Source organism: Salvelinus namaycush, chromosome 20, assembly GCF_016432855.1.
Source record: "Salvelinus namaycush isolate Seneca chromosome 20, SaNama_1.0, whole genome shotgun sequence".
Classification (NCBI taxonomy): domain Eukaryota; kingdom Metazoa; phylum Chordata; class Actinopteri; order Salmoniformes; family Salmonidae; genus Salvelinus; species Salvelinus namaycush.
In genome coordinates this window covers 25,663,796-25,807,974 of record NC_052326.1, presented here as the reverse complement: position 1 = coordinate 25,807,974, position 144,179 = coordinate 25,663,796, and the positions used below count along the sequence as shown (strand labels likewise).

The 144,179-nt window shown below is 43.8% G+C and overlaps 2 protein-coding genes across 2 annotated transcripts; both read left to right on the top strand.

Annotated features, from left to right (window-relative positions):
* Nucleotides 1-35,755: 35,755 nt before the first annotated feature.
* LOC120064721 (kelch domain-containing protein 8A-like) lies at nucleotides 35,756-43,641 on the top strand. Its single transcript, XM_039015342.1, has 7 exons — nucleotides 35,756-35,920; nucleotides 36,180-36,390; nucleotides 36,637-36,801; nucleotides 36,913-37,131; nucleotides 40,297-40,398; nucleotides 43,353-43,501; nucleotides 43,591-43,641. Exons 1-7 carry the CDS (start codon nucleotides 35,756-35,758, stop codon nucleotides 43,639-43,641), a joined length of 1,062 nt encoding a protein of 353 aa, XP_038871270.1.
* A 39,427-nt stretch (nucleotides 43,642-83,068) lies between these two features.
* Nucleotides 83,069-143,772, top strand: LOC120065155 (solute carrier family 41 member 1-like). The gene is made up of 11 exons (XM_039015926.1): nucleotides 83,069-83,305; nucleotides 84,578-85,769; nucleotides 109,970-110,077; nucleotides 133,486-133,557; nucleotides 134,276-134,420; nucleotides 134,623-134,769; nucleotides 135,369-135,516; nucleotides 136,325-136,404; nucleotides 139,188-139,322; nucleotides 139,403-139,551; nucleotides 139,624-143,772. The coding sequence occupies exons 2-11, from the start codon at nucleotides 85,287-85,289 to the stop codon at nucleotides 139,807-139,809; spliced, it is 1,653 nt and encodes a 550-aa protein (XP_038871854.1). The 5' UTR covers nucleotides 83,069-83,305; nucleotides 84,578-85,286; the 3' UTR covers nucleotides 139,810-143,772.
* The last annotated feature ends 407 nt before the right edge of the window (nucleotides 143,773-144,179 follow it).

The following is a 144,179-nucleotide window of genomic DNA, read 5'->3' as shown; positions in this document are numbered from 1 at the left end:
ATTTACAGGTTATACAGAAGATAGCCCTATTTGGTAAAAGACCAAGTCCATATTATGGCAAGAACAGCTCAAATAAGCAAAGAGAAACGACAGTCCATCATTAATTTAAGACATGAAGGTCAGTCAATCCGGAAAATTTCAAGAACTTTGAAAGTTTCTTCAAGTGCAGCCGCAAAAACCATCAAGTGCTATGATGAAACTCACAGTACCCCATAATGTCAAAGTGTAATTATGTTTTTCTAAATGTTTACAAATTAATTTAAAATGATAAGCTGAAATGTCTTGACTAAATAAGTATTCAACCTCTTTGTTATGGCAAGCCTAAATAAGTTCAGGAGTAAAATGTGCTTAAAAAGTCACATAATAAGTTGGTATGGGTATGCTTGTAATCGTTACTGACTGGAGAGTTTTTCAGGATAAAAAGTACATGGAATGGAACTAAGCACAGGCAAAATCCTAAAGGAAAACCTTGTTCAGTCTGCTTTCCAACAGACACTGAGAGATGAATACACCTTTCAGCAGGATAATAACCTTAAACTCAAGGCCAAATCTTAACTGGAGTTGCTTACCAAGACAGTGATTGTTTCTTTTGACTAAATCTACTTGAACATCTATGGCAAGACCTGAAAATGGTTGTCTAGCAGTGATCAACAACCAATTTCACAGAGCTTGAAGAATTTTGAAAAGAATAATAGACAAATATTACACAATCCAGGTGTGGAATGCTCTTAGAGACTTACCCAGAAAGACGCACAGTTGTAAATGCTGCCAAAGGTGCTTCTACAAAGTATTAACTCAGCGGTGTGAATATTGATGTAAATTAGCTATTTCTGTATTTCATTTTCAATACATTTGTAAAACTTTAAAAAACATGTTTCACTTTGTCATGATGGGGGATTGTGTGTAGATGGGTGAGTAAAAAAATCTATTTAATCCATTTTGAATTCAGGCTGTAACAAAACAAATGTGGAAAAAGTCAAAGGGTAGGAATACTTTCTGAATGCACTGTATCCACACAAAAGGAACATGGAAATTGCTAGCGCCAATGAATGTGTGTCTGTATATTTATACCGTATGTAATGTATATGTGTGTGTGCGTGTGTGTGCGAGCAGGCTCAGGGAGGTGTAACCCAGCCCTGTGTGAACCTCTGTGTTCTCTCTGACTGAGATAGGGCTCAGTCTCGCTCCAGTTCTCTCTCTCTGCATCGCATTACCTCTCCACCCCCACCCAGAAAACAGCACAGAGAGGGTGAGAGAGAAGAAGACAGAGGGAGGAAACAAAGAACAAACGAGAGGGCTGATGAAACTGGGTTGGGCTGCAATGCCCTGTGTATAGGCTTACAGCATCTGATGTGAACACAGAAAGGGAAGAGGGAGACGGGAGAGAGAGAAGGATGAAGAGAGATGGGAGGGAGAGATTGATGAAGAGAGAGAGGAGGGAGAGAGAAGGATGAAGAGAGGAGGGAGAGAAGGATGAAGAGAGAGAGGAGGGAGAGAGAAAGATGAAGAGAGAGAGAGGAGGGAGAGAAGGCTAGAGAGAGGGGAGGGAGAGAGACGAGAGGGGAAAGGGGGAGAGAAGAAGCAAGATAGAGGGGATAAGAGAGGAGAGAGAGGGAGAGAGAAGAGAGAGTGGAGATAAACAGAGGAAGAGAGGAGAGTGTAAAAAGGAAAATGAGAGTGAATTTGTGGAAACAAAAAAAGGAGAAATGAGATAGAGAAAGATATGATAGATATATAAGAAAGCGAGAGAAAGGGAATCAATGTCCATGACTATGATTACTTCGTCAGGTTGTGTTAGTGAGTAAAGCTCTCCAGCGTCACTGCATCTGTGTGTGTGTGTGTCACCCAGATGCTTCTTTCCTGCAGATTTTTAATGAGGAAGAAATTGCCTCGCTCGTTGCCTGCACCTCTGTAATTTCTGACGCGCTGAAAGAGAAAGAAAACACTTGTGTAGCATGCAGAGTAATATTGCCTCTCTGGCGTGATGCGAATGTGAAATGTTTACTGTTTATTTCTAAATATAGACACTATTCTCCTGTAGGAATAGCCAAGTGCTGATCATTGATTTGCATTGCATTTAGCAAACTCTATTTCTAATTTATAATGCTGATTTATCTTATTGTTTTCTCTCCACTTTTACATCAGGATAGACGTAGACTACAAACAGACCAGAGAGGAATCGAGAGAGGGGACTTCTATAACTCTCTTGGATAACAGAGTGGAAAGTCTCTGTAAACACTTGAAACAGAGTTTGAGCTGTCCTGATCAGGCTATTGATATACATCTCTCTGTATATTTGGCAGTCTGTCAAAGCTGAGATTTAGCTCTGATCTGAATCAGGGTCTGAATAGAGAAGAAGAATGAGAAAAAGCAGTGCTGCGGATAGCAAAGCCCAGATTGGTGAACGGGCCTCCATGACTCCATACCAGACCTGTTACTAATGGAACAGTGACCTCCCCTGGTTGAGCTATGTACTGCATCTCTATCTGTCTACTGTGAAAACATAATTGTTTAATTTTTAATTTTATTTAACCTTTATTTAACTAGGCAAGTCAGTTAAGAACAACTTCTTATTTACAATGACAGCCTACCAAAAGGCAAAAGGCCTCCTGCGGGGACGGGGGATGGGATTAAAAATACAAAATCAAATTAAAATATAGGACAAAACACACATCACAACAAGATAGACACCACAACACTACATAAAGAGAGATTTAATTCAATCAAAGCAAACACTTCTATCAAACAGACACAGGTGAAGTTGTATTGATGAAATATATAGCCAGACAATGCTGTACAGGTACAGTTGAAGTCGGAAGATTACATACACTTAGGTTAGAGTCATTTAAACTTGTTTTTCAACCACTCCACAAATTTCTTGTTAGCAAACTATAGTTCTGGCAAGTCGGTTAGGACATATACTTTGTGCATGACACAAGTAATTTTTCCAACAATTGTTTACAGATTATTTCACTTATAATTCACTGTATCACAATTCCAGTGGGTCAGAAGTTTACATACACTCAGTTGACTGTGCCTTTAAACAGCTTGGAAAATTCCAGAAAATTATGTTATGGCTTTAGAAGCTTCTGGTAGGTTAATTGACATAATTTAAGTCAAATGGAGGTGTACCTGTGGATGTATTTCAAGGCCTACCTTCAAACTCAGTGCCTCTTTGCTTAACATAATGGGAAAATCAAAAGAAATCAGCCAAGACCTCAGGAAAAAAATTGTAGACCTCCACAGGTCTGGTACATCCTTGGGAGCAATTTCCAAATGCCTGAAGGTACCATGATCATCTGTACAAACAATAGTACATAAGTATAAACACCATGGGACCACGCAGCCGTCATACCGCTCAGGAAGGAGACGCGTTCTGTCTCCTAGAGATGAACGTACTTTGGTGCAAAAAGTGCAAATCAATCCCAGAACAACAGCAAAGGACCTTGTGAAGATGCTGGAGGAAACAGGTACAAAAGTATCTATATCCACAGTAAAACGAGTCCTATATCGACATAACCTGAAAGGCCGCTCAACAAGAAGCCACTGCTCTAAAACCGCCATAAAAAAGCCAGACTACGGTTTGCAAATGCAAATGGGACAAAGATTGTACTTTTTGGAGAAATGTCCTCTGGTCTGATGAAACAAAAATAGAACTGTTTGGCCATAATGACCATCATTATGTTTGGAGGAAAAAGGGGGATGCTTGCAAGCCGAAGAACACCATCCCAACCATGAAGCACGGGGGTGGCAGCATCATGTTGTGGGGGTGTTTTGCTGCAGGAGGGACTGGTGCGCTTCACAAAATAGATGACATCATGAGGATGGAAAATTACGTGGATATGTTGAAGCAACATCTCAAGACATCAGTCAGGAAGTTAAAGTTTGGTTGCAAATGGGTCTTCCAAATGGACAATGACCCCAAGCATATTTCCAAAGTTGTGGCAAAATGGCTTAAGAAAAACAATGTCAAGGTATTGGTGTGGCCATCACAAAGCCCTGACCTCAATCCTTTAGAACATTTGTGGGCAGAACTGAAAAAGCGTGTACGAGCAAGGAGGCCTACAAACCTGACTCAGTTACATCAACTCTGTCAGGAGGAATGGGCCAGAATTCACCCAACTTATTGTGGGAAGCTTGTGGAAGGCTACCCGAAAGGTTTGACCCAAGTTAAACATTTTAAAGGCAATGCTACCAAATACTAATTGAGTGTATGTAAACTTCTGACCCACTGTGAATGTGATGAAAGAAATAAAAGCTGAAATGAATCATTCTCTCTACTATTATTCTGACATTTCACATTCTTAAACTAAATTGGTGATCCTAACTGACCTAAGACAGGGAAAGTTTACTAGGATTAAATGTCAGGAATTGTGAAAAACTGAGTTTAAATGTATTTGGCTAAGGTGTATGTGTAACAGTATAACTTAAAACCGTCCCCTCGCCCCGACACGGGCGCGAACCAGGGACCCTCTGCACACATCAACAACTGACACCCACGAAGCATCGTTACCCATCACTCCACAAAAGCCGCGGCCCTTGCAGAGCAAGGGGCAACACTACTTCTAGGTTTCAGAGCAAGTGACGTAACTGATTGAAACCTGCTAACTAGCTAGCCATTTCACATCCGTTACACACACCCCCCTTTCAACCTCCTCCTTTTCCGCAGCAACCAGTGATCCGGGTCAACAGCATCAATGTAACAGTATAACTTTAAACCGTCCCCTCGCCCCGACACGGGCGCGAACCAGGGACCTTCTGCACACATCAACAACGGTCGCCCACGAAGCATCGTTACCCATCGCTCCACAAAGGCCACGGCCCTTGCAGAGCAAGGGGCAACACTACTTCTAGGTTTCAGAGCAAGTGACGTAACTGATTGAAACGCTACTAGCGCGTACCCGCTAACTAGCTAGCCATTTCACATCCGTTACACTCACCCCCCTTTCCCGCAGCAACCAGTGATCCGGGTCAACAGCACCAATGTCACAGTATAACTTTAAACCGTCCCCTCGCCCCAACACGGGCGCGAACCAGGGACCCTCTGCACACGTCAACAACAGTCACCCTCGAAGCGTCGTTACCCATCGCTCCACAAAAGCCGCGGCCCTTGCAGAGCAAGGGGCAACACTACTAATAGGTTTCAGAGCAAGTGACGTAACTGATTGAAACGCTACTAGAGCGTACCCGCTAACTAGCTAGCCATTTCACATCCGTTACACTCACCCCCCTTTCAACCTCCTCCTTTTCCGCAGCAACCAGTGATCCGGGTCACGGCACCAATGTAACAGTATAACTTAAAACCGTCCCCTCGCCCCGACACGGGCGCGAACCAGGGACCCTCTGCACACATCAACAACTGACACCCACGAAGCATCGTTACCCATCGCTCCACAAAAGCCGCGGCCCTTGCAGAGCAAGGGGCAACACTACTTCTAGGTTTCAGACAAGTGACGTAACTGATTGAAACGCTACTAGCGCGTACCCGCTAACTAGCTAGCCATTTCACATCCGTTACATATGTAAACTTCCGACTTCAACTGTATAGTGATAAGAATACTTGTCCACTGATTCTGTCTAGCCGGGCTATGAGTAACCAATCACTGTGCAGCTCTCAGAAGTCTTTCTAGCTGCAGCCTATTGAGTTGTGAGCCTCTTTGAGTGGCTCGTATCAAAGCCTCTCAGTTTCCCATCCCTACTTAGTTTTACATGGCTATCTCTTCGCAAAGATCCATTCTCTCTCAAACGACTGGGGAATGACACCAGAGTGAATGGCGGATGTTTTAAGGTTTTTCTATGCATCGACAGGACAGAACAGCAGAGTCCGGTGTGTGTCTCTTTAATAACAACAGCTGGTGCGGAATCTGTAATATTAAGGAAGCTTCGAGGTTCTGCTCACCTGAGTTAGAATATGATGAACATGATAATTTGTAGACCATACTATTTACGAAGAGAGTTTTCATCTGTATTTTTCGTGGCTGTCTATTTACCACCACAAACCGATGCTGGCACTAAGACTGCACTCAACGAGCTGTATAGAGCCATAAGCAAACAAGAAAATGCTCATCCAGAGGCCGCGCTCCTAGTGGCTGGTTCTTTTAATGCAGGAAATCTGAAATCGTTTTACCTCATTTCTACCCGCATGTCACCTGTGCTATTAGAACAGGGGTGTCAAACTCCTTCCACGGATGGCCGAGTGTCTGCAGGTTTTGATTTTTCCTTTCAATTAAGACCTAGACCAGGATTTACCAAACTCGTTCCTGGGGGCCAACCCTAGGTGCACATTTTGGTTTTTGCACTTGCACTCAAAACTGATTTAAATAACCAAGTTTGGGAAACCCTGACCTAGACAACCAGGTGAGGGGTTCCTTTCTAATTAGTGACCTAAATTCATCAATCAAGTACAAGGGTAGAGTGAAAACCTGCAGACACTCAGCCCTCCACAGAATGAGGTGGAGACGTGAACTAGAGGATAACATTTCTAGATCACCTTTCCTCCACATACAGAGATGCATACAAAGCTCTCCCCTGCCCTCCATTTGGCAAATCAGACCATAACTCTATCCTCCTGATTCCTGCTTACGAGCTAAAATTTAAACAGGAAGTACCAGGGATGCGCTCAATACGGAAGGGGGTCCGATTAAGTGGATGCTAACCTACAGGACTGTTTCTCTAGCACAGACTGGAATATGTTCCGATTCATCCAATGGCATTGAGGTGTTTGCCACATCAGTCACCAGCTTCATTAATAAGTGTGTTGACGACATTGTCCCAACAGTGACCATACGTACAGTGCCTTGCAAAAGTATTCGCCCACTAGGAGTTTTTCCTATTTTGTTGCATTACAACCTGTAATTAAAATGTATTTTTAATTGGATTTCATGCAATGGACATACACAAAATAGTCCAAATTGGTGAAGTGAAATTTAAAAAATAACTTGTTTAAAAAAAATTATAATAAAAAATTAAACGGAAAAGTGGTGCATGCATATGTATTCACCCCCTTTGCTATGAAGCCCCTAAATAAGATCTGGTGCAACCAATTACCTTCAGAAGTTACATAATTTGTTAAATAAAGTCCACCTGTGTGCAGTCATGTGACAGTCACATGATCTGTCACATGATCTCAGTATATATACAGTCGCGGCCAAAAGATTTGAGAATGACACAAATATACATTTTCATCAAGTTTGCTGCTTCAGTGTCTTTAGATATTTTTGTCAGATGTTACTATGGAATACTGTATAATTACAAGCATTTCATAAGTGTCAAAGGCTTTTATTGATAATTACATGAAGTTGATGCAAAGAGTCAATATTTGCAGTGTTGACGCTTCTTTTTCAAGACCTCTGCAATCCGCCCTGGCATGCTGTCAATTAACTTCTGGGCCACATCCTGACTGATGGCAGCCCATTCTTGCATAATCAATGCTTGGAGTTTGTCGATGTTTTGTTCCCTGAGATACTTAGTTATCACTTTTGCCTTATGGCAAGATGCTCCATCATGCTGGAAAAGGCAGTGTTCGTCACCAAACTGCTCCTGGATGGTTGGGAGAAGTTGCTCTCGGAGGATGTGTTGGTACTATTCTTTATTCATGGCTGTGTTCTTAGGCAAAATTGTGAGTGAGCCCACTCCCTTGGCTGAGAAGCAACCCCACACATGAATGGTCTCAGGATGCTTTACTGTTGGCATGACACAGGACTGATGGTAGAGCTCACCTTGTCTTCTCCGGACAAGCTTATTTCCGGATTGCCCAAACAATCGGAAAGGGGATTCATCAGAGAAAATGACTTTTCCCCAGTCCTCAGCAGTCCAATCCCTGTACATTTTGCAGAATATCAGTCTGTCCCTGATGTTTTCCCTGGAGAGAAGTGGCTTCTTTGCTGCTCTTCTTGACACCACGCCATCCTCCAAAAGTCTTCGCCTCACTATGCGTGCAGATGCACTCACACCTGCCTGCTGCCATTCTTGAGCAAGCTCTGTACTGGTGGTGCCCCAATCCCGCAGCTGAATCAACTTTAGGAGACGGTCCTGGCGCTTGCTGGACTTTCTTGGGCGCCCTGAAGCCTTCTTCACAACAACTGAACTGCTCTCCATGAAGTTCTTGATGATCCGATAAATGGTTGATTTAGGTGCAATCTTACTGGCAGCAATATCCTTGCCTGTGAAGCCCTTTTTGTGCAAAGCAATGATGACGGCACATGTTTCCTTGCAGGTAACCATGGTTGACAGAGGAAGAACAATGACTCTAAGCACCACCTTCCTTTTGAAGCTTCCAGTCTGTTATTTGAACTCAATCAGCATGACAGAGTGATCTCCAGCCTTGTCCTCATCAACACTCACACCTATGTTAACAAGAGAATCACTGACATCATGTCAGCGGGTCCTTTTGTGGCAGGGCTGAAATGCAGTGGAAATGTTTTTTGGGGATTCAGTTAATTTGCATGGCAAAGAGGGACTTTGCAATTAATTGTAATTCATCTGATCACTCTTCATAACATTCTGGAGTATATGCAAATTGCCATCATACAAACGGAGGCAGCAGACTTTGTGAAAATTAATATTTGTGTCATTCTCAAAACTTTTGGCCACGACTGTACACCTGTTCTGAAAGGCCCCAGAGTCTGCAACACCACTGAGCAAGCGGCACCACCAAGCAAGCTGCACGATTAAGACCACGGAGCTCTCCAAACAGGTCAGGGACAAAGTTGTGAAATACAGGTCAGCGTTGGGTTCTAAAAAAATATCAGAAACTTTGAACATCCCACGGAGCACCATTAAATCCATTATTAAAAAATGGAAAGAATTTGACACCACAACAAACCTTCCAAGAGAGGGCCGCACAACAAAACTCACGGACCAGGCAAGGAGGGCATTAATCAGAGAGGCAACAAAGAGACCAAAGATAACCCTGAAGGAGCTGTAAAGCTCCACAGCGGAGATTGGAGTATCTGTCCATAGGACCACTTTAAGCCCTACACTCCACAGAGCTGGGCTTTACGGATAAGTGGCCAGAAAAAAGCCATTGCTTAAAGAAAAAAATAAGCCAACATGTTTGGTGTTTGCCAAAAGGCATGTGGGAGACTCCCCAAACATATGGAAGAAGCTACTCTGGTCAGATGAGACTAAAACTGAGCTTTTTGGCCATCAAGGAAAGAGTTATGTCTGGCGCAAACCCACTACCTGTCATCACCCCGAGAACACCATCCCCACAGTGAAGCATGGTGGTGGCAGCATCATGCTGTGGGGATGTTTTTCATCGGTAGAGGCTGGGAAACTGGTCAGAATTGAAGGAATGATGGATGTCGCTAAATACAGGGAAATTCTTGAGGGAAACCTGTTTCAGTCTCCCAGAGATTTGAGACTGGGACGGAGGTTCACCTTCCAGCAGGACAATGACCCTAAGCATACTGCTAAAGCAACACTCGAGTGGTTTAAGGGGAAACATTTAAATGTCTTGGAATGGCCTAATCAAAGCCCAGACCTCAATCCAATTGAGAATCTGTGGTATGACTTAAAGATTGCTGTACACCAGCGGAACCCATCCAACTTGAAGGAGCTGGTGCAGTTTTGCCTTGAAGAATGGGCAAAAATCCCAGTGGCTAGATGTGCCAAGCTTATGGAGACATACCCCAGGAGACTTGCAGCTGTAATTGCTGCAAAATGTGGCTCGACAAAGTATTCACTTTGGAGGGGTGGGGGGGGGGGGGGGATGAATAGATATGCACGCTCAAGTTTTTTGCATCTTCAAAGTGGTAGACATGTGGTGTCAATCAAATGATACAAACCCTCCAAAAATCTATTTTAATTCCAGGTTGTAAGGCAACAAAATAGGAAAAATGCCAAGGGGGGTGAATACTTTCGCAAGCCACTGTACATATCCCAACCAGCAGTTGTGTAAATTACTAGAGTAAAAATACCTCAAAGTACTACTTAAGTAGTTTTTTGGGGTATCTGTACTTTACTTTACTATTTAATTTTTGACAACTTTTACTTCACTAAAGAAAATAATGTACTTTTTACTCCATACATTTTCCCTGACACCTAAAAGTACTTGTTACATTTTGAATGCTTAGCAGGACAGAAAAATTGTCAAATTCACACACTTCAAGAGAACATGTGGTCATCCCTACTGCCTCTGTTCTGGCGGACTCACTAAACACAAATGCATCATTTGTAAATGATGTCTGAGTGTTGGAGTGTGCCCCTGGCTATCTGTAGATTTGGTGCCATCTGCTTTGCTTAACATAAGGAATTTTTTATTATTTATACGTTTACATTTAATTTTGATACTTAAGTATATATAGATTACCAGGAAAAGTACTCAGAGCATGTGCTGACCAGCTAGTAAATGTCTTCACTGACATTTTCAACCTCTCTCTGACCCAGTCTGTGACCAGCAAATCACCATAGTCCTTGTGCCTAAGAACGCCAAGGTAACCTGTCTAAATGACTACTGCCCCGTAGTACTCATATCTGTAGCCATGTAATGCTTTGAAAGGCTGGTCATGGCTCACATCATACCCATCATCCCAGAAACCCTGAACCCACTCATATTCACATACCGCCCCAACAGATCCACAAATGACGGCATCTCTTTTGCACTCCACACTGCCTTTTCCCACCTGGACAAAAGGAACACCTATGTGAGAATGCTGTTAGTTCACTACAGCTCAGCGATCAACATCATAGTGCCCTCCAAGCTTATCACTAAGCTAAGGACCCTGGGACTGAACACCTCCCTCTGCAACTGGATCCTGGACGTCCTGATGGGCCGCCTCCAGGTGGTGAGGGTTGGCTCTAACACATCCGCCACGCTGACCCTCAACACAGGGGCCCCTCAGGGGTGTGTGCTTAATCCCCTACTCCACTCCCTGTTCATGCACAACTGCGTGGCCGCGCACGACTCTAACACCATCATTAAGTTTGCCGATGACATGACGGTGGTAGGCCTGATCACAGACGACGATGAGACAGCCTATAGGCAGGAGGTCAGAGACCTGACAGTGTGGTGCCAGGACAACAAGCTCTCACTCAACATGGGCAAGACAAAGGGGCTGTACATCACTAAGGAGGTATCATGGTCCAAACACACCAACACAGTCCTGAAGAGGGCACGACACCACCTCTTCCCCCTCAGGAGGCTGACAAGATTTGGCATGGGCCCTCAGATCCTCAAAAAGTTCTACAGCTGCACCATTGAGAGCATCTTAACTGGCTGCATCACCCCTCGGTACGGCAACTACTTGGCATCCGACCGCACGGTGCTACAGAGGGTAGTGCGTGCGGCCCAGTACATCACTGGGGCCGAACTCCCTGCCATCCAGGACCTCTATACTAGGCGGTGTCAGAGGAAGGCTCTAAAAATTGTCAAAGACTCCAGCCACCCAAGTGACAGCAAGTGGTACCGGAGCACTAAGTCTGTGACCAAAAGGCTCCTGAACAGCTTCTACCCCCAACATAAGTATGCTGAACAGTTAATCAAATGGCCACCCAGACAATTTACATTGACGTACTTAATTATTTATTATCTTAATGGTTTTGCACTGACTCCCCTGTTCTGGCTCTATGCACACTCACTAGACTCTACCCACACATACTACACTGACACTCCAACACACACACACACACACACACACACACACACACACACACACACACACACACACACACACACACACACACACACACACACACACACACACACACACACACACACACACACACACACACACACACACACACACGCATATTGACGCCACATTCACACACTCACACATAGACACACGTTCACACTTCACATACGCTGCTGCTACACTGTTTATTATATATACTGATTGACTAGTCACTTTAACCCCTACCCACATGTATACAGAATTTTTTTTTTTTATAATTTCAAAGATTTTTTCAAAAATATATATAATTTCAAAGATTTTACTCAGTTACAGTTCTCATAAGGAAATAAATGCATTATCTATGGATTTTACATGACTGGGCAGGGGTGCATCCAATCAGAATGAGTATTTCTGATTTCTGATTTTCTGAATTTTCCCCACAAAAGAGCCTTATTACAGACAGAAATATTCCTCCGTTTTCTCAGCTCTCCGGCTGGCTGGTCTCAGACGATCCCGCAGTTGAAGCAGCCTGATGAGGAGGTCCTGGACTTGTGGTCTGCGGTTGTGAGGCCGGTTGGACGTACTGTCAAATTCTCTAAAACATTGTTGGAGGAAGCTTGTGGTAGAGAAATGAACATTCAGTTATCTGGCAACAGCTCCGGTGGACATTCCTGCAGTCAGTCAGCATGCCAATTGCATGCTCCCTCAAAACTTGAGACATCTGTGGCATTGTATTGTGTGACAAACCTGCACATTTTAGAGAGGCCTTTTATTGTCCCCTCATGCTGTTTCATCAGCTTCTTGATATGCCACACCTGTCAGGTGGATGGATTATCTTGGCAAATGAGAAATGCTCACTAAAAGGGATGTAAACACATTTGTGCATAACATTTGAGAGAAATAAGCTTTGTGCGTATGGAACATTTCTGGAATCTTTTATTTCACCTCATGAAACATGGGACCAACACTTTACATGTTGGGTTTATATTTTTGTTCAGTATACATACTGTATTACCGGAATTACCTCAACTACCTCGTACCCCTGCACAAAGCCTCTTTGTTTTTGCTTGGTAGGCCTACAATGTGTTAAAACGCTCTGAATAATTCCCTTCTGTTATGTTACTGTTATATGTTCTGTTTCTCATTGGGAATGTTTGGTTTTTCCTTCTGGCTTTCATCCCTTTTCTGTGGAACACTGCGTGTTCCCTATTCTTCAGCTCGCTGTTCTGTTTGTTCAGATAACGAATGCAGCCACTCACATCCTCCCTACAGAGACACACTGAAGGATTTTATTCTGAGACTACTACGTGTGTCCCAGTTTTAGCAAAATGGCCTATTTGTGTACAGCAATCTCTCACTACAACACCTCGCCCCAAGGCTTGGGTTATTTTAAACAATGTGTGTGTAGGTCCCCCAGTGTGTTATTATCAGTATGCACGTGTCGTGTGTATGTGATGTGTTGCTTTGGGAGGCCAACTCTCGCTCCACTCATCTGTCAGCTCTGTGTGGTTGCTATGGGAACTATAGAAGGGCACGCAGAAGTAATGAGCATCCCATAATTGTTTAAGGTGACCTTGAAGATTCCATTAAGGTTGCATATCTGTGTATGTGTACATGTGCGTGTATGTGCACATGTGCTACGTATGTGTGTGCAGATGTGTGTATAAAGTTAATTTAATTCAGTTGAAGTAAATTAATACTTAGTGGATACCCTGTGAATAGTTTCATGATGCACCACTGCCCCAGTCTTTCCCCTACCTGTCACTTCTCCATTCTTTCTCTCCATCTCTCTCCTAGCTAGCTGTCTCCTGTCACCAGGCCAGGGAGCTTCCACCTGCCACTGTCTGTCTGCCATCATCATCTGAATGCCCTCTCCCCTGGGACTGAGAAACCGCTGCCTGTGGAGGACTGGAGTGGCAGCCAACAGATACAGGGTAGCATATAATCTCCCTCACACTTGCCAGCTCTGTCATTGCCATAATGGACAGATTTTCATCATCACCATAACAACCAGTTGTGTAGTGTGTGGCATTCTAAACTGGGTGGTTCGAGCCCTGAATGCTGATTGGCTGAAAGCTGTGGTATATCAGACCGTATACCACGGGTATGACAAAACATTTGCTTTAACTGTTCTAATTACGTTAATAACCAGTTTACTCCACGTTGCGTCGTGCTTAAGAACAGCCCTTAGCCGTGGTATATTGGCCATGTACTGTACCACACCACTTCACGCCGTATTGCTTAATTATAGTGTAGTATTATAGTGTGTAAGTGTATAAATGTAAAAAAGCTCTTGCCAAGTGGTCTAGACCTCTATTCCCTCTCAATGGTTAGTTACATTATCCTTGATTGCTGTTGGTGTAGAAAACTCTTCATTATACTATTTCACCCATTCTGTAGAATATACTGAGCTGGGCTGCATAACTCTCCCTCTACAGTGTCTGCTCATTTTCATTCTGGCATTTTAATCAAGGACTGTTTTAATACCTGTCTCACCAGGTGTGAACAAATTGACTGATCAGTTAACACGTTCCAGGAAGAAATTAAAACCTGCAGGACTCTCCAGGACCATTATTGATTGCTCCGAGTTCTCCTCACCTTGCTCTCACTTGTCTGAATAATTGGCTCTGATCCACCATAGTAGTAGCTGCATCGAAATGTAAATTCATAACCTGCACATGGGAGAAACAACATGAAAAACTGTAAAGCAGAACAGAGATTTCACTGCTACATTATAGTTACAGTACCTTGACATTTATCTCCAATGTTCATTAGTGTAATAATCACTGGCCGATGTATTCCATATTATTCATAACTCTAAAGTTTGTGTTGAAAAGGCTGGCACAGGCTAACATTCCAGCCTTCCCCTTCAGGCTTTTGCTACTTATGTATGTCTTCATTTCTAGATATTTCCCCTGTGGCGGAGTAGCGGTATCTTAGACTGAGTCGCTGTCCACTTTCATGTGGTGCTGAACTTCAGAATTCTGGTTCTGTCACTGTTCGCTTCAATGGTGCTGAATTTCTGCTTCCTATTACAAATTACACCATTGGACCTTCAGGTCTTTCTTCCCGACACCAATGGAGTAAAAAAACTAATAATTATCAGCTCCCATTCAGTCAGCCCATAATATCCACACTTCCTCATGACACATTAATATCTTATCGCCTGTTGAAACCTGGGATTCCTACTTTACTGTCCTTAACTTTCATTGAAATATCCTCAAACTGTGTTGCGCTCCTCAGAATTAAAGGCCAAGCTATTCTTCTCTCTACCCCCATTCATATCTCCATGAACCTTCAAAAGATTCCTTTGAAAAACAACTCCCCCTTAAAGAACAAATTACCATACAAAAGCCTGGTACTACCCCAGACTTCACTACACTGCATCTCATCACAAGCTTGGGATTGTCGTCGATTGAAGCCAAGCCTTTCTAATTCCACTCTGTTCAGCTCGATGATCAAAGTGGATCAGGGCAGACAGTTAGTGAGAAGCCCCCAGATGTAGAGCCCTGCCTGGGGCACACTCGGTTCTGTGCATGGGTTATGTGTTCTCTGGTTCTCTACTCTACAGTGTGTGTGTGTGTGTGTGTGTGTGTGTGTGTGTGTGTGTGTGTGTGTGTGTGTGTGTGTGTGTGTGTGTGTGTGTGTGTGTGTGTGTGTGTGTGTGTGTGTGTGTGTGGCTGAGAGGTCTCTGTTTAGGAACACACAAATGGAGTTGCTATAAAAATAACCATATCATGTCAATTGATTCTTGGCGAAATTACAGTAGTTAACCCTACTGAGTCATGCAAGGCTAGCATTAGCATTGATGCCCAAACTACAATGGGAGTGAATGGGATCCAGTTAGCATGCTAAAGTCAAGTGTAATTACATCAAGTGTAATTGTGTAAACTATCTCTCTTACTGAGAGATGTGTGTGTGTGTGTGATACTGTAGTTGTTCACTCCGCAGGAGTTCTGCTCTCCAGACCAAAGTTCTGGCCAATGGGTTAAAGACAGTGACATTTTGACAAACCAATGATAGTACCTCCCACCTGTGATCCACATTACTAAGTGTCAGAGGTCTGCCCAGACACAACCACCTCCTAGGTTGATCTGTTGATCTGAAACAATTTGATGGCTACAGTATATGGTAGTTGCTCCATCTTGCCCAACAGCAAGGGTCTTGAAGTGATCGATGTGTGTGTGTGTGTGTGTGTGTGTGAGAGAGAGAGAAAGAGAAAGGGAGTGAGAGAGAGACAGAGAGAGAGAAGCACCTAGATCTTCTGCACAAATTCTGTCAGACTTGGGCCCTGATAGTAAATCTCAGGAAGACAAAAATAATGGTGTTCCAAAAAAGGTCAATTTGCAAGGACCACAAATGCAAATTCCATCTAGACATCATTACCATAGAGCACACAAAAAACGATACATACCTCGGCCTAAACGTCAGCGCCACAGGTAACTTCCACAAAACTGTAAACGATCTGAGAAACAAGGCAAGAAGAGCCTTCTATGTCATCAAAAGGAACATAAAATGATCCACCAATCAATCAAATGTATTTATTAAGCCTTTTTTACATCAGCAGATGTCACAAAGTTCTATACAGAAACCAAACCTAAAACCCCAAACAACAAGCAATGTAGAAGCATGGTGGCTAGGAAAAACTCCCTAGAAAGGCAGGCATGCAGGAAGAAACCTAGAGAGGAAAGCCCTGCCTCCACCTGTTTGTTTAGAAATTCTAGGGACAATAAGGAGGCCTGCGTCTTGTGACCGTATCGCACGTGTAGGTACGTACAGCAGGACCAAATCGGAGAGATAGGTAGGAGCAAGCCCATGTAATGCTTTGTAGGTTAGCTGTAAACCCTTGAAATCAGCCCTAGCCTTAACAGGAAGCCAGTGTAGAGAGGCTAGCAATGGAGTAATGTGATAAAAAAATGAGGTTCTAGTCAAATTTCTAGCAGCCGTGTTTTGCACTAACTGAAGTTTACCTCGTGCTTTATCCGGGTAGCCGGAGAGTAGAGCATTGCAGTAGTCTAATCTAGAAATGACAAAAGCATGGATTAGATTTTCTGCATCATTTTTGGACAAAAAGTTTCAGATTTTTGCAATGTTACGAAGATGGAAAAAAAACTGTCCTTGAAATGTTCTTGATATGTTCTTCAAAAGAGAGATCAGGGTCCACGAGATCAGTAACGCCGAGGTCCTTAACAGCTTTATTTGAGACAACTGTACAACCATCAAGATTAATTGTCAGATCCAACAGCAGATCTCTGTTTCTTGGGACCTAGCATCTCTGTTTTGTCTGAGTTTAAAAGTAAAACATTTGCAGCAATCCACTTCCTTATGTCGAAATGTACAGCTGTGTGTCGTCCACATAGCAGTGAAAGTTGACATTGTGTTTCCAAATGACATCACCAAGAGGTAGAATATATAGTGAAAACAATAGTGGTCCTAAAACCGAACGTTGAGGAACACCGAAACATACAATTGATTTGTCAGAGGACAAATCATCCACAGAGACGAACTGATATCTTTCCGACAGATAAGATCTAAACCAGGCAAGAACTTGTCCGTGTAGACCAATTTGAGTTTTCTAATCTCTCCAAAAGAATGTGGTGGTCGATGGTGTCAAAAGCAGCACTCAGGTCTAGGAGCACAAGGACAGATGCAGAGCCTTGGTCTGAAGCCAATAAAAGGTAATTTACCACTTTCACGAGTACAGTCTCAGTGCTATGATGGGGTATAAAACCAGACTGAAGAATTTCGTATACATTATTTGTCTTCAGGAAGGCAGTGTTTTGCTACGCAACAGATTTTTCTAAACATTTTTAGATAAATGGGAGATTTGATATAGGCTGATAGTTTTTACATTTTCCAGGTCAAGGTTTGGGTTTTTCAAGAGAGGCTTTATTACTGCCACTTTTAGTGAGTTTAGTACACATCCGGTGGATAGGGAGCCATTTATTGTGTTCAACATAGGAGGTCCAAGCACAGGAAGTAGCTTTTTCAGTAGTTTAGTTTGAATAGGGTCCAGTAAGCAGCTTGAGGTTTTAGAGGCCATGACTATTTTCATGAATGTGTCAAGAGATACAGGATTAAAAAACTTGAGTGTCTCCATTGATCCTAGGTCCTGGCAGTTCTGTGCAGACTCAGGACAACTGAGCTTTAGAGAGATACGCAGGTTCAAAGAGGAGTCCGTAATTTGCTTTCTAATGATCATGATCTTTTCATCGAAGAAGTTCATAAATTAATCACTGCTGAAGTGAAAGCCATCCTCTCTTGTTGAATGCTGCTTTTTAGGAAGCTTTGCAACAGTATCAAAGACAAATGTTGGATTGTTGTTATTATCCTCAATTAGGATGATTGAGCAGCAGTGAGGGCTCTTCGATATTGCACGATACTATCTTTCCAAGCTAGTCGTAAGACATCCAGTTTGGTGGAGCGCCATTTCCGTTCCAATTTTCTGGAAGCTTCCTTCAGGGCTCGGGCATTTTTGGTATACCAGGGAACAAATTTCTTGTGACAAATGTTTTTTGTTTTTAGGGGTGCGACTGCATCTAGGGTATTACGCAAGGTTAAATTTAGATCCTCAGTTAGGTGGTTAACTGTTTTTTGTACTCCGACGTCCTTGGGTAGGTGGATGGAATCTGGAAGGGTATCTAGGAATCTTTGGGTTGTCCGAGAATTTATATCACGGCTTTTGATGATCCTTGGTTGGGGTCTGAGCAGATTATTTGTTGTGATTGCAAACATAATAAGATAGTGGTCCGATAGTCCAGGATAATGAGGAAAAACATTTAGATCCACAATATTTATTCAATGGGACAAAACTAGATCCAGGGTATGCCTGTGGCAATGAGGTGGTCCGGAGACATGTTGGACAAACCCCATTGAGTCAATGATGGCTCTGAAAGCCTTTTGGAGTGGGTCTGTGGACTTTTCCATGTGAATACTAAAGTCACCAAAAATGTGAATATTATCTGCCATGACTACAAGGTCCAATAGGAATTCAGAGAACTCAGTGAGGAACGCTGTATACGGCCCAGGAGACCTGTAAACAGTAGCTATATAAAGTGATTGAGTAGGCTGCATAGATTTCATGACTAGATGTTCAAAAGACGAAAACGCAGTCTTTTTCTTTGTAAATTGAAATTTGTTAGCAACACCTCCGCCTTTGCGGGATGCGCGGGGGTTATGGTCACTCGTGTAACCAGGAGGAGAGGCCTCATTTAACACAGCAAATTCATCAGGCTTGAGGCATGTTTCAGTCAGGCCAATCACATCAATATTATGATCAGTGATTAGTTCATTGACTATGTGTCACATGGAATGACGCTGGAGAGACGAAGCAGGTACAGGGAGTAAAACATTTAATAAATAACGGACATGGAACGAGACAGGAACAGCGTCAGCAAACAGGTAACAAAAACAAAAGACAATTAATGCATAAGCAGGGAACTGACAAATATAGGGGAGAAAATAAACAGATGAGTGAGTGAGTCCAGGTGAGTCCAGCATCGCTGATGCGCGTGACAAGGGAAGGCAGGTGTGCGTAAAATGACCTCCAGCAGGCCACAAATGTGCATGTGTCAGCATATGGTCTCACAAGGGCTCTGAGGATCTCATCTCGGTACCTAATGGCAGTCAGGCTACCTCTGGCGAGCACATGGAGGGCTGTGCGGCCCCACAAAGAAATGCCACCCCACACCATGACTGACCCACCGCCAAACCGGTCATGCTGGAGGATGTTGCAGGCAGCAGAACATTCTCCACGGCGTCTCCAGACTCTGTCACGTCTGTCACATGTGCTCATGTGCTCAGTGTGAACCTGCTTTCATCTGTGAAGAGCACAGGGCGCCAGTGGCGAATTTGCCAATCTTGGTGTTCTCTGGCAAATGCCAAACGTCCTGCACGGTGTTGGGCTGTAAGCACAACCCCCACCTGTGGACGTCGGGCCCTCATACCACCCTCATGGAGTCTGTTTCTGACCGTTTGAGCAGACACATGCACATTTGTGGCCTGCTGGAGGTCATTTTGCAGGGCTCTGGCAGTGCTCCTCCTTGCACAAAGGCGGAGGTAGCGGTCCTGCTGCTGGGTTGTTGCCCTCCTACGGCCTCCTCCACGTCTCCTGATGTACTGGCCTGTCTCCTGGTAGCGCCTCCATGCTCTGGACACTACGCTGACAGACACAGCAAACCTTCTTGCCACAGCTCGCATTGATGTGCCATCCTGGATGAGCTGCACTACCTGAGCCACTTGTGTGGGTTGTAGACTCCGTCTCATGCTACCACTAGAGTGAGAGCACCGCCAGCATTCAAAAGTGACCAAAACATCAGCCAGGAAGCATAGGAACTGAGAAGTGGTCTGTGGTCACCACCTGCAGAATCACTCCTTTATTGGGGGTGTCTTGCTAATTGCCTATAATTTCCACCTTTTGTCTATTCCATTTGCACAACAGCATGTGAAATTTATTGTCAATCAGTGTTGCTTCCTAAGTGGACAGTTTGATTTCACAGAAGTGTGATTGACTTGGAGTTACATTGTGTTGTTTAAGTGTTCCCTTTATTTTTTTGAGCAGTGTATATAGATATATATTTTTATTTTCTATATGTATACTTTGACAATGTAAGTAATAATGAACTTGCCATGTCAATAAAGTAAATTGAAATGAAATTGAATTGAGCGAGAGACTCAGCATGTTGTAATTACTTGGTTCACTCCAGACCTGACTGCCCTTGACCAGCACAAAAACATCCTGTGGCGTACTGCATTAGCATCGAATAGCCCCCGCGATATGAAACTTTTCAGGGAAGTTAGGAACCAATATACACAGGCAGTTAGGAAAGCAAAGGCTAGCTTTTTGAAACAGAAAGTTGCATCCTGTAGCACAAACTCCAAAAAGTTCTGTGACACTGTAAAGTCCATGAGGAATAAGAGCACCTCCTCCCAGCTGCCCACTGCACTGAGGCTAGGAAACACTGTCACCACCGAAAATTGAGAATTTCAAAAAACATTTTTCTACGGCTGGCCATGCTTTCCACCTGGCTACCCCTACCCCGGTCAACAGCTCTGCACCCCCCACAGCAACTTCCCGAGGCATTTCTCCGTTACCCAAATCCAGGTAGCTGGTGTTCTGAAAGAGCTGCAAAATCTGGACCCCTACAAATCAGCCGGGCTAGACAATCTGGACCCTCTCCTTCTAAAATTATCCGCCGCAATTGTTGCAACCCCTATTACCAGCCTGATCAACCTCTCTTTCGTATCGTCTGATATCCCCAAAGATTGGAAAGCTGCCGCTCTCATCCCCCTCTTCAAAGCGGGAGACACTCTAGACCCAAACTGTTACAGGCCTATATCCATCCTGCCCTGCCTTTCCAAGGTCTTCGAAAGCCAAGTTAACAAACAGATTACCGACCATTTCGCATCCCACCGTACCTTCTCTGCTATGCAATCTGGTTTCCGAGCTGGTTATGGGTGTACCTCAGCCACGCTCAAGGTCCTAAACGATATCATAACCGCCATCGATAAAAGACAATACTGTGCAGCCGTATTCATCAACCTGGCCAAGGCTTTCGATGTAACGAACGTTGTCGGGAGAAGGAGAAGAGGACCAAGGTGTCCATATTACCTTTTAATAAATACTAACACTTGAACAAAAACAACAAAACGACAAACGAACAGTTCTGCAAGGTGCACTACACTAAACAGAAAACAACTACCCACAAACACAGGTGGGAACAGGCTACCTAAGTATGGTTCTCAATCAGAGACAACGATTGACAGCTGCCTCTGATTGGGAACCATACCAGGCCAAACACATAGAAATACAACACACAGAACAAAACATAGAATGCCCACCCCAACTCACTCCCTGACCAACCGATATAGAGACATAAAAAGGAAAACCTGAACCTATAGGGGAGGGTCTGGGTGGGCATTTCACCGCGGTGGCAGCTCTGGTGCGGGACGTAGACCCCGCTCCACCTCTGGCTTGGCCCACTTAGGTGGCGCCTCTAGAGCGGGGACCCCCGCCGCCGACCCCGGACTGGGGACCCTCGCAGCGGGCCCCGGACAGGAGGGAGACTCTGGCTGCTCCGGACAGGAGGGAGACTCTGGCTGCTCCGGACAGGAGGGAGACTCTGGCTGCTCCGGACAGGAGGGAGACTCTGGCTGCTCCGGACAGGAGGGAGACTCTGGCGGATCCGGACAGGAAGGCGACGCTGGAGGCTCCGGACTGGAGGGCGTCGCTGGAGGCTCCGGACTAGAGGGCGTCGCTGAAGGCTCCGGACTAGAGGGCGTCGCTGGAGGCTCCGGACTGACGGCCTTCGTTGGAGGCCTCGTGCCATAACTCCTCACTGGAGGTTTCGTGCCATAACTCCTCACTGGAGGCTTCGTGCCATGGATCCTCACTGGAGGCTTCGTGCCATGGATCATCACTGGAGGCTTCGTGCCATGGATCATCACTGGAGGCTTCGTGCCATGGATCATCACTGGAGGCTTCGTGCCATGGATCATCACTGGAGGCTTCGTGCCATGGATCATCACTGGAGGCTTCGTGCCATGGATCATCACTGGAGGCTTCTTGCCATGTATCATCACTGGAGGCTTCGTGCCATGGATCATCACTGGAGGCTTCGTGCCATGGATCATCACTGGAGGCTTTGTGCCATGGATCATCACTGGAGGCTTCGTGCCATGGATCATCACTGGAGGCTTCTTGCCATGGATCATCACTGGAGGCTTCGTGCCATGGATCATCACTGGAGGCTTCGTGCCATGGATCATCACTGGAGGCTTCTTGCCATGGATCATCACTGGAGGCTTCGTGCCATGGATCACCACTGGAGGCTTCTTGCCATGGATCACCACTTGAGTGGAGAGACACACAGGAGGCCTGGCTCTGGGAGAAGGCACAGGACTCACCAGGCTGGGGAGACATATAGGAGGGTTAATTCTCGGCGCAGGCACAGGACTCACCAGGCTGGGGAGACATGCAGGAGGCCTTGTCCTTGGCCGAGGCACCGGATACACTGGGCCGTGGAGGCGCACTGGCGGTCTCGAGCGCAAATCTGGCCCCACCCGTTCTGGCTGGATGCCAGCTTCCACCCGGCAAATGCGGGACGCTGGCACCGAGCACACCGGCCTGTGGATGCTCGGGCCGAGACACAGTGCGCATCACCCCATAGCACGGGGCCTGACTAGTCACATGCTCGCCCCGGTAAGAACGGGGAGTGGGCTCAGGTCTCCAACCTGACTCCGCCACACTCCCCGTGTGCCCCCCCTCCAAAAATGTTTTGGGGCTGCCTCTCGGGCTTCCTTGCCAGCCGTGTTCCCTCATACCGCTGGTTCCTTTCTCCTGCTGCCTCCGCTTTCCTGGCTACCTCCACCTGTTTCCATGGGAGGCGATCCCTTCCAGCCAGGAACTCCTCCCATGTTCAGGATCCCTTGCCGTCCAGAATGTCCTCCCATGTCCAGTCCTCTCTTCCAGTCCTCTCTTCCATATTAACTTTTAATAAATACTAACACTTGAACAAAAACAACAAAACGACAAACGAACAGTTCTGCAAGGTGCACTACACTAAACAGAAAACAACTACCCACAAACACAGGTGGCAACAGGCTACCTAAGTATGGTTCTCAATCAGAGACAACGATTGACAGCTGCCTCTGATTGGGAACCATACCAGGCCAAACACATAGAAATACAACACACAGAACAAAACATAGAATGCCCACCCCAACTCACGCCCTGACCAACAAAAATAGAGACATAAAAAGGAACTCTAAGGTCAGGGTGTGACATTTTACTCTATCACCGCATTCTTATCGGCAGACTCAACAGCCTTGGTTTCTCAAATGACTGCCTCGCCTGGTTCACCAACTACTTCTCAGACAGAGTTCAGTGTGTCAAATCAGAGGGCCTGTTGTCCGGACCTCTGGCAGTCTCTATGGGGGTGCCACAGAGTTCAATTCTCGGGCCAACTCTTTTCTCTGTATACATCAATGTTGCTCTTGCTGCTGGTGATTCTCTGATCCACCTCTACGCAGACGACACCATTCTGTATACTTCCGGCACTTCTTTGGACACTGTGTTAATAAACCTCCAGACGAGTTTCAATGCCATACAACTCTCCTTCCGTGGCCTCCAACTGCTCTTAAATGCAAGTAAAACTAAATGCATGCTCTTCAACTGATCGCTGCCCGCACCTGCCCGCCCGTCTAGCATCACTACTCTGGACGGTTCTGACTTAGAATATGTGGACAACTACAAATACCTAGGTGTCTGGTTAGACTGTAAACTCTCCTTCCAGACTCACATTAAGCATCTCCAATCCAAAATTAAATCTAGAATCAGCTTCCTATTTAGCAAAAAAGCATCCTTCATTCATGCTACCAAACATGCCCTTGTAAAACTGACTATCCTACCGATCCTTGACTTCGGCAATGTCATTTACAAAATAGCCTCCAACACTCTACTCAGCAAATTGGATGCAGTCTATCACAGTGCCATCCGTTTCGTCACCAAAGCCCCATATACTGCCCACCACTGTGACCTGTATGCTCTCGTTGGCTGGCCCTCACTTCATATTCGTTGCCAAACCCACTGGCTCCAGGTCATCTATAAGTCTTTGCTAGGTAAAGCCCCGCCTTATCTCAGCTCACTGGTCACCATAGCAGCACCCATCTGTAGAACACGCTCCAGCAGGTATATTTCAGCTGGTCACCCCCAAAGCCAACTCCTCCTTTGGCCGCCTTTCCTTCCAGTTCTCTGCTGCCAATGACTGGAACGAATTGCAAAAATCACTGAAGCTGGAGACTCATATCTCCCTCACTAACTTTAAGCATCAGCTGTCAGAGCAGCTTACAGATCATTGCACCTGTACATAGCCCATTGTAAATAGACCACCCATCTACCTTATTCCCATATTGTTCTTTTTTTTTTTTGCTCCTTTGCACCCCACTATCTCTACTTGCACATTCATCTTCTGCACATCTATCACTCCAGTGTTTAATTGCTAAATTGCAATTATTTTGCCACTATGGCCTATTTATTGCCTTACCTCCCTAATCTTACTTCATTTGCACACACTGTATATAGCCTTTTCTATTGTGTTATTGACTGTATGTTTGTTTATTCATGTGTAACTCTGTGTTGTTTCTGTCGCACTGCTTTGCTTTATCTTGGCCAGGTCGTAGTTGTATATGAGAACTTGTTCTCAACTTGCCTACCTGGCTAAAAAAAAAAATATATATATATAGATGAACAAAAGTGAAGTTATGAGAAAAGCTTTGAGCTTCATGGTGTAGGCCTGCTTTGGTGTATGGCATTCCAGGCCATAAAATGTGCCTACAGAGGACATTATGATAGATCTAAACGAGTTAATTCAATGGCACTGATACACAGACATTGACAGAAAAAGTTGAGTTAAATGACAAACACAAACAAAAGGAATATTAGATATACAATTGTATTGACAGAATTCTGCAGAGCTATGTACTCACTATAAAATATTAATGCAGTGATTTGAGTTGAGTCGACTGAAGGCAATAAATGTCAGTAATTTACTTTTTATGCAAAACTACTTAAAATTTAAATGCATAAAAGTGTGTCAAAGTGCGATGTGGGTTATCGGTACAGCACAGTCTCTTTCCGATTTCCACAGTTAATGTATGAATGACAATTAGTAGGCTACGGTGAAGGCAGATATGTATACTTCAAGTGTGACCCACATAATGACGATGGATGGAAGTAGCTGGGTTTGTTTGAAAATGTTTTTTAAGAGTGCGGTACCACAAGAGCCTGCCCGTTTCGCAGCGAGGATAGAAGAGAGAGGGTGTGTCTATTAGGTGTCTATTAGGCTACTTGAGTGGCTTATTGCACTGAAACCTCTCTCCATCTCTCAGCCTGGCCAGGGGAAACGCCGACGGATAGAAGGCATGGGAGCACCTGGACCGCGTGAAGATCGTAATGTAACTGAGAAGGATTAATATAAACATTCTCGCTTTTAATGTGACCGACCGATCGTTGTGTGCGCCGCGTCCGCTTTGTGATCAACTTCTCTGGGGAGTGTGGGCGCACCTCTCGGTGTTCCGAAAACTCAGTCGCCGGAAGCTCTACAGCCTCTTATTGTATGTGGGGTCTTCCTGTTCCTAATAATAGCCTTACTACATACAAAACGTGGTTTCAGTATACCAGTCATTTATTTTTGGTTGGCTGTGTCATTCAGACGAATTACGGCGTAAATAAAACAACGTTGAATGGATATTGTAGGCTACAGAAACAACAAAGTTATTAGCATCCTTAACGTTGATTTTTACATACCTCAGTGTATATTGCGCTGACTGGATACATTGTCATTCGATTTGATCATACAAGGCCTCAAATATTGATCTTGTTCATAAATCTTCTGTTTGAATTTATGCCGTGTTCAGATCATGTCGGAAACTCTGGACGTCCGAGTTAAAATGAACGTAAGTTATTTACGTAGAGCTTCCTATTGGTTGATTCTGGTTACACCCAAGAGTGAAACTCAGGATCCGAATCTTCCGCCTAGGTTAGCAAGTCGGACATTTCTGTCTTTCCGACATGATATGCATGTGGCATCACCAGACACTTCCGCTTATGCTCAATTACCCTGGGGATGAGATCAGTTTGAACTATGTGAGTATTGAAAGACTTTCGGTCATCATGATGCACCTTAATACAAAACAGCTAAAAGTGTGCAATACATTCAGTAGATTATAAGCCTATTATTCATGGTGGAACACCTATTATCTATTTTTATGTTCTAACTTGTTATTTTTACAAGTGGTAAGATGATGATGAGGATTGTGATGATGATGATGATAGTGTTGTTGTGGTGGTTGTTGTTGTTGGTCATGATAATGATGATGATGACTGTGCTTGTGGTAGTGATGAGGAGAATGACGCTGAAGATAATGAATAATGACTCATGCATTATTCTGTCTGAAATGTCATCTGTTTCTTATGCTGTCTGAATGTCTCACCCCCAGCCCAATCGCACGCTATACAACTAGGAGCAAGGCTGAGAGATCTGGGACACTGAGCTGAATATAGACTGAAATCCCCTTCTCTCTTTTCTTCTCATCTCTCCTCCTTCACTCCTCCTCCTGTCCTCAGCGCTTATTGATTACTTACAATCATAAAAACCCTATAGATCAGTGGGCTTGTGCATTGTGCAATGAGCTACTCTGTGGTATTTATGGTAAATTAATTAATATAAGATCAATGCCATTCTGGCCATCTCTGGCCTGTCAGTCTGCTACCTCTCACTGCTGGGGAGCCTTGGCAGTCCCCTACCCCCTCGCCCCTCTCCTGCTCCCTGCCTCCCTCTCTCCCACCTCTTCTGCTCCCCCCATCTCACTGGCCCAGTCAGCACAGCAGAGAGTGACACAAGGGAGTCCAGTTCTGCTGACAGAGAAATTAAATAGGGAGACCTGGTCCTGTAGGCTCTCGTTTCTTTCTCTCACACACACACGCACTAGTAATTAAGTATAAAACCCTAGGGATTGTGTCCCAGGCTCCCCAACCATCAATAACTCTACTTGTTCTTTATTGCTCTCTCAATAATCTCTCTCTTTCCCTACCTCAGCAAAACTCTCTCCTTTATCCCACTTCTCCTCAATACTCTCCTCATCTCTCTTTCCTTCTTTTTGCTCTCTCTGTCTGCACTCATGCCTTCTCCAGGCTGCCACGTTGGATAAAGTCATTCTAATGGGGCTCTTTCACAGCAGCCAGTGTACAGAGTGTCCGTGTGTCTCCAAGTGTGTATGCGTGTTTGTTCCCAGGGGGTAATGTGCAATATGTCTCAATTGAGTATACCGTCCAATGGCTTACATAACAGAATGCCTAAAGTATGTATCCTCCATTTTATGCATTGATACCTACATGCATACAGTTTATTCTAGAGGTCGACCGATTATGATTTTTCAATGCCGATACCGTTACCGATTATTGGAGGACAAAAAAAGGCCGATACCGAGTAATCGGCCATTTTTATATATATATTTGTAATAATGACAATTACAACAATACTGAATGAACAATGAACACTTCTATTTTAACTTAATATAATACATAAATATAATCTATTTAATCTCAAATAAATAATGAAACATGTTCAATTTGGTTTAAATAATGCAAAAACACAGTGTAAAAGCACAATATGTGCCATGTAAAAAAAGCTAACGTTTAAGTTCCTTCCTCAGAACATGAGAACATATGAGTCTTCAATATTCCCAGTTAAGAAGTTTTAGGTTGTAGTTATTATAGGAATTCTAGAACTATTTCTCTCCATACCATTTGTATTTCACATACCTTTGACTATTGGATGTTCTTATAGGCACTATAGTATGCCAGCCTAATCTCGGGAGTTGATAGGCTTGAAGTCATAAACAGAGCTGTGCTTCAAGCATTGCTAAGAGCTGCTGGCAAACGCAGGAAAGTGCTGTTTGAATGAATGCTTACCAGCCTGCTGCTGCCGACCACCGCTCAGTCAGACTGCTCTATCAAATATCAAATCATAGACTTAATTATAATATAATAAACACACAGAAATACGTGTCTTAGGTCATTAATATGGTCAAATCCAGAAACGATCATTTCGAAAACAAAACATTTATTCTTTCAGTGAAATACGGTACCATTCCGTATTTATCTAACGGGTGGCAACCCTAAGTCTAAATATTGCTGTTACATTGCACAACCTTCAATGTTATGTCATAATTATGTAAAATTCTGGCAAATTAATGATGGTCTTTGTTAGGAAGAAATGGTCTTCACACAGTTCGCAACGAGCCAGGCAGCCCAAACTGCTGCATATACCCTGACTGCTTACACTGAACGCAAGAGAAGTGACACAGTTTCCCTAGTTAATATTGCCTGCTAACATGAATTTCTTTTAACTAAATATACAGGTTTTTAAAAAATATACTTGTGTATTGATTTTAAGAAAGGCATTGATGTTTATGGTTAGGTACATTGGTGCAACGATTGTTCTATTTTCGAGAATGCACTTTTGTTAAATCATCACAAGTTTGGCGAAGTTGAAGTAGGCTGTGATTCGATGATAAATTAACAGGCACCGCATTGATTATATGCAAAGCAGGACAAGCTAGTTAAACTAGTAATATCATCAACCATGTGTAGTTAACTAGTGATTATGTTAAGATTGTTTGTTTTTTATAAGTTTAATGCTAGCTAGCAACTTACCTTGGCTCCTTGCAGCCACCAGGTCCTTTTGATGCTGCACTCGCGTAACAGGTGGTCAGCCTGCCATGCAGTCTCCTCGTGGATTGCAATGTAATCGGCCGTAAGTCTGTTAATTGGCCGATAGGGAGACATTCTAAGTTTTTTATGTTTTCATTTCTAACTGCCACACCGCCTTGTATCCGTTTGTGCTGCCTGTATGTACGCTGCTGGGTTGCTATGGAAACTATTGGTCTGCTTTTACAGCAGCTGTTTACTCACATGCAGATAGCATACAAACACACACACACACAAGCGATGCCAGGAGGGCGAGACAGACATTAGCCTTTTAACAGAGAGAGATTAGATACTTACTTGGCCAACTATTCCTCCAACTCTGCCAACAATCTATCACAACTCTCTTCTCCCTGGTCCTGTGTTCTGAAACCCATATTCATTTATTTAGATAGAGCTATGTGGGGCTGTTAATTGCTCATAAGAAATGAAGATGTATGAGAGAGAGAAAGAGCAGTAGCAGTGTAGTGGAGAGAGCTGACATTCAATTCAAGGCATTACCTCAGCCTCCTCTCAGCGTTGCTACTGTGTATTAACCATCAGTATCGGTGTATCAGTCATCAGATATTGGTCATCGGGTCAAACCCCCTGAGAGAGCGAGAGAGAGAGGTTAGATTTAATGAGGGATGTGTATAGTCACTCAGTGGCCTGGCCCCTGCACACAACCTTACAATCAGCTATTCTCCAACCTTGGTCCTTTAGTCCAGCACCACTAACGCGCCTGACTCAACTACTCAACTGCCGGGCCTTGACTCTCTCTATTGCTGTGTGGTAGTGTTTGGCTGTAACAAAAGCCTGCACACCCTGTAGATCTCCAGGACCACTAAGCTCGGAGTAGAGCAGCTCCAAGAGATGCATTTGTCTGTTACAAATAGGAAGATGTAGCTGAGAGTCAACATCTGTCACTGTTAGTTAATGTGTTACTGTGTGTGATGATGTCGGTACATTCATACTGTACAACATGTTGTGAAGGAAAGGGAACTGCGTCCCATCAACAGCGGAGCCATTTAAACTAAATCAAACATCAATATTGTTGTTATTGTAATGTTCATAGACAACAACAACAGCGAGGCACAAGGCAGGCACCATTTATTTTGTCAGAAAGCAGGAGAGCATTGCTGATGCTAATGAATGCAATCAGAACAGAGTATGAAATTCTTCTAATCAACTTTTTTAATGATGAGAAGTGACGATGAGATTTTCTAATTTCTATATTTGGGCCTGTAGGGAGAATGCTCTTCTTGCTCTTGGTCTTCAAAGTGTAACAGGCAGTAACGTTAGCCTTCAGGGTGGTATGACGCTGTGAGAGACTGCCTCCCTGAAATGTACTGTACTAAAGCTGTGTAAACAAAGAATAATAGCATGAGCAGTATACTGCAGTATAGCAAACCCTCAAGCTGGTAAATCACTATGGTAAAACTGCTGTGAGGAGTAATGTATGAAAAGGTAATACATAACCAGTTTTAACGTAGGTTTGATTCTATCCTCCTCTGGTCTCTGTCTGGGAGTTGGTCTAATGGGGTCAGTACTGTTATTTAAATGTGTTAGGCATGAGTCATCAACCTTATTGTGAACAGTCTTGTATGAGTGGAATAAAGCTGTGTTGGACTGTATTTACACTGAATGACCAGCAGTTTTATAACATTAGCAATGAGTGGCTCTCCTGGGTGTCAGTTTACTTAAGCCCACCCCAGCGTGAACACTGCTATTAGAGCAGGATTAAGACCTGCTACAAAAAACCCTGACTACTACACACACACACACACACACACACACACACACACACACACACACACATACACACCCCTTGCCCTGACTCCACTGCTCACACTGCAGTGGTTCTGAGGTGTGGGGAGTAAAGCACTATTTGAATACTGCAGGCTAATTAAATGTTAGTCGTTAAACAATCCCTTGCTTGGCTGTTTTCACCCTGTAGAGAGAGAGAGAGAGAGAGAGTAAAAAGGGGGAGCGATAGGAGACAGATGGAGTGGGAGAGAGAGGAGAGACAATAGGGAGACCTTCGGGAGTACGCCATCACCACGATCAAACCAAGCTGCTTGTATTTGAAACATGGACTAATAGCTTTGCTGAGGATTACATTATAACTAAAGTTGGCAGCCGACTCGTGCCTATATAGGGATTGAAGGAGACTAACTAACTAATTAAAAGTATGAAAAGACATGCTGATTGTGAATGACTTCCTTGGGTTCTGGTGGGACTACTGTTGATCTCAAGCTGTTCAAGCAGTTCATTTAAAAAAAGACGTGGCGAAGCAAATCGGTTACTGATTGCAATTAATACGCTCTGCAAGGCACTCCAGGAGAAAGCAATTCTGTCTCACTAACAAGACTCTGCCTGCCGGGGTCAGAGTGGAGAACAACACCACAGCTTTTATTTGCTGTTATGCTTTCCTTCTTTAATCCATGATTAAAACCAAACCAAGTAATATACTGGCTGGCTGGCCATCTGTACCTTGGCCTCCCAACTCCAGAACGTGTCACTGTTTCTATGGTAACCCACTCTTGCCCTCAAAAGTTACACAGTGGAGAATATTTTTTTTTCTAAAAGAAGCATCGATCTTTCTTTATTCTCTTTGTGCATGCATCCTTCCTTTTATTTGTCTGCAGAGAGAGAGAGAGCGAGAGAGAGATTGCTAAACAAAGTGTGACATGGTTTTGGTCCTGCTGTACATACCTACATGTACACTACGGTCACAAGACACAGGCCTCCCTATTGTCCATAGAATTTCTTAGCAAACAGCCGGATGCAGGGCTTTCTCCTATAGAGCTTCATTTTTATGGAATGGTCTGCCTATCCATGTGAGAGACGCAGACTTGGTCTCAACCTTGAAGTCTTTATTGAAGACTCATCTCTTCAGTAGGTCCTATAATCAGCCTGGTCTCAGAGTAGTAAGTTGGTGGTTTGCGGATATCCTTTTAGTGGTGTTGGGGCTGTGCTTTGGCAAGGTGGGTGGGGTTATATCCTGCCTGGTTGGCCCTGACCGGGGGTATCGTCGGACAGGGCCACGGTGTCTCCCGACCCCTCCTGTCTCAGCCTCCAGTATCTATGCTGAAATAGTTTGTGTCGGGGGGCTAGGGTCAGTCTGTTATATCTGGTGTAATTATCCTGTCTTATCTAGGACCATGCCTCAGGACTACCTGGCCCGATGACTCCTTGCTGTCCCCAGTCTACCTGGTCGCTGCTGCAGTTCCAACTGTTCTGCCTGCGGCTATGGAACCTTGACCTGTTCACCGGACGTGCTACCTTGTCCCGGACCTGCTGTTTTCGACTCTGTCTCTCTACTGCACCTGCTGTCCCAAACTCTGAATGCTTGGCTATGAAAAGCCAACTGACATTTACTTCTAAGGTGCTGACCTGTTGCACCCTCTACAACCACTGTGATTATTATTATTTGACCCTGCTGGTCATCTATGAACGTTTGAACATCTTGGCCATGTTCTGTTATAATCTCCACCCGGCACAGCCAGAAGAGGACTGACCACCCCTCAGAGCCTGGTTCCTCTCTAGGTTTCTTCCTAGGTTCTGGCCTTTCTAGGAAGTTTTTCATAGCCACCGTGCTTCTACATCTGCATTGATTGCTGTTTGGTGTTTTAGGCTGGGTTTCTGTATAGCACTTTGTGACATTGGCTGATGTAAAAAGGGCTTTATAAATACATTTGATTGATTGAGAGATTGACTAACTAAACTTCCATTGTTGAATGTGCCAAACTCACACAAGTTCCCTCGCAGGATAAAAAATACATACTGAAATAAGCCAATTATGTTTGAGTGATGTGGACCCAAGCACTTCGTCTACTAAAGGCTTTTTGTCAATGAAGCCTAATGATATCCATGTTTTATATTACCCAGCCACACTCTCAGTGTGATGTGTGGGGGTGTTAATGGGTTGTCACTGCTCAGTAGAAATAGGTATTTTGTAAGTGATCCTGTGGCTACCAGGGTTTTAGCTGTGGACTCTTACGTCATTTACATTTGACTTTGTAGTAATTTACTGTAGCAGATGCTCTTATTTAAGATGCTCTTTGAAAAGCTAGGGTTTCAGATGTTTTCAGAAGATGGGCAGGGACTCTGCTGTCCTAGCTTTAGGTGTAGAAGGGCCAAGAGACCAGAGTTGGCAGAACGTGGTGCTAGAGTTGCAGTTGTCCAGACCGGAGATGTCATGTGCCTGGATTAGGACCTGTGGCCCTTCCTCTGTGAGGTATGGTCATACCCTACGAATGTTGTAGAGCATGAACATGCAGGACCGAGTCACTGCTTTGATGTTTGCAGAGAACATGTTGTCCAGGGTCATGCCAAGGCTTTTTTAACTCTGGGAGGGGGACACCGTGGAGTTGTCAACCATGATGGAGAGGTCTTTGAGCAGGCAGGCCTTCCCCAGGAGGAAGAGCAGCTTATTCTTGTCTGTTGAGCTTGAAGTGGTAGGCCGACATCCAAGCTGAGATATCTGCCAGGCACACAGAGATGCATGTCGCCACCTGAGTGTCACAAGGGGGAAGGAGAAAAGTAGTTGAGGATCATCCGCATAGCAATGATAGGAGATATCATGTGAGAATATGACAGAGCTGAGTGTCTTGGTGTATAGAGAGGAGGAGAGTGCCTAGAACCAAGCCCTGGGGGACACCAGTTATGAGAGTACGTGGTGCAGACACAGATCCTCTCCACTACACCTGGTAGGAGCGGCCTGCCAGGTAGAATGCAATCCAAGAGTGTGCAGAACCTGAGACACCCAGCCCTGAGAGGGTGGAGAGGAGGAACTGATGGTTCACAGTGTCGAAGGCAACGGAGAGATTTAGGAGGATGAGAACAGAGGAGAGAGAGTCCGCTTGGCAGTATGAAGAGCCTGTGTGACACAGAGAAGAGCAGTCTCGGTTGAGTGACCCATCTTGAAGCCTGACTGGTTATGGTCAAGAACGTCGTTCTGAGAGCGATAGCGAGAGAGTAGATCAAATACAGCATGCTCAAGTGTTTTGAAAAGAAGGAAGGAATACCGGTCTGTAGTTTGAGTCAGAGTGTTGGTTTCTTAAAAAGGGGAATGACTGCCAGTGGTCAGGGATAAGTTGATGAGGAAAGTGAGGAATGGGAGAAGGTCTCCAGGGAAGGGAAGAGGTGATGGGGTCAAGTGGGCAGGTTCTTGGGTGGACGGACCTCGCTAGTCGCAAGATTTAATCTGCAGAGAGAGGGGAGAAAGAGGTCAAGGCGCAGGGTAGTTCTGTGTGAGAGTGAACAGTGGATTCAATAGGCTGAGTGAATGAGGAGCAGATGTCGTTAAACTTATTTTCAAAGAGGTTGACAAAGTCGTCCGCAGAGAGGGAGGAGGGAAAGGGAGGGACGGAGGTTTAAGGAGGGAGGAGAAGGTGGAAAATAGTTTTCTCGGTTAGAGACAGAAGGTTATAATTTAGAGTAATACAAAGTGCATACAGAGCAACAGAAGGTCGAGAGGAGGGAGTGGAAGAATGATAGGTCCTCTGGAAATGTAGTTTCCCTCCATTTTCGCTCAGCTGCCCGCAACCCTGTTCTGTAAGCAGTGAGACACTCAGCCAATGTTTCAGGAGGGGAGGGCCAAGATGGGTAGGAGGAAAGGGGACAGTGCGAGTCATAGGATGCTGGAAGCGATGAGAGTAGGGTTGAAGAGGCAGAATCAGGAGAGAGGAGGGAGAAGGATTTAGCAGAAGGGAGAGATGATAGGATAGAAGAGGAGAAAGTAGTGGGAGAGAGAGAGTGAAGATTGCGACATGGTGCATGACCATCTGGGTAGGGGCTGAGTGGCTAGGGTTGGAGGAAAGGGAGACAGAAAAGGAAAGTAGTGCGAAGGATTAGTAGGCGAACAGCATCTTGTAAAGATGAGGTCAAGCATATTGCCAGCCTTGTAAGTGGGAGGGGACTGGCAAAGGGTGAGGTCAAAATAGGCAAGAAGGGGAAACAGAGTTGGAAAGAAATTACTTGAAGGCAGTCAAGAGGTTGGTCTCCAAGGTACGAGTGACAGTAACAGCATGGAATTCAAATGAGGAGATGGACAGGTGAGTGAGGGAGAAAATAAAAAATATCCACTCAGGAGAAACGAGTAGTTCTGTGCCACCATTGTGACGACCAGATGCTCTCGGACTATGAGAGAACACTGAGCTGATCCACCATGCGGCTGCTGCTGCTCAGTCACACTGTCTGTGTGGGTAGAAGAAATAGGTTACAGGCAAGAACTAGACACGGAGAGAGAGGAGGAAGAGGGGGGGGGATGTGGGGAAGGGAAGGCTGGTTGCCTGGTTACTGATGGATGTTTTGCTCTGCTTGTAAAGCCCAATTCATCCTGATTGTGTACACAGCTAAAGAGGGCCATGACACACACACACACACACACACACACACACACACACACACACACACACACACACACACACACACACACACACACACACACACACACACACACACACAGCCAAAGGCCCAATCTATTCAATAGTAAATAGCTGTAGGTTGCTTTGATTAGAAGCATCTGCTAAATGACCATATTATTCTGAGTCAGTGGGAACTTAGATAAGTACTCTTCTCTTCGATTATATTACATTGTCTTTCCTGTTCCATACTAATCATCCTTCCTTCTCATTTCCTCCAGGACCTAGTACGAGCCGGTGGTCAACTCCAAGGGAAGAGCCTCCGGTTGGGCTTTGCTGACCTTGCTCCATCCGCTCTCTCTGGTCTTCCACCTAGTTCTCTAGATCTCCTGACAACACCACTCTCTCGACTCTTCCCGTTGACACGGCACTATACCCAGGGGTGCTAACCCTGTCCACCTCCATCTCTGGTTTCCTGGACCCACCTCTCCCCCAGCAACCCTTCCCCTCCCTGGGCCGAGATATAGATGTCTGTGCCCTCGGCCTTGGAGTTCCACTGGCAGAGCCTGGCTCGGCTGCCAAGCGGGCGTGTCTACCACTCCCTGGCGGAGGTAGGGGGGCAGATGTACATGCTGGGGGGCTGTGATGCTGCAGGGAGGCCCTCCCCAGCCCTGGAACTCTACTCTCCAGAGGTAGGTTGGAGCATACACACACGCACGCACGCACACACACGTACACCCACACACACACACACACACACACACACACACACACACACACACACACAAACACACAACCCACACACACACAAACACACAACCCACACACACACAAACACACGACGCACACGCACACAAACACACACAGGATTAAACACAGAACGCATCGGTTCAAACATTTACACAGGACTAATCGACCATGTAATTAATTACACTTTTTTGTTGTTTTCAGGGGGACCAGTGGCTGAGCTTGCCCCCCATGCCCACCCCTCGGGCGGGTGCGGCCGTGGCGGTGCTGGGCAAGCAGATCCTGGTGGTGGGTGGTGTGGGGGAGGACCAGCGCCCTCTCAAGGTGGTGGAGGTGTACAACACAGAGGAGGGGAGGTGGAGGAAGAGGAGCGCCCTCAGAGAAGCACTGATGGGGGTGGCCGTCACTGTTAAAGGTGTGTTGGGTAGGGGGTGGCTGTCGCTGTGAAAGGTTTGTAGGTGGGGGGTGGCCGTCATTGTGAAAGGTGTGTAGGGGGGGTGGTCGTTGTTGTGAAAAGTGTGTAGGGTGGGAGGTGACACAAGGACATATATACTTGCATTCTGTACTTGGCCAGATCCATGTTAATGGCTCAGTTTCTCACCTCTCCCTCCTCCACCTTTCTCTCTCTCTCTCTCTCTCTCTCTCTCACCCTTCTCTGTAGATGGGCGTGCGTTGGCAGTGGGTGGTATGGGTTCAGACCTGCTCCCTCGTAGTATACTACAGCAGTATGACCAGAGGAAGAATGTGTGGGCACTACTGCCCCCTATGCCCACACCGCGATATGATGCTACAGCACACCTACTGGGCAACAAGATCTACGTGGCAGGTAAGGAAAGGGTGTGCGTGTTTGGGTGTCTGTTCACGCTTGTGTGCGTGTTTGCCAGTTTGCACGTGTAATGTGTAATGTGTATACTAAGTGTGTGTGTGTTCTCTTTAGGTGGGCGTCAGTGTAAGCGCACATTGAAGGTCTTTGAGGTATTTGATTCAGAGACACGCTCCTGGAGTACACTACCCAACATGCCGTGTAAACGTTCGTACGGTGGCGTGTTCTGGGACAGTTCGGGGAGGCTGTGTCTGCTGGGGGGGCTAAGGAAGGGAGGGGGCCACCAGAGCTCCAAGTTCACCAAGAATGTCAACATCTTTGATACTAACCAGGGTAAGAACCACAAAAAAAACACATACACAAAACACATACATATGCATTTAAGTGCACTGATTTCCTCTCCAGGTACACAATAAAGTTATATTTCTCTCCAAATAAAAGCTAGCTGCATGCTGCACACATACACACACACACCTCATACCCCTGGAAAAACGACTTATCTTCCGTCTTACAGAAAATGAATATCAAATGGTCAAATTGAAAAGAGACCAGGAAGAGAAAAGTAAGAGCCATACTGTCACGCCCTGACCTTAGAGAGACGTTTTATTTCTCTATTTGGTTAGGTCAGGGTGTGATGTGGGGTGGGCATTCTATGTTTGGTTTTCTAGGTTTCTGTATTTCTATGTTTTGGCCGGGTATGGTTCTCAATCAGGGACAGCTGTCTATCGTTGTCTCTGATTGAGAATCATACTTAGGCAGCCTTTTTCCCCACCTAATGTGTGGGTAATTATTATTTTCCGTGTGTGTTTGTGTGCACCTCAGTTGCGTCACGGTCTTTGCTGTTTACCTGTTTGTTTTGTTGGTTAAGTTTTTCACTCCTATTAAAAGATGTGGAACGACATGCGCCTTGATTGATTTATGACAGGGAGTTTGAGCATAGCGAGCGTGACACATACCCAGGTAAAAAAATCGATAAGTCATTTCAAACAATAGGGTGTTTTGTCACGCATTTGGATTCTTCTATTTTTACCAGTCGATTCCAAATGAAAGAAGCAGTGGGAGTCTGAATACTAATCTAACACCACGGTGAGAATGTCTGTCTGGCCAGCTGGCAGGCTGGCTGGGTTTTACTCCAGAGATATCAGACAGACATTTACTCTACCTTCCTCCATACCTTCCTCCACACACACACACACACACACACACACACACACACACACACACACACACACACACACACACACACACACACACAAATAAGGCCCTCACACACACACACTCATCACTCACACACACACAGTAAACAATAAGGCCCATTCACTCCCCCTCCCAATCTAATCTAAGTGGAGATGAGATGGGAGATGAGCTACAGTGAGGAGGGAGGGTGTTTAAATTACAGGATTCAGAAACAGATTGCGTTATTATCTGCCTTCCTCTACAGATGGTCATGCTGTCTGCAACTCTCACACTGGGATATTATACTCTGTAGCTCACTCATTGTTAGATTTACCCAGAGCCATTTATTTAGATATCTGAATATATGGCTCTGGATTGACCTAGAATTCAATGTCTTGAGAGAATGTTTTGAGAATGTTGACAGAAAATGTGTGTGCAAAATAGCAGCAACAAGGCAGTCCTGTGGGAGAAAACAGCTTGTTAATGAGATGTCGAAGGAAAATGACAAGAATCGTGCAAGCTAACAGGCAGGCAAATAACGGCGCAGAATAGTGGTGTGCAGAACGGCATCTCAGAACGCACAACTCGCCAGTCCTTGTCACGGATGGGCTATTGCAGACCATACCAGGTTCTACTCCTATTGAGGAGTGGAAAAACATCGCTTGGTCCAATGAATCCCGGTTCCTGTTGCGCCATGCTGATGGCAGAGTCAGGATTTGGCGTAAGCAGCATGAGTCCATGGCCCCATCCTGCCTTGTGTCAACGGCACAGGCTGGTGGTGGTGGTGTAATGGTGTATGGAATGTTTTCCTGGCACACATTAAGTACCTTGATACCAATTGAGCAATGTTTTCTTGCCCCAAAGAATTTTGGCTGTCCTGGAGGCAAAGGGGGGTCCGACCCGATACTAGATGGGTGTACCTAATAAAAAACTGTCCACTGAGTGTAGATTACATTGATAAAAGTAGAATATTAAAATTACTCCAATATACAAAGACAGACATTGTGTAATATGACATAACTCATAACAAAGTAGAGCACCGAATTTTCTAGTATCCTGAATTGTGTTCTCCATGTCTGTCTGACTGTAGCTCATCATGATCTGTTCAATGGAAATCCACTGACTACCAAAGCCTCTACAAAACTGTAGAAAATACATCACACCAATGCACACTCTCTGTATACAAGATACACTCACACACAGCCCAGCACATACATTAACTACACAACTGCAATATCTCCAGTCCCTTCTAGTTCAGCTATCTGTAGTAGACTAACTAAACTCTCTGAACCTTTCTTCCCGCTAGTGTGTTAGTGTGTGCCCTCCCTCTGAATCTGAAGGAAAAAGGGAACTTAGTGCTGAATATGATATGTTTTTAAAAGTTATTTGGAGGAAGCCCCTGAGAGTGCCAGCCAGCCAACACTTCAACAACAAAGGCCCTGGCAGTGAGTCGCAGAGCAGTGTGCCCGTCGCCAGCTGTGCTCTGCCTTATTCCCTTTCAAGCTCAAATATGGGCTGGATTGGCAACAGTTCATTAACAAAGTGCTTTTATCTGCTCTGGTTATGTTTTCGTCTCTATGTCTCTCTCTGTCTCCCTCTCTCTCTCCCTCTGTATTTCTCTTCCTCTCTCTCTCTCTGTGGAGCTGATTGTGAAGTCAGAGACACTAAACTCACGCAGGCTTGGGTTTCTTACAGACAACATAAAAGCTTTAAAAGAGTCTTTGAAAAACAAAAAAATCTCCCTAGTCGCTGTTTCTCTGAAATAGTTTCACTGTCTTTAGCAGCACAAATGTTTGCCTAAGTAGAAGTGTAAATAATATGCCAATTTACTGTAATAGTCATCCCCTGCCAGACTGCAGGAGGAAAATAACTCGTTTTTCTCCTTTGAATCAATTGAAGTGTTCAGATTGGATGGTTTTACAGGAAATGGACCCTATTTTCTTATTTCCAATATCTGGGGCCATGACCTGGTAGCTTGGTGTGTGTGTGTGGACATTTGTATTCAAGGTGCGCACAGTATTTCTTATTGAGTTGTGGTGCATTCAGGCACACACCAAATTGTAACTTGCAGAATTCAAAAACAAATGGAAAAAATCTAATTGTCACCTTGCTGGAGTTTTATGCAGTGGTCAAAGTTGATTGTACACACACTTCCCTGCCTCCCCCACCCTCATTAAAATGTGGTTTACGCTTGCACGCACACGCACGCACACACACACACACACACACACACACACACACACACACACACACACACACACACACACACACACACACACACACACACACACTCTGGCATCGTCCTCTCCTGTCTCCCTCCAGGGTTGTGGTTGAAGTCAGAGGACACTGTGGCCATGAAGACTAAGAGGGCTGACTTTGCCTCGTCTTTCCTCAGGGGCAGGATGGTCGTAGCAGGAGGACTCGGTGAGGGAGTGTGAATGTGTGTGTATATGTGCTCATATATGTGTGTTTTTCTTGAATGTTAGTTGGTCATGACAATGTGTGTTGACCATACAGTGCATTCGGAGAGTATTCAGACCCCTTAGACTTTTTCCACATTTTGTTACGCTACAGCCTTATTGAAAAATGGATTAAATAAAATAAATAAAAATCCTCATCAATCTACACACAATACCCCATGTTAACAAAGTCAAACAGGTTTTTAGAAACTTTTGCTATTTTATAAAAAAAAGAAATAACAGAAATACCTTATTTACATAAGTATTTAGACCCTTTACTATGAGACTTGAAAATTGAGCTTAGGTGCATCTTGTTTCCATTGATCATTGGCACACACCGGTCTATATAAGGTCCAAAAGTTGACAGTGCATGTCAGAGCAAAGACCAAGCCATGAGGTCGAAGAGCGCCGAGACAGGATTGTGTCGAGGCACAGATCTGGGGAAGGGTACCAAAAAAGGTCAGGGAGGTGAGCAAGAACCCGATGTTCACTCTGACAGAGCTCCAGAGTTCCTCTGTGGAGATGGGAGAACCTTCCAGAAGGACAATCATCTCTGCAGCACTCCACCAATCAGGCCTTTATGGTAGAGTGGCCAGACGGAAGCCACTCCTCAGTAAAAGGCACATGACAGCCCGCTTGACAGGACTCTCAGAACATGAGAAACAAGATTATCTGGTCTGATGAAACCAAGATTGAAGGAAGATTGAAGATTGAAGGCCTGGAGGTAACGTGGCACCATCTCCACGGTGAAGCATTGTGGTGGCAGCATCGTGCTATGGGCATGTTTTTCAGCGACAGGGACTGGGAGACTAGTCATGACCGAGGGAAAGAGGAACGGAGCAAAGTACAGAGAGATCCTTGATGAAAACCTGCTCCAGAGCGCTCAGGACCTCAGACTGGGGCGAAGGTTCACCTTCCAACTGGACAAAGACCCTGAGCACACAGCCAAGACAACGCAGGAGTGGTTTCAGAACAAGTCTCTGAATGTCCTTGAGTGGCACAGCCAGAGCCTGGACTTGAACCCGATTGAACATCACTGGAGAGACCAGAAAATACCTCTGCAGCGACGCTCCCCATCCAACCTGACAGAGCTTGTGAGGATCTGCAGAGAAGAATGGGAGAAACTCCCCAGATACAGTTGTGCCAAACTTGTAGAGTCATATCCAAGAAGACTCTAGGCCGTAATCGCTGCCAAAGTGCTGAGTAAAGGGTCTGAATACTTACAGTACCAGTCAAAAGTTTGGACACACACCGACTCATTCAAGGGTTTTTATTTATTTTCACTATTTTCTGCATTGTAGAATAATAGTGAAGACATCAAAACTATGAAATAACACATGGAATCATGTAGTAACCAAAAAAGTGTTAAACGAAGATTCTTCAAAGTAGCCACCCTTTGCCTTGATGACAGCTTTGCACACTCTTGGCATTCTCTCAACCAGCTTCATGAGGAATGCTTTTCCAACAGTCTTGAAGTAGTTCCCACATATGCTGAGCACTTGTTGGCTATTTTTCCTTCACTTTGCGGTCAACTCATCCCAAACCATCTCAATTGGGTTGAGGTCAGGTGATTGTGGAGGCCAGGTCATCTGACACAGCACTCCATCACTCTCTTTCTTGGTCAAATAGCCCTTACACAGCCTGGAGGTGTGTTTTGGGTCATTGTCCTGTTGAACAAATGATAGTCCCACTAAGCGCTAACCAGATGGGATGGCGTATCGCAGCAGAATGCTGTGGTAGCCATGCTGGTTAAGTTTGCCTTGAATTCTAAATAAATCACTGACGGTGTCACCAGCAAAGCACCCCCACACCATCACACCTCCTCCTCAATGCTTGACGGTGGGAACCACACATGCAGAGATCATCCGTTCACCAACTCTGCGTCTCACAAAGACACGGCGGTTGGAACCAAAAATCTCCAATTTGGACTCATCAGACCAAAGGACGGATTTCCACTGGTCTAATGTCCATTGCTCGTGTTTCTTGGCCCAAGCAAGTATCTTCTTCTTATTGGTGTCCTTTGGTAGTGATTTATTTGCAGCAATTAGACCATGAAGGCCTGATTCACACTGTCTCCTCTGAAAAGTTAATGTTGAGATGTGTCTGTTACTTGAACTTTGTGAAGCATTTATTTGGGCTGCAATCTGAGGTGCAGTTAAATCTAACAAATGTATCCTCTGCAGCAGAGGTAACTCTGGGTCTTCCTTTCCTGTGGCGGTCCTCGTGAGAGCCAGTTTCCTCATAACGCTTGATGGTTTTTGTGACTGAACTTGAAGAAACTTTCAAAGTTCTTGAAATTTTCCAAATTGACTGACCTTCATGTCTTAAAGTAATGATGGACTGTCGTTTCTCTTTGCTTATTTGAGCTGTTATTGTCATAAATGAACTTGGTCTTTTACCAAATATGTTCTGTATACCACCCCTACCTTGTCACAACACAACTGATTGGCTCAAATGCATTAAGGAAAGAAATTTCACAAATGAACTTTTAACAAGGTACACCTGTTAATGGAATTGCATTCCAGGTGACTACCTCATGAATATGGTTGAGAGAATGCCAAGAGTGTGCAAAGCTGTCATCAAGGCAAAGGGTGGCTACTTTGAAGAATCTCAAATATAAAGTATATTTTGATTTGTTTAACACTTTTTTGGTTACTACATGATTCCATATGTGTTATTTCATAGTTTTGATGTCTTCACTATTATTCTACAATGTAGAAAATAGTCAAAAAAGGTTTTTGCTTTGTCATTATGGGGTATTGTGTGTAGATTGGAGAAAAAACAACAATTTTATCCATTTTAGAATTAGGCTGTAACGTAGCAAATGTGGAAAAAGTCAAGGGGTCTGAATAATGTACTTTCGAATGCACTGTATATTGACTGTATGAACACCGTATGATGACCGTGCGTGGTCCCCAGGTCACCAGCCTTCAGTTCTGGACACTGTGGAAGCCTTCCACCCTCAGAAGAGGAAGTGGGAGAGACTGGCTCCCATGGCAATGGCGCGATGCTCTGCCTCGTCCATCGTCATCAGGGACCGCTTGCTGGTGGTGGGAGGAGTCAACCAGGTGCTGGAATATTGCTGTGCTTGTTGTCACACACACACACACACACACACACGTCATTTACTATCTGTCTCTGTCTAACTGTCTTTAAGGTCCCTAGTTCAGCCCATGAGATCCTGTATGTGAAAGAGGAGTGTCTGTAGGCTAGAGGACACGACCCTTACAGGATGATTGACAGCAGGATGACCACAAGAAGATTCTGAATTCTAGAACATTCTATTCAAGATCAGTGGTTCCAGTGCTTTCATAATGGCAGCTGGTCTGGAACAAGTGCAATATGTTTCCTAAGATCTACAGAGGAATAGAAAGGATGGGGAAATAATGCCACAAACACAGAACAGTGCCCTCTGCTGGGTTGTCTATACACACTCAACTCCAACACACAGTGAGAGAACTTATATCACACAGGCTACACACACAGAGAATAGATCCCAATTATCACCATACTGACTCACATCGTACAAGATATTCTACACCAGGGATGGCCAACTTTGATGGGCGTGGGGCCCACTAAAAACCTGAACTCATCATGAGGGGCCGTAGTTACTCGCGGGTCTGCGTACCCACATGTGCACAACCACATTTCGAAATTGCACCTTGTGTATTCTACAAAAAAGGCAGCCAGTTGCACATCCCTGTTCTACACACACGAGGAGCTGGCTTTCTCTGTAAATAAGTTATTCAGAAGAGTTTTAGTAACGAAAAGATTCCTCTTCACTGTGTGTGATCTCCCAATAGAGATTCTCAAGGTATTCAATATTTTTTTACTTTTGCATCTATTGTTGTAGACTTACTGCTTGCCTTGCCTTAAACGTTTTAAACTGGACATATAGATGTGATCTTAACAGGGAGTAAAGACTAGAGCAAGGTAATACATTTTGTATTGTTACTTAGATAAATACTGTTTATTTGTTGTGTATGAAATGTGTGCAGTTTGTCAACAGTTTGATATTCGTTACTGTAGATGCAAGTGACATGTTAGTGTACACCCATCTCTAAGACCTAAATTAGTCAACTCCTGACATACAGTACAGTATGCAGTGGCTTGGACTAGAATGAAGGCATGCACTTAACTGGAGTGTGCATATAGCATGCATGCAGACATAGCATGCAGATATCTGGAGCAAGTCAAAATAATGTATATGAATTAACTGCACTACTGAAACAGAGTGTGCAATCATCAGGAGTTGACTGGAATAGCTGGAATGGACTGAATGTATTGGTATCAAACACAACCATGATACCATTCCATTTACTCCATTCCAGCCATTATTATGAGCCATCCTCCCCTCAGCAGCCTCCACTGAAACCCACATATTTGAATGGGTTGCCTATGGATTGCTATGGCAATAGGAATTATATAGGTGTGATATCATACTTTTATATATTTGTCAATGAGAAGGTTAATCATGTAATGTCTGGTTTAGAGTATATACCAAATGGTGTATTTTCTTTAATCCTATTTAAGATCTGTTGGGGAGACTGCTCTTTTTAACATCCCCATTTAAAAAATATATGTTATACTCATGATACCTGCAATACTGGTTTTCGGTTAATCTGTTTTGGTTTGTAATTAGTGCACTGTGTATTGACAATTGATTAATGTGAAAATGTATTAATGAATAGCTTCATTCTCAGGATGTTTTTAAAAAGCACAAACTACTGGATGAATACTTCTACAGTAAGTATGGGTTCAATGAGGTATTCTTCTAACTTGATTAGAAAATAAAACAAAAGAAGCTTAACAAAATAATTCCATGGAGTGCATCCACTTCCTACCTGTATGTAGTATTCTTCTATATCATTCTTCTTTCATTCTTATTCTGTACTGTTAGATTTCAGTGCAGCCTTTTATATTATTGACCATAACCTGTTGTTAAGGAAACTTTTCATCCTCTGCCATATCATGGATTCAGAGTTACAGTGAATTCGGAAAGTATTCAGACACCTTGACTTTTTCCACATTTCGTTACATTACAGTCTTATTCTAAAATGGATTAAATAGTTTTTTTTGCGCTCATCAACCTACACACAATACCTCATAATGACAAAGCAAAAACAGGGTTTTAGAAATGTTTGCAAATGTATTAAACATATATAAACAGAAATATCTTATTTACATAAGTATTCAGACCCTTTGCTCTGAGACTCAAAATTGAGCTCAGGTGCATCCTGTTTCCATTGATCATCCTTGAGATGTTTCTACAACTTGACTGGAGTCCACCTGTGGTTAATTCAGTTGATTGGATATGATTTGGAAAGACACACCTGTTTATATAAGGTCTACAGTTGACAGTGCATGTCAGAGCAAAAACCAAGCCATGAGGTTGAAGAAATTGTCCGTAGAGCTCCGAGACAGGACTGTGTCGAGGCACAGATCTGGGAGAGGGTACCAAAAAATATCTGCAGTATTTTTTGGTACCCTCAGCAAAGGGTGGCTACTTTGAAGAATCTCAAATATAAAATATATTCCTCATGAAGCTGGTTGAGAGAGTGTGCAAAGCTGTCATCAAGGCAGAGGGTGGCTACTTTGAAGAATCTTTGTTTAACACTTTTTTGGTTACTTCATGATTCCATATGTGTTATTTCATAGTGTTAATGTCTTCACAATTATTCTACAATGCAGAAAATAGTAAAAATAAAGAAAAAACCTTGAATGAGTAGGTGTTCTAAAACTTTTGACCGGTAGTGTATGATGATATTCAACCATATTATCAGGTTTGAAGGTAAGACCCAGGTGCAGTGTCGAAGTAAACAGGAGACAAAGGGCTGTGAGACGTGGGTTTAAATCTGGACATATGAAAGGTAGGATGTATATGAAGGATCCGGGGCAACAGAAGACAAACAGCAGAGGGGCTAATGATTTTGTAGATGGGAAACGGGCCGATAAACCGAAGGTATAGTTTGTGGGATTCCACCCGGAGGGGCAGATCCCGGGTGGACAGCCATACCTTCTGCCCAAGACGATACCGGAGAGCCGGGGTCCGGTGGCGATCTGTTTGTCGTCGATGCCTGGAGGTGGTCTTGAGGAGGGCTGAGCGGACTCTCCTCCAGGTACGACGACAGCGGCGGACAAACATCTGGCCAGAAGGTATGCCGACCTCTTCTTCCTGCTCAGGGAAGAGCGGGGGCTGATACCCCAGGGAACACTCAAAGGCGATAGGCCCGTGGCAGAGCAGGGAAGGGTGTTGCGGGCGTATTCATCCCACACCAGCTGCTGGCTCCAGGTGGTGGGGTTGGCGGAGACCAGGCAGCGCAGAGTAGTCTCTAGGTCCTGGTTGGCTCGCTCTGACTGGCCTTTGGACTGGGGGTGGAACCCGGAGGACAGGCTAGCCGACGACCCAATGAGGGTGTAGAACGCCTTCCAGAACCGGGACGGGAACTGGGGGCCCCGGTCAGAGACCATGTCGGCTAGTAGTCCATGGATCTGAAAGACGTGCTGCACCATGAGCTGGGCCGTCTCTTTGGCAGAGGGTAGTTTGGGGAGAGGAATAAAATGGGCGGCTTTGGAAAACCGATCCACCACCGTCAAGATGGCGGTGTTGCAATCAGATGGGGGAAGCCCCGTGACAAAGTCCAGGGAGATGTGAGACCAGGGACGATGAGGGACAGGCAGAGGTTGGAGGAAACGAGCCGGAGTAGGGGAGTCTTGTTTTGTGCACAAACCGTGCAAGCGGCGACAAATGAGAGACGTCAGGGACACTGGGGTTTGGCTGGGAACGCTGCGCCTCCCGGACCTGCTTCTCTATACCCCAGCTGAGTGCCGTCGCCAGGCACAAGGTGGGCACAATGGTCTCGGGCTCCGGGGTAATAGCCGTGGGGCTATAGCGGTGAGACAGTACATCCGGCTTGACATTCTTGGATCCCGGCCGATATGAGAGGGAGAAGTTGAACCGTGTGAACAGCAGGGCCCATCTGCCTTGCCTGGAGTTGAGGCATTTGGCTGTGCGGAGATACTCCAGGTTTTTGTGGTCGGTCCATACAATGAACGGATGCTCTGCCCCTTCCAGCCAGTGCCTCCATTCCTCCAACACCATCTTCACTGCGAGAAGATTCCCCACATCGTAGTTTTTCTCTGTGGCGTTGAGGCGGTGGGAGAAGAAGGTGCAGGGAAGTAGCTTCAGGTCCGGGGCAGAACGCTGGTACAGGACCACCCCCACTCCTACATCAGAAGCATCGTTCTCCACCACGAACTTATGGGAAGGATCAGGATGAACCAAGATGGGAGCAGTGGTGATGCAGTGGGTGAGGTCCCGGGACGCCCGGTCAGCAGCAGGGGACCACGTGAACGGAACCTTGGGAGAGGTGAGGGCTGACGGGGTAAGCCAGGGGGCTGTAATCCCGGTTAAAGCAGCGATAAAAGTTGGTGAACCCCAGGAAACGTTGCAGCTGCACCATGGACGTAGGCTGGGGCCAATCCACCACCGCCCTCACCTTCCTGGGATCCATCTGGACACTCCCAGCGGAGATTATGTACACAGCTCTTCTGGCTGTGCCGGGTGGAGATTATAACAGAACATGGCCAAGATGTTCAAATGTTCATAAATGACCAGCATGGTCAACTAATAATAATCACAGTAGTTGTCGAGGGTGCAACAAGTCAGAACCTCAGGAGTAAATGTCAGTTGGCTTTTCATAGCCGATCATTGAGAGTATCTCTACCGCTCCTGCTGTCTCTAGAGAGTTGAAAACAGCAGGTCTGGGACAGGTAGCACGTCCGGTGAACAGGTCAGGGTTCCATAGCCGCAGGCAGAACAATTGAAACTGGAGCAGCAACACGGCCAGGTGGACTGGGGACAGCAAGGAGTCATCATGCCAGGTAGTCCTGAGGCATGGTCCTAGGGCTCAGGTCCTCCGAGAGAGAGAAAGAAAGAACGAGAGAAAGAGAGAATTAGAGAGAGCATACTTAAATTCACACAGGACACCGGATAAGACAGGAGAAGTACTCCAGATATAACAGACTGACCCTAGCACCCCGACACATAAACTACTGCAGCATAAATACTGGAGGCTGAGACAGGAGGGGTCAGGAGACACTGTGGCCCCATCCGATGATACCCCCAAACAGGGCCAAACAGGCAGGATATAAACCCACCCACTTTGCCAAAGCACAGCCCCCACACCACTAGAGGGATATCTTCAACCACCAACTTACCATATTGAGACAAGGCCGAGTATAGCCCACAAAGATCTCCGCTACGGCACAACCCAAGGGGGGGCGACAATCCAAACAGGAAGATCACGTCAGCGACTCAACCCACTCAAGTGACGCATCCCTCCTAGGGACGGCATGGAAGAGCACCAGTAAGCCAGTGACTCAGCGCCTGTAATAGGGTTAGAGGCAGAGAATCCCAGTGGAGAGAGGGGAACCGGCCAGGCAGAGACAGCAAGGGCGGTTCGTTGCTCCAGAGCCTTTCCGTTCACCTTCACACTCCTGGGCCAGACTACACTCAATCATATGACCTACTGAAGAGATGAGTCTTCAGTAAAGACTTAAAGGTTGAGACCGAGTCTGCGTTTCTCACATGGGTAGTTATACCATTCCATAAAAATGGAGCTCTATAGGAGAAAGCCCTGCCTCCAGCTGTTTGCTTAGAAATTCTAGGGACAATTAGGAGGCCTGCGTCTTGTGACCGTAGCGTACGTGTAGGTATGTACGGCAGGACCAAATCGGAAAGATAGGTAGGAGCAAGCCCATGTAATGCTTTGTAGGTTAGCAGTAAAACCATGAAATCAGCCCTTGCCTTAACAGGATGCCAGTGTAGGGAGGCTAGCACTGGAGTAATGTGATCAAATCTTTTGGTTCTAGTCAGGATTCTAGCAGCCGTATTTAGCCCTAACTGAAGTTTATTTAGTGCTTTATCTGGGTAGCCGGAAATTAGAGCATTGCAGTAGTCTAACCTAGAAGTAACAAAAGCATGGATTCATTTTTCTGCATCATTATTGGACAGAAAGTTTCTGATTTTTGCAATGTTACGTAGATGGAAAAAAGCTGTCCTTGAAACAGTCTTGATATGTTCGTCAAAAGAGAGATCAGGGTCCAGAGTGACGCCGAGGTCCTTCACAGTTTTATTTGAGACGACTGTACAACCATCAAGATTAATTGACAGATTCAACAGAAGATCTCTTTGTTTCTTGGGACCTAGAACAAGCATCTCTGTTTTTTTGTCCGAGTTTAAAAGTAGAAAGTTTGCAGCCAGCCACTTCCTTATGTCTGAAACACAGGCTTCTAGTGAGGCCAATTTTGGAGCTTCACCGTGTTTCATTGAAATGTACAGCTGTGTGTCATCCGCATAACAGTGAAAGTTAACATTTTGTTTTCGAATGACATCCCAAAGAGGTAAAATATATAGTGAAAACAATAGTGGTCCTAAAACGGAACCTTGAGGAACACCAAAATTTACAGTTGATTTGTCAGAGGACAAACCATTCACAGAGACAAACTGATATCTTTCCGACAGATAAGATCTAAACCAGGCCAGAACTTGTCCGTGTAGACCAATTTGGGTTTCCAATCTCTCCAAAAGAATGTGGTGATCAATGGTATCAAAAGCAGCACTAAGGTCTAGGAGCACGAGGACAGATGCAGAGCCTCGGTCTGACGCCATTAACTTCTCTGCGCTACGGATCCCTTTTACGGGATCATTTTCCTAAACAACCGCTGAATTGCAGGGCGCAAAATATTACTAAAAATATTTATAATCATGCAATCACAAGTGAAATATATCAAAACACAGCTTAGCTTGTTGTTAATCCACCTATCGTGTCAGATTGTGAAAATATGCTTTACAGAGAAAGAAATCCAAGCTTTTGTGAGTGTATCAATCAATGCTAGAACAGCTAGCCCCAAATTAGCATGGTCCCGAAAGTCAGAAAAGCAATAACAATGAATCGCTTACCTTTGATAATCATCGGATGTTTGCACTCACGAGACTCCCAGATACACAATAAATTTTCTTTTTGTTTGATAAATATTACTTTTATAACAAAAAAACGCCATTTGGGTTGCGCGTTATGTTCAGAAAACTACAGCCTCGTTCCGGTGCTGAAAGCCAGAAGAAAATTCCCAAACGTATCAGATTCAAAAATATTACAAAAAATATTTATAATCATGCAATCACAAGTGAAATATACCAAAACACAGCTTAGTTGTTGTTAATCCACCTTTCGTGTCAGATTTTGAAAATACGCTTTGCAACGAAAGCAATCTAAGCTTTTGTGAGTGTATCAATCAATGCTAGAACAGTTAGCCTTATATTAGCTTGGTTAGCTTGGTCACGAAAGTCAGAAAAGCAATAAAATTAATCGCTTACCTTTGATAATCTTCGGATGTTTGCACTCACGAGACTCCCAGATACACAATAAATGTTCTTTTTGTTTGATAAATATTACTTTTATAACAAAAAAACGCCATTTGGGTTGCGCGTTATGTTCAGAAAACCAAAGCCTCGTTCCGTTCGACGAAAATTCCAAAAAGTATCCGTAATGGTCGTAGAAACATGTCAAATGTTTTTTATAATCAATCCTCAGGTTGTTTTTAACAAACATAATCGATAATATTTCAACCGGACCGTAACCTATTCAATAAGAGAGAAAAAGAAAATGGAGAGCTACCCTCTCGCGCGCAGGAACTAATCAGAGGACACCTGACTACTTTTGAAAAATCTCGCTCATTTTTCAAAATAAAAGCCTGAAACTATGTCTAAAGCCTGGTCACAGCGTGAGGAAGCCATTGGAAAAGGAATCTGGTTGATACCCCTTTAAATGGAAGAAAGACGGGCAATGAAACACAGATAAAAAAATAATAATAATAATAACTTCCGGGTTAGATTTTCTCAGGTTTTCGTCTGCAGAATCAGTTTTGTTATACTCACCGACAATATTTTGACAGTTTTGGAAACTTTGGAGTGTTTTCTATCCTAATCTGTAAATTATATGCATATTCTACGATCTGGACCTGAGAAATAGTCCGTTTACCTTGGGAACGTTATTTAAAAAATAAAAATAAATCTGACCCCTAGCGTCAAGAGGTTAAAAGGTCATTTACCACCTTCACAAGTGCAGTCTCAGTGCTATGATGTGGTCTAAAACCAGACTGAAGCATTTCGTATACATTGTTTGTCTTCAGGAAGGCAGTGACAGCTTTTTATTTTATTTTGAGAGGAATGGAAGATTCGATATAGGCCGATAGTTTTTTATATTTTCTGGGTCAAGGTTTGGCTTTTTCAAGAGAGGCTTTATTACTGCCACTTTTAGTGAGTTTGGTACACATCCGGTGGATAGAGAGCTGTTTATTATGTTCAACATAGGAGGGCCAAGCACAGGAAGCAGCTCTTTCAGTAGTTTAGTTGGAATAGGGTCCAGTATGCAGCTTGAAGGTTTAGAGGCCATGATTAGTTTCATCATTGTGTCAAGAGATTTAGTACTAAAACACTTGAGTGTCTCTCTTGATCCTAGGTCCTGGCAGAGTTGTGCAGACTCAGGACAACTGAGCTTTGGAGGAATACGCAGATTTAAAGAGGAGTCCGTAATTTGCTTTTTAATGATCATGATCTTTTCCTCAAAGAAGTTCATGAATTTATTACTGCTGAAGTGAAAGCCATCCTCTCTTGGGGCATGCTGCTTTTTAGTTAGCTTTGCGACAGTATCAAAAAGAAACCGCTGTGTCAGATTTCAAAAAAACTTTACTGAAAAAGCATAATCTGAGTACGGCGCTCAGAGCCCAATCCAGCCAAAGAAATACCCGCCATGTACCCAGAAGTTAGAAATAACATGATAAATATTCACTTACCTTGCACTCCCAGGAATCCCAGTTCGACAATAAATTACTGATTTGTTCCATAAAGTTCCATAAAGTCCATCATTTATGTCCAAATAGCCACTAGTTGTTAGCGTGTTCAGCCGAGTAATCCATCTTCATGAGCACTGCGTCCAGACAAAAGCTCGAAAAGTTCCATTTCAGGTCGTAGAAACATATCAAACGATGTATGGAATCAATCTTTAGGATGTTTTTAACATAAATCATCAATAATGTTCCAACCGGAGAATTCCATTGTCTGCAGCAAAGCATTGGAACGAGAGCTAACTCTGTCGGGAGCGCGCGTCACGAGCCTGAGACACTCTGCCAGACCCATGACTCATTCAGCTCCCATTCCCCCCTCCTTTATAGCAGAAGCCTGAAACACGTTTCTAAAGACGGTTGACATCTAGTGGAAGCCTTAGGAAGTGCAACTTAACCCCATAGACACTGTGTATTCGGTAGGCCAAGCTTTGAAAAACTACAAACCTCAGATTTCCCACTTCCTGGTTGGATTTTTCTCAGGTTTTCGCCTGCCATATGAGTTATGTTATACTCACAGACATCATTCAAACAGTTTTAGAAACTTCTGAGTGTTTTTTATCCAATACTACTAATAATATGCATATATTAGCATCTGGGACAGAGTAGCAGGCAGTTTACTCTGGGCACGCATTTCATGCAAAAGTGAAAATGCTGCCCCCTATCCCAAACAGGTTAATAAACAGCTGATTCTCCAGAAATCGTTGAAGAAACTGACGGACGTGGAGCACATGTTCTTGGGGGGAACAGGTGAAGACGATGATGTCATCAATGTAGACGAAGATGAACCATTTCAACATGTCGCGGAGAACATCATTTACCAGTGCTGGAACACAGCAGGGGCGTTGGCATGACCAAATACTCGTGTTGAAGGCGGTCTTCCACTCATCCCCCTCCCGTATCCGCACCAGGTGGTAGGAGTTCCGTAGATCCAGCTTGGAAAACACTGTGGCCCCCTGGAGCGGCTTGAAGGCAGAGGAAATGAGTGTTAGCGGGTAGCGGTTCTTCACCGTTATGTCGTTGAGTCCCCGGTAGTTGATGCACAGGCACAGGGTCTTGTCCTTCTTCTCCACCAAGAAGAACCCTGCGCCGGCGGGAGAGGATGAAGGTAGGATAAATCCTGCAGCTGGGGAGTCCCCAATTTAGGTCTCCATAGCCTTGGTCTCTGGTCCCAACAGCAAGTACAGTCATCCCCGGGGCGAAGTGGTGCTAGGGAGAAGGACAATCCCGCAGTCATGTGGTCGGTGTGGCGGAAGCGAAGTTGCCCGGGTCTTGTTGAACACCTCCCGAAGGTCCTGGTACTCTGCCGGGAATGGCGGAGAGGTCCGGGGCACCTTTCGAGCCCCCAGGAAGACGTCGCAGGGCAGGTTGTGCTGACTTCAGACAATAGGCGTGGCAGAACGGACTCCAGCCAATGATGGCACCAGTAGACCAGTTGATGAGGGGAAAGCCAGGAGAATCCCAAAACCACGGAAATCTGAGGAGACTTTGAAATTGAATAGTCTCGCTGGTGGTATTATGAGTGACCCGGCCTATAGAGCACCCGTCCAGCGCTCTAACATCCATGGGAATGGAGAGGGGCTGAGTGGTGATATTCAGCTCGGAAGCCAGGGTAGTGTCCAAAAAGCTCTCATTGGCCCCAGAGTCAATGAGGACCCGGAGAGATTTAGACTGGTTTCCCCACAGCAGAATGGCATGAAAAGGGGTGTGAGCAAGGGAAGCAGACAAGTTCTCCATATGGCCCACCAGAATACTTACTCCTAGCAGTGAGCTTGGTCTTTTTAAAGGACAAGAGGACACAAAATGACCAAGAGTCCCGCAATACAGACAACTCTTCGTGTTGATCCTGTATTGCCGTTCTGCTGGCGACAGCCCAGCTCTGCCTAGTTGCATAGGCTCGGGAAGCAGTAACTCAGCCGTCTTCGGCAACTTTCAGGGGAGGTCGGGAAGCCTCTGGTTCTCTCAGCAACGGGACCGTCGGGGACTTCCAGGATGACTCGGAGGTAAGGTGGGATCCCTGGATGTGCGAGCGAAATCAAATTTCCTCTCTCTCCGTTGTTCCCGTAATTGCCCATCGATTCGGATGGTCAAAGCGATGAGGGAAACGAGATCCGTAGGTAACTCCCAAGCAGCAAGCTCGTCTTGACCTCCTCCGAGATGTCGTGCAGGAACATATCGAACAGCGCTTCCTGTTTCCAAGCACTTTCCGCTGCCAACATGCGGAAATCCACCGCATAGTCTGCCACACCATTTGACGCTAGAGCAGTGGAAACACGTTCTCTGGAGTGATGCTTCAAAATAATCTGAGTTTGGCAGACTTTGCCCCAATGCATAGTTCCAACTGTAAAGATTGGTGGAGGAGGAATAATGGTCTGGGCTTGATTTTCATGGTTTGGGCTAGGCCCTCAGTGAACATAAATCTTTTTTTTACCCCCAATTGGTAGTAGTTACAGTCTTGTCTCATCACTGCAACTCCCGTACAGACTCAGGAGAGGCGAAGGTCAAGAGCCATGCATCCCCCGAAAACACAACCCAACCTAGCCACACTGCTTCTTGACACATCACACATCCAACCCAGAAGCCAGCCACGCCAATGTGTCAGAGGAAACACTGTACACCTGGCACTGCACCCAGCCCGCCACAGGAGTCGCTAGTGCGCAATGAGACAAGGATATCCCTGCCAGGCAAACCCTCCCTAACCCGGACGATGCTGGGCCAATTGTGCGTCGCCCCATGGATCTCCCGGTCACGGCCGGCTGCGACAGAGCCTAGGCTCGAACCCAGAATCTCTGGTGGCACAGCTTGCATCAGTGCCTTAGACCACTGCGCCACCCAGGAGGCTGTGAACGTAAATCTTAACGCCACCGCATACAATGATGTTCTAGGCGATTCTGTGCTTCCAACTTTGTGACAACAGTTTGGGGAAGGCCCTTTCCTGTTTCAGTATGACAATGTCCCCTTGCACAAAGTGAGGATCATACAGAAATGGTTTGTCGAGATTGGTGTGGAAGAACTTGACTGGCCTGCACAGGGTGACGAGCAGGTGTCTACATTGGTCATGTAGTGTTATAAATACCAAAATTATTTTCAGCCTCTGCTGGGCATAGTTGGTGTTGAAAATTGCCTTGTAATCTCACTCTTCACCACTAGATGACAATTAAACACAACACATAAGCTATAAACTGAGGAATATGATTCTTCTCTAGGACAGAATTGACCCAAACATATTGAACAGGCTGGCTGACTCTTTATGGTGTACTTATCTTTTTGTTCAACAGTCTTTTTTTCACAGTATAGCCATAGGTCAAAGCCTCACAATAACTATGCAAACACACGCTCAGTTCTGAACCTTCCCCCTCAAAGTCAATGATACAGTGGATTTATACATGGATACTGTTACGTTCCCCAGTTTCTGTGTTCTGTTTTGTATTTGAGTGTGTGTGTTTCAGGAGATGGCTTCCTGAAATACTCCCCAACCAGCTGATTGGTCGACCCCAGGCTAATTGGTGATTGGAGCTGACCCCGCCCCCTCGTCAAGAAGCAGCTGACTAATTAACATTGCCACCTGAAGATATAAAAACCAGTGTTCTGTTCAGTAGAGAGGAGATTGGAGAGAGAGGAGAGGAGATGAGATAAGGAGTAGAGATTTGGAGATTGAGAGAGAGAAAAATTAGATTGTGATATAGTGTTGGTTGTGTATCAGAAAGTGTGGTATGTACTGTTGTTGTTGGTAGCAGTTTTGCTATGTCCTGTGTTTGTGAGTGTTTGTGAAATCGTTAATAATTACTCTGTTTCATTTGTTCCCAGGGGGGAAGGAGAAGGCACTTTGGGAGTGCTTAGGCAAGAGGCCCGCGGGCATACATATACCCGTAGTATATTTACTGTCTAGGCACACTAGGTAAGACCTGGGCGGACCACCCCCTGTATTTTGGTTAGGGCACCAGGTGGTGCTAAGTTAGGTAAGTTAAGTGGGTAGGCAGGTTAGATAGGAGAGGGGGAACTTTGATATTTACTTTCTTTGCTTTGGTTCCGTCCAGCCCCTTTTCCCCATATTACCGTGTATAAAAATAAATCCTAGTAAACATTAAATTCTGCTTTTGTGTCATCCTTGCTCGCACCTACAGTCCATACCTCTTGCACTTCAGAGAGTTGAGTTGTAGCAGGGAGTTGTGTTCCCTCTTCTCAGAGGCGTGCGTAACATAATGGGGGCTCATCCGGGATTCCATTAAACCCACCGGACCCTGCTGCACTGAGCTCTCTGTGGTTAGTGATTGAGGTGTGATGGTAGGTTGTGAATTTGGATGACTTGTTTAGTTTGTGTGTTCAGTAAATTGCTGTGTACAAGATGGCTGCCTCAGCCATCTCCAAGTTCATTGAAGCACCCTCTATTGACTGTTTGTTGAGGTTTCGAAAAGTAGACCTTTTAGTTATAGCTGACCATTATGGATTTGTTATCCCTGAGAAAGTCCTAAAGGCTGAGCTTTTGGTACTAGTCAGGGAGGGTTTAGTGAGAGAAAGAATTCTCTCATTGCAAGGAGAGGAGACGGGTAGACTTTCCGATGCCAAGTCGGAGGACAGGGCGGAGGAAGGGGTTGCTCGTACCCCCTTTGCATTGCCTCGCTATGATCCTTTATCTTCTGCTTCAGGTCGTTCAGACGGGACCGCAAGGCTGAAGGTGAGGCTGGCCCGGTTAGAAATGCAGCAAAAAGATAAGGAGAGACAGATGCATTTTGAACTTGAACTTAGGAAAATGGAAATCGACAAGGAGGTGAGGATTCGACAACTGGAGCTAGATGCTGGCTCCAGTGCGACTCCACAAGCTGCTCATCATAAAACCCACTTCGATGTGAGTAAAAATATCGCTTTAGTCCCTCCATTCCGAGAGTCGGAAGTTGATTCCTATTTCTCTGCGTTTGAGCGTGTGGCCGCTGCGCTACATTGGCCACTTGAGGTTTGGCCGCTCCTGTTACAATGTAAATTGTCTGGGAAAGCCCAGGAAGTAGTAGCTGCTCTCTCGCTGGAAGACAGTTTACATTACGAAACAGTTAAAACTACTGTGTTGCGGGCTTATGAGTTGGTGCCTGAAGCTTATAGACAGCGCTTCAGGAACCACAAGAAACCCTCTCACTGTACTTTTGTTGAGTTTGCTAGGGACAAAGAGTCTCTGTTTAATCGATGGTGTTCAGCCAGCAAAGCTAACACCTTTTCTGATATTCGGGAGTTGATGCTGTTGGAGGATTTTAAAAGCAACCTCCCTGATAGAATTGTAGTTCATTTAAATGAACAGAAAGTGGTGACATTGGCCCAGGCAGCAGTGTTGGCAGATGAGTATGCTTTGACACACAAGACTGTCTTTGGTGCACCTCGTTTTGAAGGTAGACTGATTACGTCATCAGTGCCTCATTCAGGTAGCTTTTCCTCTGACAAGCCTTTTCATGAGATCCGAGAATGTTTTTACTGTCACCAAAAGGGTCACGTGATTGCGGACTGCCCAGTTTTGAAAAATAAACCGAAACAGTCCCAGTCACCGTCCCCAAAAAGGAAAAGTTTGGGTTTAGTCAAGTCTTTGGCTCGTCCGTTGGTCCGAGGTATTGGTTCAGCATTTGAGAAACCGGATCCTGTTTATGCTCCGTTTATCTCTACCGGTTGTGTTTCCTTAACTGGAGAACAAGCTGATCAAAAGCCAATTAAAATCTTACGAGACACTGGGGCGGCACAGTCAGTAATCATTACTGATGCTTTACCCTGGTCTCCTGAAACATATTGTGGCTCACATGTTATATTACAGGGCATAGAGACAAAAACAGTACCTGTACCATTACACTGGGTCCACTTAGTGTCAGACTTGGTATCAGGACGTTTCCGTGTTGGTGTAGTGTCTACACTGCCAGTAAAAGGAGTCACATTGCTATTAGGGAATGATATTGCTGGTGGTAACGTTACTCCTGTGTTAGAGGTAGTAGACAACCCAGAAATCAAAATTGCAGATGAGAAATTGGTTCAAGCATTTCCACATGTTTTTCCTGCTTGTGTCTTAACGAGGGCACAATCTCGCAAGCTTGGAGATGTGGTGGATTTGGCTAGTTCCATTTTTGAGAATGTTGAAGTAGAAGACAATGCACCGAGTATTCCTTCTGCAAGTCCGACAGTTTTTACTCCTGTGAAAACTAAGGAAGGGGACTGCGAAATCGCGCCCCAATTACATGACATTCTTTTGTCTGTCACCCCTGAGAAGGTGATTGAATGTCAAAAAGGAGACACCAGTCTTCGCAAGTGTTTTGCTTCGGTAATTTCCATTGAGGAAGCTAAAACTAAAGAGACTGCCTACTTTATGGAAGCAGGAGTTTTGATGCGTAAATGGGCAGCTCATGACACCGTTAATGAATGGAGTGAAGTGTGTCAAGTGGTTGTTCCTACACCGTTCCGACAGCAGGTGTTGTCACTCGCCCATGACCAGGCGTGGTCTGGACATTTGGGGATCACAAAGACTTATAACCGGGTCCTTCAACATTTTTTTTGGCCAGGTTTGAAGTCTGATGTGGTCCAATTTTGGAGAACATGTCACATATGTCAACTCACTGGGAAAGCGAATCAAACAGTTCCTAGAGCACCGCTCTGCCCGATTCCTGTGGTGGGGGAACCGTTTGAAAGAGTGATAGTTGATTGTGTAGGTCCATTGCCGAAAACCAGGTCAGGTAACCAGTTCTTACAGATATAATGTACAGATAGCCTATGTGAAGGGCTCAGCGAATGTGGTTGCTGACGCTCTATCACGGGTTTACTAACTGGGGAAGCGTTGGGTTTTGTTATTACAAACTGTATGTTTGCAATTTTTGTGGTGGGCGTGTTACGTTCCCCAGTTTCTGTGTTCTGTTTTGTATTTGAGTGTGTGTGTTTCAGGAGATGGCTTCCTGAAATACTCCCCAACCAGCTGATTGGTCGACCCCAGGCTAATTGGTGATTGGAGCTGACCCCGCCCCCTCGTCAAGAAGCAGCTGACTAATTAACATTGCCACCTGAAGATATAAAAACCAGTGTTCTGTTCAGTAGAGAGGAGATTGGAGAGAGAGGAGAGGAGATGAGATAAGGAGTAGAGATTTGGAGATTGAGAGAGAGAAAAATTAGATTGTGATATAGTGTTGGTTGTGTATCAGAAAGTGTGGTATGTACTGTTGTTGTTGGTAGCAGTTTTGCTATGTCCTGTGTTTGTGAGTGTTTGTGAAATCGTTAATAATTACTCTGTTTCATTTGTTCCCAGGGGGGAAGGAGAAGGCACTTTGGGAGTGCTTAGGCAAGAGGCCCGCGGGCATACATATACCCGTAGTATATTTACTGTCTAGGCACACTAGGTAAGACCTGGGCGGACCACCCCCTGTATTTTGGTTAGGGCACCAGGTGGTGCTAAGTTAGGTAAGTTAAGTGGGTAGGCAGGTTAGATAGGAGAGGGGGAACTTTGATATTTACTTTCTTTGCTTTGGTTCCGTCCAGCCCCTTTTCCCCATATTACCGTGTATAAAAATAAATCCTAGTAAACATTAAATTCTGCTTTTGTGTCATCCTTGCTCGCACCTACAGTCCATACCTCTTGCACTTCAGAGAGTTGAGTTGTAGCAGGGAGTTGTGTTCCCTCTTCTCAGAGGCGTGCGTAACAGATACACACTGTGCTCTGAAACACTTGTCTTTAAATGATACTCCTTCCTCACGAAGGTGAGAAAAATAGGCAACGTTGGCGCCAAGTGGAGTTGTAGAATGTATCGTGAACAGTTGACGTAAACATGGCCTCATGTTATACGCATCAATCACATTAACATTCTTCCAAATAGTCTTTTTTCTGTTCATCTACCACGGAGGAGATTTGTTGTGAATGGAAACGTTGCTTCAATTGATTCTAATGCTGTAACCAAGACTTCCTGTGCATGATGACTTCCGTTGTCCATTTTGGGTCTACATTTGCCCCATGACCCCTCTTTGCCCTGCTCACAGGCTGAGCTGCCAGACACATACACACACCACAAACATCCTATATGAATCACCACTGTCAAATGGGTTAATTGCATTCTGAGGGGAGAGGTTGGCTGTTCTCTGTGGCAAGTGTATTCTCCCCTCTGCTTTTCCCACATTATTAACTCAGTTAGGCCTGTCTCTATGGCCTTGCCCTGCAGCAGAGAGAGAGAGAGAGGGAGAGAGCTTATTAGGATGGACAGACATCCACTTTCAGCTCAGATTAGTGGCATGTTTAACTCTTTATTATTGACTGCTTCCAACAGGCCATGATGTGGGTAGGATCTATATCTGCTGTGTCCATTCAAATGATCAATTTGTGACTTGTTTTGGTAATCAGTGGCTGTGTTGGAGGGGGTGTGGCTTCACTTCTCCTAGGAAATCAGCAATTAATACAGGGAGGCGTGCCCTCCACCTCTGCTTGGCAATTAGCAATTAGTGTTAGTACTTTAGTCTCCCTTGGTTTCGCAGCGGTAGCTGTAAGCGGAGGCTATGTCAGTTTTGTCGCAAAACGAAGACTGTTCTTTGGCGTTGTTTGAGGAAGGCTCCATACCACCACTCTCTCACTTGAGTATCTTACCAAGTTATTTTCAGATCAAATATTTGCTTTTTTTGTAACTTTGGCAACTGTTTTCTAAACCTGTTCGCACTGCTCCCTGTAGGCTTTACAGAGCCTCCCCACCCGTTGGTTGCAACCCTTCTAATTTAGTGTACCCTGTACGCACAACCCATGTGGAATTCCATGTCTCTGGCAGCATTGGAACTGCTGACCTGCGGTCAAGAACGCCGACTTCATCTCAGCATATGCTGCCCTTCAGTCCGGTGACTTTTTGGCCCTGACAAGGACATGGATCAACCCAGAGAAATCTGCTGCTCTTCATCTGACAATGTTCTCTCATAGTCTGAGAGCATCTGGTCGTCGTTGTGGTGGTGGCACAGGTCTACTCATTTCTCCTAAGTGGAGATTCTCTTTTCTCCCTCTCTCCAGTCCATCTCCTCACTTGAATTCCATGCTGTCACTCAAGCTTAACATTATTGTCATCTATCACCAATCAGGTGATAGATGGAGAGTTCCTCAATGAGCTTGACACCTTGATAAGCTAATTTTCTGACAATGGCTCACTGCTCTTCGTTCTTGGCAACTTCAACCTCCCGATGTCTGCCTTTCCCAATCCCCTCCAAATCATACAAGGCAGGCAATACACTTGACCTAATCTTTACTAGAGGCTCCTCCCTGACTAATCTCACTGCAACCCCCCCCCCCCCCCCCCCCACAGATCACTACTTTGTTTCCTTTTCTGTCTCCCTGTCCTCCAATCCTAACCACTCAGCCCCTACCCAGATAGTTGTGCCATGCAATCTTCACTCTCTCTCCCACTACTCTCTCCTCTTCTATCCTATCATCTCTCCCTTCTGCTAAATCCTTCTCCCTCCTCTCTCCTGATTTTGCCTCTTCGACCCTACTCTCCTCCCTTTCTGCATCCTATGACTCGCACTGGGCCCTTTCCTCCCGGCCAGCTCGGCCCTCCCCTCCTGCTCTGTGGCTAAGTGACTCAATGCGAGCTTACAGAACAGGGCTGCGGGCAGCTGAGTGAAAATGGAGGAAAACTATCGGAGGACTGATCATCCTTTCACTCTGCCCTCTCTACTTTCTCTTCCTCTGTATCTGTTGATAAAGCCACTTTCTACCACTCTAAATTTCAAGCATCTGCCTCTAAACCTGGGACTCTTTTCCATTTTCTCCTCCCTCCTTAATCCTTCCCCCCTTCGGACAACTGTCAACCACTTTGAAAAGAAGGTTGACGACATCTGCTACTCATTCACTCAGCCTAAAGTCCACTGGTCTCACTCGCATAACTACCCTACGCCTTGACCTCTTTCTCCCCTCTCTCTCCAGATGAAATTCTGTGACTAGTGAGGTCTGGCTGCCCGACAACCTTCCCATTCAATCCCATCCCCTCCTCCCTTCTACAGACCATCTCTGGAGACCCTCTCCCATTCCTCACTTACATCATCAACTCATCCCTGACCACTGGCTGTGTCCCCTCTGACTTCAAAGTTGCACGAGTCGCTCCCCTCAAGAAACCAACACTCAACTCATCTGAAGTCAACAACTATAGACTTGTATCCCTTTCTTTTCTTTCCAAAACACTTGAGCGTGCTGTCTAGTCAACTTTCTCGTTATCTCTCTCAGAATGATCTTCTTGACCCTAACCAGTTAGGCTTTAAGACAGGTCACTGCTTTTCTGTGTCATGAAGGCTCTCCGCCCTGCCTAACCTTGCTCGCTCTCACTCCGATCTTTCAATTCAAGGTGCTTAATTCGCAAGCGAACATCATGTTTACATTGCCAAAGCAGGTGACATGGATGAAGTCAACAGTTCCAAAATAACGTGTCCAATGTCATGTTTATATAGTGTTGTAATGATATGCAAATAGTTCAATTACAAAAGGGAAAACAAATATGGGTTATATTTACAATGGTGTTCTTCACTGTGCCCAATAGATATGGGAGTTTATCAAAATTTGATTTGTTTTTTCAAATTCTTTGTAATCTGAGGGAAATATGTCTCTATGGTCATACATTTGGCAAGAGGTTAGGAAGTGCAGCTCAGTTTCCAACTCATTTTGTGGGCAGTGTGCACACAGCAGACCTGGCTCGAGAAGACAGGCTTTCTGCAGCCTTTCTCAATAGCAAGACTATGCGGAGTCTGTACATAGTCAAAGCTTTCCTTAATTTATGGGTCATTTACAGCGGTAAGGTATTCTGGCACTGGACTTACTGTTTATGGCCAAAGAGCATTCTAGTTGGCTCTGTTTTTTTTTGTAAATTCTTTCCATTGTGTCAAGTATTATATTTGTTTTCTCATGATTTGGTTTGGTCTAATTGTGTTGCTGTCCTGGGGCTCTGTGGGGTCTGTTTGTGAACAGAGGCCCAGGACAAGCTTGCTTAGCGGGGCTCTTCTCCAGGTAATTTTTTCTGTAGGTCAAGGCTTTGTTATGGAAGGTTTAGGAATCGCTTCCATTTAGGTGGTTGTGGAATTCAACGTCTCTTCTGGATTTCGATCATTTGCAGGTATCGGCCTAACTCTGCTCTGCATGCATTATTTGGTGATTTACATTGTACACAGGATATTTTTTGCAGAATTCTGCATGCAGTCTCACTTTGGTGTTTGTCCCATTTTGTGAATTCTTGGTTGGTGAGTGGACCCCAGACCTCACAACCATAAAGGGCAATGGGTTCTGTAACTGATTCAAGTATTTTTAGCCAGATCCAAATTGGTATGTCAAATTTTATGTTCCTTTTTGATAGCATAGAAGGCCCTTCTAGCCTTGTCTCTGATCGGTCACAGCTTTGTGGAAGTTACATGTGGTGCTGATGTTTAAGCTGAGGTATGTCGGTTTTTTGTGAGCTCTAGGTTAACATTGTCTAGATGACATTTGTATTTGTGGTCCTGGCAATGACCTTTTTTGGAACACCATTTTTGTCTTACTGAGATTTACTGTCAAGGCCCAGGTCTGACAGAATCTGTGCAGAAGATCTAGGTGTTAGTGTAGTCCCACCTTGGTTGGGGACAGAAGCACCAGATCAGCAAACAGTACACATTTGACTTAAGCTTCTAGTAGGATGAGGCCAGGTGCTACAGACTGTTCTAGTGCCCTTGCCAATTCGTTGATATGTTGAAGTGGGTGGGGCTTAAGCTGCATCCCTGTCTCACCCCACGGCCCTGTGGAATTTTTTTTTTGTTGCTAATTTTAACCACACAATTGTTATGGATTTTATGTCGTATGTTTTCCCCCAACACCACATTTCATCAATTTGTATAGCAGACCCTCATGCCAAATTGAGTAAAGCTTTTTTGAAGTAAACAAATCATGAAGACTTTGCCTTTGTTTCGGTTTGTTTGTCAATTAGGGTGTGCAGGGTGAATACATAATCTGTCGTACGGTTATTTGGATTAAAGGGCAAATTGACATTTGCTCAGTATATTGTTTTCACTGAGGAAATGTACAAGTCTGCTGTTAATGATGCAGATGATTTTCCCAAGGCTGCTGTTGGTGCATATCCCACGGTAGTTATTGGGGTCAAATTTGTCTCCACTTTTGTGGATTTGGGGTGATCAGTCCTTTGTTCCAAATATTGGGGAAGATGTCAGAGCTGAGGATGATAAGGAGTTTAAGTATAGCCAATTGGAAATTGTGGTCTGTATATTTTATCATTTCATGTAGGATACCATCAACACCACTTATTGGGTTGGAGGGTTTGTTTTTGTCCTGTTCATTCTATGTATTTGGAGAATCCAGTGGGTTCTGGTAGTCTTTAATAGCTGATTTATGATTTGTAATTGATCATGTATATGTTTTTGCTGTTTATAGAGCCAAAAAAGTTTGTAGAAGTGGTGTATCCATACATCTCCGTGTTGGATAGATAACTCTTCGTGTTTTACAATTTTCCCAGAAGTGCTTAGATTCTATGTATTCTTCAATTACATTGAGCTGATTTCTGATTTGTTACTACTTTTTCCGTAGTGTATTTCTGTATTGTTTTAGTGATTCACCATAGTGAAGGTGTAGACTCAGGTTTTCTGGGTCTCTATTTGTGGTTGGTTGGATAGGTTTCTCTTTCAATTTCTTTCTTAGGTTTTTGCATTCTTCATCAAACCATTTGTCATTGTTGTTAATTTTCTTAGGTTGTCCACTTGCAGTTTTTAGATTTGATAGGCTGAAAGGTGAAATATACTGTTATGGCTTTCTACTGCCAAGTTTACACCTTCACTATTACAGTGACATTTTTTGTCCAAGGAGTTGTCTAAAAAGGGATTGAATTTGTTGTTGCCTAATTGTTTTTTGGTAGATTTCTACACTACTTTAATTCCATCTATAGCATTTCTGAATATTGTGCAGTTCCTTTGGCTTTGCCTCATTTGACTATTGCTCCATTCAGGTAGACTGATTTTTGCTGTGTTCTGATGGGGATGTTAGTGGGATGATGGTGAATGCTCTGAGAGACTCTTGTTAGAGGGCAGTGATAAAGTAATCTACAGTACTACTGCTGAGGGATGGTGGTGTACGTACCATAGGAGTCTCTTCGAAGCCTACCATTGACTATGTACAGAGCAGAGTTGACACATTTTTGTATGTTGTTTTGTCATAGCACTACTAAAGGACACCAATAAGAGACTTGCTTGGGACAAGAAACATGAGAAATGGACATTGGACAGGTGTAAATCTGATCAGTCCAAATTAGATTTTTGGTTCCAACTGCCGTGTCTTTGTGAGACACAGAGTACGTGAATGGATCTCTGCATGTGTGGTTCACACCGTGAAGCGTGGGGGTGCTTTGCTGGTGACTGTCAGTGATTTATTTAGAATTCAAGGCACACTTAACCAGCATGGCTACCACAGCATTCTGCAGCGATACGCCATCCCATCTGGTTTGCGCTTAGTGGGACTATCATTTTTTATATAAATTACCCCCTTTTCTTCCCAATTTTCGTGGTGTCCAATCGCTAGTAATTACTATCTTGTCTCATCGCTACAACTCCCGTACGGGCTCGGGAGAGACGAAGGTCGAAAGTCGTGCGTCCTCCGAAGCACAACCCAACCAAGCCGCACTGCTTAACACAGCGCGCCTCCAACCCGGAAGCCAGCCGCACCAATGTGTCGGAGGGAACACCGTGCACCCGCCCCCCTTGGTTAGCGCGCACTGCGCCCGGCCCGCCACAGGAGTCGCTGGAGCGCGATGAGACAAGGATATCCCTACCGGCCAAACCCAATTGGGCGTCGCCCCACAGACCTCCCGGTCGCGGCCGGCTGCGACAGAGCCTGGGCGCGAACCCAGAGACTCTGGTGGCACAGCTAGCGCTGCGATGCAGTGCCCTAGACCACTGCGCCACCCGGGAGGCCCTATCATTTTGTTATTAAACTGGACAATGACCCAACACACCTCCAGGCTGTGTCAGGGATATATGACCAAGAAGGAGAGATGGAGTGCTGCATCAGATGACCTTGCCTCCACATTCAACCGACCTCAACCCAATTGAGTTGTTTTGGGATGAGTTGGACCACACAGTGAAGGAAAAGCCGCTAACAATTGCTCCGCATATTTGGGAACTCCTTCAAGACTGTTGGAAAAGCATTCCAGGTTAAGCTGGTTGAAAGAATGCCAAGAGTGTGCAAAGCTGTCATCAATGCAAAGGGTGGCTACTTTGAAGAATCTAAAATATATTTTGATTTGTTTAACACTTTTTTGGTTACCACATGATTCCATATGTTATTTCATAGTTTTGGTGTCTTCACTATTATTTTACAATCTAGAAAATTGTAAAAATAAATAGAACCCCTTGAATTAATAGGTTTGTCAACATTTGACTGGTACTGTATATAAATCTATTAGTTGCATGAATTTTGTATAATTGAAAACTATTTTTTTATGCGATTTTGCGTATCTGTTCATAAACAATGTGCTATGGAATCAGTACATCGAATCTCTTCCCAGCTATTTTGCAATCTGTATGGTTCTTAAATTAAACTGGTATACTTTTTCTTTAGTCATTTTCTTTAACTAATTTTGGTCTTTAATGCAGGGCTGACAGACTACTTTCTCCCTGTTCCACTTGCTTCATTCCATTGTTGCAGTAATGCTGCTTTTAGTTTGTAATTTTGGATAGAGCAGACATTTCCATTTATTTTTTTTGCTGCATGTTAGACAATAACTCCACCAGTCCTATTGATGATATAATTTACACAGATTATACTTTTTATCCAGAAATGTTTTTTAAATGTTTATACATTTGAGTTTAACCATAATATTTGTTCTCTCTTTTCTGGTGGTTTAAACCGAAATTGCAACCGACTTTCTATGCCTTGTTTTAAAAATAGGGATATGGTGGATATTTAATTTTCAAATAACCTAAAGTGAGAGGTTGTAATCTGATTGAAGGACAAAGGCCATTTTTGAATGCTGGGTGAGCAAGTCCTACTAATTCAGATTTAAATGTAGTTTATGTATGACAAACCTTTTAAGGTCTATGCTTTAATATGTAATCATTTCTGCCATCTGAATTCATATTCATTATATAAATAGGCCTATTTAAATTGTCTGGCTTGCTGTCCCAAATAAAGTGGATTTTTTTATTTTTTTATTCATATAATTTAAACAAGTTGTTGGGTGTCAGCAGGGCCATACGCAAATTGGTAATCTGGGGACATGACAAGAGTTAATCCGGGCGATTCTTTTTTTTCTCCCCCCCTTACAAATAGACAGGTATTTTCCTTTCCATGGTAAAGATTGTATCTATTTTTGTTAACTGTCTTATTGTAGTGAAAATGTATTTTGGGATATGAATACTGAGTATGTCCACTTCACCATCAGACCATTTTATTGGTAAACTACATGGTAATGTAAAAGTTTTGTTTTTTGTGATCTAGTACGTAATATAGTACATATCACAATTTGGTTTTAATCCAGAGAGGTTAGAAAAATTGTTGTTCCTCTGAGGCTGTGGAGGGATCCAAATTGTGGATTTAAAATAACATGACTCGGTATACAATGACACCTTTTTTGTTTTAAATCCCTGGATTTCTATCCCCTTGATATTATTGTTGGATCTGATTTTCATGGCTAACATTTCGATGGCTGTAAATAGACATGCCGATCGTGGAGAACATTGTTTTATGCACGATAGTAATACTTCCGGAGAAGTAAACATTATTTACTATTTTACACCTGATTAGGATTGATAATATCCGACCATACCTTTTTTAATTCTATGGGCTATGTATTATGCAATTTTTTTTGCATCACAACACTGAAGTGTAAGAAGCCTCCAATTTTTTTTTAAATGACTCGATCTTTATAAACTCGGCAAAAAAAATACGTCCCTTTTCCAGGACCCTGTCTTTCAAAGATAATTAGCAAAATCCAAATAACTTCAGACCTTCATTGTAAAGGGTTTAAACACTGTTTCCCATGCTTGTTCAATGAACCATAAACAATTAATGAACATGCACCTGTGGAACGGTCGTTAAGACACTAACAGCTTACAGACGGAAGGAAATTAAGGTCACAGTTATGAAAACTTAGGACACTAAAGAGGCCTTTCTACTGACTCTGAAAAACACCAAAAGAAAGATGCCCAGGATCCCTGCTCATCTGCGTGAACGTGCCTTGGGCATGCTGCAAGGAGGCATGAGGACTGCAGATGTGGCCAGGGCAATAAATTGCAATGTCCGTACAGTGAGATGCCTAAAACAGCGCAACAGAGAGACAGGACGGACAGCTGATTGTCTTCGCAGTGGCAGACCACGTGTAACAACACCTGCACAGGATCGGTACATCCGAACATCACACCTGCGGGACAGGTACAGGATGGCAACAACAACTGCCTGAGTTACACCAGGAACGTACAATCACTCCATCAGTGCTCAGACTGTCCGCAATAGGCTGAGAGAGGCTGGACTGAGGGCTTGTAGGCCTGTTGTAAGGCTGGTCCTCACCAGAGGACAACATCACCTATGGGCACAAACCCACCATCACTGGACCAGAAAGGACTGGCAAAAAGTGCTCTTCACTGACTAGTCGCGGTTTTGTCTCACCAGGGGGGATGGACGGATTCGCATTTATCGTCCAAGGAATGAACGTTACACCGAGGCCTGTACTCTGGAGCGGGATCGATTTGGAGGTGAAGGGTCCGTCATGGTCTGGGGCGGTGTGTCACAACATCATCGGACTGAGCTTGTTGTCATTGCAGGCAATCTCAACGCTGTGCGTTACAGGGAAGACATCCTCCTCCCTCATATGGTACCCTTCCTGCAGGCTCATCCTGACATGACCCTCCAGCATGACAATGCCACCAGTCATACTGCTCGTTCTGTGCGTGATTTCCTGTAAGACAGGAATGTCAGTGTTCTGCCATGGCCAGTGAAGAGTCCGGATCTCAATCCCATTGATCACGTCTGGGACTTGTTGGATCGGAGGGTGAGGGCTAGGGCCATTCCCCCCAGAAATGTCCGGGAACTTGCAGGTGCCTTGGTGGAAGTGTGGGGTAACATCTCACAGCAAGAACTGGCAAATCTGGTGCAGTCCATGAGGAGGAGATGCGCTGCAGTACTTAATGCAGCTGGTGGCCACACCAGATACTGTTACTTTTGATTTTGACCCCCCCTTTGTTCAGGGACACATTATTCCATTTCTGTTAGTCACATGTCTGTGGAACTTGTTCAATTTATGTCTCAGTTGTTGAATCTTATGTTTATACAGATATTTACACATGTTAAGTTTGCTGAAAATAAACGCATTTGACAGTGAGAGGACATTATTTTTTGGCTGAGTTTATTTACCACCTGGGTCCTGTTTCAGTAATGGTGAAATCAAATCTTGTTGAGTATCTGATAATTTAACATTTTAATAAAGTGGTTAAAACATGTCCTCTGAGTATATTAAAAAAAGTTTTGATATATCTCAACTGGTATGCCATCCTGTCCTGGAGTTTTCCTAGACTTAAAGGCTTTCATTGTATCAAGAAGTTCCTCCTCTGTAGATTGGCCTTCACATGAGTATTTCTGTATAGCTGTTAATTTTAGATTGTTAATAGAAAAAAATCCTTACAATTAACTTCAGTTAGTGGAGACAGAGGAGACTGAAATGAAAACATATGCTTCAAGGACTTTGCACTCTTTCAAAATATTGTTTGGTGAATCATGGGTGTCTCCATTTGTAACAAGTTTCAGTAAATTCTTCTTGGTAGCATTTCTATGTCGAAGATTTAAAAATAATTAGTTGCATTTTCCCCATATTACATCCAGTTTGCTTTTTTTATATATTATATTACACTTGATGTTTCTGGAATAAGTTCCTCCAGTTTTTTTCCCCCTTCAAATTTATTCTGTGCCTCTATGGTACAGTTTTTAATACTTTTGATCTATACTGTTAGCCCCGCTCTCTCCTTTGTTAATATGAACTCTGTTGACCTAAATTGCTTTTGTTTTAAAGATGAGTATTGAATTCCATGGCCTCTAAAGGCACATTTTACCTTTATTTAACTAGGCAAGTCAGTTAAGAACAAGTTCTTATTTTCAATGACGGCCTAGGAACAGTTAACTGCCTTGTTCGGGGACAGAACGACAGATTTTGACCTTGTCAGCTCGGGGATTCGATCTTGCAACCTTTCGGTTACTAGTCCAACGCTCTAACCACTAGTCTACCTGCCGCCCCTGCCACCCATTTAAATGTGTCCCGTACAATAAGCGGATCTGTTGTACCTATGTTATGTAGGAAAAAGTTAATTATAATTCTTCTGTCCTTGTTAAAAACAAGTTGTCATCCAATAGGCTTTGATTACATTTCCAATATCTTCGCCCATGTGGAAAATCTGTAAGAGTATATGCCCATTTGTTGATGGTCCAACCGCATTCTGTCCCCCATCAACACTTAACTTTTGGTGCCAAGTAGTCAAGACGACTAGCTTGATTGAGCCTCCACCATGTATATCTCACTGTCAGGTTATTTAAGCCTCCATGTAACCACTAGTTCCAATATATCCATGATATTTGTGATTTCCTTAAGTACATGAGGGTGATAGTCTGTAGTGGGATTTCCTTTACGGTCCATTGAGGTATTTAAAACCGTATTATCTCCCCTCATAATCAGAGTCTTGTATTGCATGTAGGCTTGATAAATTATTATATGTATTTTCAAAGAAGCGTGTATCATACTTATTTGGACTTATGGTGGAAATTACAAGATTGTTATAATACTTTTATTGGATCAAATGGTTGTTTTATGCAACAGAGTAAGGGGTTGTTTTAACGTTCATCTGTGTGTGTTCTACTGAGGATGGGTCTCTGAGAGATAACACTGACAGATTTACAATGTCTTTTGGGTGATAAAATCTAAAGAGACCGCATTCCAGAGCATGAGTTAATGTTTCTGTTCTATAGAGGTACCAGGGAGAGATGACCCCAGGGCCAGACCCTGGTCTCTGCACAAAGATAAGTTTTTACAGCAGATATTGTCTGCTGTGAATTATAAGTATCTTTCATACAAATCTTAATCTTATGACCCATTCTATACATCTGTTGTTCGTCATGTAGGTTGAAATGGGTGTATCTTGGCTATAAAAGACCTTTGACCTTTTGTCTCGGGGCTCTCAACAAATCATCTGAGGGTGATTTGTCGACCAGCCATCATTATCGTAGAGCACTCAATCGATTCACTTTATATGTGTTTGTTGTATTGACCTGCTCTCTTATTAATAAGTGAATAAAGATTTCGTTTAAGTATAACTCTAACTTGTGTGATAAGTGTATCCTCATTTGATAGTAAAGAAATTAGCCACCACAGACTGCATAGATTAATGAGCCAAATCTAGTTATGGTCCAATAACATATTTAAAATAATCCATCTACCTTGCAAATCTGTTTGGACTATTTTCACATTCGGATCAAAATTGTTAATTCATTTCATCACCCCTTTTGAGCCCATGGGAGAAGTATATTTCACCCCACCCAGTCCTTTTTCCATACAACTTCATCTAAAATTGTTAAATTAGTTTCCAGTAAACAATATACAGTAGTGTATGTACATCATCCCACCTGAGTTGGCTACAGAACATAGTGTGGGACCTGCTAGATCAACATTTACTGGTAGGTTACATCTCTGTGGTCTGAACTTTCTAACAGGAAAAGCTGAAGCAGCAGCTCATCTCCCTTCCTGTCCTGTCCTTGTCCTGTCCCTGCCCTGTCCCTGCCCTGTCCCTGCCCTCTGTTTACATCTGCATGGTACATGGCAGCACAGGCCTGATCCTTTCACACAGGTCAGATACAGAGATACCTGCCAGTCACCAGTCATCTTACAGTTATGCAACATTGAGTTCTATTCCCTGAGGATAAACAGATGAGAGGACATTGTGAGTGAGGGCAGAGTGTGTCCTCATCCACTAAGGTCAAGAGTCACGTGGTGGTTAATGGGTAAGGTTCCCTGTTACTCTCTAACATGTTACAGGTTGATGTGTGGTTGATAAGCTATATCATTTATTGGTCAGTGAGTTTGGGGTGAATGAGTGATGTCGTCCAACGTAGATATTCATTATGGTCACTGTGTAGGTTTCTGACATAACTCTACTGTACCTTTCTGACAACCACTATCCAAGTTTCCGTCCTGACTGACCGATTGACTCACTGACTGGCTGACTGATTTCCAGATCTGTCAGTTACTGTACTGTGGTCGGTGATGATGTGGCCTGGGTTCCTTGAAATTATGCTGTTAGTATGATAGCTTTTAAGTAAAATCAAATCTGTTTTTCATCGCGTACAGATTTGCAGATGTTATCGCAGCAAAATATTTGTGTTTCTAGCTCCAACAGTGCCGTAATACCTAGCAATAAAAAAATACATTACAGACAATGCTGTTTATTTTATGTAGCTGACACTAAGCATGCTTAGTAATGGCTGGTCCACCCCTCCCGTGCAGACCAAGGGGCATCATAAGCCACTCTGTGTTCATCCTGTCATTATCTGCACGGGGGTACTATTTTACTCCTCCAGGCTAAGTTTCTCAGATACAAGGATGAGAACAATGAAATGTTTGTTCTATTCCTTCAGGCTATCTCTGTCATGCACCACTAATCATAGAATGGAATGTGGCTGTTTGGTTTTTATCACCAAGCCATCACTTAATCGGTTGCCGGCCAAAGCTTCAAAAGACTCCTCTCAGTTCACTCAGAAAGGAAGAGAGAGTTCTAAGAACCCTACTCTACTGCATAAAACAACCATTCGGTGCATAAACAGTATCATAACATAATCTTGTAATTTTGCTCTCACCTGAGACATGACTAGAATGCGCTATATACATTTTAAAGTGGGCGAAATAGTATGTAAACATTATCAAAGTGGCCAGTGTTCAATGACTCCAAGGTGCAGGGTGGAGTGCCAGGTGGTAGCCGGCTAGAACAGTGACTAAGGTTCAGGGCAGGGTACTGTGCGGAGGCTGGCTAGTGGTGACTGTTTAACAATCTGATGGCCTGGAGATAGAAAAACAGCTTCTGTCTCTCTTTCCCAGCTTTTATGCACCTGTACTGTCTCTGCCTTCTAGATGGTTGCGAAGTGAACAAGCCGTGGCTCAGGTGGCTGAGGTCCTTGATGATCTTCTTGGACTTCCTGTGACACCCGGTGCTGTAGATGTCCTGGAGGGCAGGCAGTGTGCCCCTGGTGATGTGTTGGACACCACCCTCTGGAAAGCCCTGTAGTTGCAGATGGTGCAAATGTAGTGTTCAGATTTGAATTATATGTACTGGACATTTTTTTAATGTACATTCAATTTGCATTCAATTTGTGTAGTGTTTTGTGCTATGTCCCTAATAGCACACATTTTCTAGTCAATCCTATTGAATGATTCAATTGAATTACCTTTCAACAAAGTTACAGTGAAGCACACAGTCCTACATTATCAAAACTTTGAAAGAGCACAAGTAAGTATTTTCAGCCAGAGTAATGCGGTGTCAGACAAAAGCATTAAGACCCATAAACCTGACGGTTGAAGTTGCTTGTTTAGGTCTCTCAACTAAAGGAAATAGTGGAGGGGGGAGGGGATGGTCGGTGGACAGCTATTCATCCAAGCCCAAGCGAAAGTTCCAAATCTCTCCTGACATTCTTCTGGGCTCAAAGAACCGCAGGGACAGAACTGGCACAGGCTGCCACACAGTTGCTATGGAGAAGCGCTCTCTTGAAGTGTTGCCGGGGTGAGCACTTTTGTGTCCTGTTGCCACCTCACTTCCTGTTGGAGAAAAGAGGGGAGGAAAAAGAGGGAAGAGAATCATTAACCCTCTGAGCACCCCTACTGCCCAACCAGACCCCCCCCAACAGTGCCAACACCATGCATCTCTGCAGTCTCACTATCCACTTTGGTTACCCATTTCTGTCCTAAAGTGGAGGCTGCTGAGGGGGGACGGCTCATAATAAAGACTAGAAGGAAGTTAATGGAATGGTATCAACCACATAGGAACTACGTGTTTGATGTGATTTATACCATTCCATTGACTCCATTCCACCCATTATTATGAGTCGTCCTCCCCTCAGCAGCCTCCACTGCAGTCCTCTTTGGCAGCAAATGGCATTCTATACTGAATAAAAATATAAATGCAACATGCAACAATTTCAAAGATTTGACTGAGTTACAGTTCAAATCAGTCAATTGAAATAAATAATTTAGGCACTAATCTATGGATTTCACATGACTGGGAATGTTAGTCACACCATAAAAAAAGGTAGGTGGCATTTATCAGAAAACCAGTCAGTATCTGGTGTAATGGCTTTTTTCCATCTACGTAACATTGCAAAAATCAGAAACTTTCTGTCCAAAAATTATGCAGAAAAATGAACCCATGCTTTTGTCACTTCTAGGTTAGACTACTGCAATGCTCTACTTTCCGGCTACCCGGATAAAGACCTAAATAAACTTCAGTTAGTGCTAAACATGGCTGCAAGAATCTTGACTAGAACCCATAAATTTGATCATATTACTCCAGTGCTAGCCTCTCTACACTGGCTTCCTGTTAAGGCAAAGACTGAATTCAAGGTTTTACTGCTAACCTACAAAACATTACATGGGCTTGCTCCTACCTATCTTTCCTATTTGGTCCTGCCGTACATACCTACACGTATGCTAAGGTCACAAGACGCAGGCCTCCTTATTGTCCCTAGAATTTCTAAGCAAACAGCTGGAGGCAGGGCTTTCTCCTATGGAGCTCCATTTTTATGGAATGGTCTGCCTATCCATGTGAGAGACGCAGACTCGGTCTCGACCTTTAAGTCTTTATTGAAGACTCATCTCTTCAGTAGGTCTTATGACTGAGTGCAGTCTGGCCCAGGAGTGTGAAGGTGAACGGAAATACTCTGGAGCAACGAACCGCCCTTGCTGTCTCTGCCTGACCGGTTCCCCTCTCTCCACTGGGATTCTCTGCCTCAAACCCTATTACAGTGGCTGAGTCACTGGCTTACTGGTGCTCTTCCATACCATCCCTAGGAGGTGTGCGTCACTTGAGTGGGTTGAGTCACTGACGTGATCTTCCTGTCTGAGTTGGCGCCTCCCCTTGAGTTGGTCTGTGGGGGAGATCTTTGTGGTCTATACTCGGCCTTGTCTCAGGATGGTAAGTTGGTGGTTGAAGATGTTCCTCTAAAGGTGTGGGGGCTGTGCTTTGGCAAAGTGGGTGGGGTTATATCCTGCCTATTTGGCCCTGTCCGGGGGTATCGTAGTACGGGGCCACAGTGTCTCCCGACCCCTCCTGTCTCAGCCTCCAGTATCTATGCTGAAATAGTTTATGTGTCGGGGCGCTAGGGTCAGTCTGTATATCTTGAGTATTTATCCTGTCTTATCTGGTGTCCTGTGTGAATTTAAGTATGCTCTCTCTAATTCTCTCTCTTTTTCTCTCTTTCTTTCTTTCTCTCTCTCGGAGGACCTGAGCTCTAGGACCATGCCTCAGGACTACCTGGCTTGATGACTCCTTGCTGTCCCCAGTCCATCTGGTCGTGCTGCTGCTCCAGTTTCAACTTTTCTGCCTGCGGCTATGGAACCCTGACCTGTTTACCGGACGTGCTACCTGTCCCAGACCTGCTGTTTTCAACTTTCTAGAGACAGCAGGAGCGGTAGAGATACTCTGAATGATCGGCTATGAAAAGCCAACTGACATTTACTCCTGAGGTGCTGACCTGTTGCACCCTCTACAACCACTGTGATTATTATTTGACCCTGCTGGTCATCTATGAACATTTGAACATCTTGGCCATGTTCTGTTATAATCACCACCTGGCACAGCCAGAAGAGGACTGGCCAACCCTCATAGCCTGATTCCTCTCTAGGTTTCTTCCTAGGTTCTGGCCTTTCTAGGGAGTTTTTCCTAGCCACCGTGCTTCTACACCTGCATTGCTTGCTGTTTGGGGTTTTATGCTGGGTTTCTGTACAGCACTTTGTGACATCAGCTGATGTAAGAAGGGCTTAAAAAATACATTTGATTGATTGATTGATAGGTGTGACCACCATTAACCCCATGCAGCACAACACTTTTCCTTCGCATAGAGTTGATCAGGCTGTTGATTGTGGACTGTGGAATGTTATCCCACACTTCTTCAATGGCTGTGCGAAGTTACTGGATATTGGTGGGAACTGGAACACACTGTCGTACACGTTGAACCAGAGCATCCCAAACATGCTCAATGGGTGACATGTCTGGTGAGTGTGCAGGCCATGGAAGAACTGGGACATTTTCAGCTTCCAGGAATTGTGTACAGATCCTTGCAACGTAAGGCTGTGCATTATCATGCTGAAACATGAGGTGATTGAGGCGGATGAAAGACATGACAATGGGCCTCAGGATCTCGTCACGGTACCTCTGTGCATTCAAATTGCCATCGATAAAATGCAATTGTGTTCGTTGTCCATAGCTTATACCTGCCCATACCATAACCCCACCGCCACCATTGGCACTCTATTCACAACATTGACATCAGAAAACTACTCGCCCACACGATGCCAAACACGTGGTCTGCGGTTGTGAGGCCGGTTCGACGTACTGCCAAATTCGCTAAAATGACGTTTAAGGTGGCTTATGGTAGAGAAATTAATATTCAGTTCTCTGGATATCTCTGTGGACATTCTTGCAGTAAGCATGCCAATTGCACACTCCATCAAAACTTGAGACATCTGTGGCATTGTGTTGTGTGACAAATCTGAACATTTTAGTGGGCTTTTATTGTCCCCAGTACAAGGTGCACCTGTGTAATGATCATGCTGTTTAAACAATTTATTGATAAGCCACACCTGTCAGGTGAATGTATTATCTTGGCAAAGGAGAAATGCTCACTAATAGTTATGTAAACAAATTTGTGCACACAATGAGAGAAATACACTTTTTGTGATTATGGAACATTTCTGGGATCTTTTATTTCAGCACATGAAACATGGGACCAACACTTTACATGTTGCGTTTATATTTTTGTTCAGTGTATTTATACTAAAACAAAGATCCATACACCAGTGTAACCGGGCAGACAGACAGACAGAGGGATGGCGTGAGTTTTTGCAATGGAGGCTGCCAAGAAAGAAAACCCCCACATACCGCCAGTAGTTATAATGACTGGTTAACAGACTGACTTGGGTCACATCTTTCCATTTTCTCTGTGTCTGTTCTGACAGCTTACACTGACTTCCTGTGACCCAAGTCTGCTGGAACTCCAGACAGAGACAACTTTCTGGCAATTCATTTGTAACCATGTGAACCTTAATTAATGTGAATTTTAGTGCCTTCTTTGTCGTGCTGACTAACAAATGGCCTATATTTCCCAATACAATCAGATCTACTCTACTCTACCATATACCTAACATCCAAATTCAGAATTTCACGAATGGGGCTCTGATGAATGCTCAGAAATGTGAGAATGTGACCATAATTCCAGTATGAAAAAATATCATGGTCTAAATCCAAAGCTGAATCCTCTTAAATGTGACGATTAAGGCGGAACCCTGTGAGTTTCCATATTTTTTGCATTCCTGCAAGGATTCAAATGTGTGTTACGTAGGCCTATCAGGCCCCCCAGACGCCTGAATACACTCTAATGAAAATCTACTTGACTGACTGGAGCCTACAGACGCACATTTGCTCCGGATACACCCGCACCATTGATTGACCCACACGTTGAAGTTTAATTTCTGTATGAGAGACACACCATTTTTAGAAGAATGTCACAACTCAGAACTGCCACATAAATGTTAGTCTCACTGCTCTTCAGGTCAGTTCAGCATGTCTAGACTCTGCCGCTGTCCCAAGTCAAGTGTATTTGTATACACAGGATACATATGGTGCACAGTACAATGAAATGCCTTCTTGCAGGTTCACTCTCAACAATGCTGCATGATAAGAATAATACAATGGAATAATGACATTAAATTTGCTGAATGGAATAAAAATGTAGTACATTTTGTAGAAATAGAAAAACATGGAGGCACTCAAACAAATGTACAGTAGGATATTTCCACATGTGGCGGGGTGGAGGAATGGAGAGCAAAGTGATGAATTGTGTAATAAATAGTTAAATACCAGTATTACACAATTCATTACTTTGTTCTCCCTTCCTCCTCCCTGGCACTTGTCCCACTCTCACCTCAGCCCGCCATAGATTCCGATTAAGCAATGTGTTTTTTCTGGTCTTGGGCACGGCTAGTCTTTTTGACAGGGTTATCTCGTACAGCCCTATCATTGTGAGAAAGGTCACACAACCGACCCTTCTCAGAGCCAGTCAGTCAGCCCCACCCAGCACTTGCACCTACACACCACAATAGAACAGAGTCCTCCCAGAGCACAGCACACCTGGATACAGACAACAGACTCGGACAAAGGATCAGCCATCTTCTGAGGACACACACCTGTGTTATATATGTGTGACGTGGAGCATGCGATGCAAGGGGAAATTCTGCACAAGCAGACAATAAAGTATAATCTCTATCACACACACACGAACACACACACACACTGCACAGAGGGAACATCTAGCCTGGCAATGTTAGCAGAGGTAATTGATGTGTCATGATGACAAACAAGGATGTATCCCCTAGCAGGCCGAATTTCTTCATGATGCTGAAGAAATTTGGCCTGTCACCGAGGGCCCTCATAGTGTTATACAGGAGCTGCATCGAGAGCATACTGTTGGGCTGCATCACAGCCTGGTAGGCAACTCCACCACCGCAAGGCGCTTCAGAGGGTGATATGTTCAGTCGAACGCACCACTGGGTGCACACTGCCTGCCCTACAGGACACCTACAACAATAGGTGTCACAGGAAGGCCAAGATCAACAGGGACCCCAGCCACCCAAGCCATTCCCTGTTCTCCACGCTTCAATCACTCAGACACGGGCAGTCCGGGAGCAACAAGACAAAAACTGGAAGACTGGCCAATAGTTTCTACCCTCAGACCATCAGGCTGCTGAACAGTCCACCACTTGTCAGCTACCTGCTCCTACCCCCCACTATAATTGTTATTGTTTTTATTTCACTTGGCCCCCACACCCCCTCAATGGTCATGCTGCTCCTCCTATGACACCCCCACCCCATCAACAGTCTTTACTCTGCCTCCACCCCAATAGACATTTATTTATTCATCACTGACAGTTGTTAGGACGTATATAGTGCTATTTATGTTGTTGCTTTTTTATTACCATTTTCATTGTTTTACTTCACTTTGTCCTGCATTTTGTAGCTCGGAGCCTGAGATTTTCACTGTACCCTGCAATCACAACTTCAACCTTGTACATGTGACGATTAAAAACTCTGAATCTGAATCTCTAGCAGCTATCACACAAACCACAGTGACAACCTGCTACCTTCTTATCTATGCTTTTCAAATGCATGCACACTACACAGAGGTGTGGTGGTTAATCTTGTACATGCAATAAGATGTCGCCCAATGAGATGCAATGAGCTGTCACCCAATGAGATGCGCCCAATGAAATGCAGTGAGATGTCGCCCACCCTCAGCTATGATGTGGGTGTGCCCCAGGGGTCATCACTGGGGCCCCTCCTGTTCAGCCTGCACATTCATGCTCTTATCTTCTGTTTGTACTGGGTCTAAAGTACAAATGTATGCAGACGATACAGTGTTTAATGCGCATGCAAAGAGCAAACAGCAAGCTGCACAAGAGCTCACTGCAGCAATTGTCAATGTTACAAAGTGGCTAAGTGACTCATGTTTGCACCGCAATGTGAAAAAAGCATTCTGTATATTCTTCACAAAGCGGGCAACTGATGCTACTGAGCCAGACGTCTATGTGTCAGGGGAGAAGCTCCAGGTGGTATCGCGTTTTTAAGTACCTTGGAATCATATAATCTCCCTTTCAAAAAGCAGGTGAAAATGGTAACCCAAATAACCAAATTCAACCTGGCTAATTTCTCATATACAAAATTGTTTGACTACACAGGCAGCAAAAATGTACTTCAATGCTATGATCTTCCCCCACTTAACATACTGCTTGATTAGTTGGGCCCAAGCTTAATGTACAACATTAAAGCCGATTCAGTCTGTCTACAAACAGGCTCTCAAGGTGCATGATAGAAAGTCCAATAGCCATCACCACTGTAACATTCTCAGAAAGGAGGTACAGTCTCTTTCTAATTTAAGGCATGGGAAACTTACTGTATGTTTACATTGCCAAAGCAAATGAAATAGATAATAAACAAAAGTGAAATAAACTATTTAAAATTAACAGTAAACATTACACTCATAAAAGTTCCAAAAGAATAAAGACATTTACAATGTCATATGTCTATATATAGTGTTGTAATGATGTGCAAATAGTTCAAGTTCAAAAGGGAAAATAAATAAACATAAATATTGGTTGTATTTACAATGGTGTTTGTTCTTCACTGGTTGCCCTTTTCTTGTGGCAACAGGTCACAAATATTGCTGCTGTGATTGCACACTGTGGTATTTCACCCAGTAGATATGGGAGTTTATCAAAATTGGATTTGTTTTCAAATTCTTTGTGGATCTGTGTAATCTGAGGGAAATATGTGTCTCTAATATGGTCATACATTTGGCAGGAGGTTAGGAAGTGCAGCTCAGTTTCCACCTCATTTTGTGGACATTGTGCACATAGCCTGTCTTCTCTTGAGAGCCAGGTCTGCTTTCTGCAGCCTTTCTCAATAGCAAGACTATGCTCACTGAGTCTGTACAAAGTCAGAGATTTTTCTTATTTTTTTGGTCAGTCCCAGTGGTCAGGTATTCTGCCACTGTGTACTCTCTGTTTATTGCCAAATAGTATTCTAGTTTGCTTTGTATTTTTGTAAATTCTTTCCATAGTGTCAAGTAATTATCTTTTTGTTTTCTCATGATTTGTTTGGGTCTAATTGTGTTGCTGTCCTGGGGCTCTGTGGGGTCTGTTTCTGTTTGTGAACAGAGCCCCAGGACAAGCTTGCTTAGGGGGCTCTTCTCCAGATTAATTTCTCTGTAAGTGATGGCTTTGTTATGGAAGGTTTGGGAATCGCTTCCTTTTAGGTGGTTGTTGAATTTAACGGCTCTTTTCTGGATTTTGATAATTAGCAGGTATCGGCCGAATTCTGCTCTGCATGCATTATTTGGTGTTTTACATTGTACACTGAGGATATCTTTGCAGAATTCTGCATGCAGAGTCTCAATTTGGTGTTTGTCCCATTTTGTGAATTCTTGGCTGTTGAGCGCACCCTAGACCTCACAACCATAAAGGGCAATGGGATCCTAATTGGTATGTCAAATTGTATATTCCTTTTGATGGCATAGAAGGCCCTTCTTGCCTTGTCTCTCAGATAATTCACAGCTTTGTGGAAGTTACCTGTGGCGCTGATGTTTAGGCCGATGTATAGTCTCTCTCTCTCACACACGGTTTCCCATCTTCAACTTGTTTATACAGAAATCAAACCCTACCAATGGGATTACACACTGTCTGCTACACAGATCTATGATCAGAAAAACATAACCAATGTCTTCAATCAGTTTGGGGCAACTGCGCTTCCCAAAAGTTGCTGCACTATGCTCAGCCTGTTCTCATAGACTCGAACTAACATAGTAAAAGTAAATCCGGAACACTCAAATTAGAATGATATATTCCATTTGGTATGGTTATATGAGACAAATGGTTACTTACGGCAAAAACAGAAGTAGGGTAGTTGGCCGAGGTGGGCGTATAATGCGAACGTCTAGCAACCCAAAGGTTGTGAGTTCAAATGTCAACACGTACAACTTTAGCATTTTAGCAACTTTTCAACTACTTACTACTTCTTAGCAACTACCCTAACCGTAACTCTTTTAGCTAAGCCTTTCCCTAACCCTAACCTTAACCCCTTTAGCTAACCTTTCCCCTAACCCTTACCTTAACCCTTTAACCTAACTCATAAATGTAACCCTAACTCCTAACCCTAATCCCTAGCCTAGCTAACGTTAGCCAGCTAGCTAACTTTAGCCACCTAGTTAAAATTCATAACATATCATATTTTTTGCAAATTCGTAACATATAGTATGTTTTTCAAATTAGTACAAATCGCACATTTCACAAATCTGTAACATATCATATGACTTGTAATTCATAACATATCATAGGAAATGGCTGAAGGACACCCACAAATTAATACATACATACAAAATGTAAGGCTTTAATTAAGGCTATAAGAATATCATCCTCAACCTGCATGGCTAAGTGTGCTTCTGAATGAGCATGGTGGGGTGATGTGATAAGCAATACAGTTATATAAGGACTTATTGGTGAATGAGTTACCTGAAAGTCCACTTCAGCTACACTGAAGAATCCAGGCTATAACCATCACAACTCTGATATCGTTCAATTAAAATCCAATTAATTTTCCAGTCTGGTAGCCTAAATAAGTAGGGGCACTGTAGCTGGCCTATGCCACGTCATGGGCACGCATTTCAACACACACACACACACACACACACACACACACACACACACACACACACACACACACACACACACACACACACACACAGACAGAGAGAGAGAGAGAGAGAGCTGGGACAGTTCAATTCACGCGCGTGCTTATCGGACATAAATGCGGCTGGCTGCACCGCGCAGCGCTCAACCGTGACTAATCACAGGGGGCTATCACGCGCACGCGCTCACGTCATCTCTGGTGGACCAGCCTTGTGACTTCCTATGCCATGAGATTGCTTTATGCGTATGCAGCGGCTCGCGGGGTTCTAAATGGGACAATGTGACGGGTCGGAAGTGACAGCCTTAACCGTGTGGGGTTAACGATTAAGCCAGGTACGGGCCGTTACCGTACACAAGGCATGCATACCGGCACATACGCATCAGGCTGCAGCACACATTATAACGGAGTGCAGGATATGAGACAACCGTTTTGAGGCGTTCAGCAGTGCGCTCTGTTCTGTGTCTGTTCTCTCGTCTCCTCTGTGGACCTCTGCGTTTTAGGTAAAGAACTGTCTGTTATACCTGATCTGCTGGTATCGATCCAGACATATTGTACGGGGGGATGCTTTTCACTTCAGGCTATTTTCCTATTGTATTCCTCGCTGCTCTTTCTATCCCGCCCCTCTTTCTCTGTGAAGAAGGGAATCGTTGTTTTTTGTCATTGCCACTTTAGAGAATAATCCCTGCCTCATGTTACCGTTATGTTATTACTAGTCTACCTGTTACGTAAATTGCCTGAATTATTTCATTATACATAGCTGGGCTACATGTGAGGGGCTGGCTATATTTGGAGAACAAAAAATTTAATTCAACGGTCGTGTCGGCATTATCACAAACTCACAGAAGGGTTCCTTCCCCCTATTCATCCACGACCAAGCTTGTATTAATTTACGCCTTGCCGTGTTGGGCGGCGGGGTATTGGTCTTGACTACTAAACAGAGGATTGTTTCAGGACCAGGGGGGAAACCAAATGCGCACTAACGCAGGAGAGTATCTGACGTCGTAACATGCGGGGGGAGAATCAGCATTTGAGAATGTAGCCTACACCTCGGCTATTGGATAATTATTTGTAGCCGGCCAGAGGAATTTAGATGTTTTGCGCTGTATGAAACCGTTTGTAAACGCTTCCATAGGTGACCCCGCTTCATAACGCCAAACATAGTCCGAGGATAGCGTGGAGGGTTGTTGGCGCAACACGCTGCTTTTTTAACGGGTCACATCCTACCCCTTCCTCAACTCAGCTTCTGTTTCTGGAGCGCTACCGTCTTGTAGATGTTCACTCCAACCCTATTCTAGAACACCTGATTCTAATCATTAGCTGGTTCATAAACTGAATCAGATTATTTACACTTGGTCTTGGATAAAACCGACAGGAGGGTAGCTCTCCAGGAACAGGTTTGGAGAGCCCTGGTCTATCCATATAACATGATAATGTCAAGAAAGGATGCCATTGTGGAATTAGGTAACACTGTGGCTATATACTTTCCCTTGATGGACATAATGTGTTTGAGAATAACATACTTAGGCAAATAACCCCAAAAATGTATGTCTCATCATTTAGTAGGATATCATAAACATAAGTATTCCAACCAGTGCCTATACCAAATAAATCCAGTATTGCCATGTCCATTCCATGACAGCCATTTGTGCTCAATAATGCGCATTTATAAGCTTGGCTACAAAAAAATCTGAAAGCTGATGAGATGTTCCCTGTGAAAGAGACAGAACATATAGCCTATTCTTAAAAGTTATTATTCTTTTCTTCTCTTTTAGGTAAACAGCAGCCAGAGCGCTGAGGGGAAGTGTTCTCCTGTAGTGCTGCTCCGTAACTCTATCCTTGTGCTGCAGACCTTTAAATACTCCTCATAAAATAGCCACTTGGTGAAAGGTGAGACCTTCCCTGCCCAGGACACCGTCTGGCGCGAGCTAGTCTGAAAGGACGGTCAGAGCGCGTGCAGGACTGGCCTGCGCTCTTGGATGACTTTATGAAAATAACTTCAGGCTACTAGCTGGACCTGCAATACTTCATGTACTTTTTCATACCAACTTTTCAAGACTTGTTGGTTACCAGTCGTTGTTGACCAGATAAACATTAGTTTGTTTGTTTTTGCTCTCTTTTAAAAAATATATCATTATGTTTCATTCTTCTATACATCTGCCTACCGTGCCTACGCAGTGAATGGAGGACATACTCCAGCTTCTCCCGAAGCACCGGCAAATTCTCACACACGCCTGGGGGAGAGCAGCTACTCACACCTGCCTTTGCAGGAGCTTAGTTGCGCTTTCAAAACGTTTTTTACCACTTAATTTTGCGTTCATGACCACACCTGAGTGCCACTCACCAGCATTCTTTAATGGGATAAATTCATTTGTGAGATCAGGTTATTAAAAACCGATCAAGGGAAATCTAAACCAACCATCCCACACCTTTTTACCATAGCCTATATTTGTAATTCAGTCTACTGTCCCCAAACGCTTCCGCATGGTACTTTGGTCGAAAGAGCAAGACAAACCGCCGGACACCGACATGTCATCCGGGGCGATAGAAATGAAGAAAGTGGTGCCACCCGTGTACCTCCACTCCAACGGCTCTGTTCACCCGGCCATCCTCACAGATGACCCCGAGGAGATGAGACCGGAGGAGATGAGACCGGAGGAGAGGGGCGAGTATGAGCTCACGGAAGTGACATCCTTCACGGACAGGTCTGGTGAACCGGGAGATGAAGGCCGGGAGATAGTGGTGATAGACTGCAGGGTGAATGCCAAGGGCCAGCGCGAGGAGGACGCTCTCCTGGAGAATGCCAGCCAGAGCAACGAGAGCGACGACATAAGCACTGACCAGAGCCCAGAGCCACCAGCGCCGTTAAAAGAGACCTCCTTCTCCATCGGCCTCCAGGTGGTCTTGCCGTTCCTGCTGGCCGGGTTCGGGACGGTGGCGGCGGGCATGGTGCTGGACATTGTTCAGGTGAGGAGAAACTGTTTTGATTCACACCAATTTATTTTGGGTCAGGTGACCGGTCCATGGTCGTCAGACCAAAACTCCTGAACATATTGATTCTATCTGATTCTGCAGAGAGAGGAAGAGGCAAAGTGAGAGGGATAACTGAACATCTGTATTCTCCAGCAGGTGGTGGTTTTTCCAGTAACCAAGCAAGGAGTTTTAGTATGGAGGTCAATGAGTGTCGAATTTGGTCAACGAAAAATCGAATGGCTTATTTGCTACGTGAGCTTTATTTGGTCGAATATAGTTTTTTTAATGTTGTTTTTAAGTTGTTACGAGTGTACTGATATCCTAACCTTAACCCCTATCCTAACCATAACCCTTACCTGAACCTACCTCTAACTCGTACCTTAACCTTTTTAAATTTAAACTTCAATGGGGTTGGGATGTCCCAAGGATACTGCATTGCAAGGACCATTGTGGTTGTTCACACGCATATCTGCCCTCTCATTTGCTAGAATGGTCCCACCTGATTTTGTTTCCTCCCGACTGCCTTCCATTTTTGAAGACATTTCTTTTCATTGTTAGAGCAGCCAATGGAGTATCTGGTCAATATAATGGAACGTCTTAGTTCTGCAGTATGGACTCAGAAACAGAATGTTGAGGCATTGAGTTCTGTTCCACCTGTAGGCTACAGACAACACTTGCCTTGCTTGTGCCAGTAGCTGTACTGTAATGTGTTTATGCTACCTCCTCCACCCTCTACTCACCTTAGTCCCAGTCCCGTCAAAGACAATAAGGAATCAGTCTTCAGCATTTTGCTAGTCATGTTAAGACATGCTCCAGAACTTTTGCGACTACTAAGTCTTTATTAAACCTCCTACTTTGGGCTGGATGTGTCAATGTGTTCTTCATACATGCATAATATATGAGCCGAATTACTGTCTTACCTCAATTAGCCATGAAATCCCTAGTTTGAAAGCAACTGTTTTTTTAGAAGCTGTGCTGCACCATTATCACTAAATCTTCCCCCATGTGGGCCAGCCCCCTAGCAATTTGAGTTCAACCAATGAGCTTCAGCCCCTCGCCATATGAGTGACAGCTAGCAAGGGGCAAATGATGCACACAAGGTAGAGAGAGAGAGAGCAATGACTTGGTGCACATATCTGCACATGTGACATTTTCAGGGACCACTTTTAGCTCGTGAACACTACTTCAGAACTGCTGGCTAAAAAGTATAGAAAGTACTGGAGAAGGCTTTTTACTGGCAGAGGGTGGGAGGACGTTTTGACCTTATGAAGGGAGGAATGGACACGGTTGGCTGTCTGACTGATCTAGTCGCATATATTATTATATTAGTCTGCATAACAAACCCCAAACTAAAGCACATACATGTTTGGCTTTCGCTGTGGTCATCAAGGTACAACTTCTTCTTAGCGAGGTCACATCATGTGATGAAGACTACTAAAGGGTGAGTCTTGGGCATGTTTAAATGAAGTGGTCTGTCAACTGATTGGCCCTGTACATGTCAATCACTGCTCTGCCAGCCAATGTGATATCTCAGCTCTGAGTATGGACAGAATGGGAGGTCATCAGAGAATATGGGGTATTTACATAATACACTGCTCAAAAAAATAAAGGGAACACTTAAACAACACAATGTAACTCCAAGTCAATCACACTTCTGTGAAATCAAACTGTCCACTTAGGAAGCAACACTGATTGACAATAAATTTAACATGCTGTTGTGCAAATGGAATAGACAAAAGGTGGAAATTATAGGCAATTAGTAAGACACCCCCAAAAAAGGAATGGTTCTGCAGGTGGTGACCACAGACCACTTCTCAGTTCCTATGCTTCCTGGCTGATGTTTTGGTCACTTTTGAATGCTGGCGGTGCTTTCACTCTAGTGGTAGCATGAGACGGAGTCTACAACCCACACAAGTGGCTCAGGTAGTGCAGCTCATCCAGGATGGCACATCAATGCGAGCTGTGGCAAGAAGGTTTGCTGTGTCTGTCAGCGTAGTGTCCAGAGCATGGAGGCGCTACCAGGAGACAGGCCGGTACATCAGGTGACGTGGAGGAGGCCGTAGGAGGGCAACAACCCAGCAGCAGGACCGCTACCTCCGCCTTTGTGCAAGGAGGTGCACTGCCAGAGCCCTGCAAAATGACCTCCAGCAGGCCACAAATGTGCATGTGTCAGCATATGGTCTCACAAGGGGTCTGAGGATCTCATCTCGGTACCTAATGGCAGTCAGGCTACCTCTGGCGAGCACATGGAGGGCTGTGCGGCCCCACAAAGAAATGCCACCCCACACCATGACTGACCCATCGCCAAACCGGTCATGCTGGAGGATGTTGCAGGCAGCAGAACGTTCTCCACGGCGTCTCCAGACTCTGTCACGTCTGTCACATGTGCTCATGTGCTCAGTGTGAACCTGCTTTCATCTGTGAAGAGCACAGGGCGCCAGTGGCGAATTTGCCAATCTTGGTGTTCTCTGGCAAATGCCAAACGTCCTGCACGGTGTTGGGCTGTAAGCACAACCCCCACCTGTGGACGTCGGGCCCTCATACCACCCTCGTGGAGTCTGTTTCTGACCGTTTGAGCAGACACATGCACATTTGTGGCCTGCTGGAGGTCATTTTGCAGGGCTCTGGCAGTGCACCTCCTTGCACAAAGGCGGAGGTAGCGGTCCTGCTGCTGGGTTGTTGCCCTCCTACGGCCTCCTCCACGTCTCCTGATGTACAGGCCTGTCTCCTGGTAGCGCCTCCATGCTCTGGACACTACGCTGACAGACACAGCAAACCTTTTTGCCACAGCTCGCATTGATGTGCCATCCTGGATGAACTGCACTACCTGAGCCACTTGTGTGGGTTGTAGACTCCGTCTCATGCTACCACTAGAGTGAAAGCACCGCCAGCATTCAAAAGTGACCAAAACATCAGCCAGGAAGCATAGGAACTGAGAAGTGGTCTGTGGTCACCACCTGCAGAACCATTCCTTTATTGGGGGTGTCTTACTAATTGCCTATAATTTCCACCTTTTGTCTATTCCATTTGCACAACAGCATGTTAAATTTATTGTCAATCAGTGTTGCTTCCTAAGTGGACAGTTTGATTTCACAGAAGTGTGATTGACTTGGAGTTACATTGTGTTGTTTAAGTGTTCCCTTTATTTTTTTGAGCAGTGTATATTACACCACTTATACCCCATTTACTTTAGCAATTGGTATCACGCGGTGAAACATCGGAAGCCATTCACTTTTAATGGAAGGATAGCGAGAGAAGCGGAATGGGCGGGGGTACCGTTGAGCATTGCGAGCATGGGCGAGGGAGCTGAACCGGGCGGAACTAAAGTTGGAGAAAGCTGAACTTTATTGAAATCCTCCGTAATGTCGCGACGCAAGGAATCAATCCAAGCTTGCCATAGCTTCCAACCCCTACTGAATTGGCTGAGAATGGCTGTTGATACGTAGCACTACCTTCTGTAGCTAAGCTTGCTGGCTTGTTAGCACCCACTTGAGGGCGAGGCTAGCGTGGCTAAGGGGGAGTTGGGGTGGAGGGGGGTAGAAAGAGGACAGCTGGACAGTTAAATGAAGACTTATCTGTTTATTTATCTGACATACATTTGAAGTCGGAAGTTTACATACACCTTAGCCAAATATATTTAAACTCAGTTTTTCACAATTTCTGACATTTAATCCTAGTAAAAATGCGCTGTCTTAGGTCAGTTAGGATCACCACTTTATTTTAAGAATGTGAAATGTCAAAATAATAGTAGAGAGAATGATTTATTTCAGCTTTTATTTCTTTCATCACATTCCTAGTGGGTCAGAAGTTTACATACACTCAATTAGTATTTGGTAGCATTGCCTTTAAATTGTTTAACTTGGGTCAAACCTTTCGGGTAGCCTTCCACAAGCTTCCCACAATAAGTTGGGTGAATTTTGGCCCATTCCTCCTGACAGAGCTGGTGTAACTGAGTCAGGTTTGTAGGCCTCCTTGCTCGCACACACTTTTTCAGTTCTGCCCACACATTTTCTATAGGATTGAGGTCAGGGCTTTGTGATGGCCACTCCAATACCTTGACCTTGTTGTCCTTAACCCATTTTGCCACAAATTTGGAAGTATGCTTGGGGTCATTGTCCATTTGAACGACCCATTTGCGACCAAGCTTTATCTTCCTGACAGATGTCTTGAGATGTTGCTTCAATATATCCACGTAATTTTCCATCCTCATGATGCCATCTATTTTGTGAAGTGCGCCAGTCCCTCCTGCAGCAAAGCACCCCCACAAGATGATATTGCCACCCCCGTGCTTCACGGTTGGGATGGTGTTCTTCGACTTGCAAGCATCCCCCTTTTTCCTCCAAACATAATGATGGTCATTATGGCCATACAGTTCTATTTTTGTTTCATAAGACCAGAGGACATTTCTCCAAAAAGTACGATCTTTGTCCCCATGTGCAGTTGCAAACCGTCTGGCTTTTTTGTGGCGGTTTTGGAGCAGTGGCTTCTTCCTTGCTGAGCGGCCTTTCAGGTTATGTCGATATAGGACTTGTTTTACTGTGGATATAGATACTTTTGTACCTGTTTCCTCCAGCATCTTCAGAAGGTCATTTGTTGTTGTTCTGGGATTGATTTGCACTTTTCACACCAAAGTACGTTCATCTCTAGGAGACAGAAGGCATCTCCTTCCTGAGCAGTATGACAGCTGTGTGGTCCCATGGTGTTTGTAATTGCGTACTATTGTTTGTGGTTCCTTCAGGCGTTTGGAAATTGCTCCCAAGGATGAACCAGACTTGTGGAGGTCTACAATTTTTTTCCTGAGGTCTTGGCTGATTTCTTTTGATTTTCCCATGATGTCAAGCAAAGAGGCACTGAGTTTGAAAGGTAGGCCTTGAAATACATCCACAAGTACACATGACTCAAATTATGACAGTTAGCCTATCAGAAGCTTCTAAAGCTACAACATAATTTTCTGGAATTTTCCAAGCTGTTTAAAGGCACAGTCAACTTCTGTCCCACTGGAATTGTGATACAGTGAGTTATAAGTGAAATAATCTGTCTGTAAACAATTATTGGAAAAATGACTTGTGTCATGCACAAAGTAGATATCCTAACCGACTTGCCAAAACTGAAGTTTGTTCACAAGAAATTTGTGGAATGGTTGAAAAACGAGTTTTAATGACTCCAACCTAAGTGTATGTAAACTTCCGACTTCAACTGTATCTGTGAATACTGCTGAGGCAGACTCAAACACATAAGTAGATCCTCATGGTTCTATTTTCTGATAGAATGGAGCTGAGCAGAATAGAATATAATAACCTCATATAATAGAACAGAGTATAGTATGAGCATGCAGCTGTAAAATATAGTGTTTATTTCAGCCACTGTAGCTGACTGTAACCAGGAGACAAACAACAGTCTACAGCCAGAGCACCGCTGGGTTCTGAGAGCCACAGGGGAAACAATTTAATAGAATTCTTCACACTTTCCTGTTGACTTGCCTGGTGTAAACTGGGTTTGGATATACAGTATATTATTATAATATGTGGATATTTGTTGGTCTGTGTGCATGTGGTGTGCATGCAAGCATGCACACTAGTGCATGATTGTATGTGTGAGAGTTTACTGTGTAATGTTTCTGCCAGTACGTGTGTGTTACCGTGTTTTTTGCTGTACTGGCAGTGTAAAAATACAGTCCTGGGCCTGGGTGGCTGACAGGTCATATATTTATTTAAGGTCAGCCTCTGCTACAGATAAAGCTGGAGGTGTCTGGTTGCTTGGAGACCAAGTGCTGGCACTGACTGCCCATTTTGATGCCAACATAGTGTAACCCAGGAACTCTGAAGAAAGAGAGAGGGAGAGAGGGAGGAACACACAGAGAGCAAGAGTGGTGAAGAGAAAGAAAGTGCTCACCACTCTGGTTCTGGGGTTATAACTGTTGTTATAAGGACAGATTAGTGCCTCACTGTGGTTAATAGCCTGCACTCTTATGCGGTTACCCATATCCTGCCCTCTAACCAGGACGTTCTCTCTTTTCCTGTCAGTCTACCTCTCATTTTCGCATTCAATCATAGCATGCTGATTCATCTGTAGTTCTCTGAACTTCCCTGCTAAATACTGAATTATTTTCACCCTATTAAAGAGTTAATAACAGCTATGATGATAAAGAAAAGAGAAGGTGATATCATTTCCTGTGTGAAGATAAATAATAGATAATGACAATGTCTTCAATATAGTGATTGATTCTAGAAGCCTTTCTAGTAGGTTCTATCACATTGTAATTCCCCTCCCCTGACACACTGCTAACTCAGCTAACAGCTAATCCCCTTCTGCCCTCGCAGGAGGCAATTACCCTGCTCTCTTCCTCTCTTTATCTCTATCTCCCTGACTCAGATGTATGGTAGATGCAAAATACCTCTTCCTCTCAATGTGTGTGTGTTGCCCCTCAGCTCAGCTGCTGGAGTAAGGAATGGTTGCCCAGGGTGATGCATGTATGCGTTCTCCACAGCGTTCTCGATCATTTATTTATTTTTATTTTTTTTATTTAACCTTTATTTAACTAGGCAAGTCAGTTAAGAACAAATTCTTATTTACTATGACGGCCTACCCCGGCAAAACCTGGACGACGCTGGGCCAATTTGTGCGCCGCCCTATGGGACTCCCAATCACGGCCGGTTGTGATACAGCCTGGAATCAAACCAGGGTCTGTAGTGACACCTCTAGCACTGAGATGCAGTGCCTTAGACCGCTGTGCCACACAGGAGCCCCAATCTCTGTGTGAAATGTGACCCATCTATTTAACTTCCCTTAGTTTCCTCCTCACTACACACACACACCCTGTCTCTGGCCCCATTCCTACATTGTCACACAGGAAAGACAACACAGGACAGTATTGAGAAGGAAGGGACTCTAGCTGACATTGCAGAACAGTGTCCCAATACTGTCTGTCAATCCCAAACCTGAGGACGCAGTGTCCCAATACTGTCTGTCAATCCCCAACCTGAGATCAGTGTGTTCCAATACTGTCTGTCAATCCCAAACCTGAGGACGCAGTGTCCCAATACTGTCTGTCAATCCCAAACCTGAGGACGCAGTGTCCCAATACTGTCTGTCAATCCCAAACCTGAGGACGCAGTGTCCCAATATTGTCTGTCAATCTCAAACCACAGGAGCAGTGCGCCTGCTGAAATGGTCTTCTGAAATGGAGACTTTCACACCCTCTGAAATTGACACTTACTGTAGGTCAGTTCACAGATTTGTTCTTCGTTAGATGTGATTTATGACATTCCTACGAATGTCAAAGGTCAAGACAGGTGCAATGGTTGTTTTGATGTTGGACATGCTGGACATGCTTTTAGTAGAGAGAGAGAGCACTCCACACCAGATAGTGTCTCAGCCACAGTTGATTGACATTCACAGTTTATATAGTGTAAAAATGTGGGGTAACTTGTTTGTTGCTTTGTATGATTTCTCCTATCTGTTTGTCTGTCTCTTATCCGTCTGTCTGTCTTCCCCACACTGTGGCGTCGGATGACGTGCAGATGACCATAATAAAACCGCGAGGCAAGACATTGGTTCAGTCTCAGCGCCTCAAAAACAGACAAACAATCTAAAAATACAGGAAACAGTAAACAGGAATTCACAATCAACACAAAAGCCTGAAACCAGCTAACTCTCTCCCCCCACAGGAGGACATTTTGGGACAACCACATCCAGTTGCCGGGTTTTTACAGGAGCCAGTGTGAAACCAGAGCGTGGACTTGGTCCCCTGTGGATCTGGTTTATTCTAATAATCTGGAAAATCATACTGGCTTCCAGCTGTCTCTCTTTTTGTAGTCTGGTCGTATTATCCACAGAAGTGAATAAAGATAAAATCTCTATGGTGCTAACAGTCATTTCATTGATTCACAGATATAATCTGCTAGGCTCTTATCACATAGAGTGCATTTGGAAAGTATTCAGACCCCTTGACTTTTTCCACATTTTGTTACGTTACAGCCATATTTTCTAAAATGGATTAAATAAATAAAAAATCCTCATCAATCTACACACAATACTATAATGACAAAACAAAAACAAGTTTTTAGTAATGTTTGCAAATTTATTACAAATATAAAACAGATACCCTATTTACATAAGTTATTCATACCCTTTGCTATGAGACTCAGGTGCTTCCATTTTCCATTGATCATCCTTGAGATGTTTCTACAACTTTATTGGAGTCCACCTGTGGTAAATTCAATTGATTCAATATGATTTGGAAAGGCACACACCTGTCTATATAAGGTCCCACAGTTGACAGTGCATGTCAGAGCAAAAACCAAGCAATGAGGTCGAAAGAATTGTCCGTAGAGCTCCGAGACAGGATTGTATCGGGGCACAGATCTGTGGAAGGGTAGCAAAACATTTCTGCAGCATTGAAGGTCCCCAAGAACATAGTGGCCCCCATTATTCTTAAATGGAAGAAGTTTGGAACCACAAAGACTCTTCCTAGATCTGGCCAAACTGAGCAATCAGGGGAGAAGGGCCTTAGTCAGGGAGGTGACCAAGAACCCAATGGTTACTCTGACAGTGCTCCAGAGTTCCTCTGTGGAGATGGGACAGCTCAAATAAGTAAAGAGACAGGAAAAGTCCATCATTACTTTAAGACATGAAGGTCAGTCAATGCGGAAAATTGCAAGAACTTTGAACGTTTCTTCAAGTGCAGTCGCAAAAAAACATCAAGCACTTTGATGAAACTGGCTCTCATGAGGACCACCACAGGAAAGGAAGACCCAGAGTTACCTCTGCTGCAGAGCCTCAGAAATTGCAGCCCAAATAAATGCACAGAGTTCAAGTAAGACACATCTCAACTGTTCAGAGGAGACTACATGAATCAGGCCTTCATGGTCAAATTGCTGCGAAGAAACCACTATTAAAGGACACCAATGAGAAGAAGAGACTTGCTTCGCCCAAGAAACACGAGCAATGGAGATTAGACCGGTGGAAATCTGTCCTTTGGTCTGATGAGTCCAAATTTGAGATTTTTGGTTCCAACCAGCCCTGTCTTTGTGAGACGCAGAGTAGGTGAACGGATGATCTCTGCATGTGTGGTTCCCACCGTGAAGCATGGAAGAAGAAGGTGAAGAAGGTGTAATGGTGCTTTGCTGGTGACACTGTCTGTGATTTATTTAGATTTTAAAGCACACTTAACCAGCATGACTACCACAGCATTCTGCAGATATACACCGTCCCATCTGGTTTGCGCTTAGCGGGACTTTCATTTGTTTTTCAACAGGACAATGACACAACACACCTCCAGGCTGTGTAAGGGATATTTGACCAAGAAGGAGAGTGATGGAGTGCTGCATCAGATGACCTGGCCTCCACAATCACCCGACTTCAACCCAATTGAGATGGTTTGGAATGAGTTGGACTGCACAGTGAAGGAAAAGCAGCCAACAAGTGCTCAGCATATGTGGTTAACTCCTTCAAGACTGTTGGAAAAGTATTCCAGGTGAAGCTGGTTGAGAGAATGCCAAGGATGTGCAAAGCTGTCATCAATGCAAAGGGTGTCTACTTTGAAGAATATAACATATATTCTGAATTGTTTAACACTTTTTTGGTTACTACATGATTCCATATATGTTATTTTATAGTTTTGATGTTTTCACTATTATTGTGCAATGTAGAAAATTGTTACAAAAATAAAGAAAAACTCTTGAATGAGTAGGTGTGTCCCAACTTTTGACTGGTACTGTATATATACACACAAAGAATTGAATAACTCCCCGTGAAGATCAGTCACTTCAAATTCCGTGGTGTATTTTCAACGTCTTCTTTTTATATTGCCACAAAACGAAATCCTCACAAGATTGGCGAATTACCGTGACAGGAATATGAAGCTGGACTTGCCTGGATTTAAATGACTTATAGATCAAGTTGATAGTAATTTGTCCAAACCGCGAAAACTGCAAAATAGAAGCTAATCTCCAAATTGTAAAAACAGCAGAGATTAGACAAGAACGGCACTGCTGAAACAGGTACTAGCAACGGTTACAATGAAATAGCATATTTATAACAACAATACAGGGAAATACAAGGTTATACCAACACAGTAACAAATACTTTTGTCTATTTTAATGACATAATAGTTAGAAAAAGGTCTTATAAACATGATTAAGTAGTTGCCCTTTTGAGGATAGTCGTATTTTCCTGAATTGTGCCCTAAATTGTGTTGTCATTTCAGGAGTGGTACACTTGTGGTATGTTTATTTTGTTTATTTGTGCAACATCCTGTCGTGGCAATTACCTGTATTACCAAATGAGGAGAGTTACAAACCACACACCAGTCAGAGTTATAATTAACCTTTCTGGACTACCCATCCGGGATAATTGTCATCAGAAACGCTGACTAGCATAGCCAAGCATAGCGCCACAGGTAAATAATATAATATCATGAAATCACAAGTCCAATGCAGCAAATGAAAGATAAACATCTTGTGAATCCAGCCAACATGTCCGATTTTTAAAATGTTTTACAGCGAAAACACAACATATATTTATGTTAGCTCACCACCATATCCAAAAAACACAGCCATTTTTTCACAGCAAAGATAGCTTTCACAAAACCCACAAATAGAGATCAAATTAATCACTAACCTTTGAACATCTTTATCAGATGACACTCATATGACATGTTATACAATACATTTATGTTTTGTTCGATAATGTGCATATTTATAGCCACAAATCTTGGTTTACATTGGCGCCATGTTCAGAAATGCCTCCAAAATATCCAGAGTAATTACAGAGAGCCACGTGAAATACAGAAATACTCATCATAAAACTTTGATGAAAGATACATGTTTTACATATAATTAAAGATACACTGGTTCTTAATGCAACCGCTGTGTTAGATTTAAAAAATTACTTTAGTAAAAAGCACACCATGCAATAATCTGAGACGGCACTCAGCCATTCTCCGCCATGTTGGAGTCAACAGAAATACGAAATGACATCATTAAATATTCCCTTACCCTTGATGACCTTCATCAGAATGCAGTGCCAGGAATCCTAGTTCCACAATAAATCGTTGTTTTGTTTTATAATGTCCATTACTTCTGTCGAATTAGCAACTTTGGCTAGCATGTGTAGTACACGTGTTCAAACACTTGCGCAATTGAACGAAATTGAACGAAATCTGCCAGACCAGTCACTCCAATAGCTCCCATCCGGCTCCACATCATGCTATAGGCTTCATTCAACGTTCTACTGACTGTTGACATCTAGTGGAAGGCGTATGAAGTGCATACAGATCCATAAATGACGGAGATTTGAATAGGCGATGACTTTCACATCGACCCATTTCAGATTTTTCACTTCCTGTTTGGAAGTTTGCCTGCCATATGAGTTCTGTTATACTCACAGATATAATTCAAACAGTTTTAGAAACTTCAGAGTGTTTTCTATCCAATAGTAATAATAATATGCATATATTATGATCTGGGACAGAGTAGGAGGCCGTTCAATTTGGGCACCAATTCATCCAAAAGTGAAAATGCTGCCCCCTATCCCAAAGAAGTTAAACTTCATCTTTAATAATATGAGCTTTACAATAGCCCTTTGACTCTCAGATCAATTCAGTGTCTATAATAAATTCTGAGAGTCCCTACAGATGAATACAAAGATCTTTTATAGCCAAGATACACCCCTCTCAACTTACATGACGAACCACAGATATTAGGAACAGTTCATAAAGAAAGACTTATACTTGAGAGAGGAGTATCCCATAGCCAGATAGCATTCGCTATAAATTATCGTTCAGTTTGGTCTCTAAGACGAGGTTCTAAACTCATTCCTGGTACTTCATAGTACAAAAACACCAACTCATCCAATGGCATATATCAATTGTCAACTCTAGATACTCCCATCTCAAGTAAACACCCTCTTGACCCCACTCCTGGACAAGCTCACTGAGGGGAGTGACTTGCTCACAGACATTGTAGAGACAAGTAATTGGTTCCCCCTTAATCACGCCATCCCTTCACATGGTTTAACCTCTAACACCTCCCAAACCCGGATCCGGGAGCACCCCCATCAGTAGAAAAGCTACTAGCATAGCCTAGCATAGCGTCACAAGTAAATAGTAGCATCTAAATATCATTAAATCACAAGTCCAAGACACCAGATGAAAGATACACATCTTGTGAATCCAGCCATCATTTCTGATTTTTAAAATGTTTTACAGGGAAGACACAATATGTAAATCTATTAGCTAACCACGTTAGCAAAAGACACCACTTTTTTTACTCCATCAGTTTTTTACTCCATCAGTAGCTATCACAAATTCGACCAAATAAAGATATAAATAGCCACTAACCAAGAAACAAATTCATCAGATGACAGTCTGATAACATATTTATTGTATAGCATATGTTTTGTTAGAAAAATGTGCATATTTCAGGTATAAATCATAGTTTACCATTGCAGCCACCATCACAACTCTCACCAAAGCGACTAGAATAACTACAGAGAGCAACGTGTATTACCTAATTACTCATCATAAAACATTTCTTAAAAATACACAGCGTACAGCAATTGAAAGACACAGATCTTGTGAATCCAGACAATATTTCAGATTTTCTAAGTGTTTTACAGCGAAAACACAATATAGCGTTATATTAGCATACCACAATAGCAAACATCACAACCGCATTGATTCAAGCCAAACATAAAGATTACGTATAAACCACCAAAAGATATTAATTTTTTCACTAACCTTCTCAGAATTCTTCAGATGACAGTCCTATAACATCATATTACACAATGCATATAGAGTTTGTTCGAAAATGTGCATATTTAGCGGCACAAATCGTGGTTATACAATGAGAAAAGTAGCAAAGCTGCCCAGAAAATGGCAGGAGAAATCTTTGAAGAGGCACCTATTCTAATCAGTAACTATTCCAAAACTTGACTAAAAAATACAGGTTGGACAGCAATTGAAAGACAAATTAGTTCTTAATGCAATCGCTGGGTTACATTTTTAAAATTAACGTTACTTCAAGCATACAGCGTGCGCTAAAGCGAGACCGCACCATAATTCATGGCGGAATTATTATCTGACATTTGTCAACATAAGTACGAATTAACAGCATAAAGACTGCTTACTATTAGCTGAGCTTCCATCAGAATATTGGGCAAGGTGTCCTTTCTCCAGAACAATCGTCTTTGGGTTGAAAGATGTCCTCTTGTCCGGTCGAAATAGCCGCTAATGTTAGCCGCCAACTGGAGAGGTGTCCAACTCGTGAAAGCGCATGACAAAGAAATCCCAGAAAATCGCAATAAACTGCTAAGTCGGTTTAAATTAACTACCTTATGATGTCTTTAACACCTATAACGAATAAAAACATGACCGGAGATATAGAACTACTAAAACGAAAGCGTTTGCAGGACGCCATTGTGATGTCTTCATGCGTCAGGCGCACCGTTGAAAAGGACGGTACTTCCGTTCCACGGTCTTATAAAGGCCCCAGATTGCGCAATCCACTCCATTCAAATTCTCCCCGCTTACTGACATCTAGAGGAAGACGTATGCAGTGCATGTAGCCCGATGGCTTACATGGGGACTTATAAACTGGCCTCAGAACAGGGACCTCGATTTCTGAAATCTCACTCCCTGACAGGAAATGTGCTGCAGAATGAGTTCTGTTTCACTCAGAGAAATAATTCAAACGGTTTTAGAAACTAGAGTGTTTTCTATCCAATAGTAATAATAATATGCATATTGTACGAGCAAGAATTGAGTACGAGGCAGTTTAATTTGGGAACTCATTTTAACAAAGTCGAAATGGTGCCCCCATAGGCTCAAGAAGTTAACAGATACATTCACATATGAAGACAATGTTCCATCCTGTTTTCTTCCCTTTCGGATATTCCGCATAGCACCAGAAACATGTAAAAGACAAGCCTGACCTCTCCCCTCTCTGGGCCCCAAATGACTGAGCCCCAGCTAAGAAAAAAGTGCAACTGCCAACATTATAGTCCAAAAGGATACATTCTAATGACAAGTATCTCACATAAGCATATTATGTAAATAAAACATCTTTATTTATCTATGTTACCCAACTAATACTGATTCATCTGCCACAATCCTCCCAAAGGTAATACAAAAAAATGCTCAGAAGTTGATTCATGTGCATTTTCTAACCATCCAAATCCCCCTTTTAAGTGCTACACTGTGGAATAGCCTACTAACAATGCTACATCCTGTCAATCGTTGACTGGCATACACTCAGAAAAAAAGGTACAGAATTGTACAAATGCTTATCACTGTAGTGGTGCCGAGTGTAGTGGTACCATTTTACCATTAGTTACAGGCGCATATTTGTACCCTTGCAGTTTGCACCTTAAAAGAGACAATAGTGTACCATTTGTTCCTTTTAAGTGGCAAAAATGTACCTCTTCTCTGTATCAAGTCCCTCACATGTACAGTATACGCCTCTCCGCCATCCAACTTCTGATACCAATGGAATGAATTTGTGGGGTAGCCCCGACCTGGGTCCAGCCAGGACTCGAACCTGGGTCCAGCCAGACCTTAACCATTACACCAACAGGTCCGTACCACGTGACAAGGTTGCTCAGTGTTGGGTTAAGTTTGCTACAATATTAATTACAGCTCTTTGGTGTCACACAAATGTACTGTACCATTCTACTAGGTTATCTGCACATGTACCATAAAAGGTACCGAACAGTACCATGTGAGATCATATGTGTTCCTCTGAAGGTACATTGTGTATATTTTGATCTTTTTGTGCCCCATGGAACAATACTTTACCCTAACCGTACCCTTTATCTGAGAGTGTATGGCTAGCTTGTTAGTGTCTGATTGAGTTTGAATGTTTTAGTGGGTTAGCCTGCTATTGAGTGGCTGAAAAAATGCTCAACAAGATGGCGCCGACAGAGATGGTCGCCTTTCTTCAAGTCCTTAGGAAACTATGCAGTAATTTGTTTTTTTATGTATTATTTTTTACATTGTTAGCCCAGAAAATCATAAGTGTTATTACATACAGCCGGGAAAAACTATTGGATATAAGAGCAACGTCAACTTACCAACATTATGACCAGGAAAATCATTTCCAGAAAGGGATCCTTTGTTCGGACCTCCACCTTGGACATTGGATCTAATCCCAGAGGCTGATCCAAAACAACGTTGTCACCGCAGGAGAGGCAGACGGAGCGGCCTCTTGGTTCGACTTAGAAGGCGAGCACACCACCCACCGCTTCTGAGCATATTAGTCGCCAATGTCCAGTCTCTAGACAACAAGGTGGATGAAATTAGGTCACGAGTTGCCTTCCAGAGAGACATCAGAGATTGTAACATTCTCTGTTTCACGGAAACATGGCTCACTCGGGATATGTTGTCAGAGTCGGTACAGCCAACGGGTTTCTTCATGCGTCGCACCAACAGAAACAAACATCTCTCTGGTAAGAAGGGCAGGGGTGTATGCCTCATGATTAACGACTCACGGTGTAACAATAACAACATACAGGAACTGAAGTCCTTTTGTTCACCTGACCTAGAATTCCTTACAATCAAATGCCGACCGCATTATCTACCGAGAGAATTCTCTTTGATTGAGAATTCTCTTCCGCCCCCCAAGCAGATTCCTCGACGGCCCTGAAAGAACTTCACTGGACTCTATGTAAACTGGAAACCATATATCCTGAGGCTGCATTTATTGTAGCTTGGGATTTTAACAAAGCTAATTTGAGAACAATGCTACCTAAATTCGACCAGCACATTGACTGTAATACCTGCTCGAGCAAAACACTGGACCACTGCTACTCTAACTTTCACGATGCATACAAGGACCTCCCCCACCTCCCTTCGGCAAATCCGACCACGACTCCATCTTGCTCATACCGTCCTATAGGCAGAAACTCAAACAGGATGTACCCGTGACTAGAACCATTCAGCGCTGGTCTGACCAATCGGAATCCACGCTTCAAGATTGTTTTGATCATGTGGGATGGAAAATGTTCCGGGAAGCCTCAGACAGTAACATCGATTTATACGCTAACTCGGTGAGTGAGTTTATTAGGAATTGCATTGGAGATGTTATACCCACTGTGACTATTAAAACCTACCGCAAAACTTAAAGCGCAAACCACCGCATTCAGCCATGGAAAGAGGTCGGGGAATATGGCTGAATATAAACAGTTTAGTTATTCCCTCCGCAAGGCAATCAAACAAGCGAAATGTCGGTATAGGGACAAAATGCAGTCGCAACACAACGGCTCAGACACGAGACATATGTGGCAGAGTCTGCAGGCAATTACGGACTACAAAAAGAAAACCAGCCATGTCACGGTCAACGATGTCTTGCTTCCGGACAAGTTAAACACCTTCTTTGTCCTCTTCAAATGAAATTTATTTGTCACATACACATGGTTAGCAGGTGTTAATGCAAGTATAGCGAAATGCTTGTGCTTCTATTTCCGACCATGCAGTAATATCTAACAAGTAATATAACCTAACAATTTCACAACAACTACCTTATAGGAATGAATACGAATATGTACATAAAAATATATAAATGAGTGATGGCCGAATGGCATAGGCAAGATGCAGTAGATGGTATAGAGTACAGTATATAGAATGCTGTTCATTGACTACAGCTCAGCATTCAACACCATAGTACCCTCCAAGCTCATCATTAAGCTTAAGGCTCTGGGTCTCAACCCCGTCCTGTGCAATTGGGTCCAGGACTTTCTGACGGGCCACCCCCAGGTGGTGAGGGTAGGAAACAACATCTCCACTTCGCTGATCCTCAACACTGGGCCCCACAAGGGTGTGTACTCCCTGTTCACCCATGACTGCATGGCCATGTGTGCCTCCAACTCAATCATCAAGTTTGCAGACGACACAACAGTAGTGGGCTTGATTACCAACAACAACGAGACAGCCTACAGGGAGGAGGTGAGGGCACTCGGCGTGTGGTGTCAGGAAAACAACCTCTCACTCAACATCAACAAAACAAAGGAGATGATTGTGTACGTCAGGAAACAGCAGAGGGAGCACCCCCCTATCCACATCGACGGGACAGTAGTGGAGAAGGAGGAAAGTTCCTCGGCGTACACATCACGGACAAACTAAAATGGTCCACCCACACAGACAGTGTGGTGAAGAAGGCACAACAGCGCCTCTTCAACCTTAGGAGGCTGAAGAAATGTGGCTTGCCACCTAAAACCCTCACAAACTTTTACAGATGCACAATCGAGAGCATCCTGTCGAGCTGTATCACTATCTGGTACGGCAACTGCACCGCCCTCAACCTCAAGGCTCTCCAGAGGGTGTGGTTGTGCGGTCTGCACAACGCATCACCGGGGGCAAACTACCTGCCGTCCAGGACACCTACAGCACCCGATGTCACAGGAAGGTCAAAAAGATCATCAAGGACAACAACCACCCGAGCCACTGCCTGTTTACCACGCTGTCAGTACAGGTGCATCAAAGCTGGGACCGAGAGACTGAAAAACAGCTTCTATCTCAAGGCCATCAGACTGTTAAACAGCCATCGCTAACATAGAGAGGCTGCTGCCAACATACCGACCCAAATCACTGGTCACTTTAATAAATGGATTTAATAAAGGTGTCACTAGTCACTTTAAATAATGCCACTTTAATAATGTTTACATATCCTACATTACTCATCTCACTTGTATATACTGTATTTCATACCGTCTATTGCATCTTGCATATGCCGCACGGCCATCGCTCATCCATATAATTATATGTACATTTTCTTATTCCATCCCTTGACATTTGTGTGTATAAGGTAGTTGTTGTGAATTTGTTAGATTACTTGTTAGATATTACTGCGCTGACGGAGCTAGAAGCACAAGCATTTCCCTACACTCGCATTAACATCTGCTAACCATGTGTATGTGACAAATAAAATTTGATTTGATTTGAAGCCTAGGCTAATCTTTCACTTAGTGTCCATCGGAGGCTTTAGAACTTTCAGGAACATTCTTTGTACTCTTCAGTATTGGAGGTCACTGACATAATGTGAGTTGCTATGACTCAATTTTTCCCTTAACATTACTTAGGCATGGTCCCCCTTCCCCTCCAAGATTTGTGGCTGTCTGCCTGAAAGCATTAAGTGATAATTAATTTAAATTGAATATTTTTGTTGTTAGCAACCAGCATTATTGGCCCAGGGGCTCCCCCCTAGGAAAATAATCTAGGAGAAACACTGCTGTGTGCCATCAGTGTGACTGCCTGTAATGTCATATGTGTTCCAACCATTGGTGCCAGTGCACAGTCATCAACTGTGTTTGTGTTTTATGCTGCTGGGTTTGGAATCCTGCCTGTACAAAGTGTACATATATACACAGCAGTTTCATATGAGCAGTGTTTCTGCTGCATTCATTTAGCTGTCGAACTGCGCCATGGTAAAATCTGCAATGTTTTTAAATATAATACATTTTTTAACATCATAGTATTTCTACCAAACATGCAGTACTTTTGATAATCTGTCTGTGCACAACACCGTTCTAAATGTTATTTAGCTCTGTTTGGGTGCAACACCGTTCTAAATGTTATTTAGCTCTGTTTGGGTGCAACACCGTTCTAAATGTTATTTAGCTCTGTTTGGGTACAACACCGTTCTAAATGTTATTTAGCTCTGTTTGGGTGCAACACCGTTCTAAATGTTATTTAGCTCTGTTTGGGTACAACACCGTTCTACATGTTATTTAGCTCTGTTTGGGTGCAACACCGTTCTACATGTTATTTAGCTCTGTTTGGGTACAACACCGTTCTACATGTTATTTAGCTCTGTTTGGGTACAACACCGTTCTACATGTTATTTAGCTCTGTTTGGGTACAACACTGTTCTACATGTTATTTAGCTCTGTTTGGGTGCAACACCGTTCTAAATGTTATTTAGCTCTGTTTGGGTACAACACTGTTCTACATGTTATTTAGCTCTGTTTGGGTACAACACCGTTCTAAAAGTTATTTAGCTCTGTTTGGGTACAACACCGTTCTAAATGTTATTTAGCTCTGTTTGGGTACAACACCGTTCTAAATGTTATTTAGCTCTGTTTGGGTACAACACCGTTCTACATGTTATTTAGCTCTGTTTGGGTACAACACCGTTCTACATGTTATTTAGCTCTGTTTGGGTACAACACCGTTCTACATGTTATTTAGCTCTGTTTGGGTACAACACTGTTCTACATGTTATTTAGCTCTGTTTGGGTACAACACCGTTCTACATGTTATTTAGCTCTGTTTGGGTGCAACACTGTTCTACATGTTATTTAGCTCTGTTTGGGTGCAACACTGTTCTACATGTTATTTAGCTCTGTTTGGGTACAACACCGTTCTACATGTTATTTAGCTCTGTTTGGGTGCAACACTGTTCTACATGTTATTCAGCTCTGTTTGGGTACAACACCGTTCTACATGTTATTTAGCTCTGTTTGGGTACAACACCGTTCTAAATGTTATTTAGCTCTGTTTGGGTACAACACCGTTCTAAATGTTATTTAGCTCTGTTTGGGTGCAACACCGTTCTAAATGTTATTTAGCTCTGTTTGGGTACAACACCGTTCTACAGGTTATTTAGCTCTGTTTGGGTACAACACCGTTCTAAATGTTATTTAGCTCTGTTTGGGTACAACACCGTTCTAAATGTTATTTAGCTCTGTTTGGGTACAACACCGTTCTAAATGTTATTCAGCTCTGTTTGGGTACAACACCGTTCTACATGTTATTTAGCTCTGTTTGGGTACAACACCGTTCTACATGTTATTTAGCTCTGTTTGGGTACAACACCGTTCTACATGTTATTTAGCTCTGTTTGGGTACAACACCGTTCTAAATGTTATTTAGCTCTGTTTGGGTACAACACCGTTCTACATGTTATTTAGCTCTGTTTGGGTGCAACACCGTTCTACATGTTATTTAGCTCTGTTTGGGTACAACACCGTTCTACATGTTATTTAGCTCTGTTTGGGTGCAACACCGTTCTAAATGTTATTTAGCTCTGTTTGGGTACAACACCGTTCTACATGTTATTTAGCTCTGTTTGGGTGCAACACCGTTCTACATGTTATTTAGCTCTGTTTGGGTGCAACACCGTTCTAAATGTTATTTAGCTCTGTTTGGGTACAACACCGTTCTAAATGTTATTCAGCTCTGTTTGGGTACAACACCGTTCTACATGTTATTTAGCTCTGTTTGGGTGCAACACGGTTCTACATGTTATTTAGCTCTGTTTGGGTACAACACCGTTCTACATGTTATTTAGCTCTGTTTGGGTACAACACTGTTCTACATGTTATTTAGCTCTGTTTGGGTACAACACCGTTCTACATGTTATTTAGCTCTGTTTGGGTACAACACCGTTCTACATGTTATTTAGCTCTGTTTGGGTGCAACACCGTTCTACATGTTATTTAGCTCTGTTTGGGTGCAACACCGTTCTAAATGTTATTTAGCTCTGTTTGGGTACAACACCGTTCTAAATGTTATTTAGCTCTGTTTGGGTACAACACCGTTCTACATGTTATTCAGCTCTGTTTGGGTACAACACCGTTCTAAATGTTATTTAGCTCTGTTTGGGTACAACACTGTTCTACATGTTATTTAGCTCTGTTTGGGTACAACACCGTTCTACATGTTATTTAGCTCTGTTTGGGTACAACACCGTTCTACATGTTATTTAGCTCTGTTTGGGTGCAACACCGTTCTACATGTTATTTAGCTCTGTTTGGGTGCAACACCGTTCTAAATGTTATTTAGCTCTGTTTGGGTACAACACCGTTCTAAATGTTATTTAGCTCTGTTTGGGTACAACACCGTTCTAAATGTTATTCAGCTCTGTTTGGGTACAACACCGTTCTACATGTTATTTAGCTCTGTTTGGGTGCAACACCGTTCTAAATGTTATTTAGCTCTGTTTGGGTGCAACACCGTTCTTAATGTTATTTAGCTCTGTTTGGGTACAACACCGTTCTAAATGTTATTTAGCTCTGTTTGTGTAACGGATGTCCTCCTCCTCTTCGGAAGAAGAGGAGGAGTAGGGATTGGACCAAAGCGCAGCGTGATACTTTGACATAATGAAGTTTATTAAAGAAAAGACGAAAACCCGAAAACACTTCAACAAACTACAAAATAACAAAACGACGTAGACAGACCTGAACATGGAACTTACATAAATACACGAAGAACTCACGAACAGGAACAGACTACATCAAACGAACGAACAAACCGAAACAGTCCCGTATGGTGCAACATACACAGACACGGAAGACAATCACCCACAAACAAACAGTGTGAACAGCCTACCTTTATATGGTTCTCAATCAGAGGAAACGTCAAACACCTGTCCCTGATTGAGAACCATATAAGGCTAATTACACCTGACCTAAACATAGAAACACAAAACATAGAATGCCCACCCCAACTCACGCCCTGACCAACTAAACACATACAAAATTAACAGAAAACAGGTCAGGAACGTGACAGTTTGGGTACAACACCGTTCTAAATGTTATTTAGCTCTGTTTGGGTGCAACACCGTTCTAAAGGTTATTTAGCTCTGTTTGGGTACAACACCGTTCTACATGTTATTTAGCTCTGTTTGGGTACAACACCGTTCTACATGTTATTTAGCTCTGTTTGGGTACAACACCGTTCTACATGTTATTTAGCTCTGTTTGGGTACAACACCGTTCTACATGTTATTTAGCTCTGTTTGGATGCAACACCGTTCTACATGTTACTTAGCTCTGTTTGGGTACAACACCGTTCTACAGGTTATTTAGCTCTGTTTGGGTGCAACACCGTTCTAAAGGTTATTTAGCTCTGTTTGGGTACAACACCGTTCTAAAGGTTATTTAGCTCTGTTTGGGTACAACACCGTTCTAAATGTTATTTAGCTCTTTGTGCCACCGTGACAGTCAAACCTGCCTGTGCACGAAACAGTGCACTGTCCTCGAGACAGCGTGCTAGTCAGACCCAGAGAGACAGCAAGCCCGTCACTGGTTCGCAATACATATTAGGAACTTTTGTAATTCCTTCTCTTCTGACCTCACCCCTCACCTAGTCAAGTCTCAACACTGTACTAGTCAAGTATCACCCAACCACCTCAACGCTCCCCCCTCCCCCTCAACCCCCAGCTCGCAAGCAGTGTTGAACCTGTGCAAAGTCAGATTTTTTTTGCAGTTTTAAAGCTAATTTCCTGTCATTCAAAACATTTAGCATTTTGCCATGGCTTACAACATGTTCATATGCTCGGCAGCTTTAGGGGGCCCACAAACCAAAATAATGGGAAGAATATCCTTTTAAAAAGTCACCAGATCTTCTACAAAATAATTATCATGGGGGGCATGCCCGGTGAACCCCCTCCTCCCACTGCTAATAACATTTCCAGAGGAAACACTCCACATGAGCAACACTGGGCAAACGGGGCTGCGTTCCTTTCCTCTTGATACACCATGATACTGACTGACTGTCCACAGAGTTTGCAGAACTGGGGCTGGTCGTTGGGGGGTGAGGTGTTGATGGCTGGGCTCCACTGTTCCATTGGAGACAACAACATATATAACAGCTGGAGAGGAGAGTAGAGAGAGGAGGACAGGGTGAAAGTTGGGAAAGGAAAAGGGAGGGATGAAAGAGGTAGTTTAATAGAAGAGAGAGAGAGAGAAGTGGGTTAGGGTGGTTGGCTAACCAGAGCTGGGGTGGGAGAGGGCCAGAAGGTGGGGTGGTGGGGTCCCTGTAGAGTCAACCGTTTTAAAGAGCCCAGGCTGCTGACAGACAGAGAGGAGGTTAACAGTGCTATCACCTCCACCCAGACTGCTGATGAAACACTGCTATTTCTCACTGTAGGGATCTGTAGGCAGGATAACGTTATCTAGCTGTTATTCCTCTCCCCTACAGCCTTCTCAGTATTGATTTAGCTGTGGGCTGAGAGATGAGCTGCAAGTGCTGGGGGCAGGTGGGACTGACTCTGAAGGCAAGCGCTTTCTCAGTTGATGGATTAATGTCCCCAGCCTTATACTCCAGCTCCAATCCCCAGCTTTATACATCAGCCCCAACCCCAAGCTTGTACCACTTCCCCAACCTTGTAGTGAGTCTAACCCAGTCATTCCTTAGCCGTGTACCCCAAAATCATCCTCATCCTTATGCACTAGCCCAGTCTATCCTCTGTTCCACTTTGCTGCTCCTGCCACTGCACTGGGCTAATGGAGAAACATCAGAGAGGCACTTTACCACAGTCATCAGTTCAGGGACTCATAGAGACCAGTAATCAGCCAGTAATCAGCTCCAGGACCACAGAGTCATCAACTGTGAATTTCCATTTGATTCTACAGCAACTCAGCTGCGTGAGCGTGAGCATTTGTAATTTATTCATTTTCTCTGATGTCTCCCATCCCAGGCCCTACAGCATATCTAAATTACCCTTTAGATTTAGCTGGCCTTGCTCCTGGCTGACTTAGTCTGGGGCAAAGTCGTTCACTGTGGAGAGGTAACAGAGGCATTTAAATACTCTCTTCCTCTTTGCCAATCTGCCTGCTAGCTCTCTGCCTCCGCACAAGAGCTAGCAGGCAGATGGAGGGTTACAGTAAAAACTATGTGGGCTGCAAGTACTGTATGAAAGGTGATATCAATCAAATAAATCTTGTTACAGTGTTTTATTATAGTGTTGTTGAAGAAAGGGAGAACGGCGAGAAAGGGCAGGGGAAGAGAGAGAGGAGAGGGATAGATAAGGAGTGGGTGGATGTTTAGAGAAGAGAGGGAGAGAGAAGTGACAGAAAGAGGGTGGTGAATGGTTACAGTGTAAGGTCAAAATGACCTTGCTCCTCTCCAGAGTGAATATGATTATGATTCCAACACGATCTGAACAGATAGCATGTCACTGAGAAAAGGCAGAGATCAGGTTTCAGACTGAATCAAGTTGAAACTCAATGTCAACAAGACATTGTCGACCTCAGAAATGCCCAATGTGATATGCTGTTGGGTTGAGAACGTAATACGATTTTGTATCATAATAACTCAGTGATAACTGTATCACGATAACTGTTTTATCATGATAATTGAATTGAAGGTTATTTTTGTTTGAATGTAAATATTAAGAGCATTCAGGAACCTGATGTGTAGTTGACAGCGTGTTGTATTGTTTTGTTGTGTAACTGTGTGTTGTGTTCTTGCTTTGCAGCACTGGACGGTGTTTACAGAGGTGACGGAGGTCTTCATCCTGGTCCCAGCGCTGCTGGGGTTAAAGGGCAACCTGGAGATGACACTGGCTTCCAGACTGTCCACAGCGGTGAGTGTGTGTGTGTTGTGCGTGTGTAGGTGCTTGTGTGGACATGTATGCTTGTGTGTGTGTGGGGTGTGTGCGTATTCAGTCATTTCTCAACATCAGGAGGAACAGAGTGGAACTCTAGAAACCATAATGTTATTGTAATATTCCAGTCAGATAAATCAGTATGACTAATATCAACATGATCGTGTATAGTGTATAAGAGATCATACAAAATATTTTGCTGTGACTCTTATGTGGATTATGTTAAAAATATTTGTTGGTCTGATGTGATTAATGAGGAGCATCCAGACGCTGTACTTGATGAATTTATGAAATTGCTTCTTCCAATTATTGATTAACATGCACCTGTTAAGAAACTGACTGTTAGAACTGTTAAGGCTCCATGGATTGATACAGTGCAAAAGCAGTGCAAGTTTGAAGTTAGTGTGGAAAAGGTGGATTTTTTTGTTTGTTGTTAACGATCAATAATGACAAACCTCCTGGCATTGACAACTTAGATGGAAAGCTACGGAGGATGGTAGCTGATTCTATAGCCAGCTGACTCTACTGATTTCAGTGCAGCCTTTGATATTATTGTTGTTGTGGAAAACGTAAGTGTATGGCTTTTCAGCCATATCTTGGATTCAGAGCTATCTATCTAATATAACTTAAAGGGTTTTCTTTAATGGAAGCGTCTCTAATGTCAAACATGTAAAGTGTGGTGTACCGCAGGGCAGCTCTCTAGGCCCTCTACTCTTTTTCTATTTTTACCAATGACCTGCCACTGGCATTAAACAAAGCATGTGTGTCCATATATGCTGATGATTCAACCATATACACATCAGCAACCACAGCTAATGAAGTCACTGAAACCCTTAACAAAGAGTTGCAGTCTGTTATGGAATGGGTGGCCAGTAATAAACTGGTCCTGAACATCTCTAAAACGAAGAGCATTGTATTTGGTACAAATCATTCCTTAAGTGCTAGACCTCAGCTGAATCTGGTAATGAATGGTGTGGCTGTTGAACAAGTTGAGGAAACTAAATTACTTGGCGTTACCTCAGATTGTAAACTGTCATGGTCAAAACACAAACAACAGTTTGCTATTCAGTGGTTGCAAAGATGGGGAGATGTCTAGCCATAATAAAGAGATGCTCTGCTTTTTTGACACCACACTCCAAAAAGCAAGTTCTGCAGACTCTAGTTTTGTCTAATCCTGATTTTTGTCCAGTCGTGTGGTCCAGTGCAGCAAGGAAAGACCTTGTTAAGCTGCAGCTGGCCCAGATTGTAATTGTAATCAGAGGGCTGATATAAATACTATGCATGCCGGTCTCTCTTGGCTAAGAGTTGAGGAGAGACTGGCTGCATCACTTATTTTTATAAGAAATATTAATGTGTTGAAAATTCCAAATTGTTTGCATAGTCAACTTACACACAGCTCTGACACACACACTTATCCCACCAGACATGCCACCAGAGGTCTTTTCACAGTCCCCAAATCCAGAACAAATTCAAGAAAACGTACTGTATTATATAGAGCCCTTATTGCATGGAACTTCCTTCCATCTCCTATTGCTCAAATAAACAGCAAACCTGGTTTCAAAAAACAGATAAAGCAACACCTCGTGGTACACAACGCCTCTCCCCTATTTGACCTAGATAGTTTGTGTGTATGCATTGATATGAAGGCTATGTGTGCCTTTTTAAAAATGTATATAGTTCTGTCCTTGAGCTGTTCTTGTCTAATGATGTTCTGTATTATGTCATTCTGTATTATGTTTCATGTTTTGTGTGGACCCCAGGAAGAGTAGCTGCTGCTTTTGCAACAGCTAATAGGGATCCTAATAAAATACCAAAACAGCCTGTTGGAGCACAATAGATAGTTTGACTGATGAGAGGCCTGCAGGTGGGCTACAGGTGAACAAACATTAATCACAGGTAAAGCAGCAATCAGAAGTTGAAACAACAACACTGTTCCGGTATATAGTAGGGGGGATGGGGCTGGAGAAACCATCCCATAACCACTCTCAAATTCCAAGACAGAGCTATGGATGCAAGGACTGACCATCCATGATATCAAAATTAGTTTTAACCATGTTTTTTATCTAATACAGTGTTTGCTTTCATTTACTTTGTTTACAAACATTGTAGTAAAACAGCTCATATTTTGGGTTCTGATGGGGTACGACAGTTGAACTAAGCTCATGAGGCATTTTTATTTATAAGTAATATTCTGCAAGAATCAATGGTTAAATATAATTCATTTATAAGTCTAAAAATGGATGTATCAATTGCTGATTGCTCTTAACGCACACTCACCTCAGTGTATGAAGGGGCTTTGTGTCACGCCCTGACCTTAGTTTTCTATATTTTCTGTATTATTTTGGTCAGGTCAGGGTGTGACGAGGGTGGGTATGTGTGTTTTTGTCTTGTCTAGGGTTTTTGTTTATCTATGGGGGATTTTGTATGTCTAGGTAATGTAGGTTTATGGTGGCCTGAATTGGTTCCCAATCAGAGGCAGCTGTTTATCGTTGTCTCTGATTGGGGATCCTATTTAGGTTGCCATTTTCCATTTAGGTTTTGTGGGTAGTTGTCTATGTGTAGTTGCATGTCAGCACTCTGTTATTATAGCTGCACGTTCGTTTTGTTGTTTTGTTAGTTTGTTTAATAAGTGTTCTTCGTTTTATTAAAGAAGAATGTATTCACATCACGCTGCACCTTGGTCTCCTCTCTTTGACGGCCGTGACAGAACTACCCACCACCAAAGGACCAAGCAGCGTGGAAGAGAGGACTGGACATGGCAGGACATCCTGTACGGCAAGGGATCCTACACATGGGAGAAGATCCTGGCCGGAAGGGATCGCCTCCCATGGGAACAGGTGGAGGCAGCCAGGAGAGCGGAGGCAGCAGGAAAAGGGAACCGGCGTTATGAGGGAACACGGCTGGCAAGGAAGCCCGAGAGGCAGCCCCCCCAAAAAATGGGGGGGTGGGGGGCACACGGGGAGTGTGGTGGCTGAGTCAGGTTGGAGACCTGAGCCAACTCCCCGTGCTTACCGTGTCGGGCGTCGTACTGGTCAGGCACCGTGTTAAGCGGTGGAGCGCACGGTGTCTCCAGTACGCGTTCTTAGCCCGGTGCGCTACATCCCAGCTCCCCGCATCTGCCGGGCTAGGGTGAGCATCCAGCCAGGAAGGATTGTGCCGGCCCTGCTCTCCAGACCTCCAGTACGTCTCTACGGCCCAGGATATCCTGCGCCGGCTCTGCACACTGTGTCTCCAGTGCGTCTGCACAGCCCAGTGCATCCTGTGCCTGCGCCCCGCACGTGCAGGGCCAAAGTCACCATCCAGCCAGGACGGGTTGTGCAGGCTCTTAGCTCGAGACCTCCAGTGCGCCTCCACGGCCCAGTGTATCCGGTGCCTCGGCCAAAGACAAGGCCTCCTGCATGTCTCCCCAGCCTGGTGAGTCCTGTGCCTGTGCTAAGAACTAACCCTCCTGCATGTCTCCCCAGCCTGGTGAGTCCTGTGCCTGCTCCCAGAGCCAGGCCTCCTGTGTGTCTCTCCACTCCAGTGATGATCCATGGCAAGAAGCCTCCAGTGATGATCCATGGCAAGAAGCCTCCAGTGATGATCCATGGCAAGAAGCCTCCAGTGGTGATCCATGGCACGAAGCCTCCAGTGGTGATCCATGGCACGAAGCCTCCAGTGGTGATCCATGGCACGAAGCCTCCAGTGATGATCCATGGCAAGAAGCCTCCAGTGATGATCCATGGCAAGAAGCCTCCAGTGATGATCCATGGCAAGAATCCTCCAGTGGTGATCCATGGCACAAAGCCTCCAGTGAGGAGTCATGGCAAGAAGCCTCCAGTGAAGATCCATGGCAAGAAGCCTCCAGGGGTGGGACATGGCACGAATCCTCCGACGGGGGCCTCCAGCCCGGAGCTTCCAGAGGGCGCCCTTCAGTCCGGAGCTTCCAGAGGGCGCCCTTCAGTCCGGAGCTTCCAGAGGGCGCCCTTCAGTCCGGAGCTTCCAGAGGGCGCCCTTCAGTCCGGAGCTTCCAGAGGGCGCCCTTCAGTCCGGAGCTTCCAGAGGGCGCCCTTCAGTCCGGAGCTTCCAGAGGGCGCCCTTCAGTCCGGAGCTTCCAGAGGGCGCCCTTCAGTCCGGAGCTTCCAGAGGGCGCCCTTCAGTCCGGAGCTTCCAGAGGGCGCCCTTCAGTCCGGAGCTTCCAGAGGGCGCCCTTCAGTCCGGAGCTTCCAGAGGGCGCCCTTCAGTCCGGAGCTTCCAGAGGGCGCCCTTCAGTCCGGAGCTTCCAGAGGGCGCCCTTCAGTCCGGAGCTTCCAGAGGGCGCCCTTCAGTCCGGAGCTTCCAGAGGGCGCCCTTCAGTCCGGAGCTTCCAGAGGGCGCCCTTCAGTCCGGAGCTTCCAGAGGGCGCCCTTCAGTCCGGAGCTTCCAGAGGGCGCCCTTCAGTCCGGAGCTTCCTGAGGGCGCCCTTCAGTCCGGAGCTTCCAGAGGGCGCCCTTCAGTCCGGAGCTTCCAGAGGGCGCCCTTCAGTCCGGAGCTTCCAGAGGGCGCCCTTCAGTCCGGAGCTTCCAGAGGGCGCCCTTCAGTCCGGAGCTTCCAGAGGGCGCCCTTCAGTCCGGAGCTTCCAGAGGGCGCCCTTCAGTCCGGAGCTTCCAGAGGGCGCCCTTCAGTCCGGAGCTTCCAGAGACGCCCTCCAGTCCGGAGCCCGCTATGAGGGTCCCCAGTCCGGGGCCCGCCCGCTACGAGAGTCCCCAGTCCGGGGTCGGCGGCGAGGGTCCCCACTCTAGAGGCGCCACCTAAGTGGGCCAACCCAGAGGTGGAGCGGGGTCTATGTCCCTCACCAGAGCCGCCACCGCGGAGAAATGCCCACCCAGACCCTCCCCTATAGGTTCAGGTTTTGTGGCCGGAGTCCGCACCTTTGGGGGGGGTACTGTCACGCCCTGACCTTAGTTTTCTATATTTTCTGTATTATTTTGGTCAGGTCAGGGTGTGACGAGGGTAGGTATGTGTGTTTTTGTCTTGTCTAGGGTTTTTGTTTATCTATGGGGATTTTGTATGTCTAGGTAATGTAGGTTTATGGTGGCCTGAATTGGTTCCCAATCAGAGGCAGCTGTTTATCGTTGTCTCTGATTGGGGATCCTATTTAGGTTGCCATTTTCCATTTAGGTTTTGTGGGTAGTTGTCTATGTGTAGTTGCATGTCAGCACTCTGTTATTATAGCTTCATGTTCGTTTTGTTAGTTTGTTTAAGTGTTCTTCGTTTTATTAAAGAAGAATGTATTCACATCACGCTGCGCCTTGGTCTCCTCTCTTTGACGGCCGTGACACTTTGGCATAGTTATCATGGAAACATTCAGCATAAACTTGATGAAACCAGATGAGAGCGAGTTTAATTTGATGTTTCCAAAAGTAAAGTAAGTAATTAAAGTAGCCTTTGGCTAGTGCGAGCTGAAACCGCTCATACGAGCAGGAACCTATCTCCTGTTTCTGTAGCGTGAGGCAGCTTAATGTACAAGTACACACCCTGCATGGTACAGATGTTGGATCTTATCTTGATCACTTTTTGTCGCAGAGAATTTTCCTGATGCATCAGGGAATTCAACTGACCCTCGTGAGTGGCTAAAAATGAGCAGTTCTCTTTCTGTCCATGCAGGGGGCAGTTGAGTAATTGGGATCAGGGCTTGCTATTAAAATAATGTTCTCTCTGACTCGCTCAAATGCTAGGCCTTGATCCTATTACTGCAAACATTAAAATGTACAAAAATCTATCTGAAATGCAACCATACACATCAACAACCGTCATTTTATATAGCTTAATAACACAAGATAGATATTTGTCTCCACTAGGCTACTACATACAAGTGTCTAGTGCAGGGGTATTCAACTCTTACCCTACGAAGTCCGGAGCCTGCTGGTTGTCTATTTTACCTGATAATTGCACACACCTGGAGTCCCAGGTCTAAATCAGTCCCTGATTAGAGGGGAACAATAGAAAAATGCAGTGGAACTGGCTTCGAGATCCAGAGTAGAGTTTGAGGGGTCTAGTGGATCCTAAGGTTACGAATGAACTGTCAATGTTGTTCAATTGTGGCCTGGGTGGTCTAGTGGTTAGGGCCGCTGCCTTCAGCGCACACATATAGGCCTAATGTCTCAGCGTGGGTTTGATTCTGTCCCCACGCCCTTTTGGCACAAGTAACTCAATCACCTGATTGATTTGATGTAGTTATACATTTCAAATATGGACAGTCCAGGGTTATTTTACCCCCGATCTTGATTTTAAAAATCTGACCGTACCAGACACTTGTTTAACATAAATAGGACACAAATAAAATAATTAGTCAGTACATTACACTAACAGTAGATTTGCTGTGGTAAACAATTAAATACTTTATTTCTATTGCACGGAATGCTTGTCAAATACATAAATCGCCCTTAGCCTGTTCAAAATGGACTAAGTTGTTGCGATGAAAATACCAATTAGAGGGCAGCCATGAAAGACTTTTGTTGCAAGCAGGACACCGACATCATCTTTTAGAGATCGGTAATGGGGTGACCAATAATGGTTGCAATTGAGATCAGCTGTGCGGGTGAATTTAGTGCGTATTGATTGTTTAACGAGACATCAGTTATAATGCTGCTGCCTTTTGAGGAATTCGTAGGCAGGACGTCAAAATTGCCATGACCCAATCCCATGTATCCTGCACCAGGTATTTGGTATTTTATTAGGATCCCCATTAGCTGTTGCAAAAGCAGCAGCTACTCCTCCTGGGGTCCACACAAAACATGAAACATGACTTAATAAATAACATTAATAGACAAGAACAGCTCAAGGACAGAACAACTTCAATAATTGTATTTATTTATTTATTTGCTGTTCATTTGAGCAATATGAGATGGAATGGAGTTCCTTGCAACAATGGCTCTATGTAATACTGTACGCTTTCTTGAAATTGTTCTGGATTTGGGGACTGTGAAAATACCTCCAGATATGGTGGCATGTCTGGTGGGGTAAGTGTGTGTGTCAGAGCTGTGTGTAAGTTGACTATGCAAACTATTTGGGATTTATCAACATGTTAATGTTTCTTATAAAAAGAAGAAGTGATGCAGTCAGTCTCTCCTCAACTCTTAGCCAAGAGAGACTGGCTGCATAGTATTTATATCAGCCCTCTGGTTACAATGACGAGGAAGACGTGCCGCTCTGTTCAAACTTGCAGTAACTTTTCTTTCATTATTTTTTTTTTTTTATGCAAGAATACGATGGCTCACTGTTCGTTGTTGGCATTTCCTGCCTAAGTTTGCCCACTTTGCCAATTAAGTAATCATTCAAATAATTGGCAATATCAAATGGTTTTGTGATGAATACGCCATCTGATTCGATAAAATATGGACTTGAATTTGTCTTTCTGCCCATAATTTCATTTAAACTACTCAAGTTTTTTATATCATTGATCTTGGCTTCATAATACAGTTTCTTCTTTTTTGTTGTTGAGTTTAGTCACATCATTTCTCAATTTGCAGTAAGTCGTGCAGCCGGACTTATTAGTCAAACCTTTGCCCCATCTCTTTCAACCATCCCGTTTTTAATTTCCTCATCAATCCATGGAGCCTTAACAGTTCTAACAGTCAGTTTCTTAACAGGTGCATGTTTATCAATAATTGGAAGAAGCAATTTCATAAATTCATCAAGTGCAGCGTCTGGATGCTCCTTATTAATCACATCAGACCAACAAATATTTTTAACTTCACCCACATAAGAGTCACAGCAAAATATTTTGTATGATCTCTTCTACACTATTTTAGACCCAGCTTTTGAAACTTTGGCTTTCCTGGATATAGCCACAATATTGTGATCACCGCATCCAATGGGTACGGATACAGCTTTAGAACAAAGTTCTACAGTATTAGTAAAAATGTGATCAATACATGTGGATAATATTGTCTCTGTAATGTTTGTAAACACCCTGGTAGGTTGATTAAAAAACTGAACCAGATTACAGGCACTGGTTACAGTGATGCTTCCTCTTCAGTGGACACCTTGATGAAAACCAGTCAATATTCAGGTCCCCAAGAAACTAGACCTCTCTGTTTACATCACATACACTATCAAGCATTTCACACATATTATTTTGATACTGACTGTTAGCACTTGGTGGCCTATAGCAACACCCCCAAAAGAAAATTGTTTAGATGTGCCAAGTGAACCTGCAACCACAACACTTCATAACACTTGACATAAGATCTTCTCTTAGTATTACAGGGATATGGCTCTGAATATATATATATTAAGCAACACCTCCCCCATAAGCGTTTCTGTCTCTTCTATAGATGTTATATCCTTGTATTGCTACTGCTGTATCATCAAATTAATTATCTAAGTGAGTCTCAGAAATGGCTAATATATGAATGTTATCTGATGTTAGCAAGTAGATTTTTGGGGGGGTCTCTAGAAAGACCAAACGTTTAGAGCCGCATACACGTCATCAGAGTGCGTAACAAAACATTGTACTGTCTACACTCGGTTTGTTGTTTATATATATTTTTTTAATCATTAAATCGATTTTAATCAGAACTAAAGTTTTGTTGCTAAGGATTCCATGACGCGGTTAGCCTTTACAGCTGGGAATGCAAGTTTGTGTTCCATTTTTTTGTGTGGATTCCGCGAGTGCTAGCTGGCTGTATGACAGACACCTGTCGTCGTCGTCGTGGGAAAGACTCATTGTTATCTTTTCATAAAGCAACTGGTTGTTGTAAAGAGCCAACCTGGATACTAAGGAGATCCTGAGGGAAATCGACGAGTACCAACAGCTTTACGCTATGGAGGAACAACATACTTGATCATGGAAAGATCCAACTACCTCACAAAAGAACTTTAACCTGGAAAAAAAGAAAAGCAGATTAATCTACAGACACGGACGATTTACTTACCGTTGAAGTAGAAGCTAGTGCTCTGGCTGGAATCCATGCAACACTGGAAAAGTTGTGTGAGGAGGTAGCAGGGCTGAGGGGGAGTTTGGAGTTTAGCCAAAGTGAAATTCTCACTCCAAGGAGAACACAAGACACTCACAGCCAAGGTAAAAATCCACGATTCCAACATGGATTGTCTACTCAGGGAAAACAGGGTGATGAAGGAGTCGCTACTAGACATACAAAGTTGTAGCATGCATGAAAATCCCCCAAAATTCTGTGATTCCTGAGGACGCATCCAATAATCCAGAGGGCGTGATCAGAGAATTTGTGCAATCCACCTTGAAACTTCCTATAGAGACTGTAAACAAGGTGGCTTTCCACCGAGTACACAGACTGAGCTCAGAGCGACAAGACCAAGAGTCCCCGACCGATCATCGCAAAATGTGAACACCACCAACAAAAGGAGCTGATCAAAAGCAGGGGAAGGGAGCTTTAAGGGACCAACTTCGGTCTCAATTACCAATTTCCAAGGGAGATAAACAATGGTCGTAAGAGACTGTATCTGGTACAAATGAAACAAAGGGAGAAGGGTAAGCGTGCCTTTTTCATTGTGGACAAACTCTTTATAGATGGACAGCTATTCCGAGACAGCTCCATAACACCATGGCTGTACTAAATTCTACAGGGACTTCAGGTTACGAAAAAAAGAAAGTATGGGAACTGTAAAAATATCTGAACACTATGAAGTGGATATAAACACACACGTACTCAATTTCATGCTTGCTTACACATACGGATTTATACATACACACACCTGATCTCGCTCTCTTATCTCACTCTCTCTTTCTCTCTTTTCTCTTCTCCTCTCTCCCTCTCTCTCTCTATTGTCGAGAACTGTTTTATAATTTAATGTCTTTATTGTTTGTCTATCTTATGTATTTGTCTACAAGTTTATATATGTTTACAACAAGCAAGGGGAAGATATCAGAATAGGGGCATTGGGGAATAATAACATATTGTACGGAATACATTTGTACTGTAGTGAAGCCGTCTCTAGAGTAATGCAAGGTCTCTTTCATGATCATGTCAAACGTCAATTGCTATGGAAACTATGACGTTGATACGATATGGATTACAATTATCATCATGAATATTAAGGCTATACGCACTACATGTTACACACATAGACACGCAACCATGCAAATTGGCAGAGTTATTATTTATTTGGACATCACACATTATAGTCTTACTCTTATACAGACATCATACACACTCTCACTAAATCACATCCAATATCATACACATCAACCTACTCAGATTTACATACACATAATATCTTGTCTCAATTTTCTAACATCTGGCATTGGCTCACAGGCAAACAGGCAAGGGAATAAAACAAATATTGCTAGAACCTATTTCTCGAATTCTAAATATCAGACATTTGAAAGCTAATTTTGACCGTCATAATACCTCTGATGGCAGTAACTTTACAAGCACTAATTATGGTCAATTTAGACTGAGAATAGTATCTAGTCATGGTAAGGGGTGAAATAAGTATAGCCAGTTATAATTGTAACGGTTTAGCAGATTATAAAAAAAGATCATCAGTCTTTACATGGCTAAAAGAAAAGGAATATAACATATACTGTTTACAGGAAACTCACTCTACATCCTTAGATGAAGTTGCGTGGAAAAACGAATGGGGTGGTGAAATAATTTTCTGTCATGGACAAAGGAACTCAAAAGGTGTGATGATATTAATTCATACAAATTTTGAACTGAATGTGCAAATATTCAGGAATGATTCGCACGGAAGGTGGATCCTTTTGAATATGAAAGTTGATGAAAAATAGATTTTGCTCGTTAATCTATATGGTCCAAATCAGAATGATAATTACTTCTTCGAAAACATTTAAACCAATTTATTAAACTTACAGGCAACAAATTATCAAATCATTATGGTAGGAGACTATAACACAGTGTTAAGTACCTCAATGGACCGTAAAGGTAATCACTCTACAAACTATCATCACCGTGCCCTTAAGGAAATCACAAATATTATGGACACATTAGAAATAGCGGATATTTGGAGACTAGAAAACCCCGACCTAGTGAGATATACATGGAGGAGACTTAATCAAGCTAGTCGTCTTGACTACTTTCTTGTCTCTTTCTCTCTTGCGTCAAAGGTTAAAAAAGTTTTAATAGGAGACAGAATGCGTTCAGATCATCATCAAATTGTCATTCACATAACTCTTATAGATTTTCCACGTGGACGGGGATATTGGAAATAGTTTACTGGAGGACAACTTATTTTTAACTATGACAAAATAATTTATAACTGAATTTTTCCAGTATAATATAGGTTCAGCAAATCCCCTTATTGTTTGGGATACCTTTAAATGTACCTTTAGAGGTCATTCAACTCAATATTCATCAATAATATAAAAGCAGTTTCTGGCTAAAGAGACTAGACTAACAAGGGAAATCCATGAACTAATAGTACAGGTAAATAGCAATAAAAACAATACTACAGATATACAAAATAAGTTAGAGGAAAAACAAAAAGAACTTGAGGAACTTATTCAATAACGATCTAATGTAATCTATTACAAAAATAAAGCAAACTGGATGGAATATGGAGAAAAATGCACAAAAGTCTTCCTGAATCTCCAGTACAGGAATGCTAACAAAAATAATTTCCAGAAACTCGTTACTGAAGACAGACTCATCTATGATTCTCCGAATTATATTTTAAAAGAGGAAGCTAATTATTTTAGGCAGACATTCTCTTTTCCGTCTCATCCTCTCCCACTGAATGAAGATTACGGTAAGGAATTCTTTCCAAATAATATAAAAAATTGAAAATTAACAAAGTACAGAAAGATCTGTGCGAAGGCCAAATTACAGATGAATAACTTTGAGGATATTAAATCCTTTCAGTCTGGAAAAACCCCAGGGCTTGATGACATACCGGTAGAGGTAGAGCCTTTTTTTGATATACTAAAAGCTCCATTGTTAGATTGTTTTAACTACTATAGAAATGGTAGTCTGTCAGGTACTCCGCAGGAAGGTCTGATTTCTCTATTATTAAAACAAGACCCAGATGGCAAATATAAAGACCCAGTGTATCTAAAAAAAAATGGAGGCCCCTTACACTTCAATGTTGTGATGCAAGAATACTAGCGCTCAGAATTAAAAGGGTTTTACGAGGTATTGTTCATCCTGATCAGACAGGTTTTTTACATGGACAATACATTGGAGATAATATAAGACAACTACTAGAAATAATAGAACATCATGAAACGCCTAAGAAGCCAGGCCTGGTATTTATAGTGGATTTTGAAAAGGCATTTGATAAAGTAAGACTGGATTTTATTTATAAATGCCTGGATTTTTTCAATTTCGGTAATTCTCTTATAAAATGTGTAAAAATAATGTATAGCAACCCCAGGTGTAATATAGTAAATAATGGCTAATTCTCAGAAAGTGTTGAATTGAAAAGAGGAGTTAAACAAGGGTGTCTGCTGTCACCTTATCTATTTGTTATGGCCACCAAAATGCTGGCTATTAAAATCAGATCCAATAACAAAAATAGAGGATTAGAAATCCAAGGCTTATAAACAAAGGTGACCATGTACAGTTGAAGTCGGAAGTTTACATACACCTTTGCCAAATACATTTAAACTCGGTTTTTCACAATTCCTAGCATTTAATCCTAGTAAAAAATCCCAGTTTTAGGTCAGTTAGGATCAATACTTTATTTTAAGAATGTGAAATGTCAGAATAATAGTAGAGAGAATGATTTATTTGTGTGTGTGTCGCTCTGATTGGGAATCTGTTGGATGACTGGTATGATGTAGTTGTTTAGCGGCTTCACTGCAAGTATATTGTATGTTTCTTATATTCAATAAAGTTTACTTTATTGAATTACTTTTTTTTAAGTAATTGATTTCATGAACCTTATTTCTAAGGTCACATATAATAATATGGGCTATGTTCAGCCCTTTCCTTGGTAGCTTATTAGAGATAAACATAATATGGAAAAGAGCAAACAAGGCAAAAAAATATATATACATTCAGCTCTCCATTAATCAATTGGTGTGTGTGTGTGTGTGTGTGTGTGTGTGTGTGTGTGTGTGTGTGTGTGTGTGTGTGTGTGTGTGTGTGTGTGTGTGTGTGTGTGTGTGTGTGTGTGTGTGTGTGTGTGTGTGTGTGTGTGTGTGTGTGTGTGAGAGAGAGAGAGAGGCGGGATTGAAGCTACAAACCCATAGGATTGGCTCTCTCATCCCTTCCAGGCTTCTGGGAGGGAGGGTGGACAATGAGCCTGTCATAGCAGATGTAAGCAATGTCCCAACGCGCTCTGGGAGCTTTCATGGCTGGGATAAGTTCTTTCCTCTTCTGGCGCACAGCTTCAGGATAGTCCTCGTTGAGGAATATGTACGTTCCTCTCAAGTTCTTGGCTCTTTCCATAACAGCTACCTTGTCCTTGAACCTCAGGAACTTGACCACTATAGGTCAACCACCGGCCCAGCCTGTCACCTGGGCCGGTGGTGGGTTTTCCAGTCCTGTAGGCAGGCTCCACCTCAATCTTCCAGTGGTCCATCATCAATTTCTCAGAAATCATTTCCCTCACTTTGTCCTCAGACTCCGTCTAGGTCTCAGAATCTCAGGATTTTGCAATTCCGTTGTTTTGCCTTGATTGTCCCTCGAGATGTATCCGTCATTGTTATAATGGATTCACTCACAGAACTGATGTCCTCTCTCAATTACTTACAGATTGCCGAAATCTTGCCGTTCTCCTGTTTCACCTCATCGAGCTGACCCTGGGAGAAATGCAAACGGTTCTTCAGGTCCTGGACCTCTCTGGTCAGGTCGTTCATTCTTTTTTTATTAGTTGAATCGACCAGTATTTGGACAAAACACTTGAAGCTATTTTATTGTTGTTGTAACAACTTCTTGTGGAACTAATTTTGTTAATTTAAAATAATCTTCCCCTGTCATATAGAGACAGCACTGTCCTCAACAGTATTCCCGCCGGCTTTGAAGTTCCGACAGGGTAGGTCACAGGGAACATTGAAAACAACAAACAGCAGGGATCTAGACAGCCACAAACCCGGGACAATCCGCGGTCCCAGCCACAATGGCTAACCACGTTGCGGGCTGTGTTCAAGCCCTCAACAAACCCTGCTAGCTTGATAGGCAGCTAGCTAGCAGCTAGGCTAGCTGCTACGCCAAATAGCTCCTCAGACCCGGCCTTGGTTGGCAGGATCACTGGACAGTGTAGCAGTCCCAGCAACTGATGCCAAATGTGTCATGGGATCCAAACTAAAAAGTTAGCTTGCTACTAAGAAACTTTCCAATATACTTTCAAAACAAAAACAAAAAAATAATGGCAGACAGAAGTCCCCGCTTGGGATAACATTTTCCAGAAGAATAAGGAATAACTTCAAAATGTAAGTATAACGTTTATTTATTAACCAAATTATGTACAAACTTTCATATGAATTTTGAATTAAAAAATTGAGTAACTGTTGTTTATCAGCCCGTTGTCAAGTTAGCTAACATGTCGGATGTGATAGCTAGCTAGCAGGCAATTTCATTCTGCTTATTGGCTGTTTAGAGATGAACAACTAAACTAACTAATCATAGATTCAGCAATGTGTCAATTGTGAAGACCCGTACAGTTTTAAAATCATGAAATGGTGAATTTGCTAGCCAGCTGAACACATGTAACAAATTGTTTTCTTCCCTTTGTTTTCAGGGACTGAAGTGGGCACCTAATCGCATTTCACTCCATTGCATTGGCTCGGCAGGAGAAAACAGTCCTGCCGATTCATTTGGACGGAATATATTTTAACAACATCTGATGAAAGACTTAGGAAATGCAGCTAGATGTGTTCTGTTCAATCTAGGCTTGCTAGCCAGCCTAGTTATTTGTGCATTCTGTTTTGCTAACTAGCTGCATACACTGTCTGTTTACCTATCTAATGTTAGCTAACTTTATCTTGCCACCTTCCCTTCCAATATTGTGTTGCAACATTGGTTGGTGTTACTAGTTAAAATTAGAGGCTAAGTGTCACGTTCTGACCATAGTTTGCTTTGTATGTTTCTATGTTTTATGTCTAGGTTGTCTATTTCTGTGTTTGGTCAGGACGTGAGCTGGGGTGGGCATTCTATGTTGTTTTTCTATGTTTGTATTTCTGTGTGTGGCCTGGTATGGTTCTTAATCAGAGGCAGCTGTCGATCGTTGTCTCTGATTGAGAATCATACTTAGGTAGCCGGTTTTCTCACTATGGGTTGTGGGTAGTTATTTTCTGTGTCTGTGTTTCACCATACAGAACTGTTTCGGTTGTTTGTTCGTGTTTTTTGTTATTTTTGTTCCGTGTTCATGTTGATTTATTAAAAATCTAATTATGGACACTTACCACGCTGCACATTGGTCCGACTTTTCCTACTCCTCCTCAGACGAAGAGGAGAATCATTACACTAAGTTATTCTACTCTTACTTTTAACAACTTTACCAAGCCTGAAAAAATATGCAAAACTGTTAACAAAACGATTGTACATTAATAAGTCATTCCTAAGTGAGGGACATTGTTGCGGCTTCAGCAACTTGAACCAGCACTGAAATTTGAGCAGTGAGGTTCATTTCTTCCCCCTTGTGTCTGCTTGTTCCAGGTTGAAGGACATCTCACCCTGACACCCTGCAGATGTAAAGAACTTCTCGGGAACCTCCCAGGCACCAGGATAATCACCATATCCCAGGATATTATTTAGGAGTGTGCAACATCACAATGTTAGATAGAAATAGTCCGAATTACCCATGTTATTGTTTATCATCCAGATTTGTCACGACATTGTAATTTATGAAGCTCATTCTAAAATACAGATGTGATTTCTGTCCCAGGGGATTGCACTGTGTGCAAGTCTTCAATTTAGACCACAATTAATTGAATTTGTCCTCATGTACCAAACAAGTTTATGAATGTTGGAGGTTAATCTCCCTGTCCCTCACTTGGGAATGACTTATTTTGTACAATGGACTGGGTTTTAAGGACTCATGCACAGATACAAGAAAACCAATAAAAATGTTAACATTTATTCAAATTACAAATGTTGATGTCTCCACATGTTTCTGGTTTTGAGGCTTGGGCATCTGGTGACCGCAGATCATCTGTCTAATCCCCTGTAAGGAGACAAAGGCATCAATACTATTACAATGCTGTATTTGTTTAATTGAATAGACACTCAGTGGCCAGTTTATTAGGTACATCCATCTAGTAACTGGTCGGACCCACCTTTGCCTCCAGAACAGCCTGAATTCTTCAGTATCAAGGGACCTAACGTGTGCCAGAAAAGCATTCACCACACTCTTACACCACCGCCACCAGCCTGTACTGTTGACACCAGGCAGGATGGGGCCATGGACTCCTGCTGCTTATGTCAAATTCGGACTCTGCCATCAGCATGCGGGATTTGTCAGACCAGGCAATGTTTTTCCACTCCTCAATTGTCCAGTGTTGGTGATCGCTTGCCCACTGTTTTAGGAGTGGAACCCGGTGTGGTTATCTGGTGCAGTAGCCCATCCGTGACAAGGACCGATGAGTTGTGCGTTCCGAGATGCCGTTCTGCACACCACTGTTGTACTGTTATTTGCCTGTTTGTGGACTGCCTGTTTGCTTGAACGATTCTTGCCATTCTCCTTCGACCGCTCATCAACGGCCTGTTTTCCCCCACAGAACTGCCTCTGACTGGATGTGTTTTGTTTGTTGCACCATTCTCTATAAACCCTAGACACAGGAGGCCGGCCATTTCTGAGAAACTGGAACCCACGCGCCTGGCACCGACGATCATACCACGCTTAAAGTCGCTTAGGTCACTCGTTTTGTCCATTCTAACGTTCAATCAAACAGTAATTGAATGCCTCGATGCCTGTCTGCACGCTTTATATACCAAGCCACGGCCACGTGGCGAACCATTTTTGTGAACAGGGTGGTGTACCTAATAAACTGTACACTGAGTGTATATTCTTGTTTGATATCCATTTATATAATTATATTGGACATGTTATCCTTTATCACATGCCAGTATTTGTGTCCAATGCATTTAGCTTACATTAGGAGGAAGTAGCCTAGGCCTTCTAATCTAGTTAGATTGCTTCATATCTCCTTTCAATATTAGTTATCAACATAACATGGATTTATCTTAAACATCAGTGTCATTTAATAATATGCACAGGTGTGATTGTTGTATGAATTAATCAAAATGCAAGCCTACTCATTAGAGAAAAAGAGAAGTTCTCAATTATTATTATTTTTTATATATTTTTTCTTTCGATAACCCTACCACTCCCCTAATTGGAGTAAACTAATGAAAAACACTTAGGCCTCTAGCTTATACACACTATATACATTTTACGGACACAATCTATTTTACATTAAGTTATATTTTGTTTGTTTTTAGTCCTGTCCTCTTTCTACCCTCAACCTCTCCCATCTATTTCTGATGTCCATCCAGTTTGATTTCTCATGACCCGCCTCAAATTTTGAATCCGGCGTCGTTTCGCTTATCAGTTCATAAACAATGTACCATGGAATCGGTACATCGAATATCTCTTCCCAACTATTTTGCAATTGTTATGGCACAGCTGTCAATTTTTTTTGTCCTGAAATGAAACTGCTATATATTTTTTATTTCTCCCAATTTCCTTTAACCCTCTTAGATATTATCCTGACCAATGTGCCCTCTAAATACACCTCTGCTGTCTTCAACCAGGATCTCAGCGATCACTGCCTCATTGCCTGCGTGCATAATGGGTCTGCGGTCAAACGACCACCCCTCATCACTGTCAAACGCTCCCTAAAACACTTCATCGAGCAGGCCTTTCTAACCGACCTGGCCCGGGTATCCTGGAAGGATATTGACCTCATCCCGTCAGTAGAGGATGCCTGGTTGCTCTTCAAAAGTGCTTTCCTCTCCATCTTAAATAAGCATGCCCCATTCAAAAAATGTAGAACTAAGAACAGATATAGCCCTTGGTTCACCCCAGACTTGACCAGCACAAAAACAACCTGTGGCGTTTTGCATTGGCATCGAATAGCCCCGCGATATGCAACTTTTCAGGGAAGTCAGGAACCAATATACTCAGTCAGTTAGGAAGGCTACGGCTAGCATTTTCAAACAGAAATTTGCTTCCTGTAGCACTAATTCCAAAAACTATTGGGACACTGTAAAGTCCATGGAGAATAAGAGCACCTCCTCCCAGCTGCCCACTGCACTGAGGATAGGAAACACTGTCACCACTGAAAATCCACAATAATCGATAATTTCAATAAGCATTTTTCTACAGCTGGCCATGCTTTCACCTGGCTACCCCTACCCCGGCCAACATCTCAGCACCCCCTGCAACTTGCCCAAGCCCCCCCCGCGTCTCCTTCACCCAAATCCAGACAGCTGATGTTCTGAAAGAGCTGCAAATCTGGATCCTACGAATAAGCTGGGCTAGACAATCTGGACCCTCTCCTTCTAAAATGATCTGCCAAAATAGTTTTGTATTGTCTGAGATCCCCAAAGATTGGAAAGCTGCCGCGGTCATCCCCCTCTTCAAAGGGGGAGACACTCTAGACCCAAACTGTTATAGACCTATATCCATCCTGCCCTGCCTTTCTAAAATCTTTGAAAGCCAAGTTAATAAACAGATCACCGACCATTTTGAATCCCACCGTACCTTCTCCACTATGCAATCTGGTTTCCGAGCTGGTCATGGATGCACCTCAGCCACGCTCAAGGTCCTAAATAATATTATAACCACCATCGATAAAAGACAGTACTGTGCAGCCGTCTTCATTGACCTGGCCAAGGCTTTTGACTCTGTCAATCACCGCATTCTTATCAGCAGACTCAATAGCCTTGGCTTCTCAAATTACTGCCTCACCAGGTTCACCAACTACTTCTCAGGCAGAGTTCAGGGTGTCAAATCGGAGGGCCTGTTGTCCAAACCTCTGGCAGTCTCTATGGGTGTGTCACAGGGTTCAATTCTCGGGCCGACTCTTTTCTCTGTATACATCAATGATGTCGCTCTTGCTGCTGGTGATTCTCTGATACACCTCTACGCAGGCGACACCATTCTGTATACTTCTGGCCCTTCTTTGGACACTGTATTAACAAACCTCCAGATGAGCTTCAATGCCATACAACTCTCCTTCCATGGCCTCCAACTGCTCTTAAATGCAAGTAAAACTAAATGCATGCTCTTCAACCAATCGCTGCCCGCATCTGCCCGCCCGTCTAGCATCACTACTCTGGATGGTTCTGACTTAGAATATGTGGACAACTACAAATACCTAGGTGTCTGGTTAGACTGTAAACTCTCCTTCCAGACGCACATTAAGCATCTCCAATCCAAAAGTAAATCTAGAATTGGCTTCCTATTTCGCAACAAAACCTCCTTCACTCATCCTGCCAAACATACCCTCATAAAACTGACTATCCTACCGATCCTTGACTTTTGCGATGCCATTTACAAAATAGCCTCCAACACTCTACTCAGCAAATTGGATGCAGTCTATCACAGTGCCATCCGTTTTGTCACCAATGCCCCATATACTACCCACTTCTGCGACCTGTATGCTCTCGTTGGCTGGCCCTCGCCAAACCCACTGGCTCCAGGTCATCTATAAGTCTTTGCTAGGTAAAGCCTGTCTTATCTCAGCTCACTGGTCACCATAGCAACACCCACCCGTAGCACGCGCTCCAGCAGGTATATCTCACTGGTCATCCCCAGAGCCAACACTTACTTTTGCCGCCTTTCCTGCTGCCAATGACTGGAACAAATTGCAAAAATCTCTGAAGCTGGGTTCTTATATCTCCCTCTCTAACTTTAAGCATCAGCTGTCAGCAGCTTACCGATCACTGTACCTGTATACAGCCAATCTGTAAATAGCACACCCAACTACCTCATCCCCATATTTTTACTTACCCTCTTGCTCTTTTGCACACCAGTATCTCTACTTGCACATCATCATCTGCACATCTATCATTCCAGTATTAATGCTAAATTGTAATTATTTTGCCTCTATGGCCTATTTATTGCCTACCTCCCTACTATTCTACATTTACACACACTTTACATAGATTTTTCTATTTTTCTTTACTATTGTGTTATTGACTGTACGTTTGTTTATGTGTAACTCTGTGTTGTTGTTTTTGTCGCACTGCTTTGCTTTATCTTGGCCAGGTCGCAGTTGTAAATGAGAACTTGTTCTCAACTGGCCTACCTGGTTAAATAAAGGTGAAATTTAAAAAATATAAACAATTTTGGTCTTTAATGTAGGGCCGACAGACAACTTACTATTGAGAGTAAGAATAGTACAATACACCAGGTGCAATTTAAAATATGGTTGTGCATCAGCAGTTTTTCTCTTATATCAGTCACTGACAGTCACTCAATTAGTCATGTCAACTAAAAAATGTTGATTGGTAGTTAGGCCATATTCACACTACGAGAGATGAAGGAGAGTCTGAGGAGTGGTGTGGCGAAAGAGATATCTACTTTTGAATTTACATTAAATCATTGCCTTACCTTTCGTTGTAGCTGGCAATGCAACATTCTTGGTCCACAGCTCAATTTTTATCAATATCATAGAAGTCATTGTATGAGGTAAAATCAAATAGTGACTGAAAACATTGATAATTCCCTTGGGAGTTGCTTCTTGCCTGGTGGCTCAATACAGTCAAGCAAAGAAAAACATTTTGAGATTTAAAGCTACGGTGATAATCTCAGAATGCAACAGGCTGTTACTACAATTACAGGTAATTCAATAAAACAAGTTTCAAATATAAGGAAAATGTCTACATTTCAGCTTTTTTTAAAACATTGCTCTGCTATTACAATTTTTACTGTAAGAGTGTTGGCTTAACGAAATAATTCTGTTTACACTTTGCTGCTTAAAGGGGGGCAACTGTCGGGCGAGTGTTGTACGAGGTAGCGGTCGAGACGTGACAAGTTCGCAACTTTACATTGCAGTAATATGTGTAGCCCAGGGTATTTTGCGAAAAGTCTAAGTGTGAAGGTCCAGCTATCTAAACTTGAAGTAATCATGGCCGAATACCGACCGGGCACGCAGGGAACGTGCCCAGGGGCCTTGACCTCCAGTGGGCCCCCATTGATTTTGTTAGTCATTCAGATATTCTATAACATGGCATTAGTCATTACAAAATGTGTAGAATTACAGGAAGTGCACATTTGTAATTGCAAAAAAAAAATATCTCTGCCCCATGGCAAAATGAGTAGAAGAGCATAAAAATTGCTTTAAAACTGCAACATTTTCTCTACGCCCCATGGCAAAATGTGTAGAATTGCAGGAAATTAACCTTGAAAAAAATACATTTCTCTCCACCATCAAGAGGGGGGCCACTAAAATGTTTTGCCGCAAGGTGGGGGATCTAAAAGCTCTAGCCCAAAAGGCTATAGCCGGCCGTGGGAGAACCCTTTAAAGGACACTTTTTGGTTCCAGGAAGTACCCTTTTGGGTTAGATGTAGAACCCTTTCCACAGAGGGTTCTACATGGAACCCAACAGGGTTCTACCTGGAACCATAAAGGGTTATCCTATGGGGACAGCCAAATAACCCTTTTGGAAACCCTTTTTTCTAAGAATGTATTCCTAGAACTATGTAGTAACTAGAATTAGTAGCTCACTGCTGCTATTAAGCACATCAATCCACACATTCCTTCCACTGGCTTGTGGGAAAACAGCCTGACAAACACAGCAGAATGTGATAAGCTTTTCCAGTTCTTTCTTGTCCTGACTTTTGACTTGTGATGCAGGTGAATTGAGTGTAGGGCTCCCAGATATTGCTATGTTAGGTAACCCCCATTCCAGGACTGGAAGGAGGAAGGATGGATGCATTGTTTATGTAGCAAAGTCTTACTTTACTGCTTTCCTTGCTGTTGCGACTTGGTGGCAGCCAGGTGACTTGATCGTGTATGATCTGGCAGATGAACTGTGTATGTATTTGTTTGGTTTTTCTTGGAGGATCTTGGCTGGCTCCAGTCGGCCACATTTCTTTACACGGAATAACTAATTATCAACAGATTAAGATCACTGTAAGTTTCCTAATGCGCCTATCAAGGAAAAATTGAGGCAGAATGCCATCCACATGACCACATCTCTGTCTTCCATCTTATTTTGGTCTGCTGAAAATGGTTGTTTTTGTTTAGGGGTTGAGGAGAATTTGGGCTAAACTCACACTCTCTCTCTCTCTCTCCTTTCTACAAACAGTTGTTTTCGTGACTCTCTGTGATCCTTGCGTTTGAGCCTAATTGACTATTGGAATAATCATATTTAGTGGATGACGGCAGGCTGACATTACCGCATTAGCTACCACATAGTGTCTAGAGCCAGCCTGCTGTAGGCTACTCTCTGACATCCATTATTTGCATGGTTTAATATAAATGTTCATAATAAACATAATATCTGCTATTCCTGCTCTCTTTCTCTCTAAGCCTAAAAGAGGGATGAGTGCTAGGCTAACAAAAAGATAGCGGGGTAGCTAGCTACCGTCATTTACTGTCACACACTAAACCCTTAGACACTGCCTTATCTCACCACCAGCTCATAGCCTTCAACAGCTGGGAAAACACACACCAACCGAAAAACAACCAAGGCTAAAGCCTACGTGACATTGTGGCCTATTCTGGCTGAACCCTTGCTGCTATCATCACGCCGTCAGTGGTGTATGTGTGTGTGTGTGTGTGTGTGTGTGAGCGTATGGTTTCTTTATTGTTTGGGTGGCTAGTGTGTGTAGTGTAGTGTGACCTGCCCTGTCTCTTATCTCCCTGCCTTGCACCCCCTTATCCACCATGCAGCCGACTCCACTCATCTTTCTCTGTACACATGGGTTTGAAACACGGCCCCTGAAGGCTCAGCCTTCCTCTTTCACTGACAGACACAGATACAGACACACACACGCCTCTGAGCAGAGTGGTCATTAGGCTCATAGCCTCTGACACACACTGTGCCTCTGTTGGACAGCCACTTGATGCTTGAGACCATGAATGAGAGAGGTGTGTGTGTGTGTGTGTGTGTGTGTGTGTGTGTGTGTGTGTGTGTGTGTGTGTGTGTGTGTGTGTGTGTGTGTGTGTGTGTGTGTGTGTGTGTGTGTGTGTGGGTGTGTGGGTGGGAGTGTACAGAGAGATGAGATAAGTGGAGTCGGCCGCAGGGTGGAGGGGTCAGAGCTTCTTTGTCAGGAGAACTGAAACCTGATTGTTCTGACAGAACCTGGGGCCTATGACACAGTGCGCACACACACACGTTTTCATGTACATGTATACATACTCAATTGTACAGATTCTCAGCTTTTGACACATCATGATTCTGGTTACTTTTCCTCTTTTCAAACCGTGGCCAGTCAGACATAGTTGAGTGCTGTGGTCTTGGTCTCATGGTAATCTGTGTTATAGTTGTGTTGCGTTCTCTTACGGTCTCCTGCGTCTCTCTCTGCAGGCTAATATTGGTCAGATGGACTCAGCCAAGGACATGTGGAAGATGATCGTTGGAAACCTCGCCCTCATCCAGGTAAGGAACACTCTATGAAAGAAAAGGAGAGCCGCACACTCTAGGAGCTCAGATGCAATAATTGAATATCCTAATAACCAACGTTTCAACAGACAAGCTGTCTTCATCATTATGCCCTGATGAATACAGCTTGTCTGTCGAAACGTTGGTCAATGGGTTATTCAATTATTGCATCTGAGCTCCTACAGTGTGCGGCTCTCCTTTTCTTTTTCAAGTGTTCTACTCCGCTAGCCAGCACCTCGCCTAAACAGGTGTGCGTTTCTTTTGCACATGGAACACTATAACATCCCACCACACCTGCATGGAACACTGTGAAACAGAAAACCATTCAATACATTCTGAAACAAAACATGTGCATGGAATGATGGAACACCGACATAAAAAATAACAAAATAAGTCCAATCACAGTGTGTCCTGGTAAGGTGACATTTTGTTACCATAATTGGACACAGTCAGATATACAAGTGCTCTTATGTGTAATATTGGACTGGATCCTGGAAGCCCCCTAACCCCAGCACTTTGGATCCCCGTCAGTCACATAACCTGCTAGAGGGGGTCACTGTGTGCTGGGTCAGCTCACCAGGGGGTTACAGTACAGTACTCACTCACTCACTCACACACACACACTAATCCTCCTCAGGTCGAGGAGACCTTTACTACAGTGACACACACGTACAGTATAGTTTACAATACCCCTTCTCTCTCTGCCTTCTCCCAGGTCCAGGCCACGGTAGTAGGGTTCCTGGCGTCCATCGCCGCAGTGATCTTTGGCTGGATCCCAGAAGGGAACTTTAGACTGGGACATGCTATCCTGTTGTGTGCCTCCAGTGTGGCAACCGCATTCATCGCTTCTCTGATACTAGGTACCACTAGAAGAATAACTATATAAATAATACTGTAAACATTTTTCAGACTGTAATTGTTCATATGCACATAGTAACCCCAGATACGATTTAACACTGGTTAAACTGTGATCAAATGAAAATGGACATTATATGTTACACATTTCCATAAAGCTGATTATGATTGGTGTGTTTAACATTAAGCCCCTCCTTCTGTCTGCAGGGATCATTATGATTGGTGTAATCATCGCATCCAGGAAGGTGGGCATCAACCCTGACAATGTGGCCACGCCCATCGCTGCCAGTCTGGGAGATCTGATCACCCTCTCTCTGCTGGCTGGCATCAGCACAGGACTGTACAAGGAGCTGGGTACACACACACACACACACACACACACACACACACACACAGACACTTGAGATCACAGAACTAAATAGAACACATGCTTGAGATACAGACACGCTCAGACACACATCTCACCAACACCCACTCTGCATTATACTTATCTGTCTCACCCCAGGGTGTGAGTATGGCTGAGTATCTGAACGGCCTTTTCAGGCAGTGAAAGTCCCAATGGAAACACTTTAATTCGACCCTTCCTGGCTTGACACTAATAGAAGGGATCTTATTTTAACATAGGCCTACTTGAGGTTTGATTCCACCACTAACCTCACAGTGGTAGGAGTGTGTGACCCCACAACTATGCCATCTACTGTTAGTTCAGTGATAGTGTTTTCACTGTCAACAAACCCTGTGACGTGTGATGCAGAATAACATGTTTTTCACACCACACCTCATTGACCTCACCATCACATATAAAAAGATGGAAACACTCATGTTGGAAGAGTAATAACACATTTCAGCGTTGTGTACCATGCGTTGATAACCGTTTTTATATTGAGCTGATGAAGTGTGTGTGTGTGTATAGCGTAACAAGGATGCTGACTCCTGTGTGTGTTCTCTTATAGAGTTTAACGACTATGCCAACCCGTTGGTGTGTGCTGTGTTTGTGGCGCTGACCCCTCTGTGGGTGCTGATCGCTCGGAGGATCCCCTCCACCAGAGAGGTGCTCTACTCAGGCTGGGAACCTGTCATCATTGCCATGGCAATCAGCAGGTGCAAGACCTATGTCTCTCCTCTCTCTCTCACCTGTGTCACTGTTCTCCTACCTGTCTCACCTTCCTCTCATCTGAGTCACTCTTCTCCTACCTGTCTCACCTTCCTCTCATCTGAGTCACTCCTCTCCTACCTGTTTTACCTACCTCTCATCTGTGTCACTGTTCTCCTACCTGTTTTACCTACCTCTCATCTGTGTCACTGTTCTCCTACCTGTCTCACCTTCCTCTCATCTGAGTCACACTTCTCCTACCTGTTTTACCTACCTCTCATCTGTGTCACTGTTCTCCTACCTGTTTTACCTACCTCTCATCTGTGTCACTGTTCTCCTACCTTTTTCACCTATCTCTCATCTGAGTCACTCTTCTCCTACCTGTTTTACCTACCTCTCATCTGTGTCACTGTTCTCCTACCTGTCTCACCTTCCTCTCATCTGAGTCACACTTCTCCTACCTGTTTTACCTACCTCTCATCTGTGTCACTGTTCTCCTACCTGTCTCACCTTCCTCTCATCTGAGTCACACTTCTCCTACCTGTTTTACCTACCTCTCATCTGTGTCACTGTTCTCCTACCTGTCTCACCTTCCTCTCATCTGAGTCACTCTTCTCCTACCTGTCTCACCTTCCTCTCATCTGTGTCACTGTTCTCCTACCTATTTTTCACCTATCTCTCATCTGTGTCACTGTTCTCCTACCTGTTTCACTTCCTCTCATCTGTGTCACTGTTTTCCTACCTGTTTCACCTACCTCTCATCTCTCACCTGTGTCTGTCCTGTGTTTCACCTCCCCTCCTCTGTGCTCTCCTCAGTGTTGGGGGTCTGATCCTAGATAAGACCGTGTCCAACCCCAACTTCGCTGGCATGGCTGTCTTCACTCCTGTTATCAACGGTAAGACTCTCTCCTGGCACTGAATACTCTGCACACAACCACTGATACACAACCACTGATACACAACCACTGATACAGTGAATTTGGAAAGTATTTAGACCCCTTGACTTTTTCCACATTTTGTTATGTTACATCCTTACTCTAAAATTTTTTTTTTTTTTTATATAATCCTCATCAATCTACAGACAATACCCCATAATAACAGTTTCTAGAAATGTTAGCACATTTTTTAAATGTAATATACATAAGTATTCAGACCCTTTACTCAGTACTTTGTTGAAGCACCTTTGGCAGCAATTACAGCCTCAAGTCTTCTTGGGTATGACGCTACAAGTTTGGCACACCTGTATTTGGGGAGTTTCTCCTATTCTTCTCTGCAGATCCTCTCAAGCTCTGTCAGGTTGGATGGGGAGTGCCGCTGCTGTATTTTCAGGTCTCCCCAAAGATTTTCGATCGTGTTCATGTCCGGGCTCTGGCTGGGCCACTCAAGGACATTCAGAAAATTGTCCAGAAGCCACTCCTGCGTTGTCTTGGCTGTGTGCTTAGGGTCGTTGTCCTGTTGGAAGCTGAACCTTCCCCCCAGTCTGAGGTCCTGAGTGCTCTGGAGTAGGTTTTCATCAAGGATTTTTTTATTTTACCTTTATTTACTGTAACTAGGCAAGTCAGTTAAGAACAAATTCTTATTTAAAATGACGGACTACCAAAAGGCAAAAGCCTCCTGCGGGGATGGGGGCTGGGATTAAAAATAAATTAAATAAAAATATAGGACAAAACACACATCACTACAAGAGAGACAACACAACACTACATAAAGAGAGACCTAAGACAACAACATAGCATAGCAGCAACACATGACAACAACATGGTAGCAACACAACATGGCAGCAGCAGAAAACAGGGTACAAACATTATTGGGCACAGACAACAGCACCAAGGGCAAGAAGGTAGAGACAACAATACATCACGCAAAGCAGCCACAACTGTCAGTAAGTGTCCATGATTGAGTCTTTGAATGAAGAGATTGAGAAAAAACTGTCCAGTTTGAGTGTTTATTGCAGCTCGTTCCAGTCGCTAGCTGCAGCGAACTGAAAAGACGAGCGAACCAGGGATATGTGTGCTTTTGGGACATTTAACAGAATGTGACTGGCAGAACGGGTGGAGGATGAGGGCTGCAGTAGATATCTCAGATAGGGGGTAGTGAGGCCTAAGAGGGTTTTTTAAATAAGCATCAACCAGTGGCTCTTACGACGGGTATACAGAGATGACCAGTTTACAGAGGAGTATAGAGTGCAGTGATGTTTCCTGTAAGGAGCATTGGTGGCAAATCTGATGGCCGAATGTTTTTTGTTGTTGTTTTTTTAACCTTTATTTAAAGGTTAAAAAAGCAAAGCAGTTCGACACATACAACAACACAGAGTTACACATGGAGTAAAATAAACATACAGTCAATAATGCAGTAGAAAAATAAGTCTATATACAATGTGAGCAAGTGAGGTGAGATAAGGGAGGTGAAGGCAAAAAAAAAGGCCATGGTGGCAAAGTAAATACAATATAGCAAGTAAAACACTGGAATGGTTGATTTGCAGTGGAAGAATGCGCAAAGTAGAGATAGAAATAATGGGGTGCAAAGGAGCAAAATAAATAAATGAATAATACAGTAGGGAAAGAGGTAGTTGTTTGGGCTAAATTATAGATGGACTATGTACAGGTGCAGTAATCTGTGAGCTGCTCTGACAGCTGGTGCTTATAGCTAGTGAGGGAGATAAGTGTTTCCAGTTTCAGAGATTTTTGTAGTTCGTTCCAGTCATTGGCAGCAGAGAACTGGAAGGAGAGGCGGCCAAAGGAAGAATTGGTTTTGGGGGTGACCAGAGAGATATACCTGCTGGAGCGCGTGCTACAGGTGGGTGCTGCTATGGTGACCAGCGAGCTGAGATAAGGGGGGACTTTACCTAGCAGGGTCTTGTAGATGACCTGGAGCCAGTGGGTTTGGCGACGAGTATGAAGCGAGGGCCAGCCAACGAGAGCGTACAGGTCGCAGTAAAGAACATCTAGCCGCTCGAGAACACCCTTACCTGCCGATCTATAAATTATGTCTCCGTAATCTAGCATGGGTAGGATGGTCATCTGAATCAGGGTTAATTTGGTAGCTGGGATGAAAGAGGAGTGATTACGATAGAGGAAACCAAGTCTAGATTTAACCTTAGCTTGCAGCTTTGATTTGTGCTGAGAGAAGGACAGTGTACCATCTAGCCATACTCCCAAGTACTTGTATGAGGTGACTACCTCAAGCTCTAAACCCTCAGAGGTAGTAATCACACCGGTGGGGAGAGGGGCATTCTTCTTACCAAACCACATGACCTTTGTTTTAAAGGTGTTCAGAACAAGGTTAAGGGCAGAGAAAGCTTGTTGGACACTAAGAAAGTTTTGTTATAGAGCGTTTAACACAAAATCCGGGTGGTGGCCAGCTGAGTATAAGACTGTATCATCTGCATTTAAATGGATGAGAGAGCTTCCTACTGCCTGAGCTATGTTGTTGATGTAAATTTAGAAGAGCGTGAGAGAGGAGAAACGGGTTAAAAAGGTCAGAGATAGGCTTGTTACCTTTCACTTTGTCATTATGGGGTATTGTGTGTAGATTGATGAGGAAATGTTTTATTTAATCCATTTTTGAATAAGGCTCTAATGTAACAAAATGTGTAAAAAATCAAGGGGTCTGAATACTTTCCCGAATGCCCTGTACACTATGTCTGTCTGATATGTGTGCTGTATTGTGTGTATGCCAGGTGTGGGAGGTAACCTGGTAGCGGTGCAGGCCAGTAGAATCTCCACCTATCTGCACATGAATGGTATCCCCATGGGAGACCCTGACCCCAACCCCAGGAAATGCCCCACCCCCTGCACCTCCTTCTTTGGTTCCAGTGAGTATAGATTTGTTTTATAAAAAGGTACAATATTGACTGATATTGACTTAATTGATTTCTCTCTCTCTCTTTCCCAGATGTGAACTCTCGTTCGGCACGGGTGCTCTTCCTCCTGGTTGCTCCAGGTCACCTGGTCTTCCTCTACACCATCAACTCCATGCAGGGAGGACACACCACGCTAACATCCATCTTCATAGCCTTCTACATGGCTGCTGCATTACTGCAGGTACACTCACACAAACACTCACACCCCCACACACATTCACACACCCTCACGACTCTCCCTCTCTGTCTCTAGGTGTTGATCCTGTTGTACCTGGCTGACTGGATGGTCCACTGGATGTGGAGTAGGGGGATGAACCCTGATAACTTCTCTATTCCTTACTTGACGGCCCTGGGAGATCTGCTGGGGACCGGCTTCCTGGCCCTCTGCTTCCATGTCCTCTGGCTCATTGGAGACAGAGACACTGACGTGGGAGACTGAACACACACACCTGGACAGCATACATACACAGCATCAATTCCGGCTCACCGGAAACAACCTGAACAACTGAACTGTACAGTATCTCCCTCTGGACATCGGAACAACTGAATGACTTTCAGACCCAGACCTCAACCCTGACCCCTTGACCTCCAATCTCCCCCCAAACCCCTCCCCCTGGGTCACAGACTATGCCATTTTTTCTTTATTTGACTAAATAAGAGTTCTACTACTATTGTTTTTATTGTTATTATGATGACGATGATTATGATTATTTTTGTTAATAGTGAATTTGATATGAATCTATATCTGTTTTACCGTTGGGCGGGTGAATCCTCATTATTTTCAATGGGGACATTCTCCCTTGGGCCAGTCACATTGGCAGCATTTGTAAAGATGAGATCAATCTTAAAGACTTGAAATGAAGACAGACAGACAGCAAAAAAAACTCACACAAGCCTAAAATGCTTAATCACCAAGTGCTATACGTATAAAGAGATGAATACATTTTTAAGGGACCCTTTCAATTAGCCTTGCCTTGAGAGTAGTGATTCAGTGGGGGCAGCTCCACAGGGGCCCAAACGAGAATGTAGAGACCTGAATCCGCTTAGGTAACAACCCCCCAACCCTGTCAAAGGATGTCTGAACACTAACCTAAACAGAAACAGGAAGCTTGAACAACTCTGGGTAGAAGTTGCCCTTAAGCACAGATCTAGAATCAGTTTACCCTCCCCAAATCCTAACCTTAACCATTGGGGAGGGATGAAAACATAACTGACCCTGTATCAGTGGTTAGAGGCAACCTCAACCTAGTCCATGGACATAGGTCCTGCCAGATGGTACGGTCAGGTGCCACATTGTGTTTCATAGGTCACCAAGGAGGTGCCAGATGGTACGGTCAGGTGCCACATTATGTTTCATAGGTCACCAAGGAGGTGCCAGATGGTACGGTCAGGTGCCACATTATGTTTCATAGGTCACCAAGGAGGTGCCAGATCGTACGGTCAGGTGCCACATTATGTTTCATAGGTCACCAAGGAGGTGCCAGATCGTACGGTCAGGTGCCACATTATGTTTCATAGGTCACCAAGGAGGTGCCAGATCGTACGGTCAGGTGCCACATTATGTTTCATAGGTCACCAAGGAGGTGCCAGATCATACGGTCAGGTGGCACATTATGTTTCATAGGTCACCAAGGAGGTGCCAGATCATACGGTCAGGTGCCACATTATGTTTCATAGGTCACCAAGGAGGTGCCAGATCATACGGTCAGGTGCCACATTATGTTTCATAGGTCACCAAGGAGGTGCCAGATCATACGGTCAGGTGCCACATTATGTTTCATAGGTCACCAAGGAGGTGCCAGATCGTTCAGTCAGGTGCCACATTATGTTTCATAGGTCACCAAGGAGGTGCCAGATCGTTCAGTCAGGTGCCACATTATGTTTCATAGGTCACCAAGGAGGTGCCAGATTGTACGGTCAGGTGCCACATTATGTTTCACACTCAGTTGGAGCGTTGTTTCTTGAATTAAAGTCAACCCCAATTCTTGCCAACCATGTCCTTAGTGGTCCTTGAGGCCTCAACGCTCAATAGCAAGGTTTCAACACCTCGTTGTTCTCCCCTAAATCCTCCTAAAGGGCTACGATTATGACATTTCTTCAATTAAATTTGTTTCTTCTTTGTTTTCACACAAACACTTAGACAGAAAATTGTGCTTTGTTTGTCAGGCTGGCCATCTGTTTGTGGCAGCCTGTTGGTTACACACACACACAAAACTCTGCTTATCACTGGATTCACTGAGGTTAGAGTGGCCTTACTGGGAGGCTAGAGGGAGGTCAGAGAGGGTAGGGACAGAGCGCTTATTGAGACAGAGGCCATTCCAGGTGACATCCTATCTAGTGCAAGGACTTAGGAGCATATGTTATAGGGTGGTGAAAGTTATCCACTTGATCACGCTGTTGCCTAATGCTGTAGTGACAAGACCTGTTTGGTGTGTTCTGATTAGAAGGCTTTAATGGGCTTCATTAGTTAGTGAGGAAAGACAGGATGTTGAGGGAGGAATTGTCAAACCAATATTGCCTGCTTAGGAATATCATGCAAACAGCTCGCTCTCTCTTTCTGTCTCTCTCGCTCTCTCAAGCTTTCTCCAATGGTACAAACAACATCAACGATCTTCTTGAGTTGAAGCAACTCAAGGCCTGTCCATGCTGACTACCACACTTCCTTAATGTCTGTTGTGCATTGTACATACACACTGTGCAGCTGACCTACAATATCTGCCACATAGATGCCATGCTTCAAAATGGCCTCCTATCCTAACCACATTTACATAGTCAGTATAGACACTCTAATTCTCGTAAGCAGCAGAGCCCAGCTTGATGGTGAAATGCATGTGTTATCATCTGATGCTTTGTTATCTGGTGTTCAATTTATATGTTGTTTTAAGGGGCCAGCAGAGTGCATGTGCAGGGCACATAACATGAATATGCAAAACTTGTGCATTATGAGTTAAGTTTCCTTCTCTTTAAAAGATAATGTATCTTTCTTAGGTTTGACACATTTTACAAAGTGGAAGTTGTGTCCGTTATTAGATGTATTCTTTAACTTCATCATTTTTCTTAACCCTTCTGTGATCTTAAGTGTTAGAGAACGATTATGTCATGTTTATGATTGAGGCAGCCCCAGTGGGGTATAGTGTCACTGTTGGAAGGTACTGTAATATACACACACAGGCACCAGAGGGCGACATTGTCATATGAGTGAATATGAGACAGTGCTGATAGTGATAGAGGCTGTTCACTATTCGCTTCATCTAGATTATAGAACCTGTATCCAAGATTCTAATGTAGAACCTGTGTTTTCTAGATTCTAGAATTTGTATTTTCTTGATTCTAGAACCTGTGTCCATGATTATAGAATACATACCTTCTGGATTCTAGAGCCTGTATCCAAGATTCTATTCTAAAACCTGTCCTCTGTATTCTTGAAGCGGAACCCTGGATCTAGAACCTGGGTTCTCTCTGCTGCCTTACTGAACCTGTGCCAGCGTTCTGCCCCAGTACGGATAAGAGGTTGTGAATACTTCTTCAGGGGGAATGCTTTGTCTATTTATTTTTAGATGCACACAAAGCAAATTGTATATACTATATTTATTCTATAAATAAGGTGTTTATTTTTCATTTAATTTTGTCTCGGTTCTGTGTCACTGTTTTTGTAATTGTTTCTCATTTTATTTTTTTGTTCGTCCTTTTTTGGGGTTGTATCCAGCCAGTAGAGCTTCAGAGCTGCCACGGTAGATTAGCGCCTAGGCTAACAAACAACAGTGTGGGTGCCTAATATCTGATGAACCTCACACACCTTACATCCCCTGCCCTCGGGCAGGGACCCAAACATAGAAGGCCTTAACCTATCAGGAGCCAAGCTCAACACATAGTAACCAATCAGGAGCTAGGCTCACCACAGAGTAGAATCTCTCTAATTAGCTTTTATTAATAACTGACATACCTTGATTTGATGTTGTAATGTAATGAATGAATAAATAGTCTATGAGAGAGGCTGCATGGTTGCAATGGCTGCGGTGTTTGGGAATCACTAAGGCCAGAACCTTCAATTGAGAACATAAATGAATAGATGGATATTGTAAACAGAAGGCTCTGACTAGAACAGACTAGTGGTCAGACAACACAGAGGTATAACGGATGGATCATTTCTCTATAACCCCATTCCTCAACCCCCACCTCCCACCTCCCAGACACACACACACACACACACACACACTACTAGCACAAAATGTCCATACAGATATATTGGTTACACACACAAACACACACGCATACACTGTATTTGGAACTGTGTGCTCCCCCTGCTGTCCCCCTCTGTAACCCTGTAACTGTAGTGGGGTTCACAATCTGCAGGACTTTATAAATTGCTGGAAATAAAGGACTATATTATTTTGTACCACTCTTCTGTATTGCTGTAGTCTACTGTGAGTCACTATGTGTGTGATTGTATGGGGGGCTATACCTGAATTAAGAGAACCTAAGAGCTGGACGTCAAGTATGTGTGTCAGGTGCGGTTATGCCTTTCTGAGGATACAATGTAAATGTATCATGGATATGAGTGGCCTTGCTCGGATATCATACAAAGGTCAGAGTAGCTTTATACCTCTGTCTTTCGCTCACACACTCACGTTTGGTGCTTTCAGCTGTTTCACAAACAAAGACACACACATACACCCTGAGTTCTGGTTCTCACAGGCATATGAGAGATAGAAATGTCTGAACTCTGAGCTCATATTGAGCACTAAGTACAATGTAGCAGCTGAATGTTGTGAAGACACCTGTTGAGTCCCTATAATCAACCACAGTAGA

Coding starts and splice junctions, on each gene's coding strand:
- LOC120064721 (XM_039015342.1), top strand. CDS start 35,756: ATGTCTGTGCCCTCGGCCTTGGAGTTCCACTGGCAGAGCCTGGCTCGG. Junction 36,391..36,636: donor GGTGGCCGTCACTGTTAAAG/GTGTGTTGGGTA, acceptor CCTTCTCTGTAG/ATGGGCGTGCGTTGGCAGTG. Junction 40,399..43,352: donor GGTCGTAGCAGGAGGACTCG/GTGAGGGAGTGT, acceptor CGTGGTCCCCAG/GTCACCAGCCTTCAGTTCTG.
- LOC120065155 (XM_039015926.1), top strand. CDS start 85,287: ATGGTACTTTGGTCGAAAGAGCAAGACAAACCGCCGGACACCGACATG. Junction 133,558..134,275: donor GAAACCTCGCCCTCATCCAG/GTAAGGAACACT, acceptor GCCTTCTCCCAG/GTCCAGGCCACGGTAGTAGG. Junction 139,552..139,623: donor TGGCTGCTGCATTACTGCAG/GTACACTCACAC, acceptor CTCTGTCTCTAG/GTGTTGATCCTGTTGTACCT.